The sequence below is a fragment of the Rhinolophus sinicus genome, linkage group LG10 (genome assembly GCF_036562045.2).
Source record: "Rhinolophus sinicus isolate RSC01 linkage group LG10, ASM3656204v1, whole genome shotgun sequence".
Lineage (NCBI taxonomy): Eukaryota > Metazoa > Chordata > Mammalia > Chiroptera > Rhinolophidae > Rhinolophus > Rhinolophus sinicus.
In genome coordinates this window covers 21,982,809-22,126,987 of record NC_133759.1, presented here as the reverse complement: position 1 = coordinate 22,126,987, position 144,179 = coordinate 21,982,809, and the positions used below count along the sequence as shown (strand labels likewise).

General features: G+C 40.2%; 1 protein-coding gene across 9 annotated transcripts; it reads left to right on the top strand.

Annotated features, from left to right (window-relative positions):
• The first annotated feature begins 32,622 nt into the window (after window positions 1-32,622).
• Window positions 32,623-118,717, top strand: LRRC3B (leucine rich repeat containing 3B). Of its 9 annotated transcripts, none has more exons than XM_074312746.1 (3): window positions 32,625-33,221; window positions 52,839-52,974; window positions 117,422-118,717. In XM_074312746.1, exon 3 carries the CDS (start codon window positions 117,616-117,618, stop codon window positions 118,393-118,395), a length of 780 nt encoding a protein of 259 aa, XP_074168847.1. In that variant the 5' UTR covers window positions 32,625-33,221; window positions 52,839-52,974; window positions 117,422-117,615; the 3' UTR covers window positions 118,396-118,717. The 9 variants fall into 9 exon arrangements, with proteins under 9 accessions (XP_019600861.1, XP_074168847.1, XP_074168848.1 ...); XM_074312747.1 differs by lacking the exons at window positions 32,625-33,221; window positions 52,839-52,974 and adding exons at window positions 33,591-33,790; window positions 34,174-35,465; XM_074312744.1 differs by lacking the exons at window positions 32,625-33,221; window positions 52,839-52,974 and adding exons at window positions 34,110-35,465; window positions 36,087-36,205.
• The last annotated feature ends 25,462 nt before the right edge of the window (window positions 118,718-144,179 follow it).

The following is a 144,179-nucleotide window of genomic DNA, read 5'->3' as shown; positions in this document are numbered from 1 at the left end:
TGAGTTTTCTTAACACCACAAAGGATGAGATCTTCGAATATGAACCCACTAGTGGGAGCGCCAGTCTTCACATCTCTCACGTATTGACATTTGTTCTCATCATGGGACATAATGTTTTTGCTCATCTTCACAGGAGCCTCCTTCAAATTATAGGGAGCATGTATTCAAAGAGCTTACCCACTTTCCTGCCACTTTAAATCAAAAGAGCAATAAGCAAAGCTGTTGTTCTTTCTCCCTTCCCTTCCCAATCCAAGAAACAGAGCAGAGAGGTGCCGGGGAAATACAGACCTAGTGCTCTCTACGTATTTTCAAAGGCCTCCACTTCTGACAAAGCAGTAGCTGAAGCCCCTTGTCATTTGAAAAGAATTAAGCTGAAAAATGTAAATGGCTGTGTTGTTATCCAAACAAATGCAGGCACTTCTACTCCCCTCCCTCCCCACCACCCCTCTCCCCATTTATTTTTATGGTGACAGTTTCCAGAGGTTTTCGCTTCGATTCTTTTATAATGAAATTCACTAAGGGGAGGACAGAGAGGTTTTCAAGGGGAATTATAATCTTGACAGACTATGGCCCTTTAAACTATTTTAATTAAATTCTAAATGCTTCCAGAGAACACAGCAGACTAACAACAATGACAAAAAAAAAAAGAGAAGGGCCTCGGCTTTACTACCAGCAAAACAGATAAAAATGAAGTAACACCAGCCTGTCTAGTACAAATCTTCCTTTATTTCTCATGCTAGGCTTATAATGGGCATGGTCGGGTGTTTTCTTGTAGTTTTAATGTGGCCAGCCACAAAGCTGTCCAAGAAGCAGCCTCTTTTTTTATTCTCATCTTTGGGATGAGAGTCTTTGCAGGCTGAAATGCCATTTCTAGCTTTTTTTTGTTGTTGTTAGAAAAGATAATTGCATTTCAGAGATGCACAGAAATCTTACCTTGCAGGCCAAACTGAAAGCTTCCTGAGGCCATTGGCTTTCTACCCACCATCTGCAGTGACCGAGGGACTACTCTTTGACATTTAAACTTAACCATTGTTCTGCTGAAGTAGCAGTTGTTAAAACTATATTCGGTCTCTGAAGTTTAAAAAATAAAAAAGTAAAAGTGAATTTTATTCTGAAGGATTTGTTTAAAAGTGCCCAAGCCCTTCTGAGGGGTTTTGAGACATAGAAAGGTGTTTGTTTCATAAGTCTCAGTTTTCTTAATAATTCTCAGTTTCCCACATCTCTCCCATAGTGGTAAGACCAGCACCACATAAGACTGGTATGAGAATTAAAGGAGAACATGAATATAAAGTGCTATCCCCAGAGTAAGTAATGTGTATTAGTAGCGTTTTCTTTTTTTTAAGGGTCATATATTGAGCATATATTCTGTGTCATGCACTGTAATAAATCCTTTTTGTATACAAGTATCTTTCATCCTCACAAGGGCCCCAAGAAATGGGTTCCAATTATTGCCATTATGTATTATATATATACATATATATGTATACTTTACAAAACTGGACTCATACTGCAAATAAACATGATTTCCTATATTCATTTAATTCTACAGTATGAGCTTTTCCCAAGATATTCAATAATTTTTAATAACATCGGCTACTGTATATGTCATCAAAAGGATGCACAATCATTTATTTAATATTCTGCAAGGTAACTGTTGTTCCCAGTTGACAGCTGAGGCAGTCGAAGCTAGGAAAGCTGAGTAATGTGCTGAGGTAGGACAGTCTATGGGGAGCAGACCCAGGATTCAAAACCACGTCTGTCAGGCTACAAAGCAGATACACAGGCCTTCCCATGTGCCCTTGGTCCACCCTGTAGGTCACCAGCAGATGTTACTGTACATGTGCATGGTTTCTTACATCTCTATCTGATGGTACTCTTTACCCAGCGGGAATGTGCTCAGCTCTGCAGGGAGGAAAAAATTTGATTCTACCTCTTTGGGTCTCTACTGGGGCCCCTATAGCAAAAGACAGATTAACAAGAGAAAAAACAAGTTTATTTCACATATATCACACATGTAACACATGGGAGTACTGAGAAATGGGTAACTGAAAGAAGTGACTTAGAACTCAGGGGTATACAGTATCTTCAACAAAGAACAATAAATTTGTAGAGAAATGGCAGGACAAAGGAAAGTGGTTTTTGGCTCCCAAGGGTGGCAAGCTGAGAAGGTAAATATATAGCAGGAAACTAGTAGAGTAAGGTTTGTTTGTAGGTTCCTCTGGTACCTCTGCAGTAAAAGAGAGTTTATCTTCTGCCTTTAGGCAGAAAAAGGGAGAGGGTAGAGAGCTTTTCCTGCTTTTACCGCTTAGTAATTGCCTTCAGCTCAAAATAATTTGTCTGTCAAAGAAGTATATTTTGCGGTGATGTATTCAGATTTCCTTCAGCTCCTATATGTCATGAAATGGAAGTTGCAGGAGTTAAGACCCCAGGTGTAACCCTCCTGGGTGGGATGGCAGTTGGTGACTAAATATCTGAGCTTTCTCACCTGCAGTAGACAATTCTGAAGAGGGCTAAGCAGAGTCCCTCAGAGGCTCCCCGTGGGATTGAGCCTTCGGTGCCCACAGTGGTACAGCTCATTGTTCATCCTTTATCGCTGTCTTTATTATTGCTGTCTTTCCCCCCTGTCTCACTTACCCACTCCCTCACAGCACTTTGCAAAGAAACAACATGAGCAAAGTCCTTCGCCTTAGTGCCTCCCTTGCGGGGATACTCAAACATCTCACACATACCCACATTGTGCAACTGAGGGAATGCTTGATGATCTGCCCGCCAAATACTCCTTTGTCTACCTGATCATTATGCTGATAGAGGACTCTTCTTGGTAATCATAACATTTGCAACAGCGGTAACTTTCATGACTATAGGCTTCTTGGTTTAGAAAGTTCTTTTATATGTTATTACATTTTTGTTTCTTTGTCTTAGTCTTCGTAGAAAATCTATTAAATGAGCAAGTCAATTCTCATTAGGCCCATTTTATAGATGAAGTAAATTGGCCCAGATAGGTTAGTTATATTACTCAGTCTCAGAGAGAGATAATGATTATTTTGTACAATTTCCTGTTGAATCCCATTACACACAGATTCTCTGCTAAGTACCCCTGGACTGCTCCATATTCCATACTCTGGAGTAAAAAGAAGCTATGATTGATTGACATGTAGATAAAAAAGTAATAATAATTAGTTAATTAAAAGTAAATATGATGGTTAAAGTCCTTAATACTATAAAGTTTCAATGTTTTCCCCCATGAATTCAACGAATTATCAATATAGCTTAAATAACAGTGAGTTTAACCATATTTGCTAAAAAAATAAAATAAAATAAAATATGAAAAAGGGAAGGTCACAGTTGTAAAAGGTAATTGTCTCTCCCCTTTTACAGATTTTTTTTTGCCTGACAGAATGTCCTGTTAGAGCTAATTGGTAAACACAGGGAACTGTGTGGGGGGGGCCAGGGCAGGCTGCCCCAAGATATCCCCTAGTGGCATATTGATTATTTCTAATTAAAATCACTTGCAAAGCAACAGGAGTGGAGAAGCTCTCAGACTCTCCTCTGTCTCTCTAAATGTAAGAAATAAATCTTGTGATAGGTGCCCTCCCTGCTTTAGAGGGCTGAGAGACAACCTTGTCACAAGAGTCAAAAATCCAGAGTCCTAAAGCCTATATAAAGCAACCTTGTAATGCCTCTACTAATTTACTACTGAAGCCCAAGCCTTCCTTAGATTCCTTTCTAATACACACTAAATTTCTTTGTTCTGTCAATTTCTCACAAATTTATTGTTTCTTTGTCTAAAAAGTATAAAATGTTGCCTGGTTCGATCAATTTTTGAGCCTCATTTTATGATCTGAGCATCATATTATTAAATTAGTGTCTCTCCTGTTAACCTAGTCTTGTGTCAATTTTATCATTTTATTACTAGTCTACCATAAGAACTAAAGAAGAATAGAAGGGGGAAATCTCCCTCTCCCTGACATATGCAAAAGGAACTTTACTCTGTATGGAAAATTTTCAATTGCTGGTATAAGAGGGAGTCGCTTCGGGCAAAAGTCTAAATAAAACTACATAGGAGGTATTTACACACATAAATAACTACACGAGCATATCTCTCACACATGCAGAGCTCACTGATGATCTCGTCTCCTGGGCTGTTCCCCAGACTCTGTGCAACTCTCTGCTTTTTAAAATTTTCTTTAGGTTCTCAATCTTAGAGAATTCATCATTCCCATTCATTTCAACTACCCTCTTTGTGGATCTTTTCCTAATCTAAAATACAGGATCTCTCTTTATTCTGACTCCAACCTCTTATTTTCAACTTCCAACTGGGGATTTTTATTTAGATGTCCTAGAATAGCTTCAAACTCAGTGTTGAAAACAAACGTCCGTGTTCCCTTCCAACACCACTTCACACCTATGACTACTCGTATTCTCTTGTTTACCCTAGAAAGCTTGCATCTTCTTTGACTCATTCTTCTTAGTTCCCCATAACCAAAGACAAATTCTTATTATTTTTCCCGTTAAAAAATGGGATCCCATTACCACAAAGTCATGTAATCACATCTGCTGGAGTTACCCCCAGACCCTCCCTCGTTCCACACAGCCCAAGTGTCTCTCTGCTTTTACTGCTGCTCAAAACCTCATGAGGGCATTCCTTGGCATCATATCCCCCAGTGACTACCTTCACCGAGTGTAATTTCCTCTGTTGGATTCTCAGGACTCTTCCTAATATGTCCCTGTTTTGGTCCAACTCTTTTCTTTTTTATTCTGCTATGTGTCCTTTCTATTTTGGTCAGTATTCAAAGTCCCAGAGATTACTGGTCTTTCGACTCACCATTTTTTTCATGGGTTTACACAGGTGCACAAAGTAGTTGCTCTCTGAAGGCAGGGTGTCGTTCCTATCCTATACTCTGTTCACTAAAGTGCCTGGTACACTGTTAAGCACAACAGAAGGTCAACAATTATTCATTGATTTGTTAAGTTTCAAGGCCAAACCCTTCTTTTTGAGAGTAGGGAGTAAATATTGCAGGTGCCAGTAAACAAATGCATCATACCAACATCCTAAAACTAGAATAAGTTTTAATTTATATGAATTACGTTCACTAACGTTTTCCTTGAGCTTTGGCTCTTACAACTATTATTATTAGGGCTTGTAGGCCGAGAGAGTTTCTTGTAGCCCATTCTCCAGGCAGAACTACATTGTTGTTCAAGCCAGGGCATAAAATGGCAGCCAGAGCGCACGAGTCCAGACCACACTGAGTTGACATGGGATCTAGTGAGTTAGCTCCCTGCTCTCTGCTCAGACCATAGTTGGCTTCATTGATTGTTGCTGGTGGAACCGTGAAGAAGAGAGGGAAACTCACTGCTTTCTCCAAGGAGAGGTGGTGGGGACCTTGCCTCCAATCCCCTTTCCCACTCAACCAAAATCTCATCCTTGCTCAGTCAAACTCTCTTCTCCTGACTATAGAAGAAAGGGAACATTCATGCTGTACCTGGAAAGAGTAAAACAAATGAAACATTGTATCAGTGCTCATTTTAAAAGTTAAACCCCTTATAGATGAGCCAAGTGTTGCTTGAATTTGACACTTAGAAGCAAGTTCTGAACAGTAGAGAGAGATGGGTTTGATTTTCAAGTCAGTGGTTCCCAACCCTAGCTGTTCATCAGGGTCAGGGAGGTGGAGGGTTACTTTCAAAAATACCAAAGCCTGGGCGCACCGATAATAACGTGGTAGCTCAGGAGCGGGACTCAGGCATGTGCACTTCTTTAAAAGCTCCCCACGCAATTCTGATGAGCATCCAGGTTTGGAAACCATTGTTTTAGATGTAGCAGAACAGGTTAGAGGTACATGTAAATTCACTTTTATCTTAGGAGTCTATGATTTGACTGAATAACCCAAGTACTATGTTAAAGAACGTACTTCTAGGCTAGAAAAATATAGCTTGATGGAGAAAAAAATATGTGCTATGGACCATATCATTAATTTTGATTCTTCCGCATAGCAGGGAGTAATACAGCTACATGCTTAAGCTACTTGCCCCCCCAAAGGTTAAAAAAAAGAGACCTGCTGGCTGACATTGACCTTATGGATTCTGAATGTCCACAATTTGCAACACCTTTGACCTACCGTCTCAGAGCTAAGAAGTATTTTAAACCTAATGAGAATCATCCTCTTGAATCTTTTCAAGTAGGAGAGGTTCAAAATTGAATCAACAAGTAGGAAAGTGGGAAATTTGTCAGCAAGAACAAATTCAATGGCTGACCACTTAAAGATAATTAACACGTTTATAATGAGGGAGAGAGAAACCACTACTGTCTCAAAATAGTGAATTCCATGGGTTCCCTTTAATTCCTGGAATGTTTATCACGCTCTCCTATGTTCCGTTCCATTTTCCTACTCAGATAATATGTTTGAATTTCCATAAGAAATGTCAGATTACATCACTAGTCCACCCACAAATAAAGTTACTGCATGGAAACACTTTGATCTTCCACAGAGAGCCTTCATGCATTTTTGCCGCTAGCTTTAGTGTGTTTTCAATTTAAAACATCACCAAATGAGAAGTTTTCACTTTGAAATGGGTGTGATCATTCTTAGAAAGAGAAGGTGTTTATTTCAGAACTTAGTTGATTCTGTGGCTGGATTTGAAAGTACACTGCCAGTAACTCTCTTAGGAGTGTATTTTATAGCCCATCCTGCAGAATCAATGTAAGTTAAGTGCCTTATATCTGTTGATTTAGGGTAGCCTCACAGGAAGGAAAAGATGTATTTTCCACTTGCAAATAAAGCCCCAAGGATCTAAAGGTACTGCACATAAGATATCCATTGCTTTGGTTTAATTTGTTGCTGAATATTAGATAGTTAACCTGTTTGTAGTCATTCACACCATAGTGTGAACCAGTTTGTCAGCCATTTTCTGCTGTGACTGCCAGCTGTTATTTTCATTTAGATCATGGAGAATAAGATGGATATGTCATTTCCAGGATACACCAAATTGATGTGATGACAATTAAAGATGTCTGAGCAGTGAAGCATGACAGCCTGGGGCCAAAGAAATTGTTCCTCAGCAACACTAAGAAATTGTCCAAGATGCAAACACATGCACTTATACTCTAAGTTTCTCTGCTGCACTTAGACACCAACTGGAAAAAGGAAGTTGGTCAGCTCCTGGAATCCACACCTGGATTTGTGGGATTCTCTGGGTGAATTTTGAAGGTCCTTTTCCACCTGTGTAGAATGTTCCTTTAAAGCAGTTCTTCACTGTACAATAGTAGTGAAGTGGAGATGGAAAGATGTAGAGTGATTTGTCTTCAGCCTGCCCCCTCCCTTGAGAGTCCTAGACAAGGTGATGGGTTTGAGTGTAAACTGTTCCCTAGGCCTGACTGGCGGCATCCTGAGGTCTGAGCACCCTGGAAATCAGCAGGAAGAGTCTGGGAGCCTGGCAGTAGATGACCAGATCAGGTCAGAAAAGAGAAGTCAGAACATCACCTGCAGAATTCTCTCTCTCACTGTGGCATCATTATTTTCCCCTCTCACTCAAGTTGACTCTTTGGAAGTAATCATAGATTATTTCTTTGCCTCGTCAATCACCACACACAATCCATGTTCCCCGAATATTCCATCAATAGCTTATCTCCTCCCCCGCCCTGCATGCGGCACTTTTCAATCAGATCTTTATCACCTCTCACCTGGACTGTGGCAGTTTCTGTCTACTTAATCTCCTGGCCACCAGTCATCGTTTCTGTAAACGCACATCTCACAATGTAGCCAGAAAGGTGCTCTAAAAGGGTAAATTTCCTTCCCTAAAATCTTTTGAAGATGTCCCCATCACCTCATGAGGGCTTCCCTAATTGTGGAAGCCTTGCCACTGGCAGCTCTGAGGCTGCTTTTAGAGATCCGTGGTGACAGTGTTACCTCATGATAGATTCCACAGCAGCAAGCCCGCTCCCTCCCCAGCTTTTCTCCATCCTTCTAAATGAAAAGTTGGCCATATGTGCTTGATGGCTTTCACACTCCTTGAAAACCTACTGATTTCCCTTTTTAGACAAGAGACAGTGGGCTCAGAGCCTTTGCAGGCAAAAGTATTTAGCAAGAGTGTACTAAGATACTTTGGTTTTACTTCACTTCTCTCACCATTATACTTATGGCAAATGATATGTATTATTATTTACAATAGTAATAAAATTTTCTTATAAAGTAAGTTTAAATCAAAATAAGATAAATTTAAAGAAAATATTAAGCAAGAGGTTCAATAAGGGACACTGCATTATTCAGATCTGGCAAAAATTGTAAAGGTGAGACTGATGGAAGTTTGGAATATACTGACACCATGAGATACAGTTCATGCCCCTGGAGACCTCCGGTATCAGTTCCCACCTCCCTCTCCAACCACTTTGGTTACCACCTCATCTTCCACTCAGTGTCTTGTCTCCTGGTTGGAAGCCCGAAGCCCCGCCCTCCTGTCAGTCACTGAGCCCCTCCCTAGAGTGATGCTCTGGCCACTCCTCCTCACCTGACAATGACTTGACTTCTGCATTCTTTAAGTCTTAGCTTATTTTCTGCTCTTCCAAGTAGTTCTTCTGCCGTGTTCCCTCCCCACTCCCGTCCACTGGGATGGCTGGCCTTTCTGGTTCACTTATTCTTAATCTGCTATATGCCAGACCCCCTCCTCCTGCCCAGTTCCCATGGACACGCAGTCTGGTGGTGCTGAGACCTCCATGTAAAGGAATGATAGGATTGCAATGTAGTGGGGTAATTACAATGCTAACAATAGTTAATGTTTATTGAGTGTGTATTATGTGCCAGATACTCTCCATATATATGGTAAGTATTCTTCAAAATATTAATATGACCAAGGAGGTACTATTAATAGTACCCTTTTACAGATGAGAAAACTGAGACACAGAGAGATTAAATAGCCTTTGTCAAGACCACAGAAGTACAAACATAGTAACTAACCATGCCAAGAAGGCAGTGGAGAGGGAGCTTTTTGGGTCTGTGTTGTTGTTTCAAGGCACATTTAAATGTAAATCCACCTGTGGGATGTCACCATTTCTAACATTTGCTAGGACACAGAGGGACATGAAGGTGATCAGAGGCCTTGCCTGAAGCAGGAACCATCAGTACCCCAAACCCTTCTCCCTTCTGTCCCCTCCCTGGAAGGAAGCAACTGTTATACTTGTGGAGCTAACAGAGCAGGACATAGAATAGTGTCTGCGAGCATCACACTGGACACCTCATGGGTCACGACTGCAGAAGTAGGTTGACTACATTTCTCTTAGATTCTAAAATGGCTCTCTTATCTTTCATGCAGTCTAAATGCTCACTGCTTTGAAATCACACTGTGTTTCCATGCATATCTCATTTCTGCTCACATCCTTCCTGTGAAATGTATTTTCTTAGCCCTATTTCGCATTTAAGAAACCTGAGGCTGAGGGAAGATAACCACTTTTTCCAAGATCACAGCACTGCTTAATGCTAAGAGCTGGGGCTTGAATCTGAAACGATGGTTATAAAACCAGTCAATGCTTTGTTGTGGATTTCATCTTTTTCTTTCTTTCTTTCTTTCTTTCTTTCTTTCTTTCTTTCTTTCTTTCTTTCTTTCTTTCTTTCTTTCTTCTTTTCTTTCTTTCTTTCTTTTCCTTCCTTCCTTCCTTCCTTCCTTCCTTCCTTCCTTCCTTCCTTCCTTCCTTCCTTTCTTTCTTCCTTCCTTCCTTTCTTTATTTCTTTTTTCTTTTTTTTGATAGCATATCTACTCTCCTAATGAATAGGACAGAGTTTTGTTGTTTTGGATTCACATTACCTCTGAAAATGACATACCAGCTTGTTGGGGATAATTTCGAGTCTAGGATGCCGTGGGAAAAGAATAGGATCATTAAAAACAAGCCCTAGACTTGATATCTCTATTAACCACAGTTCAAAAAAACATTGGCTGTCTGTGGAATGGCTGTGTCCAGACTGGCATCTCTGTGGGATATCATCAGTGCTGCCCACAGGAGCCAGAAGGGATCCCTTCCTACATCCATGCACCCCCTTCTGCTTCATGACCCATCAGGGTCAGGTTTGAATTTCAACTTCTTACTGGTTTCTCTCCTGCTGCTCATTTCCCATCATCAAGTCCAATCCAGACGTCTGGGCCACTTGCAGTGTCTCGAGTTCCAGCAGCTGGGCTCTGTGCCATTGTCTTCAGACAGTGATGCAGAAACTGGGCATCAACCATGGGCAAAAGGCCCGCATGTGGTTCATCATCTGATACGGAGCCACTCCCTCCATTCTTCCTGCCCCCTACCCCCAGAGATGGGCTTGAGTTTCCATCAGGTTGTGGGAACAAATGTCCCTTCTTGAACTGGACCCTGTTCAGCCATATCTCCCATCGCCATGCTTTGGGCACACCAGGCTCCTTCCCATTCCACTGGGAGGTTCATGATTCTCATGTCCTCATAACCTTTAGCATTTCTTGGTTGACAACGATGTGTTCTATATTTTTCACATGTAAACCCTGCCCATCTTTAATCCTCAACTCAAATACCACTTTTCCAGGGAAGTCTTCACCATTTCCCCCTCTATCTCTTCTCTAAAACTGCATAACTTCTTAGTCCTGATACCACATATCACAGAAGTTACAAGCACTTGCTTTAGAGTCATATAGATCTAGGCTCAAAACCCAGTTCTTCCAATTACTAATAATAACCTTGGGAAAGTTACCAATTGCTCTGAATAGCTCCTCACTCATCCTAAAATGGGAATGATAATAATAGCTTCCTCAGGAAGCTAATTTGGAGCTAAAGGACATACAGTGATGCATATATAGTATGGTACCACAATGTCCACAAAATATTGTAACATTTACTCTTATTTCCTTTGCTACAAATAAGATTTCTCACTCTATACTTTGTAGAGCAGTTACTTGGACACATGTCATACACTGAAGCCTCAGTTTCGCTAGTGGGTTCAGTCTCTGGGCCACCCAAAGGGAGAGACTGGGGAAGGGGAGCAATGATAAGGACATAGATATTGAAGTCAGCTAAGTTTTCATTTGCCACCTTCCTCCCAGAAGAAGGCTGCTGTAGACACCCCCAAGTGTTCCTGCTACTGCAGGTTGTGGTCATATAAGCAAAAATATCCATGAATTTGTCAATACAACAGCTTGCTCTTTAAGGCCTCTGACACTGTGAAGAATGGGAATCCTGGCTCTGGTCCCTGCTACCTTTCAAAAAGTTGCAACTCTGTCGTTTCCCAATGGGCAGCCACTAAAAATTCCTTACCTTATCTCTTGGAACCCTCTCCAATTTGTATCTTGGGCTTGCCCTTTCATAGACTCTAATTTTAATTCCCAAGACCTGGGAACATAACTGGGAGGCATTCCAGGGGAATATTTTACTATCTCTCTCTCTCTCTGTAGATAGAAATAAGTAATACTTACATAGAGCTTTTTGTTCTAGGTATTCTTTTGATCACTTTGCTGACACTAACTAATTTAATTCTCATAATGATCAAACAGAGTAATCTCTGTTATTATGCTCATTTTAAAGATGAGGAAACTGAGGCATTAAGAGGCTCTCTTACCTAAGGTTGCACAGCTAATAAGTGTTAGAGCTTGGATTCAAACCAGAGTCCATGATTATAATCTGTAAGCCACCTCCTTAGTGGACAGACGGATGGAAAGTCAGTTATACAGATGTGGATCTAAAGATTGATTTAAATTTTCTCTTTAAGACTCAGCTTTAGTACGCTTCCCCTTAGAAACTTCTCTAGCCCCGTCCATCCTCTCCCCAAAACAGAATTAGATGCATCCTTCTTTCTTTCTTTTCTTATCATTCTGGATCCATCTCAGTTCTGACCCTCCATTGGAGAACAGACAACTTATTTTATTTATCTTTGCCACATCACTGTCTAACACAATACCTGACACAGTAAAATTTGGTGAATGAACAAATACGTGATTAAGATTATGTCTACTAAATCTATGGGAATCAATTAATAATATTCACTTCTAGAAAAGAGGGTCTAAGTTTTATATATATTTTTATGCCCTCAAATTCTTATTGGCCCTCTCACAATAGAGGCTACCTAAATGCTAGTTGAAGGAGTGAATGAATAAACAACTCTTTTCTGGAATGCCCTATAAAATCTGCCTCTTCCCCTCCCTCCACTCTGTCTCTTTTGTCTAATGCTTTAGCCCCCACAGGCTTCATCTGTGTAGCTTATTCATGTTTAAAAATGAAGATGACACTCTACTATCTGAGAAATACTCTTGACTCCAACTGCTATTTTTAAGAGGGACAAGTGCAATTGTGGTTACAGATCTATGAGAGGAACAGCGGGAGTTTATCAGTTGTTGCTGCTGCGGAATAATTCCAACATTTATGGATCATTTCTCCCTTTCTCTCCCCATCGGGTTTTCTTAGTTCCCAAGCAAGATTATGTCCTGCCATGATATAAGAAAAACAGTATTAAATCTGATGGTGAGTCTGTGTCCAGGGAGTCTGGAAAAGTAATATCTCTCTCTCTCTCTCTCTCTCTCTCTCTCTCTTTCTAAAAAAAAAAAATTTTAAAATGGACGTGTGTTTGTCCTGAGAAGTGTTAACTACCCTCAACATGTCACAGCCAATCAATGTTATCTGATGCACTGTGAAGGATGCAAAAATAACTAATTTATGTAGCTTTTTTCTTTCCCTTTTTCTGGTCTTCTACTAAGAAAAAGATGCCTAGATAAGCTATCCCCTGTATTCTTCACACTAATATGTAGCTGCTAGGGAGACCTCAAGCCACGGGGTCTCCTGGGTCCCTTTCAAGGGATTACCTCAACTCTGCTAGGCAATTCTGTGCAACCTCCAAGGTGGCCCTTGAGAGTCTCTCTGCCTCCTGGGAGTCGCACACATGTACAGTGCCCTCCACATTCTACTAGTCTTGGCCTTTGTGACCAAGAGCATTTTATGACAAAAGTGATGACATGTCACTTCTGAAATTAGGTGAAATACCTCCTAGAACTTTTGTCTTGGTATCGAGCTCTCCATTCACTCTAGGGAATCCAACTGTGACTAGTAAGTAGTCCTATGGGTTGTCCTACATGGTGAGCAACTAAAGCTTTCTGCCAACATTCATGTGAGTGAGTTTGGATCTCTAATCCAATGAGACACTGGGATGCCCACAGACCTAAACAACATCTTGACTATAATTTTGAGAGAGATCCTCAACTGGAACGCCCATCGAAGATGCTTCCTGATTCCTGACCCTCAGAAGCTGAATGAGATCATCATTGTTATGCTAAACTGCTAAGTTTTGGGGTAATTGCCTGGGCAGAGATAGTTAACTAATACAGTTTGTAGTTAGATCAGGGAGTTAAACAGACAAATGGCACTGTCACTTTCTAGCTGTGTGACTTCTGTGGGCTCCTTAACCTCTGTGAACCCCAGTTTTCTCATCTAAAATTATCAACGTCATCTCAGAAGTCCTACCTCATAAAGATATGATTAAATGGAAAAGAAAAATGCATGGGATTACCCAGTATTAGTGATAGTTCAGTGTTCATGAATTCTTAATTTTAAGAAATACTCAATATAAATCTAAATATTTTTTAATACCTCTTTTATCTACAGTTGGAATACAACTAGTTTCTAATAAAAGCAAGAAAACATATTTACTAGTAAGCATACAATGAGCAGCACAGATGAGATGTATGGGAAGCAGGTAAAAATCTTGGATGTCTGGTGGTCCACAAGGGGGCCCAGGGTCTGATTCATTTGCATATTAATATAAATCCGTAGAGAGATATTTAGCTTGACTGCAATACCTGGACATTTTTTGCGTGATGACCTATACTCTGATGGGATGTCCTGCTCAGGTAGACTTGAACAGCACCTTTTTTCTCTTTAGCGATGTTGTGTTATAAGTTTTAAAACTTCATGTTTTCCTGCCACCTCAACACCTCCCCGCCAACCCCCCACAACAGGCTATGAGCACCTTGCCCAGGTGACCAGGTGCACCAGTGTGATACCAGGGTTCACAATAGCTCACAAACTACAATGGGTCCAAAGCACATTTCTGTAGGCAAACTTCAGATCTTTTTCAAGGTAAAGCATAATATTTTTTACTGTATTTGTGTATCTCTTAACCATTTAACATATGTAAATTGTAACATTGATTTTATTAGCTTCTTATCTTTTTATGTGCGTCACAGATAGAGTTTTCGAATGTTGTTCCCTGAACCTCATTTTATTTTCTCATAAGTTCTGTTGTTTTTAATTCAGTAATTTTGTCTAATGTTGCATAGCAGGGCCCTTGATCAGAGGTCACCAAATGATGGCCCACACACCAAATCTGGACCATTGCCTGTTTGGGGGAATATAATATTATTGGAACACAGCCATGTCAATGTGTTTATACATTGTTAGGGCTGCTTTTGAACGACAGAGGCAGAGCTGAGTGTCTGTGACAAAAACGCCATGGCCCACAGTGACTAATTTTTTTACTGTCTGGCCCTCTACAGATAAAGTCTGCTGGTACCTGCCCTAGATCAAAAGGAACATGGAGGGTCCAAATGAGGGTGTCTAACCAAGGTTAGGAGAATGAAGCTAACTTTTTCAGTCCAAAGTCATGAACCCTTCATGCTAAGGTCAAGGTCACTGATTGAATATCAAGACATTTGCAGGAGGATGAAAAAACGCAGAATTATCGTACTGGATACCCAATAGGCAAGCTAAATATGGGGGAAATATCTTTGAAAAAAAAGCCATTGGATGTTTCCAAAAAAGCATCAATATAATCATGGGGAAAATTAGGGCTTTCTTGGTGTTTTTAAAATTGAATTCATGTTTTTTTATTGTTTTAATTTAAACTGCATATGGAATGTGGTGGCTAGTTTTCCATGCTTAGTGTCTCTAAAATCTTAATTGAAAGAAGAATTGTGGCTTCTGGACTAGACGTTAAGGGAGGCCAACGAAGAGTTGTGAAATCATTGTGTCTACACCTCTTGGTATAGTCCTCTTCTCAGATCAGCAACTCTCTTTTCGATGCCAAGCTGGCTGTTCTACTTTTGAATAGATGACTTCAGTATAAATTCCAGCCTCATCCTTTTCTGTTATTTTGGGGAAATTACTGAACCTCTCTCTGCTCCTGTTTCTCATCTATAAATTAGATAGTATCTACTTAATGAGATAGTATCTACTTAAGACATATCCCACATACAGTGCTTATATCAGTATCTGCTACACAATTAAACATTCAGAGATGTTATTTTAAATTCTTATTTAAGTTCCCAATATGCTTTCCCCAAATAATATTTAGTAAAAACTAGACGGGGACAAGTACGAGTGACATCTTTCCCAATGAGAAGGAATTAGTTTTGTTTTTTTCAATCAACCTTAGATCTTTGAAGTAAAACCATGCTTCGTGTCCTATTTTGTATCAAATGGTCCTTTAATCGCTATTCTACCAATAAGAATACAAACCACCTTTGAAAGTATTTCAGTCCAGAAGGAAAGGAAGAAAGCTGACACACATACACACTGACTTACACGCCAGGTTCTATGCTCTACCAGTGTTCTCTATTCAATCGTTGTCCTGTAAGGTAGATATTATTTGCATTTCACATATGAGTGTGGGGAGCGGTGGGGCAGGGGTGCCGCTAAAGTCTAGTAGGTTAGAGGCAGGGGATGCTGGTAAGTATCCTACAATTCAGAGAACAACCCTAAATTTTCTGTCCCAAAATGTAAATAGTGCTAAGGTTGAGAACCTTGGGCCATAGCATGCTGCTTCAGAGACCTTTTTTTTTTTTTTCCCTAAATAAAAGAAATGAAAAGAAATGCAAATAAGATTTCTAAAGGACGTGTTGAAATGGTTTCTGTTGATTGTTATTCAAAGTTGCTGATAAAACGGACTCCTTTTTTAAATCGTTAAGTTAGTTGTTTGACCATCTATTTTTAACCTCTTCCACTGCTCTCTGAGACTTGTTAATATGGCTCTTTGTAAAATACTTGGAACATTTCAAGGAGAAAAGGAAATGTTATTCGGTATTGTAAATACCATGTTGACATTGCCCTACATTAGCAGAATTCTCTCAGAAGAAATTCAAGATGCCAGACATGATTCTCAAGGCCACTATGAATAATGCTGTGCCAAGGATTGATACTTACAGAAAGTGCTCTTGGGTATTTTTTTTAAATACTGTGATTCATGTCTCCTTGGGACTGGCAGACACGAAGAAAATGTTATTGGTGCCTCATCCAAATCCCCACTCCCAAGGGGCACCCCACTCCCAGCTTCTGTGATTGTTGGCTGCTAAGGGCTCACAGCTGCCCCAGGGAAATCATACCCCTTTTTATTGAGCAGTCAAAGGGCCACGACTTATGACAAAATGGTATGAAAGGCTGGTCCTCTTGCCCTAAAGAGGATCAACTCCGTGGTACACTTCACGTTCCAGAGCTTCCCATGGGATCAGGCTGAAGCTAGACTCCAGCGAGGACGACATCCTTGCTTAGAATTTCTTCCCTTGCTCTGTTAGGCCTCCTACACTCCTCTTCTCAGGAGAGCAGCCCTCACTAAACCATTTTCACCAAAATGCCCACAAGTGCTCTGGTTCTATGAACTTGACTCAAAACACATGGGGTCAACACATCCAAACCACGATGAGTATTACAGGTACCTCCTCCACAGTGACATTCTCCTTGCCCCGCTGTATCTCTATTGTTCTTTAGTTGGTGAGTAAAGGAGATGCAGGGGCAATCAGAGCTCAGAAAAGTCAGAGAGAATGCTGAGTTCTGTCTGCTGATCAAAGGACTGCTGGGAGCTGTCTTTCCAAACTCAAGCTTTTCCCTGAGAGGAGCAGTTTGCTCTGTTGGCCTGAAACCAGGCCTCAAGGCAATTTCAGTTTTGCCAGATACCCAGATCCCATCAAAGTTAATGGAGAGGAATTTTTCTTACTTTGCCATTCCTACTGAATTTACACATTTACGATTGTCAGCACAAAAGACTCCATGAAACTTTGCACCCCTCAATAAAACTGTTAATTATATCTTAGGTGAGTAGATCTTTTTCTACTTTTTTTCTTCCATGATTCCTGAAGTTCTTGAAACATATCTTGACCTATTTATACTATTCAGTCCACAAAGACAGATTATGGTTACCAAATAATTAAAATAACAATTAGGACTACTTCCTAAAAATAATTTTCCAAGCAGTCCTTGGTGAATGCAGAATTTTTTTCCCCAGTCATATTAGGTTTTTAAAATACGCAGTCATCAAGTTAAAGGAAAAATAATGATTTTTAGCTCTACTCTGACCATACATTTCCAGAGGAATTATTTTTTTGTCTAAGTGAAGACATACATTTATTTATTCATTGCACATGTGAGTAAAACAGACAAAACCCCTACCCTCTTGGAGATCACTTTATAATGGGGACATAGATAAGAAAAAGAATACACTGATAAACATATATTAGATATGGGATATCGATAAATGAAAGGAAGGAACATTTAGAAGAATAACACCTCACCTTAATGAAGGGGATAATAATTTGGATAAGATTGTGACATAGAGTTTCTCTGATCAAATGACAATTCAGCTGAGACTTGAATGAAATGAGGGAGCAAGACATATGGATATTTGAGGAAGAGCTTTTAGGCAGGGAGGAACTACTGCCAAATTCCTGAGACTGAAACATGATCCAGGTTTAAAAAGCACCAAGATTACTGGTTGTAGCACAGAGAGAAAGATGGAGAGTGGGGTCAGAAGCTAGGCTGCTGTATCTTCCCAGAGGTGCTAAACACTTTGGGCAGGTCGGTTCTTCATAATTCCTTCTAGTCCAGGACAGTTGGCTTCCTGTGTCCCCAGTTACTAAAGGCTAGTAGCACCCCACTTACTATACAACCAAAACCTGTCCTACTCATTTCCAATAGCACCCTGGGATATGGAATTAGTCTCAGTGGAGGAAGCTTTAGAACAAGGAAGTGACATGATTAGGTTTACACTGTTGCAGTCACTGGGGATGCAGTGATTAAAAAGAGATTGGATGGGTGGAGAGTTGAAGAAGATACACCATTTAGAATGCTACTGCAATGGTCTAGGCAAAAGATAATGCTAGAGCTAGGAGATGTCACTGGAAGTGGTAAGACACAGCTGGTTTGGGATTATAATTTGACAGGGGAACTGGCAGGATGTGCTGGTGTTGGAAGGGAAGTGAGTGAAAGAGAAGCGTCATGGAAAACTCTAAGGTTTGCTGTTGTCCTTGTTCTAAGCGAGTGTTAGAAAATGTAGACAACTGTTTTATCCTCCTCTGGTCGTGTGTGAGTGTGTGTGTGTGTGTGTGTGTGTGTGTGTGTGTGTGTGACACAAGCCTTTGCATTTGAATGTTACTTCTATTCCTGGGTTTCTTAGTCTCACACTGCTATGCTGAGGAGCTGTTCTGTGAAGTGTAGGATGTTAAGCAGCATCCCTGGCCTTTACCCCAGCGGTATATTCAAGTGGTACCTTCCTTCTAGTGTGACAATCAAAAATGTCCCCAGACATTGTCCAGTGTCCCTGGGGGTGCAAAAGTGCCCCCTGTTGAACATCACTGCTCTAAGCAAAAGTGGCTGTGAGGCTGTGGTCCTCGTTCTGCCACTAATTGAGTGACCTTGGGCAAGCCACTGAACCACTCACGGCTCTGTTTTCTTCCTGTGTGTTTATCGTAAGCATGAGTAAGATGTCTATTAACCCAAGTTGGAAACTATGAATTAGTTAACCAACTCCATCTTTCTGAGGAATTAACTGAATTAACTTCCACTGAATTTCAAATGAATAGTGTCTCAAAAATATCCTACTAATATAAACATAAAAAGTTTTGATTCTGGTAGTGAAAAAATACCCTCACCAATTATAGGACTGATTTTTCTCAGTCTAGGCCATAATTTGAACAGGGAAAATTTGTTAATAGGCTTCCAAGATTCTGAAATAGCTTCTGCAATTTCCGTATTTGTAAAGGACAATTGAGGAGTTATAACCACAGCTGTCCATGTGTGTGTTTTTTGTGGGTCTTATTGGGCAATTTGGTCCAACAAAGTTTAGCTTTTGGTTGACAATATTGAACTATGGCAGGATCCGCTGGGGATTATTTTGGTGCAGCATGTCTGCTCCTTTGCCCAATTAGAGCTGTCCGTAAACAGATAAAGTTGTTGAAACAGAAAAATTTTGTACCAACCTCTTCTAAATTATCTTATACGTCTCCCAACATTTGTGTGAAACTGGTTCCTCTAAATAATTGTATGATTTTTCTTATCCACCCTAAAATTTGAAAGTGAAGCCTGCTCATCATCAAAAGGATGATACTCATTTGAGTAAACTGAGTCTGACATGATGTAGGCTCACCTCTTACCTCTAATCAGACTGGAGTTAGGGTCAGAGCCTAGGTCTTGGGATGTGCTCACCACACCTACAAGGTCTGTTGCTTTGCCAGATGTTGAGGAAGCAGGCCAGCACACAGATGTATGGTTGGTTACGAAAGTGTATTTACAAAATCATGGCTAAAACAGAAAGTCAAACCGTATTGCTATATATTTGTGCTTGTGTTGTAAGATGGCTAAAAGCTATTCTGTGTGTGTGTGTGTGTGTGTCTGTACTTACGTGCATGCATGCATGTGTGCGTGCATGTATGTGTGTGTCTGTCCTCTAGTTGGATGACCTATATAATGCAGGGTTTCTACATTATGAAATCTGTGGATGCTTTTTATTAAATGAAAAAGGTAAATCAATTTTCTATATTTATCCCAGCATTCTAGCTTCACTAAGCTTGGCCACTGCCAGAGCCTTTTAAGAAAAGCCGAGTCAGCTCAATGTGCCTGCCCCTTTTTGGCTTTTCCTGAATTCTAGATGGCCAGGGATTTCCTTCATAGCCATATTCAGTGGTTACTGCTGGATGCTAAATGGTAAATTGATTTGTGACATTGATTACTTTAAAATAGACACCATATTTATAGAGTATTCCTCAGAGAGTTAGATCTGGTGACTTCGATACGGGAAACCTTGAGATGTCTTTTGTTATTCTAATAACAATAAGGCAATTAAGTTTTAAGAAGATGGTTGTGATGTGGCCAAAGATTTATTGAGCATCTTCACTCTGAAGATGTTGGTGGAGCAGAGCTCAATCTGAAAAAGTGGTTGAATAAGAAAACAGGATACATTTATAGGCAGATCATCACCATACCTTAGAATTATGTCTATTCATTGAAGGTTCTAAAATTTTCATTGACTAGATGAATTGCAAAGAAATGATTACCCTCCTTATTCTTTTGTTCAACAGACATTTGAATATTTGTTTTCACATAGCTTAATGCTGAGCAGAAAGGGGAATACAAAGGTCAATAGGGCATAGGGCCTACTCTTAAGAAATGTATGAAGTTGTATGGGTCAGACTGTCATGGATATTCCTAAGTGTACTACATAAGCATGACAAAATAAAATGCATTCTGTAATTGAGGGGTGGTCAAATAGTATGGAATAACAGAAGAAAGCACAGTTAATTAACTTATAAAAGGAGCTCTATATAGTGAGTATATTAATTAGGATACTTCCAACTGCAAGTAGCAAACTGCCCAATTAAAAGTGGCTTAAATTGGTGTGGTACTGGGGATCTTGCTAAAATGCAGATTTAAATTCATTATTTCTGGGATAGTGCCCAAGATTTTGCAGTTTTAACATGTTCCAGGTTACTTTGATACGGTTGGTCCAGTGACCACCCTTTGAGTAGGAAAAAAATTTAAAGCAAGGCTTTGTATTATCTCATATAACACAAGTTTGGAGGTAGAGGGTTACAGGGCTCATTTAATAATTCAAATAACATCATTAAGAACACAGGCTCTTTCCATGCTATCTCTCCTCAACAGAATAGCTTCCATCTTCAGGCTTTTCCCTCATGGTCTCAAAATGGCTGCCACAGTTCTACGCATCACACACAGACATGGCAATGTGCATGACTAGTAGAAGAGGGATATTTGTTTTTCCTTTTGTGATACTTTTTAAAGGGAGAAAGGTCTTTACTAAACAATTACTAGTTGCAAGCTTCCCCTTAGGTTCCATTGACTGGAATCATGTCTGATGCCTATCCTTCACTGCAAGGTCTCCTGGGAAAGCAGGTTTTCAACCTTTATAGTGAGATATGGGCTCTGTTGTAAAAATAGTGGGAAGGAAAGTGGTCATTTGGTTGGATAGCCAACAAAACTTGCAACAGTGGGTCCGGGGTTCTGTTGGCCATGGAAATCTTGAAGACCTAAGGATACCCCACACGGAAGGGATGATTGGAATCCATCATAGCATGGGCATTTAGATAATGTCAGATGCCTCATAATCATCTCTCTATTGGCCCATGACTTGCCATCACCCCTTCTGTGGTATTGATTCAGAACATTAATATTTCTCACTTGGAGTATTATAATAGAGTCCTAAATGATCTCACTGTCTCCATTCCTCCAATTATACTTCCCATCTATCTTACATCTAGCAGTCAGAAGTGTCTACCCTGCAAATGTGACTGTGGTGTAGCTTGTTCAAAATTCTTTAATGGTTCCCCATACACTTTATGATAAAATATTAACTCCATAGTATAGTCATCAAATCTCATCAGAATTTTCTCTGTTACTTGTCCAGCCTCACCTCCCAACAATCTCTACTGAAAGTCAAAGTCTGACTTAAAGAATAAGAGAGTAATTTTCCTAGGACCTGTGATTAAATTCTATGGGTATAAAGTCATCTATTTAAGAATTCCTTTGAATATCATGAAGACTGATCACTGGGATTCCCTTGATTTGGAACATCTGTATTTTCCAGTCTATTTCATGGGTTAGATGTCTGATCATCACAATCATCCTCAAATATGCCAGGAGGATTTAATACTGAGGACTCCAGCGTCTTTCCACTCACTGAAGGACTGAAATTCATTTGGAGTCTTATTTGAAAATTCGTATTTCCTTAATATTAACCTTAGTTTGCCTTCCCTTCCATGATTTATTAAGTTCAGCCCAAGACTAGAGGACATTCTAGCTTATTGCATTTTCAATATGCATGATTTTTTATTATTTCTCTTCCCATCCTCTCATTACTGGCAGATGTGGTCACAGACTGCTTACTTTCCCTTCCTGTCTCCCACCACCCAAAATCACAAGCATGGAACCTGACATGTAATAGATTATACGTGCTTACTAAATGCTCTTTCCATTCTCTCCTTCTTATCTGGTTTGGTGCTAGAGAGTTGAAGATCCAACACACGGTCCTAACCTTTAGATGATCACACTTGAGTTCACCTTGACAATGCTAGTTTGGTTATCGCCATACTGAAAGTACATACATGGAACATTGAGGATGGGGAGGAAATGGTCTTTAGGTCATCCTGGAGAGTTACGAAAGGCAATTCAGGGATGGTGTTGGTGAGAGACACATAAAGGGTATGGAGAAGCTGGCTATATGAGTTGAAGATGCCAGACAGTATCTCAGGGAGAGGCACAGTGAGGTGAACTTGGAGAGACTGTGAGCAGCTAAGTTTGGCTGGACCCTAAGAGAAGGGAAAGTGGCAAAGGGTGGGGCTATTGAAATATGGAGGCAGAAGATCATAATGAGGCTGTAAGTTGCATAATGAAGTTAAGATTTTATTATGAATGACTGAAGGATTTTCAGTAGGCCGGTCACGTTTGCAGGCAAGGGGATCACTCCAGTGGCTGTACTGAGAATGAAGGGAGGTTGAGAGGAGAGCTGGGGCATGGAGACCTTTCAGGAGGGTATTACACTACTCAGGTGAGAAATGGTAATGTGCTGAATCAAGACAGCGGGAGCGGGGGTTGTTAGTGGGTTTTGGACCATTAGAGAGATATTTAGGAGGTAAATTTGGTTCTATTTGGTGGTACCTATGGGTGGGTAAGGGTGAATATGACTTAAGGTTGAATATGTGGTGAGCAAAGAGAAGACTATGACTTCCAGTTTCCTTCATTTTGTAAAGATTCCCCCCCTTGCTGAAATTGTTGCATGGCTCCTTGTGTATAAAGTTATGTGCCAGACATACCCAACAACCTGTAAATAGAACTCAAAGCAAGTGCCTGGTAAAACCCTCCCCACTTAACTCATGAGGAATTGAGTACCATGGCTCATAGAAACGGAACATTGGCCACATGTGAATATTGTACTTTCCTCATGAGTCAAATCTCTATTTTTATTGAACAACTGTCAGTAGGCCATGCAGCATCGCCAACAACACACTGAAAATAGAATGACAGCAATTACCTCAGCAAAGATTAACACAGAAGGTAAAATTGCACTTATGTAATACTCATCTTCCAGGCACTGAGACCAACCTTCCACGGGTTTCTCTGCATTTCAGCATCATAACAAAATGACACTATCCCTGTCCACGTTGGAGGGACCCATCCTCCCCATTATTGCCTCTTCCTGTGAGCTCTAAACCTTTTCTCAGAACAGACACCAGAACACAGAGCTCCTCGCACTGATGATTTTCCATTGAGATACTGCAAGCAGATGAGAGATAATATTAGCTAACAACATATCAGCATTCCTCTGGTGTTTGGTAACTACTTGTCAGTAAATTTCAGGAAAATGCTTGTAGTTTGGAGAATGTCAGCTCTGAGAGGAACTTTAGAGATGATTTATGCCAATCCTCTCATTTTACAGAGGAAAACAGTGAAACCTGGGGAATTAAATGCTTTGCCCACGGCTTCCTTTTGCCCTTAAATTTGGAGAAAAAACTGAAACCCCAGCCCCCACACCCACAAGGGCATTTCCTCGCAACACTGGGCTTCTTACAATGATTGGGAAAGCTTCCTTGTCACATCCCTAACGCCCCCAGTGGGTGGAAAAAACTTTAATACAAAAGAAGAAAATCAACCCCATAATTACATCCAGAACTGACTCCAGACCAACTAACATAAATACTGTGCTAGCTTCCATAAGTGCTACAGAAGGAGGAGGGGAAAGCCTGCATCAGCAATTAGAGACTTACATTTGGGTCTGACGGGATGATACCATTTTCATAAAGCACAAATAATAGAGAAAATAACTATGAGGGGAGGCAAAAAAATAAGAACAACTAATTGCTAAGGAGGGTCACTTTTGCATCAATTGTTAATGTCACCCTGCTTTTTTATTCCCCCCACACACATCTCTTGCATTGAAAACTGAGCTGACTCATTGTATCTATTAAATTGTAGTAATAAGAATATTAACCACATTGCTTGAACTCTGACCATGCCTTGTCAGGCCCAATCTTACATCTGAGATTAACAGGGAGACATGGAAGATAATGGAGATCTCAAGAAGAAATGAAATGCTGGAGACACAGTGGTAATTCGTCTTATGTACCTATGTTCCTATTGTAGAGAGAGAGAGATTGAGATTAAGTCTATTTGCCAGATACATTGGCATCAAGCACACTTTCTCAATTGATTCTTACAAACACCTTATGAGATGAGTGTTATAGTATTGTTCTCCTTTATAGGTAGGGAAACTGAGTCGGAGAAGTTTTGAACCTTGGCAAGTTTGGGCCCTCCCAAATTTAGACCCCTAAAAACTGTTTATTTTGAAATAATTTTATATTTACAAGAGAGTTGCAAAGATAGAACAGAGCATTCTCATATATATTTCCCCCACTTCCCCTAATTTTAACATTTTGCATCACCATGTGGACCTAACTTTGAGAGCTTTATTGAGATGTAATTCACCTATTTAAAGTGTATCTTCCAGTGGTTTTTAGTATTATTAATAGATGTGGGCAACCATTACTCCAGTCAATTTTAGAACATGTTTTCTGACCTCAAAAGGAAACCCCAGGGTAGCCAGATGGCTCAGTTGGTTAGAGCAAGAGCTCTGAACAGCAGGGTTGCCGGTTCGGTTCCCACATGGGCCAGTGAGCTGCACCTTCCACGACTAGGTTGAATACAATGAGCTGCCGCTGAGCTTCCGGAGGGGTGGCTGGATGGCTCAGTTGGTTAGAGCACGAGCTCTTGACTGACTTGGAGGTGATGGGCCCTGGATACTGTTCCCCAATATTTCCCAATAAAATTTATTAAAAAAAAGAAAGAATATGATCAATCATTGGCTGATCTTAAGAAAAAAGAAACCCCATAGCCTTTAGCTATCACTTCCCTCCCCCTTCCCCCCCACCCACTCCATCCCTAAGCAACCACGAATCTACTTTGTGTCTCTGTAGATCTCCTGGACATTGTATATGAATAGAATTGTAATGTGGTCTTTTGTGACTGGATTTTTCTCACTTGCCAACATGTTTTCAAGGTCCATCCATGTTGCAGCTTGCGTCAGTACTTCATTCTTTTTAATGACCAAATAATATTCCATTGTATGGATAGAACATATTTTGTCTATCCATTTGTCGGTCGATGTATATTTGGCTTGTTTTCACCTGTTGACTGTTATGAATCATGTGCACCTAATCTTGGTGGAATCAAAATGTCCACTATATTGCTAGCTAATTAAAGAACGTGATTTTAGATCTATAAAGACCTAGAGGGTGTCCTAATACATCACTCCTAAATTAAGCTGACGTATTCATCCAGGAGCTAACTAAAGACCTTACCCTGAGGGCAAGCCCCTAAACTTATGGCAGAGTCCAAACATGCATGTCCTATGGACTTGCTTTCTCCAAAAGAGAGAAATGTAGTGGTTAATGCTCAGTTTCTTCTTTCAAACTCATTGATACGGTAATTTAACCCTTTCCCTTAGGGATCAGTAGTGAAGAAAGACGACTTAGATTGGGTTACCCCAAAAGCAGACCCTTTTGATAAAGGTGAGCGTTTAAGTAGCTTATTTGGAAAGTTCTGGTAGAGGTCTAGGGAAGTGAATATGGAAGGGAAGGAAGCCATTAAAGAGTTCACTTTTTAGCAAGTTAAATTTGTGGGTAACTGGGGCACAATCACACTGAGGATCGCTAGGAGACAGTGTAGACCATGCCTTACAGTCATACCAACAGGAGTGGTGTGTAAGGTATCTATCCAATTATTCCCCTGTCATTGGGGGTGGGTCAGTAAGTCGAGACTACTCCTCAAGGAACCAGGCATAGAGTAACAGGTGCTTGCAGTAGGAAGCTATGGGCCTGGGAATGGTGATGCCAGGGAATGGGGTGGAGCACTGACAGCTAGAAGGGACTGGGAGTGTTATGATGGCTCCTTATGAAAAGGCAGGGGAAAGAAGAAGAGAGTTTCCATCCCAATAATGAGACTTTCCAAGGAGATATTGACAGGTGAGTACTGGAGCAAGCACCATAGCTCTGCCCTTACTTGTCTATAAAATCAGGCCTAATTCTGTGTTCATTAAATTCATGATAATTAGAGTTGGAATGATATGTGAAGCAATATTCCAGTCCAGCCCTACCCCTTTTCGCTTATTGCTCCTGAAGAGATTTCTGCCCTATTGAGAAATGTTAATATGTGATTATGGTACAGTACAGAGGGCACGTCATGTGGAGACTGATGCTCCTCGGTTCAAATCCTGACCCCAACAAGTAGACTCTATATGCAAACTGTTTGAACAAACGATTTAATATCTGAGAAAAAGTTCTCTCAATCCATAGTTGCCCCACTTCCACTCCACAGTCTAGTAACAAATGAAATACTAGATGTCTGATGACACTTAGCACAGTGGCCGGTTCATAGTGTGAATTCAATAAGTAGTAGTTGTTGTTTTGTTTTGTTTTTAATATTTCTTACTGGGAGTAAAGAAGAGCTGTAATAAAATATACACTAAGTCATTCAACAAATATTTATTAAACCCCTACTATATGCAGAATTCTATTATAGTCATTATGGTATAGTGGCAAATAATTGAAATCTCTGTCCTCAAGAAACCACCATTCTAGTAAATCACAAACACTGGGATCCTGTTTTTACATACCAGATCCCATTTTCAATTGTCTGGAAAAATAGGGTTTTATTTAGGTTAACATTGGGCTTTTAACTTGTCAAAATGTAAGCCTCATATCAAAAAGTCCCCAAGTGCTCTCTCTTCAATGTTTAATCAAACATTTTCTGAGAAACATTTCTCAACTCTCTCTTTGCTGTTGCATTAGTTGGAATTATTTTGGTCCCAAATGACAGAAACCAAATTTTAAGTAGTTTAAGGAAAAAGGAGAATTTACTGAAAAGAGGGGATGAATAAAATGCTGTAGGGAAAAGCAAAGACTTAGCTGGACCTCCAAACAGCTGCAACCAGGGACTGAGACTGTATGGGAAATCACTCTACCTCTCACATCTGTCCCTGTGTGGCAGCTTTTTCATTCACATTGCAGTGTGGCTTTCTCCACCTGGCAGACAGCATGCCTGCTCATAGCTCCTACAATGTACATCTTGCAGCTTTAACCATTAAATAGACTAACCCAACTCTCCCAGTTTTCTCATCTAAAATTCCCAGGGAAGAGACTCTGATAGTTTCCGCTTGGGAAAGGGATTCTCTATTGGAGCATTCAGCCCTGTAGTTATATGACATTTCCCACAGTAATCATATGGCTGGCGGACTATGAGTGTACTCATGGAATCCCATAGATACCCATATTACCTGTCAAGGCATGGAATCTGCAGAAGGATGATTCTCACATCATGGGTACCTTTCTGGCAGGAAACATATATAAATGGCAGCTCTAAAAGCCAGAGAAATGAACAAACACTAGAGTTAGAAGAGACCACATCTTATTCAGTCCACACAGGTATCTGTGAGTAGATCACTTCCTGCAAATTGGTCAAGTATACTAAAAATAAACACATTGAAAATGGATTATTCACCATTTATGTGTCAGAAAAGGAATAATAACGTCTTCATTGCACATATGAATGTTCTTGAGTGCTTCTAAGTACTGTGGAACTTCAAAACAGTTTCCAGGTTCACAGAATTAATTAGCTCTCCTGTGGAGCAGCTCAGGAGCAATAATTGCTGTTTTGGAGATGGAATGATTGAGTTAGAAAGGCAAGGGGTGTTGAATTCATCTTTTCAATAAGATGTATCAAGCAACCCCTCCATGCATGGCTCTGAACTGATGGTTGTGGGGTTATAAACTGATTGAAATAAAGTTTCTTCTTCTAAAGAATGTATAGCCTAGTAGGAGAGGTGAAATTGTCAACAGCTAATAGAAGTCAACATAAGGCCCAGATAAGATGGATAACTGTGACAAGCTAGAGGAAGCTATGAGATAGGGCTGGGAAGAAAGTTCAATGGCAGAGGCCCATGAAAACCATAGAAATTTTGTCTTCACTATGAGAAATCATCATTAAAATTTATATATACACATATACGTATATATGTATATGTATATACGTATATATATATATGTATAATACACATATATGTATATATAGAGAGAGAAATTTTTATGAATTCATTTAAATGGCTAGTCCTCCAATGTTTTTAAGTAAATAAACCCATTTCTCTCACCCCAACCCCTGCTTCTAGAAACCACCAATCTGTACTCTGTATCTAAGAGTTTGTTTGTTTGTTTGTTTGTTTGTTTTAAAGTCTACATATGAGTGAGATCATACAGTATTTGTCTGTTTATCTGACTTATTTCGCTTAGCCTAATGCCCTTGAAGTCTATCAATGTTGTCACAAATGGCAGGAATTCCTTCTTTTTATGGGTGTATAATATTCCATTGTGTATGTATCATATTTTCTTTATCCATCCATCCATCAATGGACACTTAAATTGTTTCCATGTATTATAAATAATGCTGCAATGAACATAGGGGTGCAGACATATTATTGAGATAGTGATTTCATTTTCTTTGGATAAATACCCAGAAGTGGAATTGCTGGATTATATGGAAGTTCTATTTTTTAATTTTTTGAGGAACCTCTATTCTGTTTTCCATAGTGGCTGCACCAATTTACATTTGCAGCTAGTCCTTCAATTCTTAATGAAATGATCTCAACAAATGGAAAGAAAAAAAAAAGATCCATTTGCCTAAATTATTCAATTGATGAGCTAGTTCACTGATTTATTTTGGCGTGTGAGTTCTGGATGAAAATGTATAATATCGTAGGAAGACTAGATTGTTTGTATAATGGGCAACACTTAACTGTTCAGGTTTTCATTATCCAGGTAAGGGCTGATTCTTCCTGGGGCTCTCTTTGTGAATCTAACTGCCATGAAGTGAGGAAATCTCTGAGAAGCTGTGGAGAGATACACATGGTGAGGCTCACGTGGGAAGACACTGCAGTTCATGGTCCTCGGCTCCTGTTGAATGCCAGTAGGAAGCACAGTCTGCCAGGCATGGGAGTGAGCCATTTGGGAAGCAAATCCTCCCGTTCTGAGTTCAATGGCCCTAAGCTGACACCGAATGGGCCCAAATGGAGCCTTCTTCCCTGAGCCTTGTCCAAATTCCAGATTCAGGCTAATAAGAGATTATTATTATTATTTGAAGCCAAGAAGTTCTAGGGTGGTTTGTTATTAAGAATAGTTAACTGGAGCACCTTCCACAAAGAATTCATGACATGATCCCATTCATTCATTCATTCGAGGGCAGGGTTTGAGAAACTAATTATTCAGATTTCAGAAACTTAACTCAGGGGCTCATAGGAATGCATTTCCATTTCTCTCTAGGGTTTCAAAGGAAGAATACAATTCAAACCTCAAGGAATGTCCTTTAAATGCAAAATTTCTGAAACAGTGATTTTTAAAACGATGCATTCCTATTTCAAAAAAAAAAGTAAACTGAAAACACCAATAAGTGATATTTGCTTCTATAGTTCTCTAATGTTTGTAATATACACAGACAAGTTTTACAAAATCTCCACTTCTGACCCAGAGAGGCCACTACTGTAGATGTTAAGGTCATTGAATCTCATGACTCTTCAATGATAGGCTTTCTTCTCTAATTCACTAATCAAAAGTTATAAATATAGCTTCTGATACCTCTTCTCTCCTCATTTTTTTTTTTTTTTATTGGCTGTCAAGACAAGGCAGGGTAGCAACCAATCAGCTCTTCATATTAAACAATGTATTTTGCTGAGCTGGACTTGACTCCTGGTTGCTACAAAACAAATCTAAGTTTATATCAGAGGTGACAAACTCCATGCCCTGTCATTTATCCTTTTTATAGCATGGGTGACACCAATAGTCAGCAAGTCTTGTTGATTATTATGTGAATCAACCAAAGCAGAAAACATCCAAGTCTAGAGATTTCCTGTGTCAATAGTTAGATAGAAATTGTGTGGTTTTTTTTAACAAAAAGAAAACGAAATTGAAAACAAATTCCACTTTTGATTGCTACCCAAGTTTTTAAAAAGAAACCCATAATCCCAGTATTAACAGGGTAAACACTATTAAAACTGGACTGCATATTACTCCAGACATGAGTATAAGTATATATATGTAAAAAAATGCATTATACTATGAACTCACCTTTATACATCTAATAATTACCAAAAACAAACAAACAAACAAAAACAAACCCCCAAACATACTGAGATTTTACTACATGCTAGGCACTGCACTAAGTGCTTCATAAATACAATTTTATTTAAAACAGGTAAATAGCATCAACCCAATTATACAGCTGAGGTCTTTGAGATCAAGATCACAGCTAGCAAGTGGAAATGTCTGGCTCCAAACTTAGACCTGTTAACTCCAGATTGTAATTTTTACTGTTCTACCTCTAATCTTGTGCATCTGATTTTTTTCAACTAAAAGTATATGATAACCATCATTTATGACAATCTTCCCCTATTCACTTACAATAACAGTTTAATAGCTGACTAGTATTCCATTTACAGCTTTTCAAAATATTTCACCATTCCTTCCTTTTGTTAGTCATTTGAGTTTGTTTTCAATTTTCTGTTAGTAAAAACAACAATGCAATGAATATCCTTGTAGATAAATCTTTTTAAACATCCTTAATTATTTCCTGAGGGTGAATTTCTACCAGTAGAGTCATTGAGACAACGGCATGCAAAAATTTTATGCTTTCCATAGTAATGCTAAATTTCCCTTCAGAAAAATTATACCAAATTACGTACCTGTCATCCCTATATATCTGTGTCTGGGTCCTTAAAATCTAATTTAAAAAAATAAATAAATAAACAAAACTTCAAACCACAACCTTTCCAATCACAGTATCATCTTAGAAGATACCTTAGGCATCATTTTTTTTTTTTTCTCATCTCCTATACAGTCTGGACCTTTTTCATAGTGCATCCTTGATCTGGGGTGTCCATCCTATATAATTTATAGGAAATGGGGACAGAAAATTTAAAAAAAATGATTTTTAAATAGCCTTAGACTACAAAGCACATTTCTTACTTCCAGTAATGAAGTATTGCCCAAAGTATTCTAAAATTCATCCAGAATAAGAGCGTGTCAGTGGAAATGAGGAAACCTTGGCGAGCTTTCAACATACTTGACACAGGTCATGAAATGGTAAAGATTTTTTGGTGATTATCCACCTGGACCTCTATGCAGTTGAGCAACAGCTTGGTTTCCTTTGCCTTTGGGAATTCAGCAAACAGAGGTGGGGTAGCCCGTGGGAGAAGAAGATTGCCTAGAAACAAAAATAAATTAGAGTTTCACATTTCTAGGTTAAAGGGTCTGTGGGTATAACTTTGTGTGTCCTCTCCTCCCCCAGACTCTTTCAAATTTCATTACTGAGGCCCTTTAATTCTAGAGACACTGGGATTCAGCCATGTTTATAGGAGAAAACGACCTTCAACGAGTTAAGCTTCGTTTTACCCATTATATACAAAACAATGCTGGATGTTGCAGTGGAAACCAAATACAATAAAATAAAATAATAAAATTTAAAAAATAAAAATAAAAATAACAATAATACAGGAGAGTGAAGCAATAGAAATCTAAAAAAAATAATCTATAAATATGTAAGTGCTGCAAGTGATTGGCAAATACAACTGTGGTAGCAAAGAGCAGGGAAGGATTAATTCTGCCTGGGGTCAGAGGTGAGGGGTGGGGATGCAAAAGGGCTATGAAAAAGGTGGTATTTGTAGAAGCTGGGAAGGCAATTTCTCTGGCCCAATTTTTTGTTTGTTTTTGTTTCTGGTGCAGATCTGGTCATTTAAGTCATGAAATAAGAACATTACTAAAACCAGTCATTTGCTTTAACCTGAAAACACACTTTTTAAGGGGCCTATACACTCCATTTCAGTTGCACGTTCATAGTTATCCCTGGAAGAAGAGGAAATATTGAGTTCCTCGAACACCTTCTGCTTTGAAAAACTGAACTGGCTGGGGTTAGGGATCAGGGGCCACGACTCAAGCCCAGAACTTTGGGTTTCAGAAACTGCAGATGAGCCCTCTGAGATCTGATCATGGAGTCTTCAAGGGGGGTATTCCTCCTTACTCGTCCCCCCACCCCAAAATAACCTAGTACAGTACTTGGCACCCAGGAGGCGATCATTTGTCTAGTGGATTTTAAGCATCCTCTTTTTTCCTCATTAGAGGACAATCAAGTCCATCACCATGGTATGTTTCTTCTGCCAGCTTAAATTTAGCTCTGATCTCAGTAGTTAGTAAAACTGGGGAAAGAATGGGGCCGTAACATCCTGCGAGTGGAGCTATGCAAGGGGGTGTGAGGAAGGAAGGCGAGGGCGGCAGAGGATGCTAATACTCCCACCTCAGCTCATCTCCTCCCTCAGCAAACGTTCAGTCCCCGCCCTCTCTCTCCATTCCGGACCCCCACCCGGGAGGTCGGAGGGCAGCGAGGGTGAGGCGGTGGCAGGGTTCTGTCACGCTCACTCCCGGCTGCTTTTCCCGTCTCCGACCTCCTAGCACCTCCTCCCTTATCCCCAGTTGGGTTTTGGAGGCTATTCCCCTTTAGTGACTGAGCCGACTACATCTGGACGAGCGGCGCTTCGCCTCTCGCACGTCTTTGTCTCCTCCTTCTGCTAGGCTCCCGGGCCCGGCGTAGGGTCTGCAGCAGCCGCCGCAGCCGCTGGAGCCAAACCGTGCCCTGCACCGCCGCCCGGGGCCGCACCCGCGCTGGGTGGAGGCGCCGGAGGACGCCAGCGGAGCCACTCACCGCCCGCCCCGCGTCCCGCGCTCCAGCCGCGGCGCACCAAAGCCGCCGCCGCGGCCGAGAAATCATACCGCCCCGCACGCCGGGTCAGGGGTGGGCAGCCGGGCTAGCAGCCGGGTGCAGATAGCGGCCGCTGCAGCTCTGGCAGCGCGCACACCCCCAGGCATACGCACCCAACGCCTCCTCCCTGCGCCACGAGGATGGAGCAACCACCCCGGCCCGGGACTGGCGCAAGGTAAGGTGCTGCCGCCTGTTGCTTTTCGCAAAGAGCGGTATTCTCCCTCTCTTCCCGGGTGCCTAGGCCGTTCCTACCTGAACAAGTAGAAGAGAACTATCACACCAGCTCTGAGCTATGTCCAAAACCCCTGTTCCCCTTGGCGCAGACCCTTGGAGAGACCCCTCCTGGCGAGGGGAAGTCGACCCTCTTTGACCCCTTGCAGCCGGCTGCAGTGCAACAGTCTGCAAACTTTTGTGATCCCCCTCCCTGCGCGGTGCTCACCCCATGCCGTGCAAGTTGCACGTCTAGTTCTCTCGTGCGCCTTCCCCACCCTACCCCCCTTGCCGTATACATCTGCCCATTTCTCTGTGTGTGTTCTTGCCAGTCGACTTTTCACTCCCTGCAGCTCCCGCTAGAGAGGCGAGGGTTTGGGACACAGCAGTGCTCATCCTGCCTGTAGGGGCTGGTTAGGAGCCGAGATGGTGGAATAGGAGAGGTGGGAAGTCGGGGAAGGCTGCGGCTACCCCTGAGGCTCTGTCCAGCGCGGCGGGAGTCGGTCCATCCTTGAGTATGCCACCCCCAACTCGGTAAAGAAACCCTTGGAGGGGCTTGCGGCTGTGCGATGTGGGAACGGCAAGTGCAGATCCGGGTGGGTGAAGTAAGTGGTTTTGAGAGGGAAAAGGTTGCCGGTGCGGGTAGAGAAAGCTGAGGGTCGGGGATTGATCTGGTTGAGGGGCGACCAAAATGCTCTGCTAATGTGGGCGAGGAGCCAGCCCCAGTCATCTGATAGGGAGGAAAAGGGATTTGAGTCGGGAGGGCGCTGGCCCGGGTGTGTAAATACAGGTGGGGGAGGGGCTGGGTACTTGGGGCGGCGCAGAGAGGTGGAATGGAGCCCTGGAACGCCGGGGCACCGGGAGACTTGGGAAGGCAGGCTTCTGGGTGACTGGGATGGGGCGCTCTTCTTCTCCAGGAGAAACCTCCCGGCGAGATTCTGAATGCGTTGGTGTCTTGGGCGGTGACTGAGTGGTTAGATCATGGACCGGGGATGCTTTTCCTGGCTCTCAGAGGACCGTAGTCCCCTCCTTTCTCCGGCACCGGCTTCTACACCCTTCCATCTCCGCAGCCGGGTCCATAGACCCACGCCCACCTTCCCTGCGGGGCGCTCCAGAATTAAGGATGTCTCCTTAGCCGCAGGGTGGGAAGGGGGTTCCTGGCCCCCAGAGGGAGGCCTGTGTGCAGAGTAGGGGGAAATTCCCCAGCGCCAGGTGAGGAGACAGTGGTCCGAACTGGTTGGAGGAGAGCGAAGGGGCGGAGGCTGCAGTGGGAGACACATCCCCCACCCCAACCCCTCCGCAAATCGCACCGGGGCGGAGCGAGGGAGTAGAGGAGCCCCATGCTGAGCCCCGGGGCTCTAGAGCGCAAAGTTGGAGGGCGCGCTGGTCGAGGGAGTGTGGGCATCGGATGAGGGAAGACCCGGCTCCCAGGCCCTGGGACCTTCCCAGAGGTGGGTCTCACCACCTTGCAGCCCCTAGGTAGATCCTTCTGGTTGTTCCAGACGCTTTGGCCGATGCCAGAAGGCGAGGCTCTTTCCTCCTTTGCACCCCGACAATCTGGAATGGAAGAGCATTTGCGGGAGGGGGCCTGAACTGCTGTTGCAAAGGAGGGACTGCCCCCGGGCACCATTCTGGTGGGGAATATCCTGGGCTGCCAAAGGCCTGGACGCACCTCACTTAACCCTTCTCTCTTGGAGTTGGTGCACGCCCCTCTCCAAGCAGCGTCTTTGGCTGAGAGTCCGGCTCTCGGTTCCTACTGTACCTATAAAAGAATTTGGAGGTTGCGTGGATCTCGAGCCGTATAAAACCTTCTGGTCCTCCCTGTTCAAACCTCCCACGCGCAGGCTTTTGGGGGCACAACCGTGTCTGCGGTGGCCTTGCTTTCCCGTACCAGGTGGGAGAAAGCAAGAGCTCAGTGCAGTCCCCTTTTGGGGGGCCCCATGCCTTGGCCAGATCCTTCCGGAAGAGACGTCGACAGACCAGAGCTCCCGGGAGGAATCTCGAGGTCTGTCCTCCGATGCCGGGGCAGCCCTGGAGCAGCGAGTTCCCTGTAACCCCGCTGCAAGCTTCAGAGCCCACAAGGAGCGGGAATCCGGATTCCCTCCGAGCAGGCTCCCGGTGCAGCTCCTGAGCACAAAGGCCACACCCTCACAGGCCAGGCGTCGGGGAATAGAGCACTGGCTTCTTCCGAATTCCCTGGATACCTGAGGTAGGACCCCAGAATTAAGTCCCTCACTTGGCAAGATTCGCCCCAGCGCCGGTTTCCTTCTGGGAGCTTATTACCTGGATTTGTGCTCAGGCCACTTCCCTTTGCCTAGAAACAGGTTGGAACATGGCCTCTGAGAACACTTGAAGGAAGACCAGATCCTCACCAAGGAGGGTTTCTTTCAGGTTGCTGAGCTATTCTGGGGAGACAGGTATTAACCAGCGCCGGCATTTATTGAGCCCTTACTCTGTGCCAGGCCGTATTCTAGATATTGTATGTGCGCTGTTTTAGTTTCAATCCTCACAACAACCCCGGAAGAAAGTTAAAGTTATGTTTTTCCATTTTATTGGTGAGGTAACTAAGCCATGAAGAAATCATTTGCTCATCATCGTCCACTCAGTAAGCGGTGGGACTGGGTCCTCTCGTGGGTGGAGAACACTGGGAGTGTTACACGCTCCCAGCCCTATTTGATACTAAAGACCCTTTGTCCACATGGAAGTGTGGGTGAGGCCTCCAGCCCTTTACTCCAGATCCCAGGGCCATGCTGTAAGTGCCAGCCCTTACCTGTGAGCCCCTGTGGCTGTGGCACTGGGGAGACTGATGGTACATCTCCCCTCCCCTCAGGGTCTGTTGGGGTGAATGTTGGTTAAGATGGATCCTGGTACTGGAAGCAGATTTATGGAACTGGCTGCTGGCATTGGACTGCTTTTCTGAACTTTTTGGTAGACATTTCCTTTTTAAAGGTGAGGAGAAGTGGAAGGAGGGAATACAAATGTGAGCAGAGATTTGCTCTGTGGTCTCAAACTGCAGAGACTGTATTCTGCAATGGAGTCCCTTCCTGGTGATTGGATCACAACATAGTAGAACTAAAGGGATCTCAGATATCAGTCCTCCCAATTCAGAGATTCAGTGATGTAGGGCCATTCAGTGTGTCTCTAGTGTAACTAATCCTGGAACCACTGTCTTCTGACCCTTGGTCAAAATAAACTGTGTTTGTGCCTATATGCATGGTGTTCACTGCTGCTGTGTCTCAGCATATTAAAATTAATTAGGGAAAATTAATTAATTAGGGAAAAACTTGTTTGTTAAAAAATAGACCATTTTACTAATTTTTCATAAATGCCTCCATCAGTATAACCAGAAAAAGTTATTATCATATAATTGATAAACCACCACAAATGTACCTTGTTTGCAAATGATTGCAGTAGAATACTTACAAGCCCTCAAATCAACAAAACTCTACTTAGCTTTTAGACTATTCTAAATAAAGATTAAATAGATTCGCAACTATTTTGGCAAACTTCCGTTATGTAGATCTGTCCTGCACCACCCCCAGGTATTTGTGTAAATAAGAAAAGACGTAGTACATCAGAGAGAAAAATCCCTTTGAATCCAATGAGATGATTTGGTGTTATTTCTTCTGGATTTCTGACCGTTGGGTGAAATGTTAGGCTGATGTAAATCTGAGGCAAAATATCATCTTTCCAGTGGATATACTTGGGGCTCAGAAAGGGGAAAAATAGTTCTTTGCAGATTTCTTAACCACTGAGCCCCTTTAAGAAAGGGGAATTTCTCCATAAGCATAGGGATTCCATATACTCTTAGGCATTCGTGTAGGACAGAATTCTGATGTCTAAGAACATCCCATGTCTTTTCTCTGTAGCTACAGTACCAAGATGTCCTTCTGCTGGAGACAAACCCACAAAAAGTCATCTGGCATAATTAGAGAGGGTGACTGGGAAAAGCCTGTTTCTCAGAATCACATCAAGGGGGTAAGAGTTACAGGCAGATGGTGAAAACGTGGTGCATTTGTGTCACCTGGAACAGGATTGTCGTCCCTGATGTTGTGACAAGCCAGGACAGAGCCCTCCAGCAGTAACTAGGGGAGGAGGAGGAAGAGGTGAGGGTGAGGGAACAGTGCTGTCATGGAGGCATGGGGTTAGGGGAGATGAGGCTTGGCTGCTAAAGGGATTTGGTGTGACAGAAATGGCTCTTCTCCCTTCCCCCTCTTTCCCACCACCTCAATCTGCCATCTGTGTCTGGTTGGCTGGTCTGAATGCCACAGTCCTCAGTTATCTCAAAGAAAGCATTCACTTTCTAGAGAATTCATTAGAAATGAATACTGTTTTTCTGTAAGTAGGTGAAAATATGCACAGCTGCCCCACTCTTCAGGGAAAACCATTAAAAACCAGATCACCCCAGAAGGGTAATGTGGGGATGCTGGTTTAGTTGGATTACAACTGTGTTAGAGGAAAAAAAGGTGTAACGCTGAAATTAGGTAAGACAAAATCTAAAAGAAATGGTCTGTCTTTTAGGAACTGCAGAAATAACATCTTTTTGCACCAGGGCATATAGCTTGGTTCCCAATTTCTAGCTTTTTCTGGGATTGTAGGAGAGTTAGCTGTATCCTCATCCTAATTTTGTGATCCACATGCCCTCTACTTAGTTTTCTTCTGTGTGCTGACGTGTTAAAGTGTCCACACAACAATTCTGATAGGGCAATTCTTTGGGTGTGTGTTTATCTTATATCGTGTAAATATGAGTTTGTTTTATGACAATTACTAGTAAGCAATAAGCTCTGGGAAAAAGGTGATGAAAAAAATTTATTCAGAAAACAATGAATAAATATGTTTATGCAATACATAATGTGAACTCCAGTTCTCAGTTAGGTATTTAAAAAAAATAATCAAGAACCGGAGAATCTGAGCTTGACCTATTTTTAATAACAAGAGGAGCCAAATAATAAGGTTCTATGGAGTTTGAAGAAGACATTGGCAATGGAGGAAAAATGACCAAGTAGAACCTGAGAAGCTTTATCCTCATGGATTTTATTTTAAATAAAAATATAATATTTTATTCTATATTTAGATTTGAATAACCCATAAAAATTAATGAAGTTTGTATTTTATCTACAGATTGTGATTTTGATGAGCTTTATAGTCTACAAGTGGTTGGGAACCAGGATGGAAGCTTTTATATCTTACATACTAGTTATAGTTATATATGCTTTATAAAAACTTAGGGAATTAATACATCACAACATGTCATATTAAATGGCTATTTTTTTATGAGAATGAAGTTTGCAATCTTCTCGAGCACGTACAGGCTTGGAACATCTATTTTCCCAAAGGGGATAAGTTAACAGTAAGAGCCCTATAATTCATTTAAAATAGATAAATGAGTAAATATTAAAAAGAACCAACATGATAAAAACATTTCTTTTTTCCTTTAAGAGGATAAATGAATAGATTGGTAAAGTTTGTATAATTTACGGTTTCATTTTATCCTAAACTGTCTGAGCTACTTTTTATGTTAACACTGGTCCAGTGCAAGCATCACGACACTTTCAGACAATTTTTTAAACAAAGATTTGTGCCTTTTATTAGAACTAAAATGGCAACAAATGTAAAAAAATAAAATATTGTGAGTCATTCTCAAACATGGAGTAATACTTTACAAAACAATTATGTTTTCAAGTATAGATTAGTTTCCTTTTTTTCTTTCTTTTATTCTTCTTTCTCCTTCCCTTCCTCCTTTTCTCTCTCTCTCTCTCTCTCTCTCTCGCTCTCTCGCTCTCTCGCTCTCTCGCTCTCGCTCTCGCTCTCTCATCATTGATAGAATTTTCAGCCTGCATGTAAGTATTCAGTACCTTGCTGGGAGAGATGGCTCTTTCAGGACAAATATTTCCCCTGGTGGGGTGGGGAGAAGGTACAGGGCACTTGTATGTTTGTCTAAAGGTAAAACACAAAGGTCATGAAGTCACACTGTTTTCCATTCTCGTCCTCTAACCTCAGTTCTGATTTAGAAAGGGATCCTTGTCTAGGCCTGTATAGGGCTCATCCTGTGAGCAGTGACTAAGCAGTCCATGCTCTTTTTGCTAGACTGGGAATTTGTGCACTGAGAAGAATCCTGGCCCAGTCTGCTGACCTTCCCTAGGCATCTGGTCATCAGGCAGTATCAAGCAGGAACGTTTTCCATCCTGTCTACAAATTATATTCAAGCTTGGGGTTGCAAAGTTATGTAGCCTCCTGCCATGAACTGTTTCATAGTCATTTATCTGGGTGGTCAGTTTTTTGGGGTTTTTTTCAGTGGCTTCTCAAAAACACTTTCTCGAAACGAAATTAATACCCTTCCCTAATGAAAGGGATAGTGTGGACTCTCAGTGCCCCAAGCATCTGTTACAAAAACCATGAAAGTGGTGTGGTAGATAGGCAGCCAGGTCAAGAGAGAGGCAACAGAGAAACAGTAGAGGGTGGGGGTAGAAGAAAAAAGTGAATGGGGGTAAAAGAGGCAGTCCATTAGGGAAAACAAACCCCCAAAGGAAAAGAACCCAGCGATTAGAAGATTAAGAGATAGTTGATAGTAAACTGAAACTGAAGGATAAGAAAAACAAAGGCCTATGAAGATAAAGAAAGCTAATGGGAGTGACATAGAAGAAGCTCTGTACTGGGAAAGATAATATTCCTCAATAATTCCTCATGGTCTAGATAACTCAAAGGCAGGCTAGCTCCTCGGCCAGAGGGTGTGGTTCTCTTTCTCACCTTCCCATCTCTTGCTAATGTGGCTGCTCATTGAAGAGCCCTTTTCGCAGGCCATGGGCTCTTAGTCTTATTTATGCCATGGTGCCCTTTGGTGGTCTGACAAGTTTCAGGACCTCAGAATGTGTTTAAGTGAATAAAATGTAGCAATACGATGATAATGTACATTTTATTGAGATGATTATATAGACTATATAAAACATTGTGGCCTACCCATGTTTTTATAACAAGCTCTAATGATGGGACGAATGGCTACCGTTCTTTTGAAGTAGGGATGAGCCCAAATGCTGTGAGATTACAGTACCAGCTGTGTGGTGATATGAAGAGATCTGATTTATATTGACAAAATTGCTGGTACTGGTATTGCACTTGGAGTTTGTGGCCTGCATTTATAATAACACGTAGTGCTAAATTGTTGCTCATTGTTAGCATGTAAATGCGTGACTTTTTTCCATTTAATGAGTTAATGAATCCCATGAATGATATTGATAGATGCCTTGGAGGTCTATGACCCTAAGAACCCCAGACTAGGGTAACCATATAATGTACTGTCTGCAACTGCACTACTTTTGAGGATGAAAGCAAGCATAGCTGTTACGCTAAGACAGTAAATGTGATTTGGGACAGCCTGGGCAGATTGTAACAAAGCTCCCGTTAGCAGCTTTTCCCTCTCTCAGATCTTTCTCCCCAGACCAGTTTTCACTTCTTTGGCCCAAGAAATTGGCTTTCTCTGCCCTATTCACAGGGATGGTGGTTGTGGATACTAATGGGCACGGGAAGTGGAAAATAATCGTTTTAGCCGAAAGAGGGTCACATGTGAGGGCCACAGCCAGGCTTTGGGATGCTTTTGTAAGAACTGGAAAATGGGCTTCAGCAGAGCAGCATCAGCCTCTGGCTACTAGCTGGGTGATCCCTGGCCTGCGCTTCAGTTTCCAGTGGCCGTGGTGGCCCGATGCCCTGTAGACTTGGCCAATGTCACCTGAAGTGCGGTTGAATTATCAGACTACAGTGCGTTTCAGCCAAAAGTTTTAACTTCCCCTCCAACATTTTTCTTTTTTTTCAAAGCAAAGCTGCCACAGTGGCTTGTAAAGGTTTATTGCTGTTCTCTGTCCACTTCCTCACTATCAGGAAATGGCCTCAGTGCTGGCAGGTGGATAGAGACCCATGGGAAAAGGCCAGGATCTAGAGAATTCTTACACTGGGTAATAAGGCCTTGAGTGACAGAGAGGAGACTGTGGTCATGGAGTGTTTCCTAAACAGATAGCTCACATTGTCCTTGTTGGGGGAGGATGACAGGAGGTCCCTGCTCTGGATAGTGCCATGTTTCTGTCTGTTCTAATTGATGAAGTGGAACCTTCTTAGTAGAAGAAAAAGCTCGTTTAAGAAAGCCTTTGGCTTTGCAGGATAAAGGCAACATCTCAGACAGCACACTCTTTATGTCCATGTAGGTCATTTGACTGAGACCCAGGCAACCCGGTTCTAGCTCCAGCTTTGGCCCTCACCAGCTCAGTGGCTTTAGGCTAGCTAAGTGGCCTGCCCTCCACTCTTCTTCCTCAGTAAGAGGGTGATTGGATTCTAAGTGGTTTCTAAAGCCCCTTCCAGCTCTATGGTCGATAATGTCAAAGACATGTCTGGGATTGTTTTATTTATACTCCACATGATGGCTTCTCTATTCGAGCTGGGTCAGGCCCACTTCTTTGCTTAGGCTTTCCAGCACTTACATGCCACAGACCCAACAATGACAGATAGACACTACGATCCTGAGGGCCTGTGACACCTGGAACACTTCTGGGAGCCTAGAATAAGGGCATGGGAGTGGGGAGGTGGAGGGCAAAATAACTGATAGCTAGAGGGATAGAGTAGGAAAGGAGTGAAATAACTGACCAGTTTCCCTGCAGCAATAACGGTCATGCAGGAAAGATGTAGGAAAGGTGAATTTCTAAAATGTTGATTGTGTACCCGTCTTGTGTCCAACTCTTTAAATCCATAAATCATGTCACTCCCTACTGACAATTTTTAAATTACTCCTGGTTTCATAGAGGAGGATTACATCGTTGGTATGGTTTAATAAGTCCCTCATCACCCGGTCCTACCTATCTCTTTATCTGTCATTTTCCTTGGCATATCCTACACCCCCATGTGTTAGAGCTGGTGTGTTAGTACTGATTAGTATCGGCAATTGTTCACGTATCTTCTTTCCAGCTCTGCATTCGGTGATATTATGTTGGTAGCTTGAAATCAGCTATGGCAGGAGTATTTACACCATAGCAACTAACATACATTACAAAGCAGTGTTTTTTTTTCCTAGAGAGTCTGTTGTTAAAATTGACCAGCACACAGCATTTCCTCCTCCTCACCGAAAGACTTGCAGTTCCTACAACAGAATGTGCTCCTTCACATCTCTCTCTGTTTGGCTTGCCATTCCCTATTTCTGAGAGTTCATCTGTCCTACCCTCCTCTCTCTCTCTTTCTCTTCTTCCCTCCCTCCCTTCCATCTAACTGTCCACCTACCATCCACCCATCTATCCAGAGGTAGCCAGACTCGGTTCTAATTTCTCTTCTGCAACTTACTAGCTGAGTGAGTGACTCTGGGAAAATTTCCTGACCTTTACTATGCCTCAGTTTGCTCTACGTAGAGCGGGAATAACAATAGGTAGTTGTGAAGCTTACATGTTAACACGTATAAGGTGCTTTGAATAGTATCTGGCACGTGTGAAGTATTATTTGTCTTTGTTTTTAGGAATGATCACAGCATTATTAATTTTTCACTAGGTGACCAGCACTGACTATGAACATGTGAAAAGAGGTTCAATAAACCAAGCACAAGAAAATGTTCAAGAGCCTCGAACAAAGCCTGGTTAGTTTTCCCAGAGATACCGGAATTGGTTTCATGGAGCCAGGGGCATTTGAACTGAATCCTGAAAGATCGCTTACCTATAGCCATCAAACTGGCACGACGGATAGAGGCGTCCCAGGAGGAAGGAAGTCATGTGAGCATAGACCCGAAAGAGGGAACAGCATGACGTATTAGAGTTTTGTGTAGCTGAGCAGTAGCTCACGGAGGCAGAGGGAGGGGGTCTTTGATCATATTTGGGTTATGGCAAGATCCACAGGGAAGTGAGCTACTCTGTCCTCTTAACTCTGTCTTTCTGTTGCCTGCAGCAGTCTGAGTCGGACCTTTGGATTTTCCAAAAAAAGTCAGAAATCCAGATTTTTTTTTTTATGTGAAAGCTCCTAATGTTTAATGGTGAAATCAATTTAGTTAAAAACAAAACACATCCACAGGCTATCTCCAGCCTCATGCAGAGAGGGGAGCTCTAGGTGCCCAAGCTTGTGTAAAGTTATGCTCTGCAGTTGGAATGCCTGATTTTGAATATGATTCTGCCATTAGCTGTATTAACACAGGTGAGAGTTCCTTACGTGCTCTGAGCCTTGGTTTTCTTGTCCTATATACCTTGCCGTGAGGAGCCCTTTGGACCATGGAGATAAAAGCCCTCACAAAGGACCAGACACGCGTTAGAATTATTCATAGGCCCTACGTGCTGTGGCAGAGCCGTACACTCAGTAGAGCCCTAAGCCTGATTTGAGTCACCGGAAGATACCTGAATGTCCTCACCCACCTTTTTAATTTCAACAATAGATGGGGGGAGAGAAATGTGAGAATATTCTTTCCCTTTTATTTCTGTTGAAAACATCACAAGGAGTTTTGCATTCCCTTTTGGAAGTCTGTATGTCAAAGATCCAGCTAAGAGTTCTTGATGGCTTCTGCATGGATCCAAGATCACAGGGAAAAGTGGCACTCAGCCTCGGCACGGTGTGTGTTGCTTGTTTCTTTGAGGTGCAGGAGGAATTTCTGAGAAGTCAGCCCCACTGAATGTTAGTCCAGGTCATTTCAAAATCTGTACCTGCATTTGGTACTTTCCTTTCTTTTGATCCCTTTCCATTCCAGGCTGGCTTTGATCATGCAAGCTTTTAAGGAAACGATCAAACCTTAGAAGACTTGAATTATTTCTAGTCGAGGGGCTGAGCTTGGTGGGTGTTGGCTTCCACACAGCAAAGAGGTAGATATGCACCCAGCCTACTGTAGCACGCGTGGTTAAAAGCACTGTGTAATTGCAGCTTTGCAAAAACCTCAGGCTTATTATTCCATTGAGTCTTGGTGTTATTCTGATTTTATATTATCTTTATGTGTTTTGTTGTATTGCCTGATTGAACTTGATCATGAGAAGCTTCACAGATGCAAGCAGACCTTGAAGTAAGAATACCTGACTTAAAAAGCCCATCAGTTATGGATTTTGGCCCCACTGCAGAGATATAACCACCTCTGCTTCAGGAGCTTACCTGAGCCTCAGAGTCTAGTTCATTCTCCTTCATGCCCTAAGCCACCTGGTCCCTGAGGTATCTGATGCTGCTGTAGCACTCATTCCCTGTTGGTGTCTGGGGCCCTGTCCCACCAACCACTGCAGGAGCCGAACCCCAGAGAAGCCAAGGTCCCACTCTTCTGAGATGGATTGGAAACACTTAGGTCTGTTGAATTAACATGATAGGTGAAATAGCACCTTTGACGTTAAAGAGATGTTGAAGCCCTAACTCTTAAGATGGTATTTGGGGGAGAGGCCTTTGGGAGGTAGTTAGGTTTAGGTGAGGTAATTAGGTTTAGATGAGGTCATGAGGGTGGTACCCTCATGATGGGATTTGTGCCCTGATAAGAGACACCAAAGGGCTTGCTTCCTCTCTTTCCACCTACACACACAGCAGTAAGGCCTTGTGTGGGGGCAGAGTCCTAGAGAGCAGTTTCCAGGCTCTCGGCCTCACGTGGAAAGGTGCCGGCTCGGGTAGTAGATGGCCACCAGCTGTGACTGGTTGGCCATCAGCCACTAGCATAACTGCCGTAGCTATGCTAGGGGGTTGGTTGTTGGTTGGTTGGCAGAGAAGTGGATGGCGGATTGCAGTTAGCAAGGGGTTGGTTGGTTGGCCGAGAAGTGGGGAGTGGTAGCTGAGACCCTGCAGGATAGCCTGTATGACACCCTGCATGACACTGTGTGAGGATACAGCAGGACATGGCCATCTGCAACCCGAGAACAGAGCCTTCACCCAACATTGACCATACTGGCACCTTGATTTTGGACTTCCAGTCTCTAGAACTGTGAAAACCAAATTCCTTTTCTACCCAGTCTATGGTATTTTGTTATGGCAGCCCAAGCTGAATAATATAGGAGGTTACTATAGGTTACCCTGGGCACCTAGCCACCTTGTGAAACATCTCTTTGAGCAAAGATGTGCCTGTTTTTGTACCACTGTATCTGATGTTCACCACCAGCCTGGCACACAGTAGGCACTCAATAACAACATGTTGAATGAATGAATGAACACTAATGAATGAAGTGAAAAACATCCAATTTATAAACAAACATTTGGAAAACAATTCATCAAGTGTTAGGGATTTCCTATAATCATGGTTTGAGATACAGGAAAAACAAATGTTTTTAGAGTATATTGTGTGTGTGTGTATATGTGACTATATAGATATAGATATATATGTATATGTATATCTACGTCTGTATCTCTCTCTCTCTCTCTCTCTCTCTCTCTCTATATATATATATATATATATACACACACACACACATATACATATATATGTATGTATATATTTATCATGAAGCTGTTAACAGCCTGCACTTTTTTTACTTGCTCACCCCATGGAGACATAATGATAGTAAAATAAATACAGTCAGCATGGTTTCCTATTTACCCAGCATGCAAGCGAATGACTGTTTCTAAGCATTTGCAATTTCATCAAGTTCTCCTAGAACTATCCTCCATAAAGTGATGCTGAGTTGGGCTGCTCACCTACCAAAACCTAATTAAGTTTAACAAAATAAAAAAGTCACTTATTTGTAAGAGAATCATAGCACCTCAATACCGGAAAGGACGTCTGAGGTCCCTTTTCATTTTAAATCCCCAATAGGTAGGTTGCCATAGAAGGATGTGATTTTTCTGAAAATAAATAAATAAAAATGGTGGCTTTAGGGTTCTTTCTTGTTCCTCTGAAAAATCCATCAGACACTACAAAGAGTTTGCTCTATGGCTTTTGCCGTTTGAGAATGGGGAAGCTATTTCCTCAAGATGCTATTCATCTTTATTCATATCTAGGTGCAGATGAGTTCAGAATGTGTGGGTGTGGGATTTGAAGAGTCTGAAGTGCTTAGGTAACAGTTGGCATGCCAGTTGTGTAATGAAGAATATGTATAGGCAATATTAAATTGTGGGCTAAATTTTGTTTTTGGTGTTAAAAAAAAAAAAAGAACAAAATTTCTAAAAGCGACAGCGTTGTTTTTACGCCGGCGTGTTTCTAACTGTTGGGACAACAGTGCTGAGAAATATGGGCCTCCAATATGCGTCACTTTCTCCTGCCTAGTCGCATTTTCCTGTGTAAGTACCGCATAGCTTTCTTTTTAAGTGGAAGGTGCTGTAGTGTTTCTAAATATACATTCATATTGTACTCAACTGACAGAGGGAAATAGCTTCAGTAATAACAGGCAAGATTTTAATTCACTTTTCATATTGAAGGTAGGAGAATCAACTGGTTTCTAGAAAAATTAATGGTAATATATTGAGTTACTAATGTGTTTCCCCAAAAATCAGACCTAACCGGAAAAATAAGCCCTAGCATGATTTTTCAGGATGACATCCCCTGAACATAAGCCCTAATGCATCTTTTGGAGCAAAAATTAATATAAGATCCATTTTTATTTTCGGGGAAACACAGTAGGAAGTTACTGCTTGCTTCCCAGGCTCCAAAATCTCTAAGTCATCATCAACTTCTAAGACTTTCTCATGTGAAATCATTAACTATGACTTCTATTAAAGAGTCATGTTCCTTTCTCTACTGTTTCCTTTATGCTGACAACAATAGAAAAGGAATACAGAGAAACCTTCTTTCTACTCAGTTGTGGGTGGAGTGGGAAGTGTGAGCATGACTGTGACCATTGCGAGGTAACATTTGTGGATTCTAAGTGTAGTAGGTATCTCTAGTTAAAAACACTTGGATAATTGGGATCCTAGATTAGTAATATAATGCCTAGGTCAGAGGGTTTTAATTATTTTCCCTTTTGGTAGTCTAAGGAAACCTATGTAACCCTTCTTATTTTTTAAAATGTAAAATTAATATATTTTAAAAATTTGTTTAAGTTAAATGTAAAAGTTAAAGTACATAGGATTACAAAGAACAAAATATTACACAAAACACTAATTCTCACAGAACTTAACACATTTTGCATGACCTATATCACTGCCCAATCTGTCAAATATATATATTTTTAAATTACTTTGAATAATACACTTTAATAGTTAACTTCTCCATCAGTTGTGTTCAAACTTGCCTGTTCTAGACTTGCAGCCCACATGCTTATCATATTTCAAAAGACAATGCTAACTTAAGAGAATTTTTTTAAAATTCTCATTTGAACTGTCTAGTTTTGCAAAACTGTAACAAATGATTTAAACGGCTGATGTCTTTCCATGTATTCATGAAGAACAAACACGTGTAGATAGGGAAAACCATAAAGCATCCCCAGAAGCCTGGATCACTAGCTGAGGAAATGCACTTGCCCCCTTTTGTGGCTGAATGACTACTAGATGAAACGTTGACCAGCAGTTGCCTCTATATATTCTGAGAGGCTATTGTCAGAAGAATTAACTATCATGATTTTAAAGTCATGATGTACATAAATGTTCTTTCAGGATTTCTAGAACAACTGTGCTGTCACATGAAAAACAGCTGCGATTTGAATTGGTGCCATCATAGGTACTGATAATAGTCGTGTAGTCTGTTTCTTGCCTTTAAAATGTAAGGAAATACCAAATTCTCATTGGAGATCAGTGGGGAAAAAATTGGAAAAGACCTTTCACTGTTGTGGGTCCCCTGCATTCTAGCCATGGCCACACTGGGGGACCATGCACTCCAAGTTAAAAACCTCTGTCTCAAGGTGCGAGTCAATACACCTGATAATGTGGGAAATTACAAAGCAGTTTTCAGACAGATGAGACCCATAAAAGAGATTATAAAAGAATGTCATTTTCTGTTTGATAATTGATGTAACAGACATGCCAGAATTCAACCTGCAGAGCGTGGTTGGCTTTAAAACTGGCCCTTTTGGAGAGAGATACCAGTGCTTTGATTCAAAATATAATGTTGGGTCTTCTTTGAGAGGCAGTGGTATATGTTTTGAATATTCTCATTAATATTAATTATCAAACTGGAATGGGTCTGGTGTTTTGAAATAAGCCAAAGTCATTTGGAGTCAGGCTGCTGAATGCAGAGGGTGATTAAGGTGTGTAGACACCAGATGGGAACTTGAAAACCCTAAGGCTTCATTTCGGAAGGGGCTCATCAGCTACCCTGAGGGCATAGTGGGTGGAGGTGGGAAGGGATGAGACCCCGAAAAGATAGCGATTCCAAAATGAGAGTACCATTGGACTCAGCCTACAGTGCTGGGGTTACTATAAAGGGGCTCTCATTTCCCTCTATAAAGTCACATTCCAAGATGGCTTCAAAATATCTAGTGACAACATTTGGTAGTCACAGTCAATACATTTTTAAATAGAACTCACTTTACCATAGAAATATGCTAGCTACCTATGTAATTTTAAATTTTCCAGTAACTACATTAAACATGGAAAAAGAAAAAGGTAAAATTAACTTTAATAATATGTTTTATTTAACCCACTGTATCTAATATGATCACTTTTATATGTAATCAAATTAAAATTTATTGATTTTTTTTGTTCAGACTGAGTCTTTAAAATCCAGTGTGTATCTTATTCATACAGCACATTGCACTTTGGGTGCTGAATTTTCATCAGAAACATTTGACCTATACTTAGAGTTCATAAAATTTACAGTTGGAAAAACAGATTTACATATCCAAGTTGTTTCAAATATACTTAAATATTTTCAAATAACTGAATTAAGTGTTAGTTTTTAGATTTAAATTTATCACAAACAAAATTAAACGTTCAGCTCCTCGGTCTCACTAGCTGCATTTCAAGTGCTCAGTAGCCACATGTGGCAAGGAGTTCCCAAAAGCACAGACCTGGATTATGTGGGGGAACAACTGGAAAGGGAGTCATAGGCACAGTGTGGACACTTAAACTCTCTGGAAAAATGAAGGGGAGATGCTTATCCTTTCAGTTGTTTTGTCCTTTCTATGAATCATTCCTTTCAGTTTGTTAATCCAGTATTTTTCCCAAAGTTCCCTATGTTCTCTTTAGGATCCTTTTATATGACCACCCCCAAAGGGTCTTCTCTTATGTGTATTCATCGTTTATATCCAGAGGCACCATGTGGTCTCTGCTTCCCAGATGGAAGATTCAGGGATGAGTTTAGATGATGAGATGAAGACAGGACGTTCATGCTCCTGCCGCAGGTTCTTATGACTAAGCAGTTGAACCAGACGAGAAAAGTCTCCTGACTTAAACCCCACTGGATGCCCACCACACTCAAAGCACCTCTGCTGCTAATTCTGAAGATTTGGGGTGGGGCCCAGGAAACTGCATTTTTATCAAGTCGTTTGTGCTCTCCCCACCTCCCCCCACCAAGTAATTTGGACAGCCTAATTGAAGAACTACTGCCCTAAGCAGCCCACCTCCCACTATATTGTTTTTGCTAGTGGTGTGTTCTGAGGACCCCTTCATCAGAATGCTGTGTCTTATTAAACTGAACAGTTCTAGGCCCTGCTTCTAACCAGCTAAATCAGAATATCTGAAATATCCAACTATTCACAGGATATCTGTGGCACTAAGAATCTGCATTTTTAACAAGTTCCCTAGTAATTCTCGTGCCTAGTAGATTTTAAAAGCTTTCAACTTTATGCAGACCCTTCAGCGTGGAAGCAAAGGGAATTTTTCAATTCCAAGCTTTCTCATTCATCCTCTTTCCCCGTGTGTGACATTTAGAAATGCGCAATGTTGTATTTATTCTGCTCTCCTGTGTTCAGGTCATTTAACAAACATCCATTTGTTCCAGAGACTGGGGATCCAAAGATATAGATCATGAGATACTGTCTCTGATCTCATAGAGGTAGCAGACATAGGAGGGAGAGACAGATCGGTGGAAAACTGAGTTTATAAAGCATTACAGTGCTGGGTACAGTGAAGACACGAAGGCAAGTGTCATGTCCACCTGGGTTGTGAGTTGATGAGAATATCTTTAAAAGGGCTTCAGAGACCTTGGGTTGATTGAGGAAAGATAAAATTGGTATTCCATTAGACAGGAGGGGAAGGACACCTGGAGACTTAGTATGAATTAGGGTGTGAACAAGGAAGCATTATTCCATGTCATTCATTATCCCATGAATGACATGGAATAATGGGTTTACTATAGGGATCAGACCATACAGATTTGTGGGAGCTGCTTGGGATGCAGAGGCCTGGCAGGGCCCAGGTGGAGCAGCAGAGAGAAATCACTGAGCAAGGATGATGAAAAGAGCTGAAGCGGAGGTCAACAGAAGGCATCGCCTCTGCTGCTGCTGGTGGGTCTGACGTTGCTCTAGGTCAGCAGGGCTCAGAGAGGACTGAAGTGAGGGGAGGCAAGGATAAACGGGAACCTGGGGGAATGAACTGAAACCTTTGCCTGTAGAAGGACGGGGTGCACTTTACCCAGGAGCTGCTCACACAGATTCCGAAACTGAGGGTGAAAGCCCTGCGGGAGCTGGGCAAGCTGGGGGCCTACCTCTGCCCTCCCCAGGCAGGTTAAATTAGATGATCTGTGACAATGTGTGAGGGCTGCACTAGAGCTTTCCATGTACACCGCTGATGGTTCACTTCTGCTTCCAAATTTCACACAGATTTATATTGCAGACAATCTTAACTTGAACCCCACAGGGAAGGGAATTCCAGAACACATGCTCAAATGGAGCTAAGTAAACACCATACAAAACCACTAAAGCTGGCTTAGGAAACCTGTGCTGGGGGTGGCTGGGTGGGGCAGAGGGAGTGTTGGGGTAGGGGAGTGGGAAGTCAGGCAGGGTGTCAGCCTTTGTGAAGAGATAAAGCAATAGATGGCCCTAAGGTTCCTGCTAAATATTAGGGACTTTATCCTGTGGATAGCAATGGATTATAAATGGGGAGTAACATGGTAACATGGGCTTTCTTTAAAAAAATAACTCAAGCAGTGGTTCTCAAACTTTCTGGTATCAAAAACCTTTTGATGCTCAACAATTACTGAGGATTCCAAAGAGTTTTTGTTTATGCAGGTTATAGTATCCATATTTGCCATATAAGAATTTAAAACTGAGGAATTTCGGGGCAGCTGGTTTGCCTAAGTGGTTAGAGCGCAGAGCTCATGACACCAAGGTCACTGGTTTGATTCCCACATGGGCCAGTGAGCTGCGCCCTCCACAACTAGATTGAAAACAATGACTTGACATGGAGCTGAGGTGTCCTGGAAAAACACACTGTTCCCCAATATTCCCCAATAAAATAATACAAAAATAAAAACAGAAATTTTAAAACATGTTTATTAATTCAAGAAACCCATTACATGTTAATATAAGATCATATTTTTATGAAAAATAATTTGTTTTCCAAAATAAAAGTTTAGTGAGAAGAGTTTTACATTTGATTTACATTTCTGCACATCTCTTTAATGTCTGGCTTGAAAGAAGACTGTCTGATTCTCAGATCTGCTTCTACATTCACACTGTTGTGATATCCCCTGTCAGAAAGCCTTTGGAAAACTGCTGTACACTTGTGATAGAATAAGGGTAGAAAAGGCAAATTATGTCTTTAGTATTATGTTACAGTATTATGAAAACAGTCTCTATGATGTGTACATTCAAACCATGTCTACAGTATGATAGTCTTGTTCCCACGGATCCCCCATAAGGGTCTCAGGGACCTCCAGGAGCCATTGGTGTGGAGGGTAGCTTGGTGGGCAGGTAGTCAGGAATACAGGAAGGAGACCTTGTAACAGTGTTAGGGAGGAAAATAAAGGCCCTCACCAAGGCATATCAGAGGGAAGGAGAAGCGAGGATGGAGGACAAAGATGCTCAGGAGACAGATGCTACACAACTTAGTAACCAATGGGATGTGGGGATGAAACCGAACATCCTGGGCCAATGGATAGCTGGATACCTACCAGCTGCCAGTAAAGGCGTGGGGTGTTTCTCAACCCACTCTGAGCCTGCCGGGTCTTCTGTTCCACAAGGGTTTAATCTGAGATGGAAAGAAGGTGGAAGGTCCAGCCCTAGGATAATTATCTGGAGAGCTATAGCTGACTTTTTATAGTATGAGTACACATTGGATTTAGGATGGGCAGAGTTACTAAAAGCATTGCGTGTGGGCTGTCCCAGTCTGCATGGTTCACATATACAGTGACACAGAGAAAGATGGCTGCTAGGTGAGTAGCAAAGATGGCAAGGGTGAGGTTTAGAGAATGCCTTGCTCTTTGGCCACATTTGTGCTTGAAAGAGAATTTAGGAGGGACTCAGAAAGCCAGAATGTGCTTTTCCATATATACGTGTGTGTGAGTGTGTGTATGTGGTTGTGTGTGTGTGTGTGTGTGTGTGTATATATATATGGTTTTATATATGGATACGGTGTGTATGTATAGGTGGTTTTATATATAAATAGCTGTATAGGTTTAGACCTAAGCGTGCGAAGTAGAATGAACTGGCCTGGGCATTCCAGGTGATGGAAGTTCCTGGTTTGCCTCCAACTGGCAGTATGATCTTGGACAATTCACCAAGAGTTTCTGGGCCTCAGTCTCCCTTCTGGGAAACATAGAGGATGTGAAATATCAGGAATTCTGTGATCCAATATGCACATTTTACAGGCCACAAAGAGTGATCTTCCAGAGGACACAGTGATTCCATCAGTTTCAGAGTTTGCCTGAGAAGTATTTTCCTGTTTTCAATCTTGCCTGTTGAGATACTGGGAAATGAATGGAGAAGGAATCACCCTGACATCAGGTAACTATAGATAGAAGCTCTGTCTCTCAGGAGTTGCAAGTCTTGTCATTTGTTTGGATGTTGTCCCTAGCCTGGCAACCTTGGAACCTTCTTGTTTCCTTAGTTCTTGAGAAGGCCTTTTGTGCCAACTCTGTCTACATGCGCGCGCGCACACACACACACACACACACACACACACACACACACACACACACAAACCTAGTTGACCACACTCTACTCAGTATTTCCCAAGTACTCCACTATGGTATGGGAGGTAGTTTTAGATGTATACAATTTCTTTTTATGTATTTACCGTGTTTCCCCCAAAATAAGACCGGATCTTATATGAATTTTTGCTCCAAAAGGTGCATTAGGGCTTATGTTCAGGGGATGTCATCCTGAAAAATCATGCTAGGGCTTGTTTTCCGATTAGGTCTTATTTTCAGGTAAACACGATATATGTACTTTGGTGGGCGTTAGAAAACTATAACAGGCATAGCAAAACCATTTATATCATTGTTATTTCTTAGCATAAGAAAGAGTTTAAATAAGTCAATTGAATTAAAGTAAAAGATTGCATAAATGCTAATACAGGTAAAACTGAATGTAGCAAAATTCCTGAAGGGAGTATGTGAGTGACTAATATGTAGGAAGCACTAACTTAATTGTATTCTGAGGCCTTTAACAAATTCAGGAAAGGTCTTACCAGGTGATATCTGATATATATGTCAGAAATGTTTTATTCTTCATTGGTTTGGTATTTCAGCCTAAAAATTCCTTTTGGAAATCTGAGTTATTTCACATCTACTTTACATCGGTCATGTTAGGTACTTAGTATGAAGGGAAATTCTGTAAAACAATTGGTCATGGACTCTACAAAAATTTCAGTGTCATAAAGGACCAAAACAAACAATCAATCCCCCCACACAGACACACAAAACAACAAACAAACAAAAATAAATGTCTGGGGAATCATTCTAGATTAAAGGAAATTAAATAGATATGACAATTAAATATAATGTGTAAACCTTGATTGGACACTTGGTCAAAGTTAAGTTGTAAAGGACATGTGGGAAATTCAAAAACCAATTGCTTATTAGAAAACAGTATAGTTCTAAATTTTAAATTTCCCTAGTGTGATAATTTTAGTATAAAAGGGACTAATCTTGGTCTTAGTAGATTCATGCTGAAATGTTTAGGGATGAAGGACATCAATGTCTGCAACTAATTCTCAAATAGTTTAAGCCAAAAAAAAAAAAAAATATATATATATATATTCACATATACACATCATGCCCATATAAACATACAGATGTATACATACACGTAACATAAATAAGCACATACATATACAAAGACACAAAGATATACTTGCCCACATACATAAAAACATGCCATAGACCTATATTACATGCAAAGGGAAAGCAAGTATGAAAGAGTATTAACAATTGGTCAATCCGGAGTGTTCATTGTGCAATTCTTATACCCTTTCCGTAGACTTAGACTTAAAACTTTTCAAAATAAAAAGTTACAAGAAAATAATAGGCTTTCTGAGATAGATTGGTCACAGAGATAATCTAAGAATTTCAGGGTGTAAATCAAGAAGTAGGTGTTGAGGAATTGGATAGCATTTCTCTTTTACTAATTTTCCTTTTATTATTATTATTTTTTTTTATCCCTCACCCACTCCATCTTTAAGTTTTTGTCGTTATTTTGATTTCACCCGTCCTTCTACTCCCTCGTCTTTGGCAACCGTCAGCTTGTTCTCTGTATCCGTGGGTCTGTTTTGTTTTGTTTACTTATTTATTTTTTTCTACACGTGAGATCATACAGTATTTGTCTTTGTCTGACTTATTTCACTTAGCATAATACCCTTCTAGGTCTATCTATGTTGTTGCCAATAGCAAGATTTCATTCTTTACCCATTCATCTATTGATAGCCACCTAGGTTGCGTCCATATTTTGACTATTACTAGTAATGCTGCAATGAATATAGGGGTGCATATATCCTTTCAAATTAGTGTTTTTGTTTTCTTTGGATAAATACCCAGAAATGGAATTGCTGGGTTGTATGGCAGCTCTATTTTTAATTTTCTGAGGAATCCCCATGCTGTTTTCCATAATGGCTGCACCAATTTACAGTCCCATCAACAGTTTATGAGGGTTCTCTTTTCTCCACATCCACTCCAGCAGTTGTTATTTGTTGATTATATATATATATATATATATATATATATATATATATATATATATATGAGGTGGTATCTCACTGTGGTTTTGATTTGCATTTCCCTGATGATTAGTGATATTGAGCATCTTTTCATATGTCTCTTGGCCATCTGTATGTCCTCTTTTAAGAAATGTGTATTCAGGTCCTCTGCCCATTATTTAAGTGTGTGTGTGTGTGTGTGTGTGTGTGTGTGTTAAGTTGTATGAGTTTTTTAACATATCCTTTGGATATTAACCCCTGATTGGATGTCTCATTTGCAAAAGCTTCTCCCATTCAGTAGGTTGTCTTTTTGTTTTGTTGATCGTTTGTATAACATTTTTCTTGAGCCTAGTAAGGACACGCTTATATAGGTACAAAGACCCACCTTTGCTCTGCAGCTATTCCACCCCTAATAGTCCCTCTGCCAAGTAACTGTTAAATGTAAAGCTGGTCTCTGGTCAGCAGAGCCAGGGACAGACTGTTCTTGGTGGCTGCCTGGATTCTAACTTTCACAGGCTTCACCATTATACTTGATAAAACAATACTGTTACACACAGAATAGCCTCTACTCTGGTATAATAAGATTTTAGGGAATCCCAAAGCCCTTCAATAAATATTTTTTGAGTGCCTACTGTGGTCCAGGAATAGTTCCTGAGGTGGAGGAAGACGGTTAAGATCCTACTTGCCATGGAGATTACTGGTATGTTCTGAAGTGAAAGGGATGGAAGTATCCAAGCAAGTCATGAGATGAATTGGGTGATATAACGAATCGCTAAGTCTTGTAAAGAAAAAAAATATGAAGGTAACAAGACAGAGAGTGATGAGACAGGGTGAGATAGGATGGATGTGGAGGGCTTCCCTGGGGACATGATCGATCATTAAGATCACAAGGATGAGTATTTTATTTTAAATGTCTCTGCTATTTATTCCTAATTCCCCCAGCTTTTGAGTTTGCTCCAATGTCAAGGTCCAGGATCTTTTGAAACCTGACTCTTCTGCTGGGCTGCCACAGGGTCCGCGCTTCCGGAGTATTTCATGCCAAGTGACTATAGAGTAGGACCAATGTATGGGTGTGCTCTTGTTTTTCCGTTTTCTTGTTGATGAATGCATATGCGCTCTGTGCACTTTTCATCTTCATGATGGGCTTTTAAGAAAGTTTAATCCAAAAGCCACAGAAAGCTCATCATTTGCTCATACTGACACAAGGTGATGAAAGTGAGTTATTGTCCCTGAATAATGCTGCAAGGAAGACTTCCAACCAGCAATTTTCAATAATGCCACATTGGCACCCCTCTGAATTACTATCTGCTTTTGCTAATTCAGTATGACAGGTTTCTAAAGCAATTTGAGTTCACGCAAAAGCAGTGACACAGAGAGTATTCAAACTTGTTTAAAGGAAGGTGGGGAAAATAACTTATATTGCATTCTCCTTGTAATACAGATCGAGATCTATTTGGATTCATTTCTTGGAGGCATTAAGTATGTTTTATTTATTTATTTATTTATTTTTAGTCACCTTTTCAGTTACATCTAATAATTATATTCTATCTGCAGTGCTTGAATTTACTCCAGAGTGTAGAATCCGTCAGCTATTCTCCATCCCAGAGGCCACCAAGGACAGGAAATGGAAACAATATTTCTTAGCATTAGAGAAATGCCAATTTTTAAAATCAGGCCAACATTATGCCTACATATAAAATCACTCACAAGATAGGCTGGCAGGTTAAAAGGATCCGACGTAGGATTCAGAATATCAGTGTTCCTTCTAGTTGTCTTGTTTCCACCTGAATGAACCAAGCTGGCCTTCCAGATGGTGGGGTGTGGGCCAGGCGGTGTGGTATAGTATAAAACTAAAGGATTTCGAGTCAGAGAACCTGTTTTGAGTCCCAGCTCCACCACCTATGACTGTGAACTTGGTTCAATGCCTGGCCCATTGTAAACATTCAAGAAATATGAGCCTCATTTCCTCCGCCTCTGTCTTCTTTCTTTGTACATGGTCACGCACACTCAAGTAGGGAGTCCCTTACCATTCTCTCCCTCAGCTCCAGTCCGTCACGCCAGCCTTCTTTCTGTTTGTAGAACATATCAAGCATGTTCCTGCTTCAAAGCTGCTAAGTTTACACTGCCTTCTGCTTGATTTGCCCCTCCCTCAGGTCACCCCATGGCTTGCGATTCACTTTTAGTTCTCAGCTCACATGTCACCACTAAGAGCAGCCTTCCCGTCCTAGATCACTCTCTAACACAATACCCTGATGGGTTTTCCTCTTGGCTCCTCTCACTGTCTTATGTTATCTTGATGATTCATTTGTTGGTTTTTATTGTCTGTCTTGGCTCTCAACCCTCAGCTTTATGGAAGCAGAAGCCTTGGCTATTGATGGTATACCAGCACCTAGTACATACTAGTTGCTCAATAAATACTTGCTGCATTGGAAGTTAGTGGGACCTCCATGAGAGATGGGAAAGCCTTGCATGACTGATCTGAAGGTCAGATGATACAGGTTTCTGAGAATGCTTTGTAAATTATCAAACAGTACGGAAATAACACTTAATAAGTCTTCTCCACCTCATCCATGAAGCACCCCTTCCACATTGCCTCAGCCTGAAGTATCCTCTTCATACTCTTTCAGTATTTTCCGTAATGCTCCGGCATTTCTGACACCTAACTCCACTCCTGACACATCTCTTTGGCAGGCATTTCAAACGAAACTTGGAAGAAATTGAAGCAAGAGGAAAAAATCCTCCAGCTTGGAAATTGGTACTCAGCAAACAGTTTACAGATATAAGTACACAGAGTAGGCAGCATTTAAACAATGCCCAGCATCAGAGGGAACCTATTAAGAACTCATGCTATACACAGCCTCCCTATGCCAAGTTTCACTTAAAGAAAATGGCGTCATACGTGTGGTTTGGGGGAGGCAGCAAATAAATGCAGAGGGTTCAGGTTGGAGGCAGGCCCAGTGGTGCCATGGCCATGGCCCATTTTTGTTTCTTGTGTTCCTCAACGCAGCAGAGCTGGGATGGAACAGGATAGGGCTGATAATGCGCTGCCGGGGACATCTTGCCCATGGATACTAGGATTAGCTATTTATTTTTTTCATCTACCTACTTTTGTGGGAAAATTTCAACCTTGACTATTTATAACCTTTTCAGGCTTCAATCAAGTTGTAGTAGGCTGGCTTTGAAAGAGCTTGATTTTTAAATTGTGGAGGGAAAGGAAGAGGGGGGTTTCAGAAATCTCAATCCATTATTCATGATGTTTAGAAAGATGTGGGTTTTTCTACAAGTGGGAAAATCATTCCAGATAGAGACTAAATCAGGCAGCGAAATGTGTGGATTTCAGAGGGTGATACCCCTTCCTCGCGGCCACCTTGTAGACTCAGTATGCAAGCGTGCTGTGCGTTCTTCCCTCCCCACTTTCTCTCAGTTTTGCCAGGAAATTAAAAGGGGTTATTTAAGTGTCAGGGGAAGTTGAAATTTCTAGTTTAAGAGAATAAAGCCAAATTTTGAATTCGGGAAAAACTATTTCACCTGAATTAGTGAAATATGGCTCTCAAAATGGATAGTCTCCCTCTTTCTGGAAGTATAAGGATGTTGGTAAACTGAATCAGAAAAGGAGATTGTACATCCGATCTGTTTTCTTCTCTCCCCTCCCCAGAGGACCAGATTCCTGCCTACACCTCCTACAAAATGGAGTCTGTTTGTTAAACTCCCAAGAGAAATCCTTACAAAAATGCTCATACCTAGTGAAAAAAAAAAAAAAAAAAGAATATATAACACAAGGATTTTGATGCTTAATGCAAAAAATATTTCAATTACTTTTAATTCTCAATTTCAGCGACTGAAAGAGTGAACAGTTGCAACACCAAATTTGTAATATGTACTATGCCTTAAAATGAGCACATTAGCTATAATAAAGATAAATTTACTAACTATCTGCACTCTCTTAAACTTACATTTCTCCCTTAAGGCAATTCACAAATAAGAACAGGGCACTTTTCTCTTTTGGAGAACTGAAACTTTCTCATAGAGAGCTTTATTTAAAGAGGAGAGGTGAATTAATTACCACAGGAGAAATCACAAATTAAGTGCAGCCCTGAAATACAGCTCATTCAGAGGATTTAACACGCCTCTTTTTTTTTTTTTTTTTTTTTGAAGCTACTTAACATTTTCAAGAAAAGAATTAGAAGTAGGAGGCGGAACTTAAATTCCTAAAGGGGTCCAAGGGTTTCACATTGTATCATCTGACTCAAGGCCAGGCTGCCCCAGGGAGGACCAAACACCACCAGAATTTTCTGGGAACGTCTCGCAATTGATTCTTTTGCTTGTGTGCTTGTTTTTGAGGATAAAAACTTCCACTGGCTTTTGTGGAGAAACTGACATTTAAGCTCTAACATTCAAAGAGCAACCTTTGACCCTCTGACTTCTATAGACTATGTCTTTGGAAACTTTAGTTCAGAACATGTCATCTTTACTTCAGAATATGACATCAACAAATTGAAGAGAACTTCCCTAGAAGCCAGTCGTGTGACTGTTTTCCCCAGGTCCTGATCTTCATATTCCCCAAATTAAAAATAAATTCAAACTCTGAATTTTACTTTTCATGATATTTGACCTAAGGTCGTACATTCCCATTATATTTGAAGGAGAATTTCCTCAGTTCGGGTCTCTATTACTTTATGCCTCTACCCAAATTTGCTCCTTCTTTACCCCCCTCCCTCTACCTCAGTGACTACTTCATAGTATCGCCAGATTCATTTTCCTAAACTACCGCTTTGAGTTGGTTACTTCCTTGCTTAAAGCATTTGGCAACTCTCAGCTATCAATTAAGTCAAATTTCTTAACCTGACATCCAAGGACAGCCATGGCCCCATTCTTCTTCTCCTAATAATTTTCCTGGTACGTCTCAATGCTCATGCTGGACGTGATTCAAACTACTGATTGACTGAACAGACCCTGCATTGTCTATGCCCTTGATGTAGTCTCTACTTAAGACTTTCTCCCTCCTCTTCCTCTTTACTTATCCAGGGCTATTGCATCCTCTCAATACCCGGGTCAAATACTAATGCAGGAGTTTTCCTTGACCAGCTCTGATTAAAGTAATCCCTCCTTTTAAATTAGCTTTCACCTCTTGGATATATTTGCTTTATTTTTATTTTTTATTTTTTTTTGCTTTTGGTAAGCTATGTCCAAGACTGTATGTCTTAAGGTCCAAGACCATGTACGACCGCTTAGTGTACCCCACTCACTGCCTAGCTTGCTGTGTTACACGTGATAGGTATTCAGCAATTATCTGAGGAAAAGCTGTTTCTAATAAACAGGAAGTGTGGGCGGCTCCCATTCCTATGGGAGTCAGGTAAGCTTTTCTATTGAGCCTCAGCATCCGTGTCAGATCACTTTACGTTCAGAATATGGGCTGTTGTATGCAAAGTCTGAAAGGCCAGTGAAGGAGAGCGTGAAACATATTTGGAAGAGGTAGCATGCTAGATCTGGCAATGGGGAGGGAGGGGTCACCCAGCTCGCCCCATCAGTGGCCTGTCTACGGTAGGGCCGTGGGAGCAGCATACCATGGGGGCAGGCAGTAAGGAGGAGCATTGATAATTTAAAACTATCATAAAACCAACGAAGAGTTCTTCTGCTTATTATCACCAAACACTAGGCTTTCTAAACAACATCAGTGATATAAAACTCTTCCCCAAAATATGTGTTGCTGTGGTTACTGTTAAATTTTAATAATATACATAAGCTCCAAATTAGATGATGTTGATGATGATGATGATGATTAAATAAATGCTGTATTCTACATGGAAGTTAATTCAGAGACGTCCTCACTATGCAGACTGGCACCCATGGCCTCAGTTATCTGCTCAACCAGGACAGAACAGTTCAGAGATCCTTTTCTTGCTTCAGGTACAGCTTGTATCTCCAGCCTCTGTGGCACCATGTATTTGTGCATTTAAATAGTTCAGATTCAGAATAAGAAATGGAGCACAATGATTGTAAAAATGAATTGACCTTGTGTTACATTACTTCTGTCAGTCTCTGTGACCACTTGTGGTTTTTGTTTATGTTTAAATTTTGGGTACTTCAAAATACATGATTTCATTTGGTGAGTGCACATTGTAGGTTACACATGAAGTATATTTGTTTCATTTCATGACGATCACTGAAAATCAGTTTTTCATACAGAGGAGGGGTGTGTTAAAAATGATTTACTCTGAGAGTCCTATAGACTAAGAATTCCTGTGCATCAGATGTGCTTGTTTTACTGAAGGACAATTTCCAAGGCTCTACACAAATGTCACCTTATTAGAGAGGTTTTCCCTGATCCGTCATCTGAGATTTGTGATCATGCCCCTACACCTACCCACCCCACTCTTCCTTAATCTTGTCTCAGTTTGTTTTTATCCATAGCACTTATCACCCCCTGACATATTGTATATGAGCGTGTGTGTGTGTGTGTGTTTCTGTTTACTTGTTATTATTTGTTTCCTCTGCTAGTCTCACGTTCCACAGGGTCAAGATATTTGCTTCTTCAATGCTGTACCTGGACACCTAATAAGATAACCTAGCAGGTAGTCAGTGCACAATAAATAGTTGTTGAGTAAATGCATGAATGAATGAATGAGAGAAGCATCATGATATGTCTCATAGAGGCCTTTCATTAATTTTCTTCTCTCTGGAGCCCATCTAAACAGACCTTCAAAGAGGTCATAGCAGTAGCTTTCTGCCTCTCCCAAAGAACATAGTTTTCTTGAAGTTGATGGAAAATTGCCCCAACTTCCTTACCTATCCAAGCAGCCTGCAAACCTTACCACATATTGAGAATTTACTATAGTTAGGCCATTTAATATGTATTATCTCAATGAATTCTCAAAAAAGCCATTTTCTAGATGAGATAATGACATTACGCATGGGATCCTCTGGGCCTGTTTTGTCCCCAGGACTGGCAAGAAAGGACAGCTGGGACCTGCGAGGCAGAGCCCAACCCTTTGTGGCATCCTCTCCGTTTCTCACAGCCTCTGCTGCTTTGGCACCTGCTCTTGCCAGCATATGCTGCCAGGAAGTGTTAGATGTCATTGCACAGCTGTGAAGTGGGGCGGAAGAGAGAAGCAAAAGGAAAAGCATGGAAGAGCCAGGAAACTAAATGCAAGGCTTCAAGGGGCAGGGGAACAGTGTCAGCTCAAAGGCTGCAAAAATAAAGTTCTCTGGGGGAAGGATGTGAAAGAAGCCTTTAGTCCAAAAAGTCAGCTGTGCATAAGGAAGACAGTGCATTTCAAAGGTCCATGTGCTGAGTATGCCTCTGCAAAGTTATTATTTTTCATCTTACTCTTTGAATTACTCACCCCACAATCCAACTTTTTTTTTTTTGAAAACAATCCATAGATGTTTTAGGGAATTTAAGTCAAAACTTTTTAAAGTGCATACTTTTTAATTTGAAAGTTTGAAATTCTACTAACAAAGTTATAATAACATAATAAAAATATAACACTAAGGAAAGTAAACAAAGCATCTCCCTAAATTTTATGGTATGACAAAATATTTTCAATTTTTTTTCTGGGTTCTTGCCTTTCCAGTTCTGGTCTATATGTGTACACATTTTTATTATGTCATAAACTTTTATCTTTATGTGCTGGAATCTGTTTCTGGAAGGAGTTCTTTTGACTGCTACCAGTGCAAGGCATTGCCAAGGTCAAGGAGAAGGTGAAGGGAGGACAGTGCCCCCCTGGTAGATTCACACTCAGGGAGAGGTCACCCCCAAGCCAGAGGCTGGGCTTGTGAGATAAAAGAATAAACAAGGTGTCAGGGGATATACTAAGGAGGAGAAAACAAAAGTACTGAAAAGACTGAATAAAAGAAAATTAAGAGACAAAGGTGGGGGAAGAGAAAAATTAGGGGAAGAAGAAGATATTAGTGGGAATTAATGGAAGGGAAATGACTTGTATCTACCTGACATTCAGTTCAGCTGACATGTGTTAGTCAGTCTATATCTGGATGGTTTCTCCATCAAATCCGGAATTTCTGTCATTTTTCTACAGGCAGAATAACAAAGATGGCAGAAAGACTGATTTAAAATATTCTAAGATCGGCTTGGTTAGACATGTGAGTTCAGATGTTGCAGAGATTGGTCTGTCATTAATAATGTTTTAGGAGAAACTGATGTGTCATTTCTCACTGATTTAAGCCCTGGGAAGCTGAGAGAGATGGAATATAAAACAAAACCTGTAAACTGTCAGAAGGAAGAACTCACAATGAAGAAAGCTGACAGTGTCCTTTAAAAAGCAGTAAGGTAAACTGAAGTCTAGCAGAGATTTTGAGAACTCTTGATCATGCTGGGTGATTTAGGCCTTTAGATCATTTCTCTGATTAAAGCTCAGGGCCAGGTGTTAGATTTTACTATGAACTATAATGTCACCCATTTAAACTCGCTCTTAACTGTTTGTTTTTGTGAACAGACTATACTGGTGTGTGTGTCAGGAAGTAGGCACGGTCATATTGAAAGATGCCATATTGAAAACAATGGTTCATCTGATTAGTGGCATTTAGTTTATAAAGATATACATTGTATCATGTAGAATTGGAGAAAAGTTTCTATTCTCTGTACCTGGTAGCACCAGATGGCTATTTTTCTTTTTTCGCGTCTAACAACCTAAAATAGCCTGCATGATACATTTCCTAGACATGGAAGCAGTCCAAAGCCTGGGTGAATTTGTTGTGATGCCTTCCGGTTTCTGGTGGTCTGTTTCTAATAACCTGCATAATAAGCTAATAGAATCGTGATGGAAAATCTATTGGAGATTTGGGTGTGCCGGAATAAGGCCAGGACGGACTTAGCAAACCCAGGCCCAGATCCATTCAGCATGCTGACATGGATGTTCCAGTCTTTCCTCAGAAAAAGCTGACTGTCCAAACCAGGCGCCTAGAGACGATCTTAAGTGTCTATTGCAATGGTTCCCAAAGTTTGCTGCATACTGGAGTCTCCTGGAGAGCATCTAAAATCCTCCAAGTCCCACATTCTACACTCTACACACATGAAACCAGAATTTCTAGGGCTGGAGCTAAGGCATCAGTAGTTTTAAAAATCTCCCAGCTGGTTTTGACACAAAACTGTACAACAAGATAAGGAACAATAAATGCTGACTAGCAATGCAGATATGCTCTAGGGGTACTTTAGATAAAGGAGAAATAACAAAGACTTCTTTGGCAGGGAGTACTGAGGATATTCTAGGCAGAGGGAACAACACAAGTAAAACCAGAGATAAGAAAGTGTGTGGTGGGACAATACAAAGTTCTTTTCGGCTGTAGCCTGGAGGCATAAAGGAATAGCGGGGAGATTGTCAGGGAATATCAGAATATGCTGCTGTGAAGGGACTGGATGCCAGGCTAATGAGATTTTGTATGTATTAGGTTGGTGCAAAAGTAATTGCAGTTTTTGCAATTATTTTTAACCTTTTAAACCACAATTACTTTTGCACCGAGCTAAGGTAAACCTATATCACATTAGGAGGCTCATGTTGCTTTACAATGACATTCTGTAACTTTAGTTATTACCTTAACTCATCATCATGATTTTGTGTAAAATTTCCAAATATTTTTTTCTTTAGATGGCTTTATTTATTTTTACTTAAATGTACCTTTAAAGAATATATATCTATGTCTGTCTGTGTATCTATCCATCTATCAAATACTTATATAACTACCTTCATGGGAAACTAGTATCACTTTTCATAAATAAAAGTTTAACCTTAGGAACCAGTATCATAAAAATAAAACAAAGTTATTTCTTGTTAGAGACGCTCACCTGCCAATGATTCTGAGTTTGAGGCCTAGTCTCTTGGTGAAAATGGAAGATTTGTAAATGGTGTTAAAGACTCGAAGCCAGAGTAGCACTCAGCAGGGTTGTGGCCATGAGATGGAGGAGAAGGAATGGAAATGAGACAGCACAGGGGCAGACACACCCAGTCTTTGTCCAGTGGTCCTTGCTGGCTCTATGCGGGGGTGATGGGCATTTTTATCAGTGTTTCCCCAAAGAATGGCGTCACAGTCTGCCACGTGTCAGCTTTAACGCTGAAACACCTACAAGGGATGTGGCTGAGAAACATGGTAAAAATCAGAAGAGCGGATCTGTGAAGGTGCTTTCAGATCTAATCATCCCCTTTTATTCTGCCTGCAGAAAAGGCAGCTCTTGGCGTTTGATAATCCCAGGAAAAATGTACTTGCTCTCAATATGAATGAATTTAACTGGTAACATGGAATCTCACGAAACATACTTGAATTTCGAGGTTGTCATTTTAAAAATGCAATGTCAAATCATGTGAGAATTTGGAATGTCATGGAATGGCATAGTGTACTGGATGGCTATAGTTTTATATGAGCACATTTTATTTTGGTGATGGTTTAATTAGGTTTGAAGCAGTGGAAACACTGCGGTGTCCATATGTGTGTCTGTATCATGTTTACCAAGTACTATGGTAAATGGGAACTTTCTAAAGTCAGGTTGCAAAATTACTAGGCAGAGAAATAAGCCTGCAGTCGTCGAGCAAACATTATGACCCTACCCCACAGCCCGTGACCAATGGATAAGAAAATATAACTCTCTTTAACCCTCTGGAGCTCTCTTAGGGCCTATAGAGGCGTAATAATGTCTGTATCGTGAGTTACACACTGCTTTGTTTATGTAAGCTATTAGTAAACTCCAATCCAGGTGCCTCCTACCATTGCATGACTAAGGCATTTTTCTGGCACGTAGATCTTACATGGCATATTGACCTAGGATTCTTAGTAAAATGTAGTAGTGCCAGAGACAGATATGCTTCTGTTCATTTCGCTAACTCAGGTGTCCTGTTTGCATCAGCAGCACCTACCTTTATCTTTTGAATTGTCTTCACTGTCTTTTGTAGCTGTGTCCTCTTTAGAATACCAGATGAAGAAGAGCTCATATCTCTACTTCTCCATTATTAACCACCCATATCACCTTCAGCTACAATTCACGTGGTGTTGTGGTGACAGAAAAAGTCAGCAGGGCACATGCTAAATATTAATAATGCCTGTAGGTTGCCAAGTGTCCTTTATGTGGCAGGGTCTGAGCCAAGCATATCTCATAAGTTGTGATACAGCTTAAAATTCACCATAACCTTATTGCTGTTTGTTATTACCATTTTACAGAGGAGGAAACCAAGACTCAGAGAGGCAGGGACCAGCCAGAGTTTGCACAGCTAATAACTAATAGAGCTGGACTGCAAAACAGATTTGTTCACAAAGGCTGATCTTATCTACTTCTCTACACTGCCTCCAAATGGCTGTGTCTGGTTGCTCCTCTCCCAAGTTATTTTGACTCAGTGATTTATGAGTGTCCTGAAGAATCACTGCAGGGATAGATTTGATAGTCTATGAAGCCAAGCATGGGGTATGTGTCTGCTGCCCTGAGCTGGCATATAGTGATAGTTGTGTATCATAGCCAAGATAATCTAAGCACTAGAGCAAATTGACCACAACATGTCATGATTCCACACAACAAAAGTTTACTTCTAAATCGCGTGATTGTGCAGGGCAATTTAACGTTGGTGGTGAGGTGAAGGGGAAGGTGACTTTGCTCCATGCTGTCACTCAGAGACCTAGGCTGACTTCCAAGGTATCACTGTTGTCTCCATTCCAGTTAGCCAGAAGGAGAAGAGGTTTAGAGGAGTATATATGTGTTGCTTTTATAGACCAAGCCTTAGGAGAGCACACATTCCTTGCACTCTCTTTCCATTGGCCAGAATTAAGTCACGTGGCCATATATAATTGCAAGGAAGGCTATGAAGTATAGTCAAGCCAGGTATCCAAGAAGACGAGGAATGGATTTTAGAGAATGCTCATGCCAGGGAAGCAGAAGATAGAGCCCCAGTCCAGGAATCCAAAGATTGTGGTTTCAGTCCTGATGACCCACTACTTGAGCCGCTTCACAAGTTTCTCATCTCAAAAGTAGAATCACTGACCCTGTTGCTTTGTGCTTCACAGGATAATTTATGATCAAAATTAGAGTGAAATAAGGTACATGGATATTTTTGGCAAGCAACTTAGGACTTAGCATAGGAGAGTAGACAAAGACCTAGATTGGGATACAGAATCCAAGTTCAAATTCTTTTTTCTGCCCCTTCATAGCTGTGCAAGCATGACTCACTTACTAGCATTCTGAGCTGCAAAGCCTTTTCTGTTAAAAGGAAAAACACCTCCCTTATCTTCTTTATAGAGATCCAGAGTTTATACAAACCAGTAGCCTATGTGTAAGTGTTTGAAAGCCATTAAATGTCAAAGAGATATGAAATTTCTTATATATATATATATATATATATATATATATATATCATTGGACCTTCTGCTTAAGGACCTACTTATTGTCTGGAGAGTCCTTTCTGAACCCCAAACTCCCAACTTTGCCCTCCCCTCCTCAATAAATGAAGTAGAGTATCCATCCATGAAAATAATAACTTTTTCACAATATTAAAATAGAGACTCTCAGTACATACCTTGAGTGACTGCAAATTCCTGAAAGAACAGCCTGAGTCACCTCCATCTTTGAAATTCCCACCATGCAAGGTATATAGTTACTGCCTGATGGACACTTAATTGAATTATATTCACTTTTTAACTATACTTTCTGGCCAAAGACAAAGTGACTAGGGAGTGATGACTCCTCTGGGACCTAACTTGCAGCTCTTGCAGCTCCTTTTTCTCTCTTGGAGGGAAATCACAATCCTGAGTGGTTACAATTATCTTATTTGCTAAGTCACTTCTCTGAATTGATGGTGTTAGTCATTAAACAGACTCATACTTTCTTTCATGCATTGAGTAGTTCCAGAATTGGAATGATTCATTAAGTTATCTTCTCCCCATCCCTCTTTTTTTTCTTGTTGGAGTCTCTTGAAACTTCTTAATTCCAGCCAAGGTGCTCATTACCTTCGAGGTTGGCTTCTGAGCCCAGTTTTGCAGAAGGATAATTGTCTGGGCTGGCTTTTCATTCATTTCTGGGCTCACCCAGCGATGAATCGACAGGCAAGCCTGCTCTTCTAATTGTGGAGTAGGATGACTCACACTTTTATTTTTTTGGGTTGTTGCAGGTGAGGCCGCATCTGCTTTTTCAAACTTTAATAAGTAAATAACAAGAGACATTAGAGGAAATCAGGGAAAGACTGGCTGCCTTTAGTGCTAGAATGGTTGCCGAAATGTGTCGTAGTTCTGAATATCAAATTTAGGGTAATCTCGACTTTACTCACCCACTGAACAACTAGCAGAGTGCTGGTCTTGAAATGCCTTCCCCAATAAAAGAGAAATTGCAAGTAAACTACCTGCAGAGCAGTAGCCCTGAGCTTTTCAAACTTGTCTGTGTGCAGGAGTCACCTGGGATCTTCTTAAAATGCAAATATGGATGGTCTGAAGTGGGGCCTAGGATTTGGCATTTCTCACAGGCTCCCCAGGGAAGCTCCTGGGCCTGGTCCTGCTACCACACTTTGATAAGGAGGGAAGAGTGGGTAAGGCAAGCCCACTCTTACCATGGCCTCATTCTTTATACAAAACATTTTCTGATGATGTGGTCTCTGTGATAAGGAGTAATAAATAACAAAGCTGCATTTGTGGAAATAGATTTTTTTTTTCAATGCAATCAGGAGGAAAGTGGCATCTTCACAATTTGTTCAATCTACAGTAGTTTACAATACTTCCTCTGGGTCATTGTGAGTTTGCATAATCTAGGCAGCTCTAATTCTAAAATTGCATCTATGCTGACAATAAACAGGGAGATAACAAATCTGATTCCATCTGAGCGATGGTCTGGACAGGACTGTAATGAATCACCTGATACAAGGGATGGTTACCTGTAAGAGCAGGGTTGTGTCGGGATCCACAGAAAATTAAGAATCTGGATTGGTATCAGATGCTAACTTGCTTAATGATTGTGCTCAGCCTGTTGAGAATTTTAGGATATGGAAGTATAAATATCGGGAACATAACTTCACAGATAATATTTTTTACATTTAAAAGGGGAGGAGGAACCAAATATCTGTATGTATGTTAATAATAAAGACATATTGATGGTGCTTACTGGGTGTCAAGAACTTTGCAAATATCAACTCATTTTATCCTTACAACAACCCTGTGAAGAAGGTACTATTATTATCTTCACTTTATAGATAAAAAACTGAGTCACAGAAAGGTTAGTTTCTTATACTGCCCCAATCAGTAGAACCCAGATTTTGAATCTGGGCAGACTGGCTGATGAGCACACTCTCCTACCATGCTTTTCCTGGACTTGCATATGACAAGGACATGGGAGTTCAAATTCAGGTTCTGCCATTTACATTTATCCTTTAATAAGTCCTCTAGTCTCTCTGTCTCAGTTCCACCATTTATGAAATGGGTCTAATGATGCCCTGGCAACCTTTCAGGATTGTTGGGAAGTTGAAATAAGATAATGCATGTGAAATTTTATAGATTATATACAACTGTGCAGACAGATTCTAGAATCAGACAGAAGCATTTGATTAGCATCGGGATATTTTAAGTAATATTGTGTAAATAGCCAACTTATATTTCTTTAGTCTATGTTTGTATATTTTTGCTGCTTCCTCAGGAAGAACTTGTTTTGCTTAGACACTTAGACAAAAAGCAAGAAAAAAATTCTTTTTGGATTTGTTTTCTTTAGGTTTTCTGAAAATAGAACGTTCTGTAGCTGCTAAAAACCAATACAAGACCCATAATCTGATTTCATTCATTCCCATTTTGTAAAATATTATTCCCTGTAGATTCTTCTCTGCAGTGTTAGCCCATCTGGAGGGAAATGATTCTCCAACGCCTCTTGCATTTAGCTCTTCATTTGGAAAGGTGTTTCATGGTGAAATCCATTTCACCATAGAATTTTGCACTCAGATTTAGCCCATGATTTTTCTTGTTGCCTTGTCTCATTCCAGCATATTTCTCATTCTGCAAAAGCCCTCACTTTTTGTAGAGTCTTAATGTTCCAGCTGCACACACTTTTCTCCCTCTGAATTTTAGTGAGGCGGTAACACAGGGCTCCCCTCATCACTGTATTATTACTATATCCCTAGTCAGCCCAAGAACTGAGGGGAATTCAGAATAGGGAATTATAAAAAGGAAGGATTTACGGAGGTTTTGCTTGTGTTTCTTGGGCCAAGATTTCGATGACTCTGGTTCCTGGATGCATGTGGTGGAGGTACCTCCTGATTATTCAATTAAAAAGTATAGTTAGAAATTAATTTTCTCTTTGTCAGAAAGCCATGTTAGTAAAGCAAGTGAATTTTAAGCCATTTTGAATTTATTTTTGTTTATTGTGTAAGGAGGTGGTCCAGCTTCATTTTTTTTGCATGTGTCTGTCCAGGTTTCCCAGCACCATTTATTGAATAGACAGACTGTCTTTACCCCACCGTAAATTCTTGCTTCCAGCAAGTGAATTTTAAACCAGAACTTTATTTCTTTTCATTTAGCCATATCAGAATTTGTTCCCTTTTAGGAAACAGATCATGGTAAGTCTTTCAGGGTAAATATTAGAGTTAGAGGCGATTAGCTGTCTTAAATAAATGAGCAAATTCAAAACAGAACAAAAACGGAATGAATTTTATGCATGCAAATGGGTAACACTTTGAAGCTGATTTAATAAAAAGAGAACCATTAAGCAATTACATTATCATTTTCCTTTAACTATGGCTTCTCAGATAGGGATGATTTAGACTTTTGGCATGGCCAGTGTAAGAAACTTTAGTAGTTAATGTGTCTGGGTCTTCCACTGCATTGCTCACCTTCTCTGGTATTGTTCTAGAGCAAACATTGAGAGACAAGGATAGTCTGTGAGGACTACTGACTTCCGAGGTATCTAGGTGTGTATTTCTGCTGTCCAAAAATGCAGAAAATATAGAATGGTGATTAGAGATGCAGGATTTGAGGTCAGAGAGTACTCAGTTCAAATCATGCTTTTTCCATTTCTTAGCTGCATGACCCTGAATGAGTTACCTATCTTGCCTAAGCCTCTGTTTTCTCATTCTTATGATGATAAGAGCACCGACCTCAGGGGGTTCTGGTGGGGATCAGACCATCATAGTATGTGACATAGCCTATATTTCTTTAAAAAATAAAAATTCTTAAGGTTTAATTTGGAGATAATTTTGTCTTCGATCTACTGTTAATCCATGTGGGATCTTAATAGCTCCAGTAATGTTTTTTTGATATTTGAACAATTTCAAAAACATCCTGAGTGGATTATGTGTGTCTTTCAAACCAGTCCTTGCAAATGCTGACCCCAGAGGTATCTGCATCTTTAATTGAAATTCCCTCACTACACACACACACACACACACACACACACACACCCTAACACTGGCCTTTCTTTCGTGGAAGGTCTTGTGTGAAGAGAATAAAAAGGGTTACAGCTTCAATTTGGCACCACAAAAGTACTTCTTCTCTAAAGACCACATTTACTACCTACAGAATTCTATAAGTCATATAAGTACCCACACTATCCAAAGCAAACTATTTCTTTCAATTCATTTGTTAAAATAAATGAGAAAAATACTAATAAATAGGATAAAGAAATGTCACTCAAAATCTCAATCCCTACACCCAAATGCTATTAATATTTTGGTGATTTTTATGTCTTTATGTATTTTGTTATGGTTAGCTGTAATCATATTATGCAGGTAATTCTATATCCTCTCTTTTCACTATCTTAATCAATGTAAGCATTATGATAAAAATTTTTATAAAAATATTTTAATGCCTGTGTAACAATAACGTTGAGTGGATGAGTTGCAGTTTGTCTAGCCAACTTTGTAGAATAAAATATTTACGTCCCAGTTCTTCACTATCATCATGAACATCTTCGTGCATGTTAATGATTCTGTTTGTGGCAGTGGTGCCCATGTCCTGCGTATGCCAAATCGGTGGTAGTCATTAGAGTAGGAAGTTGGCCAATGCGTCAATGTCTGCTGCTGCATTTCCTGATTTTCTTAGACTCCTCCAGCTCAAAGCTGGTCTCTGACATTTCTGTGTCTTTTAAAGACTAAAAGGTCAGGAAAGTGCAGAAAGATCCAGAATGGAGAGAGTTTGTTCATCCTGTTCGGATAAGTTGCCCAGATAACTACGTTCTCTAGGTTATAGGTTCTGATCTCTGTGAACCTCAAAATCTTCTAGTAATTACCTGAGGACCCTGAGGCTCCTCTAAGAAATGCTGTGGTCCTTAAATATCACCTCGGCATTCACTTATCTGTTTCAGAAAAACGGCCATATTAACCTCTCCATTAAAGAAATGTGAATTTCAGATCTTTGAGGGCGAGTCCTCCTTTATCCTTCTCTTGAGTTCGGTAATAGAGTCATTTCTTCTAGCCTGCCGTATAATTTTTGTTTCCTAGGTCATTATGGCCAATTTAATTCATTACTGTCCTTAGACTCTCTTCCATGCCCTACTTGTACTCCACATTCTGTGATTTGGAGATTTTAATATAAGAAAAACATTCTCATTTGCTGGGACTGATATTCCTCTGATACGCATGGTACCAGCATACCAGAAATACTGAAATGAGTTAGTACTGATTAATAAATCATTTCTGCCACTATGTCTCCTTAAGGGGCTCCTATTTAGCCCTTAAATTCTCCTATTTCCATTATACCCTGGCCATGACAGCCCTCCTCTGAAATCTCTCTGCTATCCAGCTCCTCAACTCTGCTGTAGCTATGGCGTTGTCCATGCTGATTGGTTTTTGTCCATGTCTTTAGGTAGGTAGGTAGGTAGGTAGGTAGGTAGGTAGGTAGATAGATGATAGATACCATGTTTCCCTGAAAATAAGACCTAGCCGGACAATCAGCGCTAATGCATCTTTTGGAGCAAAAATTAATATAAGACCCGGTAGATAAGACCGAGTATAATATAATATAATATAATATAATATAATATAATATAATGTAATGTAATGTAATGTAATGTAATGTAATATAATATAATATAATATAATATAATATAATATAATATAATATAAGACCGGGTCTTACATTAATTTTTGCTCCAACAGACACATTAGAGCTGATTGTCCAGCTAGGACTTATTTTCGGGGAAACACGGTACAAATTTCTTGGACAGTGTGGCTCCTTTGCTGGTGGGAATATCTCTTCATTCCTACCACTGCTTCTTGATCTTACCAATTCAGCCTGCTTCTTTAGCAGTCTCTTTTCAGGTTATGATGACATGAGGAGGCCAATTGACATGTTTGTTATTTTTGAAAAAGCCTGAAACTGGTCTTCCCTGTCACTATTTCTCTCATTTTGGATACCAAGGAGTTGAAGTTAAATGGAGCAGAAAGAGAAGAGAGACGTGAGCGTGTGCATCTGTATTACTCAGGGGGTCTTTCTAAGAATCAAAAGACCGTATACTTGGGCCAAAAGGGAACTAAGTTCTTGTGCTGGCTTGGCCATTCTGTCACTTTTGCTTCCAGTGCAGCAGGATCAAGGGGATGGGACTGGATTGGACTGTTTTTTAGGCCCACCCAGGCACAAAGACACCAGGAATAAACCTCTTCTCAGCCATTTCCACAAGCTTCTCCCTTTTTGCAGGCACCTCTTGGCTTGATTGAGAGAGATTAATAGTAGAAAAATACTCTTATTTACTAGGACCGATATTCATCTAATATGTGTGGGACCAGCAGACCAGTTGTTGAAATATTGAAATGCATTAGTACTGATTAATAAATAGTTCTGCTTGATTGGTAAATAAAGCTCTGTACTGATTAATAAATTAAGCTCTGTCTTTGAGAAAGGGGCACATTTGATGTGATTATTTATGTACCAGACTTAGATGTTGTGTTTGCTTCTGTCCAAATGATAATTTATGGAATTCATTTTGCAGTTTGACTCGTTGACAGCTCACATTGATTATATTTTTGTCTCCCTCATGTAACACACACATACATCTTAATTTTACCATGTGTTCTTTTAGTAAACTTTTACATATCTCCACATTTAATTTTCTCAAGACTCAGAATTTTATTAATTAAGAAATACTGGACATTTTTAGTTGTTTTGTACACCTGAAACTAGTAAAAAAAAAAATACTTGAAAATTTCATAAATTTTTGCATTTAAAGTAATCATGCTAAATTGTGTTTAACTGAAAGGGCTATTAATTGTGCCTGGTGTTTTTTTGCTTAGGCAATTCTGTATCAGTGCTAATCAGAGCTGCTTTGTGTCTTTCAGCTCTGACAAAGTTTTCCACCAATTGTATTGATTTAGAATTTTAGTTGTATCTAGCTTCCCCAAGGTAGGGGAGCGATTCTCAGCATGGCTGTTTCAGTCCTCATTCTGAACTGGCAAAATCAAAATGATTATGAGTCTCAGTTAATTTTATCCCTCAAGCCAGAAAGCCTGGATTTGTCCTCACCTAGTTGCCCCCTGTCATTTAGTACTGCATGTATTCAAAGTCTTGCCAAGTGCACCTCCTAAATATTTCTTGGGTTCTATACCCGCCTCCAGTTCAGGCCCTTGTTATGTCTTGCTTAGACATTCACTATAGTTTTTGGCTTGGTCTCTCCTCTAATAGAACTGCCCTTGTTAATTCAGCCAGAAGGATATTTCTATATTCTTCCAAACGTGTTATGCTTATGCTTAACTCATCAGCAGATATCCATTGTCCACAGAAGAAAGCCCACGCTGCTTAGCAGGGCATGGAACCCTTCCTATGCTTTAGAACTTCCCCATTTATTCAAGTTTGTCACCTGCCTTGCGTCAATTTCAACTTGACACCACATGAGCACCAAACTGTGCATGGTTTTTCCTCTGTTTCTCACTTCCACTTTTTGGTTCATGGTTTTGGCTGAAATATTTTCTTCACTTTCTATATTCTGATTCACCAATTCTCATCCGTACTTCAGCAGTTAGGTTGACTTCTTGCCTATATCAGGAATTTTGGAAAAAAGTGTTTTCCTAGCAATATTGAAACTTTCAGTATTGTTATATTGACAATATCCATTCATGTGTCTGCTCCCAGCCACTACTGCCACTAGCCCTAAGTTCTCTGACGACAGAGAGAATCCTATATATCTTTTTATGCCCAGCCTCTAGTATACGGACGGTGCCAAAAAAATGTATGCACACTTTAAGAAGGAAAAAAAAACTGTTAAAATTGTAATACTCAAAATATTCCGTTAACAAACATGAATACAAACCATATGTATATGTTTTTATTTGGCAGCCCCGGTACATAGTGCCTGTAGTCTAGTAATAATTGATAATTAAATGCCAGGTCACTAGGTGGTAACCAATGATGTTGAAGTTTTCACTGAAAGAGGTATTTTTGGTTTAGTACCCTGGAAGCAGAATCTGAGCTGAAGATTCATGTGAAACGATTTATTAGGATATGGTCCTAGGAAAAACTGGTAGGGGGATGGGGCAGTGAAACAAGGAAGTGATGGGAAGGAGACCAGGTAAAGTTGTACTATCAAGAGATGTCGCAGAGGATAATTTTGGTTCAGTTCTACAGGGGAGTTCTGGAGACAGTTTGGGTTTCACCTCTGATTTGACCTCACCAGGGGTGAGGCAGCTGGGGTGTTGATACTCCCACATCTATTGACATTAGCTAAGGGCTGCCTCTCCCCAAAAATAGAAACTTCCAGTCATGTGGCCTTCCATGTATACAGGGCAGTAGGGCCCAAAATTGATCACATGTCAGGATCACCTAGAAGGCTTATTAAGATGCAGATTGTTGAACTCTACCCCTCTAGTTTCTGACACAGTAGGTCTAGGATAGGGCCCAAGAATTTGCATTTCCATCAAGTCCCCAGGTGATGCTGATGCTCCTGGTCTGCAAATCATACTGTGAGAACTACTAAATTAAGCAAAATGGGTTCCAGCAGCCCCGAGGGTCATCCTACAGTGAAGGCGTGGGTACAAGTTGCAGGAAGTGAAAGCACATCAGAAGCTGGTGTACTTGAGACCATTGAGGCTTCCATGGTGATGAGGGCAGAGCATCTGCTTCTGGGGACTGGCTCCTAACTAATGCCCAAGAAGATTTGAACTGCCCAGAGCTGAGGACTGCTGGGTCCATTTCTAATCCAAGGCCAGATCCCAATTTGGAGGACTAACTTACCTGAGTATTTAACTTCTAAATCAAACTTCACTTCGCTGTGGTTGACAATCGCAGCTAATAAACTATTTCTTCTCATCATCCTTGTTCTCTTCTTGTCCTCCTCATTCAGTTCTGCTAATATATATATTTTTATGCTTATATGTATTATTATGCTAATATATTATTATGCTAATATATATTATGCTAATATATTATTATACATATATATATATATATATATTAGCAGAACTGAATGAGGAGGACAAGACGAGAACAAGGATAATAAGAAGAAATGGTTTAGTGTATAATGTATTTCCTAGAGGCATCACTACTTTGTCTTATTGACATGCTTTTCTTCCCAGTTGACTCTGTGTGTGTTCTCTTTTATCATAATTTACCAAAACAATCTTCAAAATGTTGTTATCTAACAGAAAAGAGTGGAGGTTAGTACTGACAACTAGAAAAGAGAGTTGAGGCAATAAATTATAGATAGATAGATAGGTATGGATATGGATATATGTATCTATATCTATCTATACCTATATCTATATCTATATATATATGGAATAACAAATCAATAACCAGATACTAAAATTGGCTAAATGAGCAAGATAGGATCTAGAATTAAAAAAATAAATAAAATAAAATAACCAGTTTGTTGATTTGCCAGACACTCTTTGGAAGTTAAGTGATGAATGTTTTGGCAATGTGGGAAATCTGGTCAAATGTTAGGTATGCTTTTGTTTTACTAAAATCATACCTACTAAAAGAGGGTTTCCTTCACTCTTTTCATCCTGGTTGTTTGACAGAGTTCATGGAGCTCCCAGAGGCGTTCAATGTTCACAAGACTCACTCATGTACTGGAAAATCTGTCTAACTTGGTGCTTTGAAATAAATATGAGAGAGCTAAAAGTTTAGTGTTGTAATTAAATCTGACATTATGCTGAAATGTTTGCAAAGGTAATAAATCATTCAAGAATCATGAAAAAATTCTTTCGCTATACTCAGTGTTCATTAATTTAAATCAATTAAGCAGAATCATACTGAGAATCTACTCTATGTCAAACGTGGGGAGGGAAAGGAGAGAGAACCATGGAGAAAAGAGGAATTCTGCCCTTAAGTAGCTTACTAGGCCTGTGTGAGAATACTTAGTATGATTTGAATCCTAAATCTAGTTATATGACTGGAATTTAAAAAGACTACAGAGAGAAAAGACTAAAGAAAAAAGAAGAGTAATGATGAGGAAAAGCGGACAACACATAGATTATTGATGGTGGAGAAGAAAAGGACAGGAAAACATCTTCAAATTTATGAAAGTTTATGATAAGGAAGTGAGTTTTTCAGTCATACCAACATAGAAGTACATGTCAAAGACTTTATCTGACAACAAAAGGGTTGGTGGGATTTTAAGAGTTTGCTTGGAAGGAAGGACATTGCCATTTATCGGATACCTTCTACAGGTACCTGGCTTTTTACCTGTTATTTTAACTAGTCCTCTCAAACTTATCAATAACCATTGCTATGTTTTTAAATGAAATCTTAAAATTTGGAATAGTTTTAGGTGTACAAAATAGTTATACAGATAGAACAGAGTTTCTCTGTACCCTTACCCAGGTCTCTGGATTGTTCACATCTTATATTAGCCGAGTATATTGGTCACGATTAAAATTCCAGAATTGATACATCACTATCACCCAAATTCCAGGCTTTCATGTGGGTACCCAGTCTGTTGGCCTTTCAGCCCCTGGGAGATTTCATGAGGTTGCTGACCACCTAAGTGAATCCTTTAGGATTGCTAACACTTGACATTCACTCACTGAATTTAGTAGATGATTAATTTTATTAAGGGTTCTAATTCTGTAGTCTGATAAAATGCCTGGTTTTCATACAAAGCTTTGTATATTCTGTAAGATGAGGTTTGGCTGCATTCAGTTAATGAATATCAAGTACAGAGATCTAAATAAACATCATCTTTTCTCACCTAGAAACAATTCAGAGTAGGCAATCCAGAGCATGAGAACTACAGAAATTATTCATTCAGGGACTTAAGCCCCTTCCAGCTCACTTTCCTGCCAACCCAAGAGCGTGGCCTCATGCTTATGGTCCAGATGGGCTGGTAAAACTCAATTCATCATTCATCACATCCACAGGCCATGCAATGTGATGGAACAAGAGAAGGGTGTGTCTTCTCACTTATAAGATTTTCTGGAAGTTCAGCACAATGCTTCCTATTTATATCTCCTTGAGGAAAACTTGGTCACAGGGATACTCCCAACTACAAAGGAGGCTGTAATATATGATTTTTATTTTAGGTGGTCATGTGCCTAGCAAAAGTTGACTGGAAATCGGAAGATAAATAGTAATCACTACCACACTTGGTGCTGTTGTACAATCCCTCTTGCATATATAGACAGATAATTGGGTTATTAACAATTTTCAGTGTACCATCAATGTGGAGTTTTTAGACTCAACATTGTTTTAGACCTGTCATAAATTTTTGCACAGTGTTTTGGACCTATACTTTTCAAATAACTAGATGATGGAGGCATATCTGGTTTGCAGTTAAATCTTTAAAAAAATGGGCTTGCTTTCTTTGTAATATCTTTTGGAAATGCATAGGATAGTGAAGCTGTCTTTTTCCCGACAAAAAATGAGCCCTGTTAAAAGAATTGCACAGCTGTTGTTCCAGAGGATATGCTCTGGGAAATGACTAGACCCTTCCAAGTAGTGAGCAAGATGGCTCTGAAGAGCCAGGAGAGATCCCAAGCTGGTTACTAAACGGAGTGGTGAGGCATGAGGCTAGGCAAGGTAATGGGGCAGGATCAGAAAGCTTTTGGGGCCATGAAATTACTCAGGTCAGTGGGGATCCATTGAAGGATTTAGGCAGAAGTGTGACAGGATTACTTTTGCATGAAAATGTAGTTATTCTTTCCAGAAACTCAGTTTTTGTGGAATATGTCATGGTCGCAGAATGCACATTTAGATTTCCATAGTTTCCTACATCACTTTGCAGGAAAGGGTCTCCAGGAGAGAATAGGAGCAGCTATCGAGGACATCTTCCCAGAATCTGGGTTTTTAAGTTTACAGAGGACTGCTAGGGACTTCCTGATGTAGTGGTGTGGAGACCTTTGGTTAAGTTTTGTTGTTTGTTTTTACTTTGAAAGGGACAAATAATTATTATTGATAATTTGGAAATTAACCTCCTTAAACTATTCTAGCCAGCAATGAATACTGCTACCATTTCATTGTATGATTCTCTGGCTGTTCTTTGATGCATATAGACTGCAAATTTTTGCTGGAATGTCTTCTAAAAATCTATTTTTGTACCATGTAGTCTTTATTAGAAAGAACAAGTTTAGTAGTTTGCATCTGGCAGCTGAAGAATCCTGGAGAGCCACAAGATTACTCATAAGGGTCCTCCAATCCACACATTTATCAAACATTGTCTGTAGACCGAACAAATAATATCACATACACACACACACCCATACACACACACAAACACACACACACACACACACACACACACACACACAGACACTCAACCATTGGGTAAACATACAAAGATGTTATTCATTGCAATTAATAAATGCAAATTCATTCAAAAGCTCTACTGAATTTAGAGTAGCTTGCTTCCATTAGTTATTTTTTCAGTCAATAAATAATAAATAAGTTCAACTATTTTGTGGTAGGTTCACAGATATACCGATATTCCAAGGAGGTCCTTGTGCTTATGAAGGTGAAAACAAAAATTTGATAAGGGGATGAGTGACTTCTGGAGTCGGTGCTGTTTCCACCATGTCATACTTCAGCCCATGTCCGTTGCATGCTTCCAGAACAATCTCCTTTGCCTTTGATTTTCTCATTTATTTTCTTTCACTAAGGGGAAGCAAATTGCTCCCATCGTTGGGTGATCCTTCTTCCATAGATGGATGAACAAACCTGAACTGTCTTACTAGATCCAGAAAATGAAAGATTTGATTATTGAAGCAAAAATATTGTATAAGTGTACCAGTATCTGTGAAATGAGTAGATGGTGATTATCACTTTTTTACCCCATGAATCATGTAGCTGAAACTCAACTTCCACTATCATTTATTCCTTATTCTTTAAGATTTGCTCTCAGTAAAATCTGTCCTGCTTGAAGAGAGCAAACCAATAACTTAGAAAATAATAGAGGTTTCCTATTTGCCATTCTAAGGAAAAAACTATTTCACACTTCATTACTTTTCTTTCCCTAAAGTTGAACCTTACTTAAAGTCATTAAGTTGCTGATGAAGGATGATTTCTTGGATTTTCCATAAGCAGGATGTCTTAACAGAAACCACTCTGAGCCAATTATTTTAGTTTAGTTTAGTTTAGTTTAGTTTAGTTGTTTAGTTTGTTTGGGTTCATTTCTGTTACTTGGCGGGTAGGGACTGACTTCCAGGTGAAAGATCAAGTCCACTTCATAACTTCCTTATATTCCAACTTTAATCACACTTCCCTGAGCTTAATAAAATGCTCTTTCTTCCCTCCACATTGCTCAGCTTTAAGTTATTTGAATTAATATCCCTTCCCTTTTTGTACCTGATTGAATTTGCTTTCAGTTTAGCACCGCATTCTAATCATTTCTCTCCTTTGTCCCATTCATTTTCATATTGTGTGTGCTGTTAATTAATCTGTTTTTTTCATCACAGGAGAAGTGAGGGTGGTTTAGGAAAGATTGTACAGTTCCTGGTGGATGTGCAGTTTCAAAGAGAAGTCATTTCATCACTTTGCCTTTCAGAAACGAAAGACACGAACCACTCTCCTAAGAATATGGAGAGACACATTACTAGTGTGTTTCCCAAAATAACTAAAGAGATTTGATTTGAGTCGTGTCCCCTCCCTCCTGTACCATTGCTTTCTGGAAGGTCACAGTGGGATACAGGGGGCTGTTCATTGTATTTTTATTCTGAAGTCTTGAATTCTTGTTCACTCTGCCACTTATATCTTGGGGAAAATTGTTTCTTCCTTCTGAGCTTTGGGTTTTTACGTCTATAAAATGGAGCCAGTCATATTCCCCAGTTGTTTGGGAATCCCATGCAATACCACATATGCTATAAAAATGTCAGGAATCATTACTACATCAAAGATTTTTATAACACGCTGAATGCAAAAATCATTTGTTTCTTTATTGTAGAAAGAGATAATGAATCCAAGTATGAATTCCCTGTCCTATCAGTTAACTATGTGACCTCTGGCAAGTTATCTGACTACTTTGTGTCTCAGTTTCCCCAAGCATAAAATAAGAGATAATCATAGTTACTATGTCCTTGGGTTGGAAGAATGGAAAGCAATGATCGCAAAGAGTTCAGTGTGATATTGGGAACATAATAAAAGCTCAGTAACCATTAATGTCTTTCCTATTACATACAAAGAACTAGCTAGGAGAATTTTGAGATTTCACTTATTTCATTCCATGTGTCTTCATTGTACACTATGCTAGTTGTAGCGTAGTATGCTCACCGTTGGGAGACGTGGGCATAGTCCTCTTCTCATGTGTCTTACAAAAATAGTTTCTATATTTAGAGTATCAAGACTATCCCCACTTTGCAGATAGAGAAATTGAGGCTCAGGGTTGTGAAGCAAGTTATTTTAACCATTCTGAGCCTTCGAGTTTTTGTCTTAGAGTTCTTTCTTCTACATTTGCAAACTTGAGCTTCACATCCTTCCCTAACAGCAAGGCCAAGAGTTTAAATGGTGTGGAATTTAAACACAAGATCTATCTTGTTGCTAGAAAATGGAAAACCCAATAGAGTAACAATGACTCATTGTTAAACTCATTTCGTGGACCTTTCAAAAACATGGTGTCTGTGCTCTAGGCGACACCATTGAAATAAATTGTTGTCCAGTAGTTGAGATGTTTGCCCCCACCTCCCAAAAATCCTGCTTTCTGGTAAAATGACTATATCATTCTGTATATGTTTTAATTTACAGAAAAATATTGAATATAAAATATCAAATATATATATATATACACACACACACACACATATATAAATGCTTCTATTTGAATACACACACACATACACACACACACAGAGGGTGCCAAAAAATGTGTACACATTTTAAGAAAGGAAAAAGCTATATTAAAATTATAATACTTAATATATATCGATAACAAAAGATGAATACAAGTCATGCTTCACTTCTGCAATTATTAATACAAGAGGTGCTCAAAGTGGTTACCATCAGTGTAATTTTAATGCAGTTTTTTCCTTTCTTAAAATGTATACACCTTTTTTTGGCACCCTTTGTGTGTGTCTCTCTGTATGTGTGTGTGATATATATATACATATATGTATATATATGTATATATGTATATATATACACATATACATATATGTATATATGTATATGTGTATATATACATATATATACATATACAAAATACAGCAAATGTAAATATATATGTATGTATGTGTAGATAGATGATAGACAGATAGATAATAGATATCTCCTAAGGCAATGTGTGTCTTTTTAAATTCAATCCTTAAATTTAAAATTGAATAAGTTTTTTGAAGACCAAATGCATTTTGAAGAGAATAATCTTGATTTTTTCAAAGGGCAAAGCAGGAGATACCAAGGAAGAAGGACACAGCTTTTAATCATGTAATATCTTAGAAATCACAGTCTGATTCCTCATTATTTTCATTCCGCAGTCACTAGGTCAGTTCTTAATTGTAGTAAGAGTTAGTTATGATGCAGGCGTATGGAAATGTCTCCCCATAATTTCAAGTTAATTGTAAAGAAATAAACAAAAGCATACCCTTCACTTAGGTGATGACACCAGGAACCCACCTGCCTTTTGGTAAACAACATTAGTTCTACCATCCACTACTTATACTGGCAGCTCATACTGTCCCTGCTCCCAACCTGCCACCTGGTTATCCTAAAGGTACTAGCATTTTGATTATTAGACCAAAAAAATCTCAACTGTATTCGCCAGTTTTCATCAGAGACTGAAACCTGAGCCCCACATCTATTGCTCATATTATGGTAGCTACCCTGGCAGCTACTTAAGATTTCTGCATGGCACATATTGGATCTTTCTCCCTTTTCATATCTTTGAAATGCATTTATAATAGAATATATCCAAGTCTTTCTTGAAATCCTTAATTCAGAAACAACTCCAGACAAAACATACTTTTTTAGGGGCCGCTTTTCGGAGAGTAACAATATTTTTATCATTTCCCCAAAGCTACTGTACAAGATGACTGAGAACATAAAGGATGCACATGAGATGAGGATGCCGGTTTACTCCCTGTTCAAAAGCTTCACTCCACTCACCCACCCTCGTAGCACTTGGCATTCCCATTGCAGCCTTGGCAAATGTAAACCTGGCCTCGTGAGATGAATCATAGTGATCACTCTTGAATAGTCCAAAGGAAGGTCTGTTGTAGTAGTGAGCAAAATGTTCTGTACAAATGTCACATCAAGAAAAATTGAAGTTTTCATAGATTGCTCTTATTTTTTATTCTAGAACTCATATCCTTAAAAAAAAAAAAAAGTCAAATCATGCAGTATCTAAAACTGAGCTTATGCAGTCACCTATTTCTTGTATGCTAAAGTTTTCATTTCAAGCAGTAGCTGTAGTGCTGTGCTTTGGACATAATTTGGGTGACATGAAAACGCAATGAGGCTGAAGGCGGGTATTATGAAACATGTACTCAGAAATGGGGCAGTGCAATGGGATGGGGTGGATAGAAATACTGACTAGTGAGTGCTTACCTCTTTCATACCCATTCCCAACCTACAATATAGACAAAAGAGAATATTCCAGTGGTTCCAGTCCCCTGGCATGGGGTGGGGTGGAAGCCATGCCCTAATTCTTGCTTCCTGACTTGAGTTTCTCTGGCTGCTCTGCCTTCTGTTGTGTCATATGCCCTGAATGGTCCCGGCTGCTACCTCCCTGAGATTTCCCCCATCCCTACTTTAGCTCATAGGACAGCAGCCTTCTCAGTGAAGAGTCACCAGGCCTGGCAGCTGAGTGTCAACATGGACCCAGTCCTGTCCATTGTCCCTCCTGACTCTAGAAAATAGCATGTGCTTAAATACAATTTTAAAATGGGTTCAGAGTAGTTTTATGGTAAGCTATTGTGTTGCTGTTCCATGACTTGACTTGAAAAAAAGAGAAAACACCTTGGGATATCGCAAGCAGAAAGGACAAGAAATCCTTCTCTCAACATATTCTAGTCTTTGATGTGTGTTTTTTGGATACTTTAGTAGAATGTCTTTCCTATGGAGTTCTTCCCAGCCTATTTCTATTGCATGTAAGTGAACACTTGTATAAGTAGGTAGATACCACATAGGCAGGAACTTGTCATGTTGTTAAAATAAAATTGAGACGTTGAAGCATCACATGTAAGAAAAGCCAGTGATTCTTAAAATCAGGTCTGCCAGGTAGGAGTCTTCGACCCATCAGATGAACTAACTTTTCATTGACAGGGTTATCGGGTTCTGAGTCCGGCTCATGCCAGTGGCCCTGGATCTTAGCAATGACTCTCGGTGAAGCATTCCTCTTCCTGAAGCACTTGCTATCTTCGGCACATGAGATGAGGGACAACTGCCCACTCTCTTCTTGGAGAGAGAGAGAGGGAGGGAGAGAGAGGGAGAGAAGCAACTGGTGGCGTGGAAACAATTCTCAATTTCTTTCAGTTTTTCCAAGAATATTCCAAGTGGTGTGAAGAAGCCACAGTGAATGTCGTTTCCATTTTTGCCAAATAGGGTGTGAAATTGGAGGTTTGATGATGATATTGATAAAAAGGAAATTCATTGGAATAACTTTTTCCTTGCATTGTTGAATATACATATATATTCAGTTTGACAAACTTGTGTCAATTAATAATTACATATAAAACAGTTAAAGAAAAATTGTTTACATTTTTCTGCATTTTAAATTTAAATATTTAATTATATTTTCAAAAATTGAGTGACATAAAATGCTTTTAACAGTAATTTCTTGGGGAAGGCTCACCTTATTCTATGTTTCCCATCCTATTTCAAAAGAAGATGCCACTTTTATGAAACAATGGTGGTAGCTGGCAAAATAAAATGTGGCAAACCTCTATCAGTTCTTGGTTTAATTTTGAAATTTTGTATGTCCATGAACAGTAGTCTAGAAACTTGGTTTTGGAATGTGAGAGTCTAAGCTTCACTGCAGGCATTCCCTGGGTGGACGTGTAGAATGGAGGTGTTTGTGCTTCGCAATCACAGTGTTAAGTTGGAGTTGGGTGAGGTATCCTGGTTGAATAGCCTGGCACTTGTCTCAAGGTTAGAGAGTAGGATTCTCATTCAAGCTCCATCCTTGACTTGTCATGAAGGTGAATCATCAATCTTTTCATCTGCAAAATGGAGAGAAAAACTGTATCCACCTTCCTCACAGGCATGTTAAACAAAGAAAGAAAATAATGTGCATGAAGCACATTGAAAATTGTACAGTGCTAAACAAAAATAAGGCATTAATCACACAAGGAAGCCATGTTTTTCTTTGGGGGAGCGGGAATGTGTGTAGGTTGACATTGAAAATATTTAACCCTTAATGCCCTGTGCTGCAGAGAGTACACTTCCTAGAAGCTTCCACATGAGGGTGAATCCGAGGGAGATCTGGCCAGTGACTGGCAATGGTCATAATGGTGAGGGGGTATGTGCCTGTCATGGAGCTCGCACTGCTGCCAGGGGACAGGCTCCTTCACTATGGCTCTGGCTCACTATAGAGGGACTGGCAGGCTTATATGTGAAGAAGGGATGGTCTGTGTGAGTGAAAGCAGATTGGCCAGTGGGCCATTTGATTGAGGGACACTGGGGGCACCCCTATGCCAATGTCATATCTGAAGATTTTCGAAGTATGTAAGAACAATAAAGCTATTGTTCCTAAGAAACACATTGTATGCATGTAATACATGCTCACTGTTAGCCAAAACTGTGTGACCAACGTGATGAGTTGCTGGATTAGGATTTTTAAAAGTTGTTTTAGGCACATACGAAAGCCTTAGAGAGGCCTTCGTGGTGAAACTTGTGAACATCTGGCAGAAGTGGTGGGATTGCGGGTCAGTGTTGGTGCCCAAGGAACCAGATTCTGCACCTGTGAGCCAGTCAAGCCTCAAAGCCACATGCTAAGCATGATGCTGGTTCTTGAAGCTTATCCTGGAAGAAGGGTTGGAAAATCACCACAATCAGAGAACACAAAATCATAGATTAGTAGAACCAAAGATAAAAAAAAATGACTTTGGAGGTCATCCAATACCCAATTCATAGTCTGTAGAAGGTTAGTGGGAAGGCCTTTGAGAGTAAAGAGGAAAGAAGAGATTTCTGGAAGGAAGGGTGATGAATTTCTTATACTTAAGTTTTGACTGTGAGAAAAATGTACATTTCCCCAATATCTCCCATTAAAGACAAAGTGAGAACTGGACTTCCTCTAGGAAGCTCAGATCTTCCAGGAATATTTGGGTGGACTTTCTGTTGACAACATTTCTGTTGTCCTATAGCAAATCCAAATAAATTTGATGAGAAAGGATCTTAATGCATGTGACATAGCATAGGATTATTCACCTTAGATGGGCAAAATCTTCGCTACTAGGACCCTTCATTCACATATTCATTCAGTTATTCATTTAGTCATCAAATATTTGAACAGGGGCTACAGAATCTTCAAGGGTAGACAGTCTGTGGCAGGGTAGGTGATTCTGCAGGAGAGATGATGGAGTGTGGCCTCCGTGTGATCACAACAGCCAGAGTGCTCCTTTCAATGTAAAAATAAGACCATCTTGCTTCTCTGCTCACAATCCTACAATGGCTTCTCATCATGTTAAAAATGGAAACCAAACCCCTTACCCTTGAGATCTTTGAGGATCTCTGTGGTCTGGCCCCTTCGGAGCTCTCTAACCTGTCGATACCACTGTGCCTCTGCCTGCTTTACTTCAGCCTCACTGGACTATTCATTTGTCCTCAAAGAAACTGAGGTGTCTCAGGGTCTTGGCACATGCTGTTCCTTCTGCCTGGAACACTGAGCCCCCCACCCCCACTATCTACATAGATGATTTCTTTAGTTGAGTCAATTCTCTGCTCAAAGTTTACCTCCGTGGAGAGGCTTCTCCCAACCCTCCTACCTGAAACAATACCATTACACCCCCACATGCTCCATCTTCTTATTCCGCTTTATTATTATTCATAGGAGCTTTGCTCCCTAGTTTGCTTATGTATTTGCTTTCTGTCTGTCCTGCCCTCCTGCACCAGAATGTGCAGCATTCTGAGGATGGGGACCTGTTCTGTCTGTTCACTGCTGTATCCTCAACATGGGGAGCAGTGCCTGGCACACAGGAGGCTCTTAAGAAAATATTTGTTGAAAGAGCAAATGACTGAATGAAAGTAGAGTGACACAAGGACTGAGGTGGGGAAAAAACAAAAGAATGTCACGTAAAGGAGAGTAGGGAATTCCTTGGTTTCATTTTCTCCTTCGGCCACTACCCCAGACCCTCAGTGCTCACTTGCTTCCCTCCTTCCGCCTGTAGAGGAGGCCGAGGCAGAGTATCAAACCTTCATGTAGAATACGGAACACATTACCCGGATCTTGTGAAAATGTAGATCCTTATATACCGTATTTCCCCTAAAATAAGACCTAGGCGAGCCATCAGCTCTAATGCGTCTTTTGGAGCAAACATTAATTCTAGACCTGGTCTTATTTTACTATAATATAAGACCTGATCTTATATATTAATTTTTGCTTCAAAAGATGCATTAGAGCTGATTGTCCGGCTAGGTCTCATTTTCGGGGAAACATAGTAACAGGTCTCAGGTGGGGCTTGAGATTCTGCATTTCTAAGAATGTCAATGCTACTGGGAAAGACAAGGACAACAAAGCCACCAGGGCCCTGTCCATCCTCCTGGTCCCACCCACCCCCTCTTCCCATCTTTGGGTCTCAGGTGAGGTAGAGTCATGATCTGTGAAATGCACAGGCGATAACCAGAGAGCGGGTCCCCAGTGTGAACCAGCTTCTCTCCCCAGGGCAACTAAGGAAAATGGCCCCTGAATTAGTTCTCCTAAGGATCTAATTCCATGCTATTTATTTTATTTTTTTTTTAAAGAAAGTTATTAAAGGTCAAGGAAACTATAAAATAACAAAAACCCCGACTACTGGAATTCTGGGATTTATATTTTCTGACTATTTTTATTTGAAAAAATAAACTTGTTTTCCCAGGTGTTATTTTTTATTTCAAGTGGAAAGAAAAAAGCTTGTCCTGGGTCCTCCTCTTCTCTTAAAATTACATAATTTCCATTTCCATGTGTCTCATCTTTGCTGAAGAGCCAAAATAACATAAGAGCTTTTTATTTGGATAGTTCCTTAATGCATTTTTTGTATCAACTTGTAAACGGTTATTTATCCTTTTCACTCTGTTTCTACTGATTGTGGGAAAAGACACCCACTGTGACAGTCTGGTTGGGAATTTGATACCACATTAGCATGATTGGATAATTTCTTGAACAGCTCAAAGTCCTGGGGTGGCCAGTGAAATGTGATGGTGGCTAATCTTTTCCCCTAGGAAATGAGCCCTGTGTGTGGGGCAATGTGAAGAATCCTATATTGATAGTGTTAAGCTTCCTATATTGATTGTCCTGAAGATTTTCTTGCCAGAACAAGAAAATGTTTTCTCTCTGTCTTTTATTTATAATTAACAGGTGAAGACTAAAGATACATGAAAGACCATATGGTCTTGCTTTCATTTCATAAATAAGTTCACAGAATCTCAGAGTGGTTAGGTCGTCTACCCAGAATCATTCTGCTGAGCCTGGGCTGCAAGTCCATTAACCTTGATCTCATTCTTCCTTCCCATGATTCCTTGTTGTCACTAAGATGTAGACATAGGAACCATTTGTTAAATAGGGAGGTGGTACCCATCCTGCTTGTGTGATGTCCATAGTCTTGTAAAGGCAGGGCTCACTCTTGTATGTATTTCTGCATCCACAACTCCTTAGTCAGTGCCTGGAACATAGTAGACCCTCAATAAATCGTTGTTGAATGAATGGATGCCATTCCTCTTTGCTATGATGAATATTGTATTTTAAGGGGAATGGTTACGGACTCACAGGATACAGCGACACCTGTACTAAGAAAAAGAGTAGGGCGCACTGGAGTTGTGTGTGACTTGTCACATTTTTTCCCTCCAAGAGCATTCCACATCCTCCAATAAGAGTTTATTCCCTTCTCCACCCCAAAACTCAAGAGACACAAGGCATCCCTGCCATCCTCATCCAGTATCCCTTATTTCAAACCTCAGCCGCTTCCTCTCCTACTGCCCCTCCCCAAAGAGAAACATGGAAGAGAAGCAAGGCCTAGCCCAGAGGTGAGCTTTACGCATGAGAGCTGTAATTTAGAAGCCACCACTTTACCACCTACACATCACAAGCCAGCATGAAAATCTATTCTTTTATAGCTTCAAGGAAGTATATTAAATTAATATCGGTAGCATCCATGTTATGTTTGGCTGGCTGCAGAAGAGAGTAGCTGCCCAGTGGATCCATATCACTGCAAGTTATTATTAATTTTTACTCTATGAAAGGGATGTTCCGAGCATTACCTTTGCAAGAACAGCCAAGGTTGCCGGGCCAGTACGAAATTCTCTTACATTTCACCTGCAGGCTTGGCTCACAGGTCCTTGCTACTCTACCTAAAGTCAAACAGAGAATTAGTAGAATGACTATAGAAGCAGGTAAGTAAATCTTGAGGTAGGGACAGTTGTTTTCCCCATTTTGCGGATAAGGAAACTGAGGTACAGAGATTAAAGTAACTTGCTGGAAGTTACACAGCTGGTAAATTGAAGATTCCGGCTTAAAATAACAATTTTGTTTTTATGGAAAAGATGTGCTGGAGAGCACATCTTTGTTTGTTTGTTTGTTTGTTTGTTTTATTCAGAGAGGGATGCATAGAGCTTTAATATTAACTGAAATTGCTGGGAGATCTCAGGAAATTTTCCATAGGAATCTGAATCTCCTGGTTTTTGCAGTGTAAAATTGTTCCTTCTTATATTAATCCAAAGGTACCCATAAATTGTGATTATTGTCCCAAAGTCTCAAGAACTTCCCTGGTGAAAATACTCGCTGAGGGAAGAAAAATTGCATGTAGAAATGCTCTGCTTGAACTTTCTATGTTTAGGAATCCTGCTAAGTTGCACTTTTGAAACATGTCTCAGTAATCTACTTAAGACTCAATTATGCCTTTGTTTTACAAATAAAGTAAAAGGAAGTTTTGGTGGCATGTTTTCTGGGTGAGGCCATGGGCAGAGATTGTAAATTTTCTGGTGGGCCTGGGAAATACGATTTTACATTTTATCTATTTGCTGGAAAGGTAGCCCCCAAATGTCACACATAAGGCACCTTGGTAGTTTCCAGAAGCCTCTCTGTCACCCCAAATCACAAATATTCAGTTCCTGCTCTGCAGTCCAGAACTGTTCAAACAATTGACCTTTTGCACCTTCAGACAGAATGCCAAAAGCCTGTGGGTAATATGCAAAAATTGTTTGGGCTGTTGCACTTGGTAGGGTAAACTCTATAGCTGGCTCCTCCCTCTTGGTCTCCAAGATCTTTTGTTTTCACTGTGATCAAAAGAATCAACGTACAGTCCAGCCCAAGATGGGGGAAACCTGTTGTGGCATATCTTAAAACACAGATTTCCAAATATTTCAGAGAAGTATCCTAATCTAGAAAGATACTTTATCCTTCTTATTTTGTTATTAACAATAGGGTTTTCCTTTGGAAACTAAAACCCAAAGGTTAACATTGGATGGAGGAGAGAAAACCTGGTCTTTTGTTCTCTAAAATATGTATTTTTGTGACTTACATGCTACACAGGACAATTTAAATACTGTGGTCTGGATTAGGCTTTTTAACATACAGCTTTTGAGGGAGTGAGAAAGAAGTAAGGAAGGGTTAGAAGGTGAGGTAATGAATATAGAGTTTCTGTTCTCGTTTGGCATTTGCCTGTCCTTATTGTTCTTCTGTGCTTGTGGCAGCTCTTTTAGGCAGAGGTGGCCTAATGTCAGTCCTTTGGCACTGCACTAGATTGTGTTGGCAAACATAATTATAGGTGTAGATTTTATGGTTTAAAAAAAGTGTACTACCGAGTATGTAGTTATAACAGGAAAATTGATTTGAAAACCAAGGCTAAATAAAAGATATGTATGAGAACTATTTGCAGCACAGGAAACTTTTCTTCCCAGTCTCATAGAGAAGAATAGACCTTAACCCTGGTACTTCTGCACAGCCAGAGACGATGTGCCACAACATCCATGAGCGCAGGCTCTGTAGTCAGCATCTCTGGATCGGCAACTGACTCGGGCAAACCTCTCTGAGCCTGATTTCCTCGTCCGTAAACAGGAGTGATAGTGGTTAACACCTTTCTAGGTAGCTCTGGGGGTGGAATAAGATGTGGTGATGTGTATAAAGCACAGAACCCAAAGTAAGGGCTAATAAACGCCAGCCACTGCAATTAGTCATTCTATCACTATATTATCATTAATGTCAACCGCTGCCTGGAACTATCATAGCAATTAGATGGTTGATGAATGTAGTATAAATGAAAGTATTTGTGGAACAGGCCAAGGCTCTCGAATTGAAAATGTAAACAAAACAATTCATTTAATAAATCGTTATGTGTAGTGTTTACCAGATTTAGCAGTTAACTAGATCCATTTTACACCATAGCCAAATTACACAGTTAAGCCCAATTCATTCTCACTCAGGATTTGGCAACAGCTTTGTAGCCAGCCTATCCTCTTTGTCTGACCCATTTATTTTTTGCTAAATTTGTTTTTCTTATACATTACCTAAGATTTAGACCCCCCTGTACACGTAACCTCCATCCCATTATTGCCACTTTCTCTTATAAACTCTCAAGTTCACTCCCTCTTTTGTTCCCCTCCTCACCCACTCCCCCCACATGCATGCACACATTGTCACCTGCAGAAGAGAACTTCTTTGGTTGCTCTCTAATCACTTGGTTTACTGCATAACTACATTTCCTTTTGCTTTTGTTCCTGGTGGGAAGAGCTATTTATTTTCCCCCAGAAAGTCCTGTCTCTGAGATGGGAAAATACGTTTCCTGGCCAGGTGCCACCAGAAAGGCAGTCCCCAGCCTGGAGAAAAGTCAAACGCTCTGTTTGGTGGCAGCATTGTTCACTTTAAAGCCCCACTGGACCTCTGCGAAGGCCCCTCACTTCAGGGTTCTCACATTGGGTGTATCATTATCCCAGTGGGCTGGTTCTTTCCCTTCCCGTTGCATATCGCATGTGGTGTTCACCCACAGAATATTAGTGTGAAAGATTGCTGTGTTTCTCTCTTCTGCATCAATTAGCTCTCTATTTCCTATTCCACTTTTCCATTGTGTTTACCCAAAACAATGCAAGAACTGAGATTTCCTAATTTACACCCCGTGTTTCTCTACACAGGCATTCTGCAGCGTGTATCAAAAACGACACGCGAAAACAATTCTGTCTTCATTTTTTTTTAATACCAGTTAACCCCGAGCAACTCAATTCTGAGATCTTTTATATTCTAGTCATGCTTAGTCCCAAGGCATGCTGAGACTTCAGCAGCACTTTTTGGAAAAGAAAGAGGTTAGGAAAGGTCAGGATCTGGGAAAAGGAAACGAACAAGGCTATGGGGCTTCCCTCTCTCCATCCCCGAAGGGGTAAGCAGTTCAAATCACACCTCTAGGGGCAGGGTGAACACTGGCTTGATGCAGGATGGCATTAACAGTACAGCCATCTTATCTGTTGTGTAAGATTCAGTAGCAGCAGCTGGAATCTCCAATGTTGGCAAAGCCAGATTTGAGCAGTTGCAGCATCAAGTTCCTGGGGCCCCATCAGTTTAGACCAAGCATAGGCTCTCGCATGGTCTAGATAAGTGAAGAAGGGGTTGGCAAGGATATGCAGGCTGTTGGATCCCCCAAGGACCAGAGAGAGTCACAGCAGGGCCCCGGCCGGGGCTGTAGGCTGTGGGTCAGGAATGAAAGCACAGCTATTTTCAAAGGCTTGGTCCAATATGGAAGGACTGTGGCGACGTGGACCTATAGATGCCTAAGGGTTCTACTCTACTGAAACGGTGAAACCAATTCCAGATCCCATTCCTAAAATACTGCCTACTCAGAACAGGGCAGTGTCTTCCACTCTGTGGCCCTGTATTTCATGATTCTTCTGGCTCCAGAGAGCAGACTGGCCAGACTTCCATTTTGTATCCTCTGCTTATTTGTGCAGAGCTGGGACACCCACTCTTCCTAAGTTACCTGCAGCAAAATGTTGTATGAATAAACCTCTAATCTTACTTTGCTGCACTTTGCCAGGCCAATCTTGGCCCTAGCTCTTCAGGCCCTTCTGAGTGTAACACACGGCGATGTCTGACACTGGTTAAGCCTTAGTCTATAGGGCTTGATCCTCTCAATACCGTGGCAGGATGCTCTGGCTGAATTGTGTGCTGGGCCCTTGTCCCATTTCTGCTAAGCTTAGATGGCTTACTGGTTATTCAGTCAGGATCATGGCTGGATAAACATTTCCTTGGAAGCTTTTGTTTCCCTCTTTTTAAAAATAAAGTTGGGAAAGTTCCAGCACTCTCTGGGAAAGCTTTGCATTTTCTGATAGTGGCCAAGGTCCCAAAAGGTGAAAGCAGATTGTATGGGAATGGTCAGTCCAGCTGGTTCCCATGAAATCAAGTCGGAGTGTCAATGTGCATGGCCGTGAAAAGGACCATGCAGTGTCAAGAATTGGGAAGGTTGGGAGGAAAATCTCGATGATGTTCTAACCTTGACCATGACATATATTGCACCTATGCTTACATTTTTCTGTCTCGTCTCTGATAATGTCTGCTTCTTTGCAGCAGCTCTCTTATTGACTTTCTATTTAATAAGTTCAGAATGAACTCCTTCCTGTGGCATTTAGCATTCCGATTTTACCCCAGTCAGCAATTCAACATTCCTACATACACTGGATACTTGCAGTTGCTCAAAAATACTTTTCTTGCCTTCTTGACTTTGCTGGAGTTGTTCTTTCTTCCTAAAATGATCCTGCCCCAATCTCTGCTTGTCAAAGGCCTTCCCATCTTACTAGTATGTGACCATGGGCGAATCATGAAACTTCTCTGAAGCTTAGTTTCTTTATCTGTGGAAGGAGGTTAAGCAACTGTAATGGTGAGGATGGGCTTGGTAATGTTGCAGTAGTAAATAAATCCCAGATCTCAGGGGCTGAAAAAGACAAAAGTGTATTTCTCATTTGTGCTGTATGTCTAGCGGGGGTCAGTGAGGGGTTCTGCTTTTCTCAGTTACTCACTGACCCAGGATGATTGAGGGGGGAACGTAAGGAGGCCTCAAACCTCACCTAAGTTCTGCTCAGAATTCATTAGCCAAAGTGATCACATGGCCACACCTAACTTCAAAGAGGGTGAAGAAGGAGGACTGAAAATTTGGTGAAGCACTGTAATGACAGCCTTACCTCTGTAAAGTTCAGGGTAAACCCTAAGACATCACCCAGATGTCAGGTGGTATCACAGTACTTAGTCTTTGCAAGGGCCAGCTTCAATGTGGTGGAGGGAGAGAGAGAGGTTTTTAAACAAACCCCTAAATGCTCTTTATGCAGGCATGATAACAAAGGGAAAGAAAGCCCAATGTAGTGGTTAGAAGGAATTCTTCATTGGTTCAAATCCTGACTTAGACATTTACTAACTTTGTGACCTTGGGCAAATTAATTGACTTCTCTGTGCCTCAATGTCTTCACCTGGAAAATGGGGACTATAAATGTAAATTTCTCAAAAAGTATTTGTTTGTTAAATGAGTTAGTAATTGTGAAATTATCAGATGTAGTACCTGGTGCTGTATATGTGTTTGCTGATTAAATGGAATTATACTACCACATATAACTGTTCTACAACCAGCTTTTTTTTTCTTTTAAGATGTGATAGACTGTGTGTGTGTGTGTGTGTGTGTGCTGGTGTGTGTATTCATCTTGTTTTTAAAAACAGCTACACAGTATTTTATTTTTTGTCTGTATCTTAAATTTCTTAGGCAGTTCAATTAATGGAAAATTCCTATAAGACAATTCAGGAAGATCTTGGTTTCATGAATCTGCATTGATTGAGCTGTTTTCTGCTTTACGCCTCTCAGATGCAGGGTCTAAAAGCTGTGTCTAATGCCATTCAGTAGGGGAGGATGTCCAGATTAATCAATAACTTAGTCCAGTCTCTCTGCTATTGATATCTTTATCTGGTGATTTATTTTGTAAGATTGTATTGCAAACAGTTCCCCAAGTAGAAAGTACCGTGTTCTTAGGCTTAGCCAAAAAAAGCTTACCTGCATATTAATGGATTCAGCTATGGCAGAGGATTCACCCAGCCTATGCCCCTTGCCTTTCCCAGGGAAACAGCACGCTGTCCCCTTCACTGTTCTCTTCCCAATGCTTGGACCTGATTTGAGTGCCACAAATATTTCTTGAATGATGTAGGTGTGACTTTTTGGTGTTCCATGTTCCTCATGGTTACTTCAGCACTGTTTCTTTTAATATTAAATTTGAAGCCAAATTTCTTTATTCTGATCCATTTGGCTCATTGAAAGCCTTTTTATTTCCTGTATCCTTCACCTCCCCAATTTGTTTCCTCACTTCTCTTCTGGTATATACCAACCTCATATACAAAAGCGAATCTTCAGCTCAGAAAAAGCGATAAGCTATACATCCCAGGCAGGATGAGGCAAAAGTGGTGACCACTGCATATTGAGCTTCCAAGGGAGAAGACTCTGGAGATGGGGTACCACACACAGGAGGTTTATTAAGAAGGACCCTTGGGAATCAGTATTTGTGAATGGGATGGGATGGGATGGGATGGGATGGGATGGGATGGGATGGAGAGAAGGAGAAGTCAAGTTGTGATGCATACCTAGTGGTAGCCTCAGCTAAACCCACTGGCTGCCCTGTGTCTAGAATGACCCTTCAGAGCTGACCCAGATTAGGCCAAGATGGCCAGGCCTTTTTCTTCCTCCACTGGTCAATCATTGGATGTAGGCTGTCCCTGGAAGGCAATGTGGCTCTATGTTGTGGAAATAATCCCCAAAGGATCTGACAGCTGAAAGTTCTCTGCCATCAGCACTCCCAGGAGCTGGGACAAGCCCTGCATTGCAGGGACATCTGGGTGGCACATCACAGTGCCCACCACAGGGCAGGGGAAGACCTCGGTTACCATAGTCCAACCCCGTCCTATTTTCTAAGCTCGGGGAAATAAGGACATTTCCTTCTGCTCCAGGGTTCCATCTGCTCCGTGCCATCCTACCTGTGTCGGTGATAGTGGATTTAAAGGCCTTAATGTGTTTTTCTTCCTTTTCATTATTCGTTCAGGTTTTGAGACATTCTTTTCTTATTTCTTCTTTTGCTGTCCTTGGCATAATCTTTGAAGAGTCCTTTCTCATTTTCTTTGTGCTGCTATGACAATCAGTGCATCCTCTGCATTATAATTGCTCTAAACATGGTCTCAGCATCTCTTTTCCTCTAGTTCTGAGGGGATAAGATGCTTCCAAACATGAGTTTGTTTAGTAAAACTTGGACTCCTCTGTGTGGCATGCTGCCACTGAGCATATAATTCCCTTTCCTTTTCTTTGAAGAAGGTGCTGTTGGAGGGAGCTTCCCCCCTCCTTTCTTCTTTCATCCCACAGATCATTTCCATACAGCCCACTCGATATTGCCTGGCAGCAGAAGGGACAAGAATAGCATCAAGAATTGAAACCCACAGAAGAGCCGCAGCTGCCTCCCTGTTGTATACTTGAGAGCTGAGCTGCTAACAAGTGGCAGAATTGATTCATTTGAATTTCATCTCCCTTCATTTCCTCTGCCTTCCCTCTGGTGCTGGTGAAAATGAACTAGGACCCAGGAGACAAGTGGGACGGGGAGAGAATCCAGTGTTTGAGATAATCCATAGTTTGAATAATCAAGAATTAGCTTTGGTTCCTTCATCTCCCACAGCTTTCTCTCACGCAGCCACTGGACGGTGCCACCAAACAAGGAGATGTTGCATGAGTGGCTTCTGGAAAAATGTCTGTCGGATTCTTCCTTTTGTGGACACGATAAAGACACCTCCGGGAAGCTTCCATCTTGGTCATCTCAGAAAAGACTCAGGTGCCCCAGATGCACCTGGGAAGACAGAACTTGGAAGTTTTACGATGACAGATTAATAGAAAAGAGATGAACCTTTCAAAATATGTCCACACCCAGACACCCAGGCATCGGTTCTTCTCCAGACAGCAGATAAGAATAATAATGCTCCCCTCCAGAGGACAGGCATGCATTTTAGATAAAGGACCACAGAAAGAATAATACTTGTGCCAAGGGGTTAACATCCAGCCTCGTCGGGGACTATTTGCCAGCACCAGTAGAGAATAAGGACCACTTCCATCCCACCCCCAGTGGCCTGGAGTACACTTCTGAATCATTCCTAGTTCTGGCTGTAGATGGGCATGTACAGCCACTGCCCTGTAAAACTGTTGGTCAGTTGGAAAAGACCTACCTGGAACCCCAAACAGACAAGAATCTTCCACCTAGATAGTAGAGAATCAGTGCTTCACGTGGCCAAGAGCCACAGTTTCCCCATCTTGGGATGAGTGACATCTGTTTCTGCAGCTGGAGAGAACTCAGTGTCTGCAGTCCAGCCATGTTTGCTTTGTCTCCAGGGATATCCCAGCAGCTGAGCACCAGGGGGCCTTGTAGGCTCTCAGACTCTCCATCTCCCTCAGGGCTGATGAGAGCTTACCTTGTCGAGCTGAGACACAGTACAGGCAGAGGAAAATGTTGCAGGTTTAATGTGAAAAATCTACTTAGTACAAATCCAGTCTCTCTCTGCCGCTCCATTCCCCATAGATATTTTACCTTCATGTTTTGGCTATGTGTTTCTAAAACTCATGGACCAGGCCAGTGTCACAGGCTTAATGACAGTGTGTCTAGGACACCAGCACCCGTCCTGACATGTTAAACAATAACAAGGCATCCCACAGCCCGACCTCCTGTGACCTTGGCCTCCCTGGGCGGCGTGTGGGGAGCAGGCGCATCCTCCTGATCTTGCTAGATGCTGACTTTCACGAATTGGACACTGCCTTCTCTGTTTCCCCAGTGTGAGAGGCCCTCTGTTTTTATGTCGAACCTGATTGCACAGGAAGCAGCTCACAATCAGTGCTCTCTCCTCCTCCATTCCCACATGGACTGCCACACAGAGGGGGAAGGGGGTGTCTGCACTGGTAAGAGGAGGGTGCCTCACTTCCAGCACCCCAGCCCCTCCCCCATCAGATTCTTAGGTTTTTGAGCTTTTGTTGTGTTTTCAGCCACCCAACCTGCCACTGAGCAAATATATCCTGAGCACCTATATGACACTGGCCCCAAAGCAGCCATGGGCATCCTCACAGCTGAGACATTCAGATGGTCCACCAGCCCATCCACACATGGATGTTTTGCTCTGCTCGGTCCAACCCTCCCATTTGTGACTTTAGGAATTGCTGAAGTGGAAAGAGAGAAGGGGAAAGAAGTGCTGGGGTGACAAGAGATGGTTTACTTTTTAAAAATTGTGCAAGCATTTAGAGGAGAAAAGATGGGAATTTATTTTATTTTTTTCTGGAAATGTCTCTCTTTCATCTGCTTGACTTCCTTAGCTTTCCCTGGACTGCGTCTTACCTTTCTTACTTCTCTTACCTGGCTGATTGGTTCACCAAGCTAGAGTAAATGCTAGGATGGAGAACACCAATTCAGTTTTATTTAAACTGGCATATTATGTCTGAGCAAGGAAGTAGGGGAAGCCCTATTGCATCCGACAGACAATTAAATGAGTTTGGAAAGTTTCATTTGGTTTGCTGTTGACAAAAACGAAGTCTCTGGGTAGCTGTTAATTTTTCCGGATGATTCCCAGAGGAAAATCAAGCCAGTTCAGTGCCTCATATTTCCCTGTGGAACTTTAATGAACTACACAGTATGGAAAAGATAAATCATGAATCTCAGTTCTAACTTCTGTTTTTGTTGTTTTTGTTGTTGTTGTTGTCATTTTCTATTGTGGAATTTCCTTACTACAGAAGGAAAAATTTTCTTGTGTGGGGGGAGCGGAGGAGCCTATGTTTAATTGAGAAGGTAAAGGGCTCAGGTGGAGAACAGGAATAGACAATTTCTAGACTAGATGGAAAAAGGCCCGCCTCATTCATCCTTTGGTATAATTAGGTAAACGGGGCAACCTGTCTGATGGTCCTTCTGCTAGAATTAAATTGCCATCATTAGTATCTAGGCTTGCCTGATGTGGCTAATAAAGTCGTATCTTTGTATGACTTTATTGTTCTACTGATATTGTTTTCTTTTTCCATTCTGTCTTCTTCTTTAAGGAATACTTAAGTTTAATATATATATATATATATATATATATATATATATATATATATATATATATATCGCATAAAATAAGTGAGAAAAACTTTGATCTTGTGTGATTCCCCCACATGATCGTTGAGAGGATGAAACTTGAAAATGTACATTAGGATGCTTGACAGAACGGAGAATATAAATGCAAAATCAAGGCAAATTACATGAAGGTCGCAGATGATTTATATGTCATTTGGTTTCTGCTAACAAATTGGAGGGGTAGCACTGCTACTTGGTTTGATAGACAGTGGTTCTGAAAAGAAAAAAAAATGAGGCTCTACAAGGAAGGATAATCTTAGTGCGTATGAGTTCTCTATTCACCTTTAATTGAAATCTGGGTCTCAGGTCATCATCCTGGATTATTCGGTGAGAATTTGTGTGAAGTCAGAGGTCTGGGCAGGCTTATAGATGGGTGAGAGGCCAAAATGAAATTGGAGAAACCTGTCCCTCCGGGTTCTACTCTTTAGGCCTTTGTAATGGAGAGTGGGTTCCATTTGATGGGAACCTTTTGCAGATGAAACAACAGGTGATAACCCTGAAGTATCAGCGTGCTGGCCATAGGTCCTAAATTAATCCAGTGTTATTTATCTCAGTTCTGTTTTGTCACCATTGCTAGGACATGCCATTTAAATTCTTCACTGAATCTCTGGAAACTCTGCTTTCTCTGTAGTCATCAATTTGATGTGTGTCTTTGTGTTTGCATAATAGCTTCTAAAAGCCTGAGAGAACTAGCAAGTACTAGGATGGCTACACACGTATGCCCCGAAGTACCACACAGGCTCTGTGTTCATGAGTAGGTTTAAAACAAAAATCACTCAACAGAGAGAAATAGCCAACATTCATTATGTACTAACTTTGTGCCAGGTACTACTCTAAGTACTTTAAGGAATCGCCCGTAATCCTTACTACAAATAGAAGTAAGTACAGCTGTTATCCTCCTTTATAGATGAGGAAACTGAGGCAAGGTGAAGTTATTGAAGGAACTGGGATCCAGACTCAGATAACCTGGCTCCTGAGGCCTTGCTCCTAACCACTGGCCTATGATGATGGAGCGCTGACTCCATGCTGGGCACTGTGCTAGGCACTAGGGATGTGCAAGCAAAGAATATTTAAATGTATTATTCAGATTTGACCTTGGAATTGGGTGGATATCTTTCATCTGTGTATTCATTTTTCTGGGCTACTTGGAGGTCACCATAACAATTTAGAACATTATTGACTATCATGGTCAGCAAATAGAATTAAATAATGTGGTTTCTAATGGTAATGTAACTGCTAATGTCCTTCAGCATTAAGCAATTACATTTTTTAAGAAGTCTCTATTATACTTTTATTAAAAAGCATACTCTCCTATTAGTTGTTAAATTTCAATTAAACCCTGTGATAAGAAACATAAATATATTAACTTTTTTAATTGTTAAAATAGTCATCTGTATCAGCTAGCTTTTGCTACATAACAAGTGTGGGGGCAGAGCCCCAGAAAGTAGTTTCCAGGCTCTCGGCCTCACATAGACAGGTGCTGGCTCAAGTAGTAAATGGCCATCAACTGTGATTGCATGGCCATCAGCTGTGGCTAGTTGGCCGTCAGCTGTAACCAGTGAGCCATTGGCCACTAATATAACTGCTGTGGGTACACTAGCAGAAAGAGAAAAAAATGGGGGCTAGCAAGAAGATGGTGGCTGAGCCTGCAAGCGGTGCAATGAGGGTTGAGAATTGTATGGCTCCTGTTTCCTGTGTCTCCAACCCAGCCACCAGCGAGAATATAGTGGTATGATTCCCCTACCTATGGCTCCATGGGTGTTCCTTTTTGGCCTCACCGTGTCCTGCGTTCTTATGTGGGAAGCGGGACCAGAGACCTTGCAGGCCTCCCCGCACGACAACAAGTATCCCCAAACACAGTGACATTTATTATTGCTCACAAATTCGTGAGTAGCTGGGTGGTTCTTTTGGTCTTAGTTGGGCTCACTCATGAATCTGTGGTCAGCTGCAGTCATATTGTTGGCCCTGATGATCTAGGCTGGGCTTTCTCACATATTGGGGGTGAGGCTGGCTCTAGGCTGGAGTACCTCAGCTAGGACAGTTGGTCTTTCTTTGTATGATCACTCATCATCCAGCAGGCTAGCCAGGGATTTTCACATGGCGGCTGGGGACGATGGTGGGGGTGTGGGGCGGATTTCAAGAGCAAAAGCAAGAGTATGTATGGCTTCTTAAAGAGGCCTAGGCTTGAGGTCACTTCGGCCTCATCTGTGGTCAAAGCAATTCCCAAGGCCAGCCTAAATCTGAGGGGTGAGGAAATAGACTCTACCTCTTGATGGGAGGAGCTTGAAGGTTGCCTTGCAAAAGCATATGGGTAATACAGGATGGGGAATAATGGAAACCATTTTTGAAAATCTACCATACCACATTGAAATAAGTATAGGCCCATTATAGATGAAAAAATTGATATCCAGTGTTAAGTAACATGCCTGAAAAATCATAAAACTAATAAGTTATAAATTACTAGCACAAATTAGTTGAATGACAAAGTTAGACTAACTTAGGTATGTCTAATGCCAAAGACCTTTCTTTAAAACACAATTCTGTGAGGTTTTCAAAGTCTTTAAGTATTCATGTTTTTATGGATCTTTTCAAAAAATGAAAGTGGTATCTGAGGATGAGGAAATGAGACGATAAAATTCAAAAATAATACTAGCCCTTTCATTTACTTATAGGCAGGAATAATTTTAATCAAGGGGCATTCCTTTAATTTAACAAAATGACCCTTAGTGATAGCTATGGATTACTCACTTTTTCATCTCTGCCTGCAATAGACATTAGTTTGTGTTGGGTGTTTCTCTTTGGTAATATTATACAGCCTGAGAGGGATCAAGTGCAAATAGAATTCTCATTTGCAAAACTTGTTATCTACAGAATATTTGAGTAAAGTAAGAGTATACTGTGTTTCCCCAAAAATAAGACCTAGCCGGACAATCAGCTCTAATGCATCTTTTGGAGCAAAAATTAATATAAGATCCAGTCTTATTTTACTATAATATAAGACTTGGTATATAATATAATATATCATATCATATCATATAATTGGTATCATATAATTAGTATAATATAATATAATACTGGGTCTTATATTAATTTTTGCTCCAAAAGACGCTTTAGAGCTGATTATCCGGCTAGGTCTTATTTTCGGGGAAACACAGTAGTAGTAGTAGTAGTAAATGGTATTTAATGAGATCTGAATTTAGCCAATATCATATTCTGTCGGTGATTATGCTGTGAAAATAATGGAGCATGGGGAGGCCTTTGGCAGGGGTACCAAGTACTTTTGGGAAATTCTGAGTTAACATGTTACTTTGCTGTAATTTCTCAGGACATTTAAGAGGATAATACCCACTGTGACTCTCAAAGAGGGCACGTCTCAGGCTTATGTGACTGCAGAACATTCATTTGGTGGAACTCTCAGACACCTAGAATTCCATAGAACCCTTGGAAAATATGAACTTGATTCTGAGCCTTTTGAAAGCTATGTGTAGCATTAATAGTATTTGTCTAGCACCTGCCATAACACAGGCACTATCAGAACCGTATCAGAGACCCATGAAATAGATGTTTTCCTTATTTACAGTTGAGGAAACTGAGTAGTTAATCCACTGGCCCAAGATCCCAGAGTTGGTACCACAACTGAGTGTTGAACCTGATTTTACCTGACTTCAGGTCAACGGTGTTTCCCGGACACTCGGCTGAGATTCAGAAAGTTTAAATGAGTGCCCAGGGTGATTCAGCTTGTCAGAAGACACACCGTGTCATGAATAATTTGTAATCCCTCTAACTCCTAATAGAAAATAGGTTATATTATTATGATCATGCTCATGGCCCAAAATTGCAATAGTAGAAAAGGGTATAAGATAAAAGCAAAAAATTTTTCTCCATACCATCAGCTCCAGAACCATCCCCTAGAGGTAAGACTATTATCAATTTTTTATTGTTCTTCCCTAATTTTTTAACTATACATGTGGTGGGTATGTGTATGTGTGTGTGTGTATAAATCTTTCTCTATCATTTTACAGAGATAGGATCATACATGTACATTTTTCACCTAATATATATTTGAGGTCTTTTCTGTTATCAGGATTTGTAAATCACTTCTTTCTTTTGTATTGATATAGTACATTTAATCTTCTTTTGTGATGGATTGATGGACTTTTAGGGTAATTTTAGATTATCTTTTTATTTTTTCCCTCTTGCTATAACAGTGTCTCAATGAAGAAACAATCTTATATGTATATCTTCACACAATTATGTTTTGAACGGAAAACAAAAACATACAAGGCATCATTTTTCCCCAGTGCCTCCTCTTAGGAAAAATAATGGACTATTGCCAAGAAAATGTTATAGGAACTGTATATAAACAGTTTTTTTAAAAAAATACAAATTTTGACAAAAATAGTATCCAGCTTCTCTGGTTTGCTCTGCTCTGATAAGGGAGCAAATGGACTGAGCCAGTGGTCCTATCAGATGCCATTATGACTAAGGTCCACAATGGCTAAAACCAGGAGAAGTAGACTCAGCCTCCAACCTTCCCTGTGGAACAACTCTATATTGGATTTGACACTATGGACACAGATTCAATATAAACTGGACAGATGTAACCAACTCTTTCATTTTAAAGACATTGTCATGTTATGCAATAGCACTTTCAATGATGTAGAATTAGGTGAGAAGTTGGAAATCCTTTGACTCAAGTAATTCTACCTCTGGGAATTTATCTTAAAGAAATGACCTGAAAGGGAAAATTTATTGTCTCAAAACATTCATTTCAGGTCCAAGTTATTTATGGTAAATCATTAGCAAAAATGGGAGAAAACCAAAATATCTAACAAAAAATAATGTTTAAGTAGATCTAATATATAATTCCATTCACTGAGGCATTGTGTAGGTATTAAAATGATAAATGTCATGACAGATTAGAACCTTGAAAAAGAATTGTTATAAAATGATATTTGTATACACATATTTTATAAAGCCTGGAAGAATAACATAGTAGGTTTGTTAGATGTTTGAATTTTGGATAGTCTTTTTAATTTATAAAAAATATGTTTTATAACATTTTTGTAAAAGTCAATAGCCCACAGAAGATAATTTATGTTGATTTCTAGGAAGAATGTGAGCCCTCAACAAAAGCCTATTTTAGTCTTGGTCAGGGATTGACAGATTCTTTTAAAATGGCACACTGTAGATTTGACTAGGCTCTCTCCTAATTCTTCAGGATGTTGTGTATAAGATGTCCATGTGTCTCATTTTTCTGGGACTGTCCCTCTTTGATCCTGTGGTCACCATACAATTGTTACCAGCACTGCTTTTCACTGTCAGAGTAACTTTGTTCGCATAGTAAGTTCTATGGACCCCCTCACTATAAGGGACATGCTAACCATCCTGTTCTACCACATTTTCCATTCTGTCCCTGTTTTATCATGCATCTTTAGTATGCATCGTCCTTAGATGATAATTGAGCTTTCTGTGGTTTTGTAAGTCTTTCACAGAGCAATGATTTCACTTTGTACTTAAAGCCAAAGAAGAATATATCGTGCATCATAAGGGAAATTGTAAAGATACTGTCCATTACGTTGTATGGTAGTCCTTTCACGTGCTCTTTTAAAAGCTGTGAAAATTTGAAAACTTTCTCTCCACTAATAACTACTCATCTTTCATTATATTAAGTAATGGCCATTTTGTAATTTGACAGTCTTGTCTTCTTCCTTTAGCTGCCCAGAAATTAACCCTGGGCAATGGGGAGTCAGATAGAACTGACTTTGAGTTGTATTCCCTGCTCACGACTGTGTTAGTTTTTGATGGCTGCTGTAACAAATTACCACAAACCTTGCGGCTTAGAATAACACACATCTATTATCTGATAGTTCTGGACGTCAGAAGTTTGAAGTCAGTTTCACAGACCCAAAATCAGTTTGTCAGAATGGCCATTTCCTCCAGAGGCTCTAGAGGAGAATCTACGTCTTGCTGCTTCCAGCTTCCGGTGACTGCCAGCGTTCCCTGACTTAGGGCCACATCACTCCAATTTCTACTTCATTTTACCTCCTTTTCTTCTGTGTCAACTATCTTTCTGCCTCCTCCTTATAAGGGCATTTGTAATTTAACATCCAGATAATCCATGAATCTCAAGATTCCCTAATCACTAGTTACAAAATTGTCAAGGGGATGTAAAGTACAGCATAGAAAATGTAGTCAATAATATTATAGTAAATATATATAGCGCCAGATGAATACTGGGCTGATCAGAGGGATCACTTCGTGGGTTATGTGGATGTCTGACCTCTGTGCTGTACACCTGAAACTAATATGAAATAATTCTGGATGCCAACTGTTAATAGAAAAGTTAAAAATAAAATAAAAGATTCCTAATCACAACTACAAAGTCTCTTTTTCCATAAAATATAACATTTATGCATTCCAGGGATTAGGACCTAGATTTTTTTGGGGGGAGGGGGGAGGTTCAGCCTACTACAATCTACTCTCTGGTCCCCAAAGATTCATATCCATCCTCCACACAAAATATATTCATCATATCCCAACATCCCCAAAAGTCTCAACCCACTGTAGCAACAACTCAAAATTTGAAATCTCATCTAAATAGCATCAGCTCGAAAGTCCCAAATCTCCAAAAAGTCCCTAAATCATCTAAGACAGATATGGGGATACTCTGGGGATGATTCATCCTGGAGCAAAATATCCCTTCATCTTCAAAGTCAAGCATTTGGTCCAGTGCCTTTCACATAGTAGATGCCCAAGAAACTTTAGCCACCATCAGAATTATTTCCTTTATTGCATTAAGGGGAGGGTCGCACTCCATACGCCCCACATTGCCCCAGCAGGGAGAAGATAAGGTATTAATTGATGATGATGATGGTGATGATGGTGATGATGTCAATAATAGTAGTAGTAGAAGTTACAGTACTAGTAACTCTTACTGAGGGTTCATCATGTAACAGAATGTTGTCTATGTGTTTCCTCAGTTAACCCTTGGGAAACACCTTCAGGGTAGAAACTATTATTAGCCTCTATGATCAATGGAGAAAACTGTGGGATAGAGTGGCCAAGCCATGCTCTCCATGCAGCCCAATTAAATGCAGATCCACCCTGGACATATGGCCTATATTAATGTGCCAGTCCTTTTTCTAATCCTGGCATACATGAAATACAATGTTTAAAATTTGAGGGTCATTTTACCTTCGGTTTCTATTTTGTGTCACCATGAGAATATTAGCCATACCTTGGCTAGTTTTCCTAAAACCCTCTTGCTTCCCTGGGAAGCGATTTCTTCTCCTGAATGGTTTTTCTTGTTGTTTACTTTTAAGCATAGAATCTCCCCTGTCTCTGAATGTTCCTTTTAAAAATTTGAAACTTTCACACAAGTTGAAAAATTGGTACAATGAACACTTTTATAGCCATCACTTCTCATTTACCAATTGTTACTCTTTTACCCATTTGTCTCTCCATTCCTCCATGTAAGTTTTGTTTTTGCTTGGCAATTTGAAAATTGCAGCCGTCATAACACTTTACCCCAAAATACTTCAGCATGTACCTCTTAAGAACAAGAACGCTCTCCTTCTTACGTATATCATGATAAAGCCCAAGAAATTTAAATTTGGCACAATAATATCTAACATATAGTTTGTATTCAAATTTTTACCCAGTTCCAATAGTGCCCTTTCCTAGCATTTTTTTAAAATCCAGAAGTCCTTCTCTTGCATTGCTTTTAGTTGTCATGTCTTTATTACCTTTAGTTTAGGACAGCTCTGCAGCCTGTTTTTGTTTGTTTCCCTTCAATGACCCTTTGAAGAGCCCTGATCAGTCACTGTATAAAATATCTTAAGTTCTGGATTGGTCAGATCCTTTCCTATTGATGAGATTCAGGTTAAACATATTTTGGCGTGAATACTGTATAGGTGATGTGAGAATCATTTCCTAGTTAATTATGTTTAAGAAAAAGAAACGTGAGGCTCTGGAAAAAGAATGGTGTGATATTTTAGGAAAACAATTAAATATTAAAACCCATAACAGAGCATAATCTTTGAATGGTCAGTGACAGCTTCTGAAACACCTTTCACATATATTGATTTCATTTTATCCTCATAACTATGAAACCAACGAGATGGATATTATTAAGCATAGTCCTAGGGCCACTATTATGGACGTGTGATTTGCTAAATTCCTGGAATTTATTCCTCAGAAGCTGGGGTTTGAATCCAGTTTCTGGACCTTGGTTTTGGATCTCAATCCTGTACTTTTCCCACCTAGTCAATGGATAGGGTTAAGCACGGTAAATTTTTTTAAAATGGTCACTTTCACTTATCTTCTTCAGAAATCCAAGTGAATTCAGCATAATTTAGTGGGTTCACAAAGCAGCTTTCAAGTTGCCTCTGGGCCCTGGTGAGTCCATGGGAGCCTACATTTATGTAGACAATGCGGTAAGAGTTTGCAGAGCTCTCACTGTTGTAAATGCCATAGGCATTTGCTGGGAAATAATAATAGAAAAAGCAGAAAGAAACTGAAATGGGTTCCAACTCAGTCTCCCTATAAACTTGCAGCATGTTGAATAGTAAGTACAGATGTTAACAAAGATGTAGTCTTCTATTTATTCTATGCTTAGTACTCACAAAAAGATAGGTGGTGGCTCCAAAAAAAACTGATTTTTGTTTGTTGGTTTGTTTTTCCAGTGGGTTTATGTGTAGAAAGAACTTTGGAATCCACTCTGGAGATCTATGAGCATTAGATCGTGTAGGAAGGAGGCTGCATGTTCATAAGGGTTCTTTTTTCCCCCCAGTAAATTGAGGGTTTGCTTAGAGACTTATTTTATGAAATAGGTTTGAAAAGAGGAAATAAGTGCCTGAAACTGACTGAGATCTGGAACAAATGGATTTCATGTCATTTTGATAAAAGTTTTGTATCTGAACGGGGCCTCCAAGAGATTCTCCCAGGAACCGGGAGTTTTCCGCCCCTTTATTGATTTTCCCAAACTTTGTAGGAAGCTGTCAACAGAGGGCTGGCTTGTGTTTGAAACTCAGCACTTGTATTTACAGACATTCCATATCCAAAAGTAGCGAGTAAAAGAGTTACATATACCAATAAGCATTAAATGGGACCTATCCTGCAGGACATTCCGTGAATTCCTCTACTGTCCAGGGTTATGTAGAGATAATTTAATGGGAGCATATCCATGGACTTGCCCCACAAGCATCTAATGTAGTTCACAATGTAAGGCAACTATATAATTTTAGAGTGTTTGGTTTAGAAGCATACGGAAGCCTTTCTCCCTCTCTCCCCCTATCCTGCCAGTCTTTGTTTTTAGCACACAGTAATTCCCCCAGTGTAAAATCCATGCTTGTCCTTCTTCCTCATCTTAGTGGAGTCAGTTGAGAAGGAGAAAAAAAAAAAAAAAAAGACTATAGTTTAACTGTGAAGAGGTATGTGGTGCCATGTTTGACCACACAAGCTCTGGAAGCCAAGGAACTTGAGTTAAGATCTTGTCTGTCACTGAGCAGCTGCGACAGTGAGCAGGTTACCTAACCTCTTATGCCTCGATTTGCTGATCTGTATAATGGTTATAATTGACACCATTCAGAGATGCTGTGAGGATTGTGTAGGGTGATTTATGTATATCCAGAATAAAATGCAACTTAACTTTTTACCTCCACCATCCCTCAATCTTTATTCTGTGCAAGTGGCCATCCCCTTCTAGTCCCTGAATGAAAACGTCAGCCCCATAATTCTGTGCTTAGTTGTAGATAATAGATTGTTGTACCATGATTTTGTCATAAACTCAATTAATTTAAACCAAAGTACAAATTAAATATGATAATTTAAATGTCTAGTTCAAGAGATTTACCAATACTCTGAATTTCATTCAGTGTTCAGCTATTCTCCCCTCCATTTGGTTCCAGGCTTACAGGGAAGGGGAAAGAGGTGTGGTTGGCTGGCTTGATTTCACCTGTCTGTCCCTTCACCCATCCCTCTCCCAGGCCATTGACATAACTGGGTTTAAGCTGCTCTGCTCTGAGGCTCACTGGGAAGTAAAATGGGAGGAGCCTGGTGCTTCTCTCCCGGGACCCTTTCGTACCTCCCACCCCCACACATAGGTCTCCCCTGACCCTGGTAGTACATATATCCCAGATGGTCACTTACTCAAAATCTATGCACCTGCCATTCAGTTTCTTGTTGCTGGGGTCCCTCTGCCCTGCCATGGAATCCTATGGAACAGTGAGACAGGATGCAAACTACTCTCCACTGGGGAGCTCATTACCCAGGTGGCCATTTTGGACCCATAGGAAACAGATTCCCATCCCTGTTTGACACACTGGGAGTACAGGCTCACCCCAACATCAAAACATAACCTAACTCCATCACCAAACAGTAGGTCAACCTGGTTCTTGTTTTACGATATTCTGCCTGCCAGCTCCAGAGGTCATGTAATAACTCTCTTCTCTTCTTGGGGAGGTGACAGGATAGGTACCTCTTGACACTTTTTTACTCTCAAAATGAACAAGCAGATGTTGGACTCACAGAACGTGTGTCAGCCAACATTCACATGGCAGCTTGACACCTCACTTTGGAATCTTATATTCATTTAACCAGGAATCTAGTCAGAACTTCAATTTTACCACCTTCTTAGAGGAGTTCATCACTTAATAAATACCGGGCGTGTAATAAGTACCAAATAAATGATAACTGCTTGTGATGAAATGAAAATGAATCCTAATTCATTTCAATGAATATTTATTAAATTCTTATCATGGGCAATGTGAGAATATAAAAATGGGTAAGATACTGACCCTACCCTCTGAAAGCTCATAGTCTGGTAGTAAACATAAACAGATGTATTTAATTTGAATAGAAAATGGTAAATAATATAGTAGAGGTCAGGATACTAGAGAAGAGAGAGTTTGGAGATTTTGGGAGCTCCCTGCCTTAAACAATCCTGGATCTGTGAGCAGATTATACTCTTTTTAAATATAAGGATCCTCAATTTCCTCCTGTATCTGTCTGCCTTATCAGTTCATATCCTCAACTAAATGATCGTAACTTCTGTTAGTAATGCACCACTTAAATGACTCATGGCCGAAACCAGGAAAACTATTCCAAGCTGGAGAGGTCTTCAGGTGGGATGGTTTCTGATAAATCTCGTATTTTAGGATGAAGTGCTGTTCATCAGCAGCTTTCTAATCATTACTCTATGTTGACTGAGCTCAGGTTTCTGTGTCTGGGGAAGGAAGTATGGTGGGAGATACGATTGGAGGATTGTTATAAAGAACTGGGGAGTCATGAAAGCTTTTTGACCAGCGAGAATACATGGTTAGAGTGTTCCTTTAAAACAGACGTTAGAAGGAGAATGGGAGCAGGGAGAGACTGCACACAGGCAGTCCAGAACAGAGGCTTTTTTGCTTTCAGAACAACATGATGGAGGTTTGAACAGGAAAGATGCAATGGGAATGTAAAGCATAAAAAGAAGTAGATGGAAGAATGAAATTGAAAATTGTTTTAAAAAATTAGGAGGGAAGAACAGGTGGCTTATGGTGTAGGAAGAAGGTAACAGAGTGGGGATGAACGGTGAAAATGATTTTACTTTTAGGTATGCCCAGTTTATAGCCCTGGTAGAATCTTCTGGTGATAGGTAGTTGTGAGTAGAAATGTGAAACTAAAATTCATGGCTGACCTCAGTGCTAAAGATGTGAATTAAGGAGTGGATCTACAAACATCAAAGAACAGCAGTACAGAAAATTATCTATACGTTTCATTCACATGAATTATTCAGGTCCCAACTCTCCCTAATGTTTTGGTCAGGAATGACATACCCGTTTCCCCGAAAATAAGACCTAGCCAGACAATCAGCTCTAATGCGTCTCTTGGAGCAAAAATTAATGTAAGACCCGTTATATATTATATTATATTGTATTGTATCATGTTATGTTATGTTATATTATATTATATTTATTATTATATTATATTATACCTGATCTATAAAATTATATTTACTATTATATTATACTAGGTCGTATAGTAAAATAGGACCGGGTATAATATAATAGTAAATATAATTTTATACGCCAGGTTTTATATAATATAATATGATAGTAAATATAATGTAATATTATAGTAAAATAAGACTGGATCTTATATTACTTTTTGCTCCAAAAGATGCATTACAGCTGAGTGTCCAGCTAGGTCTTATTTTCGGGGAAACACGATACATCGATGGCTTTAGTTTACAGAAAACCAGAATATATACAAAAAAATCAGCATATAATTTCTATAATAGATTATAAAGCTAACTTTGGAAATATTTCATTGAAAATATCACAAACTTAAACTTTGTGGAGATAAACAAGCATGACCCAAATGAGAATAAGCAAAGGCCATTTTTTTCTGAGCTTTTGATAGCAAGGGAGATAGCCACCATGCCTCGACTTTAGCAGAGACTCAAGCACGGGTAGGAGAGTATAAAAGCTTTGTAGTGGGAAAATGAAAAGCTTCAGATATGCTCTGATTGGAGCCTCTTGGCATGGGGAAGCTGGCGGCAAGCTAATTAGCATGAGCGTCCTCTGTGATTTGTTAGGGGAGCAGATTTGGCTTTCCTCGATTAGTCCTAAATTGGAAAAAGGGGCAAATATTAGAGAAGCTGGCAGTTATTGATCAAGATCTACCTGATTTGGATTAATTGCTACAGAGGTTGTAGTTTGGCTTCCTGGGTTGGTTGCTACAGGTTGTGAGTTAGAGCTCTATTTTTATATATGGCCTCACCATTGTCCCTTTGTGTATTCAGTATCTAATTTTGAAACATGTACAGCTTTTAAAAGTTCATTGTCTTCTTAATTGCCTGACCCTCTTGGCCGCCATTGTCCAACTCTATCATGTGCTCAACAGTTGCTTTCTGAGGCATGTATTTGGATCCGTTTTCCAGCTAATCCCTGGTCCTTTTGCATTAAATCTTTTAAATCTTTATTGTAAAATAAAAACAAACAAAACACCTTTATACCATAAAAAGTTAAAACTCTACAGAAGAGTATAAACCAAAAAGACAATTCCTCTTCTCCTGCCAGCCCCTGAGTTCCACTCCTCAGTTAACCACTATTAATAGTTTCTTACACATCCTTTCAGAAATGGTCTATGCATATGTAAACATATAAATCACATAGTTGCATATTCATCTCCTCGTTTTAAAAGTTTTACACGAATGAGATTATAAGAACCCTTTTCTGTCAAGCTGTTTTTTTGTGGTCGTCGTTGGAAATCTTTATATCGGTACAAGTCAGCCTATCTCCTTTTTAAATTTTCAATTTTTGATAGATATTCCTAAATTGCTCATACAACAAAAATGTCCCAACTTGTCCCCTGATCAAGTGTTTGAGAGTACTTTTGTTCTTCCTACTTTTATTGACATTCGATATTTTTCCTAATTTAAACCAAGATGATTAGTATTTTATTTTACTGTCAGTGAGATCAATCTTTTCGTATGATTTCGTGGTCATTTGTAAACATCATTTTTCTGTCCATCTTTCCATTGTATCATTTTCTCACTCCTTTGTAAGAACCTTTTGTATGTTAAAGACATTAGCCCTTTACTTTGTCATTTGTCCTTTCACTTTGTATATGGTCTTCCTTTTTGCCATATAGAAGTTTTAATTTTGAGTACTTAAATTTATACAGGCGTTTTCATTTATTTGAATTTTATGTCCTGAATTGAAAGGCCTTTCTGTTTTGCTACTTTTTGCTGTTGAATCAAATTCTTCTGTTTGGTAGCAGAGTTGTATGGAATGTAATTGGAAGAAACTGGTGTGTCTGGTATTTTTTTCTGAATTGGTGCACTGTGTTATGTCAGAAGAGTTAATGAACGCCTTTGGGTTAGAAGCCCTGAGTGTCCCTGAGTATCCCCTAATAACGAGAAGAAAGAAACAGAAATCAAGACAGAGATTTTAATCAGCCACTGAAAGAACTATCTACTCAGGCAGTCTGATAAGTGCACTTTTGTTTTTTTTTTCTTCTGGAAACAGAATTTGATGGCTGCCACCCAATCCCAGCATTAATTGCTATAGTGCAGAAATATTGGTGACAGGAAAATGTGAGCAAGGCATGGATTTAGGGGTAACATGGACCTCTTTGGTGGCACAACTCATACCTGGAGACCACATCCAGAAATCCTATCACTTCGTCATTGTCCCAGACATATTTGAAGGGAATGAGGGGGTAAGAGTAGTCTAATGAGATGAGAATTGCAGAGGGGCACTTAGGAAGTAGAAAAGATGCAGTTTAATTTGGTCTGTTCTTTTGGTAGGGCTTATTGCTTATCAGAAAGACAGGCAGTGACTCTGTTGCCATCAACAGTGGGACCTCAGGCCTTCTTTATGTTCTACCCACTTATTCTGAAGTTAGTAAACAGGTACCCCGCTGGTATCCCCACCCCCACCCCCACCCCCACCCCAGCAGGATAGCTTGTATGCGACTTTGGGTTTGTGGGTAAACCTGACTGGAGATGGAGCAAGGAGTTTTAGGTTTCCAGACTCCTCCTTAGCTCTGTATTCTGCTGGACGATAACCGATGTCAGAAGAATACCCACTTTTTAAATCTCAGGCACAAATCCACGTCTTTCTTTTTTAAGAACCACTGTTGACCTATCCAGTAATTTCGGGCAACATCAAGATGGCAATCCCTTTCGAAACAGTAATTCAGCATAATAGAGTGGAGAGGCAGTTCTTCCATTCTCCCTGCCAAAGATGACCTTGACGCAATATCTTTAGCTTTACTCTCTGCTTCCTGGACATCCATGGGCTCAGCTTTCTATACCCTGCATCTTTTTTCACTTTGTCCTGACTGAGGGTGAAGGCTCTAGTGGCTGAGTCATAGCAGCCCAGCAATCTAGCCAATCCTAGGAGCTTTTATTCCCCTTTTATCAAGCATCATAGTGAGAACATAAAATACTTTGAGTCCAACCTCTTTGAATGCCAGAGATATGCTGTATCTGTACTAATAGGCATTCCACCCATTGTGTAGGTGGGCCATGTGAGGCATGAGGGATTCCATTTCAAGAGGAATTTCACTCTGATATTGAGAACTCAAGGTATGTCCTGACCATTTCTTACCTGTGATCGTGACCATTGGATAGACCATTCTGGAGAAACCATGATTAACTCTAGAGGAGCCTACTGAGAAGGAGTTCCATTCTTCCTTCCATCAACTAGTAGCCTGAACTCAAATTTTTTTCCAAAACCATCATGTTGACATGTAAAACCAATAGACATTTGATGAGCCAATGTTTATGTTAAAAATAATAAAAATAGTTACCATCAAGAAGAAAAAGCACAGCTAGATTCTTCAATACTTTATTCCTACAATAGATATCTAGCCCTTACTGCATGTCAAACACTATGCTAGAAGTTGGGAATGTATCTGAGATAATAATAGTAACTATATCTCACAGGTATTGAGCGCTTAACCCCCTATAAGGCATTGTGCTTAATGCGTCACATGGATTATCTCATATCATTGTCAAATCAACCTTTGTAATCTGGTGCTTTTATAATTTCTATGTAAGATAAGGAAACTGACGTTTAGAGAGGTTAAATAACTTGCCCAACAGCATACTGCTAATAAAGATTAAAGTCGGGATACAAACCCAGTGTACTTCCCAAATTGTAATTGTTTACTATTGTTTCTGCATGAGTCAAAAAAGCCTCTGCCTTCATGGAGCTTATAGGCTAAATTAGAGAACACTTTTCTTCAGATAGACTCTTAATTTATCTCTGAGGAGGTGTGGAATGTCCTCCAGAGTTTTCCCACCTTTCAGCAGGATTTAGGCTGGCCCTACATTCTCAGTTAGTGGCAGATGCTTGATGACATGGACACCTTTTATTTTCTCTAATGATTTTCATTTCTTTCAGCTCCTGTACCTTCTCATGTCCCCCTTCTAACATCCTTTGCCTTGTCCTTCTGCCGCCTTCTTTCCTCTCTGAGTGTCTTCCCCTCCACACCTGTTTATTTTTTTTTCTCTCTCCCATCTAGACAATTACTAGACTCCCTAAACACCATGCAATGCACTTTTGAAGAAAAGTATGGAAGGGAGGGAAAATTTCACTGGAAATGAAATGCATTATTGATGGATGACTTAGTAAGCCTAGGGGTCCTTCTTTAGCATTCTCTGGCATTTAAGGGACTCAGGATTCCAACAGCACATCCACTCCATTCTGCTGTTGGCTAATCTCATTTTTTCCATGATTAACAACCCAGTTCATTATGTTTTCAGCTCACATTAATCTTCTCTTCGGTGAGTTTGGTAACATTTGGAGTAATTTCCCTCTGTATTTATTCATCTGGGATCATTAGAAAAGATAAGTTTGCAGAGTCATTTGTTGCTCACACAGAAAGACGTTTGTTGCTCATTTCTGTAAGAGGAGTGACTATTTTTCCGGTCCTGAGAGAGAATCCCCCAAAGTCAGGCCTGGACTTTCTCCACAGTGCAGAGAGCTACCTCAGTGGATCTCCACGGGGTCCTCCTTTTGGGTTGAGCTGCAAAATAACAGCATCAGAAATCACAACACGCAATGCTCCCTGGATCCTGACTGTCCTCCTAGAGCAGATGGAATTGGGAGAAAGCTGTGGGGGTAATGGAAAGAGGTGCAAGATTAATGAGTCAGAACAAAGTCTTTGGCTCAAGTCCTGTCTCTACCACCTACACGCTATTTGACCTTGGGCAACTCACATAATCTTTCCAAGATCCACTCCCCTCCTCGGCAACTTGGCCCCAAAGATGCCGGCCTTCTCTCCATGAGAGAGTCATCCTGAGGGTTAATTTATATTCTCATCTCTGTTTTTGAGGAAGCTCATAACCTTGTTCATATTACTTATTTTTTGCAATTTCTGAGGCCTCTTCCAACACTAATAATACATGATGTGAAAGAAAAAAAGTAGGCTATTGGGGGAGTTTTAGAGGCTAATATTTCTTATTTCTCATCTTACATTTTAAAACGTCTTCGAGGTATGTGTCATATTTGAATATCTACTGAGGAGGGAAATTGTTGTTTAGAAAACAGAATGCTTTGGAAGTTCAGTTAAGGGCATCCTCCCAGGTATAATGTAATCTCAGGAGGTCACAGGGAGGCAACTCTTTTGGAGATTCTGGGCTGTCAGTTCCTAGCAACATTTCGTTGGCAAGGTTAGAATGCATTCATTCATTTATTAACTTAAGTAAGATGTTTCTTTAGAGAATATATTCCAAATTGGAAAGCCATTCAAAAGCCATGGCAGATATTGCTATCGTTGGTCATTACCTGTGAAATATTAGTGTTATTTCTCATTGCTGCCCAAATGCAGGGCTAAATTGCATTGATGCATCTGTTGTTGTAAGATAGGTGTAATTAAACTTCATTGCTATAGAATTTATAACAGGTTCAGGATAGAGATGAGAGAAATTTGGACTGTTTGCTCTAATTCTACACAACTAAAATCAAGGCAATGTAATTCAGAAATGTTGTCATTTATTGACAGTGTTCTCCCTCAGTACCTGGGATTTAAATAGGAGACTCCCATTACACAGATAACTCCCAGTGGTGTTAATGGAAATTACCTGCATAACCAACCCTCTGCCCACGTAGAATGCCAGATGTCTAGAAACACTTTTAATTGCAGTGTACCTCCCTTTGCAAAAGAGCTAATTGCACCTGCTTCCCTTTCCTGTAGGTACCCAAGCAAGGACAGGAATAATGAAGAGACACATGTGTTAGTTGCAACCTTTTGAACCACCCAAGAAGGAAATCAACGGTGTGGAAATCAACAGTGTGGAAATCAACGGTGTGGACAGGGCTGGAACCGTTGCTATGCTTGGTTGTTGGAGTCAATGAGGAATGGGCTTGTGATTATGCTGACATTCCAGCATGAATCTGGTAGACCTGTGGTTAACCCGCTCCCTCTCCATGTGTCTCCTCCTACAAAGTTTTGTTCTTATGATACTGTGCTTTCATTCTGCCAGTATGTGTCCCAAGGGCTGTCTTTGTTCTTCCTCGGGGGGTTTAAATGTCACCTGCAGCAATGCAAATCTCAAGGAAATACCTAGAGATCTTCCTCCTGAAACAGTCTTACTGTATCTGGATTCGAATCAGATCACATCTATCCCCAATGAGATTTTTAAGGACCTCCATCAACTAAGAGTTCTCAACCTGTCCAAAAATGGCATTGAGTTTATTGATGAGCATGCCTTCAAAGGAGTAGCTGAAACTTTGCAGACTCTGGACTTGTCCGACAACCGGATTCAAAGCGTGCACAAAAATGCCTTCAATAACCTGAAGGCCAGGGCCAGAATTGCCAACAACCCCTGGCATTGTGACTGTACTCTACAGCAAGTTCTGAGGAGCATGGCGTCCAATCACGAGACAGCCCACAATGTGATCTGTAAGACTTCTGTGTTGGATGAGCATGCCGGGAGACCATTCCTCAATGCTGCCAATGATGCTGACCTTTGTAACCTCCCTAAAAAAACTACCGACTATGCCATGCTAGTCACCATGTTTGGCTGGTTCACCATGGTGATCTCCTATGTGGTGTATTACGTGAGGCAGAATCAAGAGGATGCCCGGAGACACCTTGAATACTTGAAATCCTTGCCGAGCAGGCAAAAGAAAGCAGATGAACCCGACGACATTAGCACTGTGGTGTAGTGTCCGAATTGACTGGTGCGGAGGAAGACATTTGTTTGCAATTACAGTAGAATAAGTGGTTTACTTCTCCCATCCATTGTAAACATTGAAAACTTTGTATCTCAGTTTCTTTTGAGTTATGCCACTGTTGAACTTTTAACAGACATGACAACATAACAAATAATTTTAGTTTAGGTGATCCACCCCTTAATTGTACCCCTGGTGGTATATTCCTGAGTAAGCTACTATCTGAATATTAGTTAGCTCCATCTCACTATTTAATAATGAAATTTATTTTTTTAATTTAAAACCAAATAAAAGCTTAACTTTGAACCATGGAAAACAGAGTGACTTATTGGTCAAGAAAACAGTACAGTCATTCCATTGCTTTAAAGAGAAACAGACAACCCTTGAAAACCTAAAAAACTATCATAATGAAAGATGTGTTATTAAACCTTTCTGTACACTAAGAAGCCATAGCCAGATTATCGACCAAGTAAAGTATCTGTCAGACTTCAGAACGCTGAGCCTTAGCAAACACAGGTGATAATACCCAGTGTGTCATCCTGCAGAGACTTAATAAGTCGGCATGCTTCTAGGTGTTTGTTACCTGAAAGTTGGTGTGTTCAGCCATAAAGGCCTTTTTATAGCTAAACACACTATGTGTCTACTCTATGCTAGACACATGGAAAAGAAAAAGATAGCACATATTCTGTCCTCAGCATTACTGTGTGGTGGATGGGTGTGTGACAAACATAGAAATAGCTGTGATGAAAAGGAAAGTCCTAGGGGCCATGTAGCATTAACTGTGTGCCAGCAGAGTGCAAGTCACTTTTGTACGATTATTATGTCTCTAAACCCTCACTACAAGAGGACAAAGTAACAAATACACCCCCATTTACATTGAGGGAAACTGCAGATGACCGAGGTTCAATGTACTGCTAGGTAGAAACTATCAGAACTTAAATTTGAACCAAGTCTTCCTCTCTCCAAAGATTGAGGTCTTATTATGTTCCTACTAGGTTGGCTTATAGAGGTATAATATACATATTAAGAAATGCACCAATATTAAGTGTACAGTTCTATAAGTTTATATATATATATATATATATATATATATATATATATATATATATATCAAGATATTGTATCCCTGATATTGTTCAGAAATAGGAGAAAGCTCATTCAATTGTTGGAGTAGGGAACTGTGGGGTTTTGTTTCAGTTTTTGTTTTTTTGTTTGTTTTGTTTTAAAGTGACATTACAGATAATCCTTGAAATTTGGGTGGGATCTCATCAGAGGGTGCTGTAACTAAGGAAGACAGACGAAGTAGAGGGAGCCAAGGGATAAAAGTGTAGAGAGGTATTTGGGATGGAGGAGTCTATGTACGGGAGAAGTAAGAGATAAGTTGGAGCCATATCATGGGGAATCTCGGGAATAAGAGTAACGATAGCATTCATGAAACACTTCCTAAGCGCCAAGTACTTTTTTGTGGTTGTCTTAGTTAATTCTTACAATTACCTTATGAGATAGTCTTTTGTGAATGAGGAAGAATTTATAAGAAGTATAACAGATATTGAAACCCAGCCAGTCAACTCCGGAACCTATGGACCTCTTAACCACTGTACGCTATTTCTTTACAGTCGTAGACTTTACTACATAAAGTTGCTGGTTCCCCAGACCTAGAGGTTTGCAGACTCCTAAGTGATGGTTGCATTAAAAAACAGCAGCGAAAACAGCCCTTAGTGGGGCTTAACTAGGAAGGAGGTATCGTACCCTTTTGACCCAAGGGCCTTCTCCAGGAATCACATTTCTGCCCTTGGAAAGCACTATTCCTATCCGTATCAATAGTATCAATAGTCTATTAAAGGGTTACCAGCATGGACCATGAGAGTCAACCAGTCCAAGACCAGTAGCTGGGCATTCTGAACAATGTGGCCAGACTACACTGGCACACACCCCAAGGCCATGGGCTTTTCATGCCCACCCTGGCCTTACTAAAAAGTGTAAAGCATACACTAGAAGCCTGAGACGTGAAATTCAGGATACGGGTCTCAGAATTCCCCAATTCCAATGAGAAGGAAGCCAGACTGTTTTTGCTAACTGAATTTAAAAACCTTCCAGACAATTTGGAGCTTTGCTGAAGATTTAACGCCCCCTGGAGGACAACGTTATAATATATCTCTGTAAGTACTACCATAAAAAGATGCTAACTGAATGCAACTTTCTTTTCCTAAAGAAGAGGAAAATCAAGCCTTTGCTAAGGTAACCCTTTATACTTTTAAATAAATTGTGTTTATTTGATTGTGTGAGTAGCATTCAGTTTATAAAAGCTCTCACACATTACATAATTCATTCCAGGTTTCTCCTTCCAAGATAATCTTTATATTCTTACTAATAAGAGGTTGTCTTGCTAGTGGCCAATTGCATTGGTCCAGTGAAAGTACCTATATAGGAAAAATCTCTGAGCAGTCTTGTAGTATAGTCATAGTCTTGTTTAGTTGTGGTAAAGTTGTTAGTTTGTAATTCTCTGCATATATAGAGTTAAGAGGTGCTGCCTAAGTTAATGATCAGCTCCCTGCCTGATTTCTCTGCGTAGATTTTCAGTTAACAATGCCATAGGTGTGAGCGCTTTAAAAAGAATAAGTTAGCTCCATCTCACTATTTAAGAGTGAAAATTTTTTAACATAAAACCAGCTGGAGGAGAAAAAAAGAAGTTTACTAAATAACAGGCTATAGGACTCCTTCATGACTGGAACTGAAAGGAAATGCTCTTCCCATAGATTTGTAGGGATGCTTCACCCCACTGACAGACAGTCTGATGACATCGAGTGGAAAGAGTTTACAGAGGCTCACGTCTATACTGAAAAAGGCCCTACATGGATGCTCTGATTTGGATCCCAACATGCTTCTTAATTTTCCAAATCTTTGCAGATGTTTATATACATGGAGAGCTATCTGTTTTATAACTGTAAGCTTTTGAAATTAACTCCTCAGAGGCACATACCATCTTACCTTCTAAATATTTTAAATAGCAGCTTTCTCAACCTTCTCCGTTAGCATCTAAACCTCAACCTTTTAAATCCAAAAATACCTGGGGATTTTAGCCTAATCATTGACAACGTGCTTAGCTCTGAAGCAAGGCAAATCATAAAACTTGCCAACCCAACGGGAACATTTTTAAGAAAGTGATAAAAAAAAAAGTTATATAATGGAAGATTTAACTTTCAAGAACATTCGGGCAAATTGTGACACACTGATATACAAATTCTGCCAGGTACATGCTGTTCTTTTTTAGGTCCTGCTCTGATTATCCACAATAATTCTTTTTCTGATATCAACAAGCATAAGGTAGTCTAAGATGTGGGTAGGTTTTCCTTGTTGTCTTGAGACTTAAATTCATGCAGTAAGTTCTCTCATCTATTTGGCACAGTTACAAAGGAAAAATCCTGTTTAATTAAATGTTCAGGGTACCAGAGATAGGCAACCTCTTAGAATGTCAGGACTGGAGGAATCCTGGAGACGATCTCATCCACTGATTTTACAGGTGTTCACATCGAAACCCTGACAGGCTTAGGGGTTGGCACTCATGCCTCCATAGTCCCCAGCCAGAGTCCCTTCCAGGACACTGACGGGCTCTTCTGATAAATTATTTCCCAATCTTCAAAGAAACGGAATAGCGTAATACTATACACTATGAAAATGTTACCGGCTATCGGCAGCAGTTTCTTTGAGGATTCAGAAGGCATTTAAGGTTCCTACGTTGTCACAGAGTTGGAACAAAGAATACCTACGATTCTGAAAAGCTTCTTGTTTCTTCAAGACGTGATGAGGATTTGTTTCCCTTTCACTAATAGCTCCTGGATATCTCAACGCTGTTTGTGATCTGGTTTCTCAGTGGAGAGATGGAGAAAATGATCCTGGTGCAGCTTCCTGGGAAGGAAGAGTTGGTTAGCATGTGTTTCCTTGTGTAGCAACATAAACGCTGAGTGTCAAGTACAGCCCTGCTGGAAGGAGGGTGGTGAGTATTCTCCTCCATTTCCAGTGTTCTTATCAGCATATCTTCCCAAAGTGGTATCATTGATTCAGCAGGTGGGCTGGGTCTGAACCAGACAAAACAAACCAGGGGGAACCTCATTTATCACACGTGTAAATGCCCTCCCCAATCCTTTCCCAATTCCAAGTAGGCGAATCAGAATTTATGGAAAAGGAAGACATGAATTCCTCATCCCACATTTGCCCACACTCATTACATGGACGGTCCCAAGTGCACTAAATGAATTAGTGGGTCATATAGACACAGCAAGACAGACTCAATATCTAAGAATGTTTCTTTCCAACACAGGGAAATTATGATCTTAAGGCCACAAGGTAGACATAGAGTCCCCGGGGGGAGGGGGGGTACAGTAAAAGGAAATGCACCTCTATTTACAGCTCTAACTTCTTCAACATTAAAAGAACCAGAGCTAGTGTGAATCACTTAATAAGTGTGTGTGTGTGTGTGTGTGTGTGTGTGTGTGTGTGTGTCCTTGGGTACCTGGGTGTAACATGGAGAATGAGGTCCTGAGAGCATCAAGAAAAGAGATAGTGAGAACACTGAAAACGAAATCTACCTGTCAGTAATTTGGTGTAGGGAAGGCCCAGGTTTTGGGTTTCTGGGGAAATTTTTGATATATTTTCAAGGCTATCTGCAAGTTCAGTGAAAACATTTATGCTGGTCACTAATGACAACTGAATTAATCAAGTTTGTGAGCTGTGCTCCTCCTTTGGCTGACAAATATTTGAAATTGGCTCACTATTTTCAAAAATAAAAGGTTCGATGCATTTATTTTCTTTGCCTGTGGATGTGTGAGCAACCAACTGAAAAAGGTTTTCCAGATCTGACTTTAAAAGCTAGGCCTGAAAAGAATACACTGTGGGTCACTCTGGGGTTAGGAGCAACATTCTAATGTTTGCTTTGATATTTCATTAATTTTTTTCTTCAGAGAAGAGTTTGCAAAATCGAAGGCAATCTGAAATCTGGCTGTTGGTCTAAAGATTAACAAGCCATCTGTTGAGCTAACGGCATTGATTGCTGAACAGATTTTAAAATAAAGTGGATCATAGGGAATAGGATGGGGCTAATCCAGCTTCCTTAGGATTGCCCACATTTCTTCTGGAAGAAAAATATATAAAAGATACTGGTCGGCTCTCAAAGTCTTTCATCCTCACAGACAGTCTTGCCAGTTCCCTGTCTCTCTCAGGAGCGAGTTGCAGTAACGAGAAGAATGTGAAATGAGAAACAAAGAAAATCTTGGGAAGTGCTACCTAGAAGCAAGGCTTTGGGGGAACACGTAGGACTGACTTAAACGGATATTTTCAGCACTTTACTATCAACAAGAACTTCTGTCTTCACATTGAAACATGAACTGAGGAATTCCTGTGTATAAATCACAGATAAAGAATTGTTTACAAATAAAAGAAACTTTTGTCAAATGACTTCACCTTTCCCTAACAGCAGTTATCATTTACTTGGCATAGTGTTCCTTCCATCTGTCCCTACCTTCCTTAGTTCTCATGACAGCCGAGTCGACATTATCATTGTTCCCATTTTACAGATGAGAAAATTAAGTCCCAGAAAGTATTCTGCCTAAGATCACACAGCTAATGTGCAGTAGCGGAGCCAGATCTAGCTATGTGCAAAGTCCTTTGCTCCACCTAAGCCACACTTCCTACCTATGCATCAGCCTCTCGTTTTATGAAGTCTCATCATCAGGTCCATAATAATAAATGGAGGAGGAGAGGGCAAGATGTTTTTCTTAATTTGAGGTTCAAAAGAAAAAAAAACAGGCCTTGGCTCACTCCGCCAGTTAGCAGAGCCTGGTGTTTGGAGACCACCGTGGTGCATCCTCTCTTCACGCCCGTCCCTCTGTGCCCAGCCCTGAAATCCCATGTGTACAGAGAGTAAACCATGTTCTTGGGAAGGTCAGACATGTATATAGCTCTCGATCATGGGAACGATGGCCCTTGATTCCACTGTTGCTTCTGGGATATGGGTGAGGGTGGTGTCCATTGCATTGTTTTATGGAAGCCACGTCTACTCTCATTCCAACCATTTCTGTGTCCACCAGCAAAATTCCACTGGCCCCTCCTACATGCATTTGCATAAGCATTTTCTTTGGCCACTACACCACACTTTGCCATTTACACAGAAGGTTGGAGATTCCAGGGAGTTGCCACCCTCTATGAGACACCTTCAACCCATGACTACTGGGGACTTGGTGTATAAATACCTTGCTCCCTTGCTCTCAGAGGTATGTATCCTACTCTGCGTTGCATAGTTTCCCCATCAGGATGAAGCTCCATTTGCCCATTGTGGTAATGGGCTTGGTGAGGCACTATTTTGGCTGTCTTTTCTCCCTTGTCTCATTTCTACATTATCCTATCAGTGTCTCCCTCACCTCCCAAATAAACTCTTCGCACTGCACTCAAATCCTTGTCTCGGTGTCTGCCTATTGGAAGAACCCAAACTAAGATACCTGAGTGTACCCTACATCAGTGTTGCCCATGCATGGCTAATGATCTGACAGATTAAGACAATTTTTCAAAGATATAAGTATTTATGCCTTACTCAGACATACTAAACTGGAGTCCCTGGAGGCTGGGTTCTGGCCTCTGTTTTTTGTTGGCTCCCCTGTCCTTGGAAATCTAGGATCAACAGTCAATGATCAATGACCAAGAGGAGATCCTGAACTAGAAATTTCTTCTTAAACATTGTGCTTGACAAAACTGTAATGCCTTGAAAAAGTGAACTGCTGTCCCATCATGGAGAATGAGTGTCATGTGAACCCATAATAAGATTTTTTTTTCGTCCTCACATTCCAGGAAATTAAGAGAGAGAGAAAAAAAGAAATCTGTGCTTCTAATTTAGTAACTGTATATGATCTCATAGCCCATCTATCTACAGTTTAATTTCCTCTACTTTTGATCTGTTGTGATATGTATGTCATCAGTTATTTTGATTATTTGAAATTTATTATTTGCATTTTTCTATTTTATTATAAGTATTTCTTTAAGACCTCTCAAACTCTTTATGTAATTAAACAGAAAATATATACATACATATTTACTTATTTGCTGCCGTTTACATTTCCTTCAAATTTATAGATTGTTCCAGACTCATTTCCTATTCTGTATTGCTTCAGTTCTGATTTCTTATAATTTGTTTCCCCTTGCTTTCATGTTCCAGAAAAGTTTGATATCCAACCATCCTTTTCAATGAAACTACACCTGAATCACCAAGATTCAGGATCAGCCAGAAGTTCAAGCCTCACAATCCCACAGTCCCTAGTAGCTTTTTGCCATTTGGTTTTCCCACCAACCTTGGAAGGAAGGAGATAGAGGGTATGATAACATCATTTTCCAAATGAGGAAACTGAGATTCAGCGATGCTGCGTGACCTTCCCAAGGTTTCCCCAGGTAATAAATGAGAGAGCTGGGACTTACAAGAAGCTCTCTTGACACTAAAGCTCACACTCTATCCACTTCTCATTTATGAGGCATGAATACCTTTGGACTAATTGCAAGGAGAAAGGTAATGATCTGGTTCAAGAGAACACTCAGGTTTTTGGAAGTAAAAAAAGTTCACGTTCATCTCTACCCAAATTTGGCAGATTATATTGTCATTTTTGCTGATATTATGAGACAACAAGGAATATTTCCATGCTTTATTGTTTTGGGGTGTTTTTTTTTTTCCATTTACTCTTTCCAACTGGTGCCCTATGTTACCAGCTGACTTGTTACGTGTTGAAGTCCTAACACCCAATATCTCAGAATGCAACTATATTTGGAGATAAGGCCTTTAAGGAGATAATTAAGTTAAAATGAGGCCTTTAGGGTGCGCCCTAATCCAATATGTCCTTATAAGAGAAGATTAGGACAAAGAGAGAGATACCAGGGACGTGTGAGCCAGAGGACATAGGAGGACACAGCGAGAAGGTGGCCGTCTGCAAGCCAAGGAGAGAGGCTCAGAAGAAATCAAATCTGCTGGCACCTTGATCTTAAACTCCCAGAACTACGAGAAAGTAAGTTCTGTTGTTTAAGCCACCCAACCCAGTCTGTGGTATTTTGTTATGGCGGCCCTAATAATAATATACCATATTAACTCTTGATTTCCAGGGAGTATTTTGGAAAGTTTTCTTGAGAGGCAACATGAGAAAATTTTAGGATATGCAATTAATCAATTAATGTCATCACTTATCTTTCAGTGTTGCCCTTAGATTTTAGGGACAATTTTCCTTATGAAATGGATGTACTTCCGTCATCTGGAAATGCCCCCATGCTGAAAAGTATGTACAATAACTCTGAGAAAAGAGAATGTCCATATAGATATTTGAGAGCAAGAGACAAAGTGAATAAATGATTTGATTGTGCTGGCTTCATTTCCAGATAATGAAAACTACTTTAAAGGGAAAAATGGCCACAGGTAATAAAACATCTTAATTAAAAGAATGGTATAATTATCCCTGTGTCCCATATTTAATTACCTCTGAATTACATCTGAATTTCTACTCTAGCTCCTGTCCTAGCTTCATTAGGAATTTTCCTCAGAGCTAAAAATCCCAACTATTCCATTAAAATAGTTGTCCCTCAGAAGCAAGGTCTTTACAATGAGAAGGTTTTTATTAGTTCCCTTGCAGGAATTTTCACAGAAGAGCAGCTCAGTTTACAAAGCCAATGATCAATTCTGTGATTAGTGGCTCAGAAAACTGACCAGGATGGTAAATGATGGCTCTTGCCTCTCACCTCTCAAAGAGCAATGAAAACACTGTAATTAGAATTGGCTTACCATTTGGTCAATGACGCACTAGCAGCAACTACAGTTCAGCCCATAAGAGACTCAAAAGACTTGAAATTTCTCAGCCAGAGACAGTGGGAAGCCTATTAGAAGACAGTTCATTGGGCCACAGATTCAGCTACTGAGAAAGCCTCAAGTGCAGGGGCCAATTAACCCTGTGCTTTAATATCCCTTGTGGTGTGGTTAATAAATATAAATATATATATATATATATATATATTTTATTTTATTTTTATTTTTTTTATTTTTTTTTTTTTTTAAGTACAGGACTTGTTGAAAATAACTGTAAAGTTTAAAAATCTGAGAATACAGACTTATGTGGAAAATGAGAGTAATATCAAAGGACATGAAAAAGAAAGTATAAATGACTCCAAGTCCCACTACTGAAAAGTAACTACTCTGAATATTTTGACCTTTCTTCTGGACCTCTCTCCCTGTACATACATCTGTAAAATTTTCTGTAAAAGAGATGTACTATGCACATTGTTCAGATATATTTAATGGCTCCCTAGTTACCCCTCAATAATGTCCAGGCCAGACCCCTTATGCTAACATGGCCCTTCCTGATCAACCCTGTTCAATTTTCCAGAACAATTTCTTGCCTCTGTCCTCAAAACCCACTAGGTTCCTCTCCTATCTTGAAATCGTGGAAACTCCTGCCCACAACACACACTTTGAAGAGTTCCAAGCTGAAATGAGAGCGTGATCAACTTTGCATTTCTGAAAACTAACTGGCAGCCGTGGTCAGGATGAATTGTCAGGGGTGGAGGGTGGGGGATGATTAGCCCAGGTTTTACACTAAACTCACGTGACATAAGCTAGTTACCTGGGCAGAGATTGTAACAGTGGAGACAGGAACTAGAAGGATTTGAGAGGTGTTTGGGAGATGCAATCAGGCATCGGTAGATGCTCTTCTTCTTCATCTTCATCTTCATCATCACCACAGTCATCGTAGCTGTTATTGTTGTAGTTGTGTTCTATCCCTAAAGTTTAATGATTATACACGAAAATAATGGAATAGATGAGGTTTCATAAAGCCGCGCTAATTATTCTAGCTAGGCAACCTGGTTTCATTGTCATAACCTGAGGTACCCCAAAATAAATTTGATTTAAAGATCATCAGAGATTAAATGATCTTAAATCTTTTCTTCTGGTTGTCAGAAAAGGATGAAGTTCATTTTACTTGAAGATCTCTTTTAATGAAGGCTTTAAATCAAAAACTGCACTTGCTTGTCACCTTGCAGGGAAATGATGGAGCTCATATTGATGCAATTTATTAAATGTCTTGTCTAATCCTTGACCTGAGAGTCATCGTCAGCTGAAAGCTCTGTCGTGTAGTTCAAGCTCCTCCCACATCTCCACACAATGGAAACCTGTGTCTTAGGAGGCCTGGGCAACCTCTGAGCTATCATTCAGGAGATTAGAATTTGAGATGCTTGTGCCCTGAGCTCACAAAAGAAGATGTTCTTTAAGGGTCGGTGGAAGCAACTGAAACATTCGTTCCCATCCCACTCAAATGTCATCTCATGGAGTCTAAAAGGCCAATCAAAACTGTTACATTACAGATAATTAAATTCTAGTTGTCAAAAACTAAGATGAAATGCATTGTTTTTAAGATTCCATTTAATAAAATTTTCTCTGGGGCCCTTTTATGTTGCAGAAATTGAACACATACCACAATATAATGAAAATAATCATTTTTAGCTGATAACATTTATTAAGCAATGACTCTGTGCCAAGTATCATGCTAAGCACTTTTCATGCCTTTCTTGGTTACTCTTCAGCGCAATCTTCTGAAATTGATACTCTTATGATTCACATTTTACAGATGGGGGAACTGAAGCAGGCAAGATAATTAACTCACCTGAGGTAACACCTTCTCCAGGGTAAAGCAGAGATTTTGGTACAGGCAATCCAACTCCAGAGTACATGTCATCGAGCTGAAGCGTCACAGTACTGTTGCTCCGTGCCAGGAGAACACGGGTCGATGTGTTTCATCATCATAATCACTAACACAGGTTAATTAATTTAAGCCTGAGAACACTATGCTTCATTATCATTCACATTCTATAAGTAAGGATGTATACCCAAAACTTTTAATGACTCCCCAGGGTCCCCGAGTCAGGAAGGCAGAAGAGGGACCATAACCTCAGTCTTCTGACACACAGAGCTCTTTGCTGCATCTCCTTATATCAACATCACATATCCCACCCCAAGTCTGACTGTCTCTTCTGGAGTTAGCTACCCCCTGCCATGGGGAGGTACAGCTGGGCATTTTGCAAATTAAGGGACAATGGACTTCATCAAAGTGAATCATTTCTATGTCTTAACCAAGTTGCATGACTTAATAGCTCTTGTTCATCATAAGTAATAGGCTATACAATTGACTAGCAACATTAATGTTTGATGTTCACCTGCATTGTCGTACACCACCAATCCTGAGATTCTACCAACCATTTCAAGGCTTGACAGCCATCGTCAAGGTAAAGCTCTTAATTAAGACAGTAAATTACAATCATCACATTATGGGTACATGCTTAATTCTAATTCATGAAGGTCCCAATTGTTCTTCTCTATGACAGAGGGAGTGCTTTAGCCATAACATACACTCTTTTCTTTGGGAAACTGCGGTAAATTTAGTGTCTGATTTTTCCTAAAGAGAGATACCTCCAAAGCACAACTTCATAACTCATCTGGAAAAAAAAAATTCAAAAATAATTAAAATAGCAGCTTTGGGGATGAAGTAATCTCCATATGATTTCGTCTCCTTTTTCCTACAGTTTCTGCCACACTTAAATTAAATGACATTTGGAAGAGGCTTTCCATATGTATAGTATAAGAATCAGAAGGCACCATGTAAAACGCCAATAGGAAGAAAACAAATACTCCTGTAGTAGATTGGGCTGTGTTCCCATCACGGCTCATCCAGTGTCCTTTGTCTTGCAGCACCTAGTCCTGTACGGAAGTAGCAATGTGAAAGTTCAGAGTCTAGGCCTTCGGAGGCATGAAGTACTTCCACTCACCTTCCTGGGCTCCTGTTATTCGTCGCGAGAGAAACATATCTCAGGAAGCCACTGGTTTAAGGTGAATGAGAGACTCATGAAACAGACTTCCTGAAATAAATCATCTGGTAGCTTGAAGCAGAGTCTCCCATGCTGACCTTCAGAACTGTGAGCAAGAAAAAGAAATATTTCTTCCATAGCTTAGTCTGTTTGGGTTGTTATAACAAAAAACAGCATAGGCCAGGTGATTTACACAGCAAACGACAAACTCTCAGAGGCTGGGAAATCCGAGATCAAGGTCGTAACAGATTCATGTCTGGTGTGAACCCACGTCCTGGTTCGTAGGTGGCCATCTTCTCATTTACCTTACATAGCAGACAGCAGACAAAAGCCCGCTCTTTCAGGACTCCTGTCATAGCACTGAGCCCATTTCTGAGGCCTTTGCCCTCCTGTCCTCCTCTGATCCTAATCACCTGACAAAGGCCCTACCTCCTAATACCATCACATTGTGGGGTGAAGATTTCAACATATGCATATTAAGGGGACATAATTCAGTACATAACACTTCTTTAAGCCACTGAGATGCTTAGGTGTCTTGTTATGCAGTATTATGGTAACAATAGCTGACTACCACGATCCATAAGAAATAACCCTAAAGGATCACCTAAAGGCAGACGGATGAGCAAGAGGGCCCTCCAGAATTTGCTTACTGTTTTAGTGGAATGGTCCGCAATATCAATGGGGAGAAAAAAATCAGTGCTACTGCCTTCTAAGCCTGGAAGGGACTCTTTATTTTAAGGGGATATACAGTATGTGTGTGATATACATAGAAACAATCCATGTTCTTCCTTTGTAAAATACTTCGGGCAAACCATCAATACAAAACGTCACTCTAGTGTGTTCAATCTGATTCTCACATAAAAGGAAAGTGACTATAGGCATAAATATCAGCAAATGTTCAGCTCAGTATCAAAAATCATCATGGATAAATTGATCAGAAATATTCCAAGCTATACGTCTACATTTTATCTAAACCATGTCTCTGAGATTGCCGGAGAACTTCATAAAACTCACGGGACACATAATCAATCCATGGGGAATGGACTATGTTGAGGTTTTGCAAGATAATTAGCATTTTGCTTAAGGACCAAGCTACTCACTGTACCCAAGGGCTTCCCATCAGTAGGGCTGCGGCTCATTGAGAAGATACCAAGTAGGTGACAGGAACATCAAGAATTTCCGCCTCACTTCCTCATTCACATCCCAACATCAAAATGCACTGTTAGTCAGAAGTGTGGGCTGGTATGATTTGCAAAGAACCTCTCCCAAGGTGTATCAATGCATTTGTCATAGCTACAGAGTGAGGTAGATCCAGCTTTGAATCCTGGCTTTTCCATTTCCTGGGATGTAACCTGGGGTGATTTAAATTCTATGAACTTCAGTTTCATGAACTGTAAAGTGGAAAAAATAATAGTAACTATCTATAGGGTTATTATGAAGGTTAAATGAGATATTGGGTGTCAAGTACATAGTATAATACTGAGATACAAGACCTAAGATAAGGGTTTAATATTATGTGCTGCTTTGACATCTGGCAAAATTGGACAGCACATGAATGGCCTAATTGCTAATCTTCCACTCGAACACTCTGCTCCATGGATAAGATCCCTTAGCCAAACAACCCTCCTTTATCATGGAGCTTGGGCATAGTCCTTGCTTGTCCCTGAGTAATGGGCTTCAGTTTCCTGGTTGCCCGCAGAATTATTCAAACAAGCCAATCACTTGTTGGGAATCGGGCGCCTCACCCTCTTGGTCCTACAAAGCTTGCCTCCCACAGCCCCTAGTTATTTCCTCTGCTCCTAGTGCAACCCCTGTGTAACCCTGCATGGCGGGTACTGCTTTCCTCCCCTGGCCTGTGAATGTATGTGACTAATAAAAGGCTGTCAACCTTATTTGCCTATTGTTGGATGTCTTGTATTTGGCCATCCCTATAGGGCAGGAATCTCTTTCTTAACAGTGTGGTAAAGAAGAGACGATCAAAACAAATACCTAACACATTGCAAATAATAAATGATTAATGATGTCATAATCTTCAAGAAAAACAAATCCTAATACTACTCTTCAGCCTCTTAGAAACCCCGTTAAGTCACTTTTCCCAAAGCAGAGAAGTGGTCGTTTTCTGTCCTTTGTTACCCAGAAGCTGACATTTAGATACTGGAAGTAGAGGAGAGGGGTGAGGACCACAGCTGAGGAGAAACTAAATGGCCTTTGGTCTCTATGATTGCTGCTCAATGTGACCAATAATGTAAAGGAAACAGAAATAAAAAGCCAGGTTCCATTATCACCATACATCTTTCAACATATCTAGGATGTCTTTCCCTACTGTGATCCTATGGGACCATCCCAGGGGTTGGTCAGAGCATCCTGGCTCTATTATTGGTTATGTCACAGCATCCTGGGAGCTTCCTGGTCTGTAAGCCTGGATATATATCCCCAGGTGAATGAGGAGAAACTTGAGTGCAAAGAAGACGTCTGTGGGTTCTCTGGAGGCTAGACATGAAGCCAGCAGATCGTCAGTTGCTGGCTGCTTCTTCTTCCTAGGGAACACTTCTTCCCAAAGAAGTGTTACTTATTCAGTCATTACACTGAATAAGATGTAGTGATGGTGTTGTTCACTCTTGCCTTCACAGCACTTAGTGTAATGCCTCACATTTAGAGAGCTCTCAACAAACATGTGGAATGAATTATCAATTGAATGAATGCAAACTGAAATGAGTTTCCTATGCCCCTAACACTATAAGAGTGTTAGGATTTATGAAACATGGCCCCTATACTTAAGGAGACAAAAATCAGAAACATGTGGAACTGGGGGTAAGAGTCGGTGGTGGCTCCTTGAAGAAGGTGGGGGATCAAGCTGAGTCTTGAAAAGATGTGAAAAGAGAATGAGAGGAAAACAAAGAGTCAGCTGGTAGTGGAATGAGGTGAACAATGCCTGTGCTTTCCCACTGGAGAATGTCCTGCATGTTTGTTACCCCCTATTTCCAGAAGATGGAAGCAAAAACGTAGATGAATAGGCGTATGTTGTCTTCCAGGAAATGCTTGTGGGCCTTTGAAACGAATCACCTTCAGTGTATCATACTCAAAGCATGCAAAGTAAATCAAAGGATATCTTGTGAAAAGAGACAACAATTAATTTTGTCCCATTTAGCTTTCTTTTGAACAGCAACATTATTAATTTTAAATGTTCTCATCTGTGAAATTCAGTGTACCCAGTGTGATACTCAAATATCGTTGATATAATATAAATGAATTCCTACCACAGGATAAACTCATGAAAAGTGTCGGTTTTCCCTGAATGCTCTTTTTCATTATGTGCAGAATAAAAAGGGAATCATGGTACAATGAAGACTTGACAAAGCAACGTTGAGGTGACAAATATCTGAGGCATAAAAGTTTAAATGTGACATAAAATATGATCACTGAAGAAAAATAATGGTACCTTTCAAACTTTCAAAAAAAATTCCCATTATAGAATTAGGAAACCAGGAATCATGCTTTTAGGAAAAGATATGAAGCCAATTCTTTCTCTCCTACTCTGCAGGTGTGGTTCTATGTCAAAATATTAGAATCAGAAGTTGAAATAAAGTCTCTGAAGCCTGGATTAATGGATGAAATAATATTAGCAACCTAAAAAGAATTGGTAGCCTTTAGAATAATAAAAAAAAATGTTACAACTTGAGACATTATCTCGACTCCATTGTAGATAGCAAAGATGCAGACCATTTACCAATATTTTTAAATGTTCTATGTCTGCTGTAAATACCTTCTGAGTATCAATTTTTAACCTAAACACACACACACACACACACACACACACACACACACACACACACACACACACAGAGTTCCCTAATTATTATTTGGGAATAGAGATTTCATTTTTTAAACCAAACTGACATTTTATCTGTTTATGTCTCAATATCTCACAATTTCCAAATAATCTAGAAGTGCATAATTCCTTCCTCTAGTTAAAACTCTCCATGACTCCAAAGCTTTTAAAACAAACAAACAAACAAACAAACAAACAAAAAAACTCTCCATGACTAACATTGTGCATTGGTGACTGAGGCTTTTTCAGGGATTAGAGGTTTGTGATTTGGGTTTAGAGAGTCTCATTGTTATGGTAATGTGAAATTCTTTTGGATGTAACTTAGGGAAAGTGGTGAATGCTTTCTTAGTCATTATAATGCCACGCTATTCATTCATAAGAAAAAGCCAAAGTTAAATAAATATAAGGAATAGTTTTTTTCAAGTTATCCAAACTTGAGAATCCAGGAAGAAAAATTAAACCTCGCAGAGCTACCCTATCACATATTCCGTATATAATTTCTAAAGAAATATGTTTTTTACCTGAATTTTCAAAGCAGCAGGTGTGTTTTTTTTTCATGCAATCCTATCTCCTTCATAACGGAATGTGGCACTTAGGTTGTCGGATGCTTCAAGACTTCTCAGCTTTGGATCTGGACATGAAGGGGAAGAATGGAAACTGGTGACTGGCAGGGAGTGTTCTATTTTTATCTGCAAAACTTATAGTGGACAGCTCTGTTTGTAGGTGATTTTTATCACTTTAAAATTTCAGGAGGACAAAGATTGATCCATTTCCTTTCTAAAGGGGAAGAAAGAAATCCACAGCAATTGAGATAATCTTGGAGAACTAATGCCCTTTCAAGGACAAACTGCTTTCACTAGACAGGTTTCTGGAATTCTACAGCGTTCTTCTAAGAGAATGATTAGGTGTCTAAAAGACAGAGATTGTTATAACTCAACTGGAAGACATCCACCAGGGGGAAAAAAGTGGTCAGCTCCAGGAACACCCATCATGATGGAATTTGGCACTTGTGGTCAACTTAGCCAAGAACTACATATAGCTCAATTCATGGTCAAGACACAGCCAATCTCCCTTTTACGCAGAACTATCTAGAAAGGAATTATGCTGGTCAATTAAATATGTTGACTGGGTTACTCTGAATGCTGCACATTAATTCTACACCAGTACTTACCACACTGTATTGTATGCATTACTCTATGCTTTTTCTCTCCCCTTCCAACAGCTGTTCACTACTTGAACTCAGACTTACTTTGCAACTATCCACCTCCCAAGACTCAAGAATATATAATGAAGTGCTTTGTAAATGTAGAAGTGTTCTATAAATGTGTATTAATATAATTTTTTCTTGCTCCATTTCCATGACAGGTTTCATGCTTGTCCTCATGGACAACAAGAGATCAGAAGGAAAAACAACACATCCAAATTCCAAATGTCTGAGCTTCCATAGGCTGCTATCCTCACTCATACCATGGCATATATATTCCACAATATCTGGGGCCAAAATTCTTCTCTTCTTCTGATTTTTGAAATGTAGGACTGAGATAAATGTGATGTTGCATTCAAATGAAGATAGAATTTTTCAGTATGGGGCAGTAGCAAGTCACTGTTTCACAAAGATACCAGAGAATCATTGCGGATCTGGCAGAGGTCAAGAGTACCCAGGGCCCATGTAGTTTTTATTTTTGACGTTTCATCCTGGCATACATACACAATGCCAAATACAAGCCCTTCTATGCTCAGCAAACATTTTAATTTTTAGGGGAAAAAAATAAGTCTAAAAGAGGGAAGCCTAATACTTATAGCATATATTATACACTGCTTGACTCAACAGAGATTCTAGCTTGCTTCCCTAAGCTACAGAATCTGTCAAACTAAAAATTACATTTTAGAAAGATCCAAGATGGTAGAGTAGATAAAAACTGTGCCTACTTTCTTCTGTGAACATATTAAAATTACAACTAAATTATAGAACAATCAACCTGGAGAACCATCTGAAGTGTAACTGAACAGAAGTTTTATAACGAAGAATTTAAAGAAGAAGCCACATTGAGACTGGTAGGAGGGGAAGAGATACAAAACGGCCTGGCCCTAAATCTCCTTGATTTAGGCAGTTGAGAATCAGAAGGGATATCTCAGCCATGAAGGTTCCCCCTGGAGGAGTGAGGGACCCCAGCCCCACACCAGGTTCCTTAGCCCAGAGTAGTGGTGCCAGGAAGAGGAGCCGCCACAATATCTGCTTGTGAAAAACAATGGGGATTCTGAGCCTCTGGGTGGGACAGAAGGCTACAGGAAACCCAGATGTCCTCTTAAAGGGCTTGCACACAGACTCACTCACTCACCAGAACCCACACTAGGCTCTGGCAGATGGACAGTGACTCGGGGGGCATCAGAGGCATATGAGGGCAGACTGAGGTGTGTGGCTTTGGGATAAGTGCTGAAGGATAGCCACCATTTTCCCTGTGTGTGGTCTTTCTCCCATGTAGCCAGAGGGCAGGCACCATCTTTTCTGTGTTGAGCCCTTCCCCAACTCCCTTGACCAAACCTGAATCTGAATTGGTCTAGTGAGCTCTGCTGGGACTCCAACCCACCTAACTCCCCCAGTGACAGAGGCACTTTCTCAGTGAGGTGCAGCCCCACCTACATGGCAGTCTTTCTTGGAAAACTATTGGAGTCCATGGGCCCCAGGTGAGCAATGACGGGCCTCGGTGTGCTCGGAGACTTGCTGAGTAGGTCCAGAATTAGCACTGGCATTAAACCAGAATCTGCCTTAACCTGGTGACCACAACTCTTCCCACTCTAGTGACTCCCTGAGATCCTGCCTCTCCCAACACACATAACACCTGAAGCTATCAGTGGCTGAACCTTAAGAGAGCTAGTAGGTGGCAGCAGGCCTCAGGGTGTCCTGGCTTTTTGTGAAGCTATCCCAGGCTCAGTACTGGTGGCAGCCATCCTCGGTTTACAGCCTGGCCTCTCCCACGTGCCTCCAGGTTTAACACAGGCACTGAACAACTATGGATCACTTTGTAATTCCCACCTGGTAGTCCCTGGGTGGTCATAAGCTGTGGGTGACCTGAACCTGCACCAGAGCTTCTCCCAAGAGGCCCCAGAAACAACATACTTTGATGTTGTCTTCAGACCACAGCAGAGCACCACCCAATTAGCCACGCAAGTAGCACAGACGAAGGGTGGTCTCAACAGGCACCAGAACCCACTGGGGTGAATCCCATTCAGCAGGGTAAGACTCCTGCACAATAGCTGGTAATGCCACACAGACTGATGTGTCAATAGCAATCAAGGCTCAACTAAAACAGGAGGGTACACACAATCCACACCAGGGACACTCCTGGAGCACCTGAAGCAGATGGCCAGGGAGACTGTGCCCCAGGGCCCCACAGAGCACCTACTACATAAGACCACCCAGGCAAAACTGGGAGACATAGCAGATCTACCTAATACATAGAAACAAACACAGAGCGGCAGCCAAAATAAGGTAACAAAGAAATACATCCCAAATGCAAGAACAGGAGAAAACTCCAGAAAAACAACTAAACAAAATTGAGGCAAGCAACCTACCAGAGACAGAATTCAAAACACTGGTTATAAGGATGCTTAAGAAACTTAGTGAGAACTTCAACAAAGAGATAGCAAGCATTAAAAAAAGACATATAAACCATAAAAAATGACTAGTCAGAAGTGAAGACTACAATAACTGAAATGAATAGAAGGAATCACCAGAAGATTAGATAAAGCAGAGGATCTAATCAGCAATTTGGAAGACAAGGTAGCAGAAAACACCCAATCAAAACAGCAAAAAGAAAAGAATTTAAGAAAATAAAACAATGAGGATAGTTTAAGAGACCTCTGGAACAACATGAAACATAACAACATTCACATCATAGTCATTCCAAAAGAAGAAGAGGCGAAACAAGGGATTGAGAACCTATTTGAAGAAATAACGACTGAAAACTTTCCTAACCTGGTGAAGGAAATAGACATACAAGCCCAGAAAGTGCAGAGAGTCCCAAACAAGATGAACTCAAACAGGTGTATACCAAGACACATTATAATTAAAATGGTAAAGGTTAAATACAAAGAGAGAATCCTAAAAGCAACAAGAGAAAGGCAACTGGGAACTTATAAGGGAGCTCCCATAGGATTGTCAGCTGATTTCTCAACAAAATTTTTTCAGGCCGGGAGGGATTGGCACAACATATTCAATGAGATGAAAAGCAAAACGTACAACCAAGGATACTCTACCCAGCAAGGCTATTATATAAAATTGAAGGACAGATAAAGAGCTTCCCAGACAAGAAAAAGCTAAAGGAGTTTATCACCAACAATCCAGTGTTATAAGAAATGTTAATGGAATTTCATTAAGAAGAAGATAAAAAATATGAATTATACAATGTAATATCTACATATATATCAATAATTACTTTCAATGCAAATGGATTAAATGTCCCAATCAGAAGACATAGGGTGGCTGAGTGGAGAAGAAAACAAAACCCTTACATATGCTGTCTATAAGTGACTCACTTCAGATTGAAAGACATACACAGATGGAAAGTAAAGGGATGGAAAAAAAATATTTCATGAAAATAGAAATGAAAAAACAAAACAAAACAAAAAACCTGGGATATTACTGCTTATATACCAGAAAAAAACATGGACTTTAAAACAAAGGCTATAGCAAATGACAAAGAAGGACCCAGTAATGCCACTTCTTGGTATCTATCTGAAGAAACCCAAAATGCTACCTCAAGGGGACATGTGCATCCATATGTTCATTGCAGCATTATTTACAATGGCCCAGATGTTGAGGTAGTCTAGGTATCTGTCAATGTAAGAATGCATAAAGAGGTGGCTATACGTATCTGCAATGGAATATTGCTCAGCCATGGAATAGGTTCTTGCCATCTGTGGTGACATGAATGGACCTGGAGGGTGTTGTGCTGAGTGGAGCATTGGACAGGGAAAGACAGATGCAATGTGATTTTCCTTATATGTGGAATCTAAGGAACAAAATAAACAAACAAAACAGAAACAAACTCATAGATAGAGAAAACATTTTGATGGCTGCAAAATGGGTGTGGAGGTTGGGGGTTTGGGTGAGAAAAGGAGAAGGGATTAAGAAGTACAAATTTGTTGTTACAAAGTGGTTATGGAGATGTAGGGTATGCATAAGGAATATAGTAAAAAATATTGTAATAAGTATGTATGGTGTCACATGGGTACTAGATTTATTGGGGTGATAGATAGGAGGGGGTTGGAGGTTAGGGTGAAAAAGTTAAGGGATTAAGCAGTACAAATCAGTAGTTACAAAACAGTCATGGAGATATAAAATAAAGCATAGGGAATACAGTCAATGATATGGTAATAACTCTGTATAGTGCCAGGTGGGTACACCACTAATCAAGTTGATCACGCCTTAAATTATACAAATGTCTAACCCCTAAGCTGTACACCTGAAATTAATATAAAATAATATCGAATGTCAACTGTAATTTAAAAAAATTAAAAAATAATTACATTTTAAAAACTGCCAGGAAGATAGAAATGCACAGTGAACTAAATTTTAACGCAGATATAATCCCATGTGTCTTAGCGGGCAAGGGAGAAAATGCAAGACTCAATTCTTGGCAAGCAGATATATGGTTATTCTGGACCATAGGGAACATTCTAAGGTCTTGGCCTTGGCTTCATATTGCTGACGGGTAGGGGGTATCAGCATCATGTCTCTAGCAGAGAGCACCATGGCATGTTTTGATCCATTTGGCTGCATTGTTCTACACTGAGTGACATCTCAGCCTAAATCCCTGTGAGCTGCTTAATACCACCTCATATCTCTTTTTGATTAATAGCCATAGTGGATTCTGTTGTCAGTGACTAACAACCTCAACCAAGAGTGCTCCATCATAGCATTCTTCTGAGAATGAAAAAGAACCACTAAATTTAGATTTAACTGAACATATGGAAAAGGTAAAAGGTGTTATTTTTATTGTTTGTTAAAGAAAAATAAATTAGCTATGTAAAAATAAATATAATTAATTCTATGTGATATCTCTAATATAAAGTTGAAAAAATTAGACTTCTTTTTCTATGATTGTAGTCAACGTAGTACTTTAGTATGTAAGGTTTATACAGTCACAAAGTTTTTTGGGGGAGATAAAATCTACTTTCCTTCAATATTTCCGACCCTTTCTTCTAAAACTATTTCTTTAATTTAAGAACATCAATTGCCTGCCAAAAGTTAATAATGATATTTTAACTATTATTAGGAAAGCCTCCTAATTTGCAAACACAGCTATTTTTAAACTGTGATTTGTAAAATTAAATAGTGTTAACCATATTTTGCCCTTCTGGGGACCTTCTGCTGGAGGACTCTTAGCTTTTCAAGTCCAGGATTGAGGCAACATATATAAATCATGGCTTGAGTCTTGGAAGGAATTTGAGAGGCAGAGACACCCATATTTATTTTAGACAAGAGAGCTAGCCAAAGGTCATCCTAGCAACTGACTACTACTTCATTTTTTAGAGAGAGAGAGAGAGGGAGGGAGGGAGGGAAAAAGGGAAGGAGGAAGGAAGGAAACCCTAACATTACCCTCTAGTTCCAGGAGCTGGACGCTTGTCCCATTTCTTCTAAATTGGAACCCTGTTTTATCTTTGTTTGATTCTCAAGGTTGTAATTCTTCCTTAAACCCTAATCACTTTGCTAAGAAACTGTAATCTGCTGAACAAAGTCAAATATGATCTTCTTATCTACCCAGGGGAATGCTTGTTATCTTTTCATAATTAATTAATCAATCAATCAATCAATCGGTGGCAGAGACTGCTACAAGGTCTGACAATGAAGTTCACGAACTTATTGCAACAATGTTGCTAACTGTTTTTGACATCAGAGGGATTATTCATTATGAATTCGTACCAATTGGACAAACAATTAACCAAGTTTATTATTTGGAAGTGCTGAAAAGGCTATGTGAAAAAGTTAGACAACCTGAACTTTTCGCCAACAATTCATGGCTCTTGCATCATGACAATGCACCAACTCACATGGCACTGTCTGTGAGGGATTTTTTAGGCAGTAAACAAATAACTGTATTGGAATACCCTCCCTACTCCTTGATCTGGCCCCCAATGACTTCTTTCTTTTCCTGCAAATAAAAAATATATATATATATTGAAAGGAAGACATTTTGATGACATTCAGGACATCAAGGGTAATACAGTGACAGCTCTGATGGCCATTCCAGAAAAAGAGTTCCCAAATTGCTTTGAAAGGTGGACTAGGCACTGGCGTCGGTGCACAGCTTCCCAAGGGGAGTCCTTTGAAGGTGAGCACAGTGATATTCAGCAATGAGGTATGTAGCACTTTTTCTAGGATAAATTTGCAAACTTAATTGTCCACCTTGTATATATTCATGACAAACTGTTTCTCCTTTGTAATTGAAAGTGTGAGGCCCCTTAAAATGTGCAGGATGTCTACATCCTAATTCCTAGAATATGTGACTATGTGATCTGACCTAGGAAAAGGAAATTTCCAAATGTATTCAAGTTAAGGATCTTGAGAGGAAAGATTATCCTAGATTATCTGGGTGGGCCAAATGTAATTTTCTTGGGCTCAAAGGTAGGCGTCAACCTAATCACCCAGTGTGGGGCACCCACAAGCAAAACTTGGGATTATTTTGGCTTCTCCTCCAGGATAGTAGGAGGGGAAATCCAGTGGGAAGCTATGGGACCCTCCAACACTGCTGGGAGGGAGAAAGACGAAAACAAAATGCTAATGAACTGCTCGCACCTGCATTGATTTTGATTTTTCAGCATTAAAACTTTCTTATGGATTAAATGCCAAGAGAATATAGACACTGTAAAGACTGTGGTGGGAAGTTAAATTACAGACAGAGCTTCCCCAACGTTGAATAATACTGTTGTGAGGACGGAACAAATTCCCTGGGGTACTGAAGGTAAAGTAAGAAACATGCCCCTAGGGCTGCAAACAAAACATTCCGACACTTGTGTTTCACAGTCATCCCTATTCCCTAAGACTGTAAATAATCCTTTCTAAAGGTGAGGCACCATCTATCTTTGCAACAGTAAATTTAGGTGCTCGTCTCTTTTCTTCTTCATTTTTTGTTTCTTTGATTTTTAACCATCGCTATGTAAGACTGTATACATTTCCAGGATATAAATTGTCTGAAAATGTTCTTGAATCCTGGCTTTGCCCCTTGCAGTGTCTGCACAACTTTGTGAGTTAATGTTTTTGAGGCTTATTTTCTTTATCTGCAGATTAAAGGAAATAATAATATCTCAAGGATTTTTTTTAAGATTAAATGAGAAAATTCTTCTGAAGTGGTTGCTTACTGATTATGTGGCAGAGATGGTTCAGTGACCATCCATGGTTTATTCTCCCCTTCCATAGTAATTGATGGAAAATGATTATCCATCAGGGAGTACATTTTCCAGCTCCCTTGCATCTATACAGATTGATATGACCAGTTCTGGCTAATGGTAAGCGATGCGTCCATCCTTAGTCCTAGGTGGTTAAACAGACCCATATACCTTCCTCACACTTTCTTCATTTTGTCTTTGACTGGTACATGCTCAAGGAACCTTGGGGCTTCAAGATGGAAATAAATGTGTCTTTGAGTCAACTCTCACATGATAGTTACTCAACACTACCTCACCCCCAGAAACAGCATCCTGAGTCTTATTTAGTTTGTTTTTCATCAGGAAAACCTAACGTTCATACTTTAAAAGGTGACCTCAGTCATTTCCTCTCACTGGTTAGCAAAAGGGACATTTACCAGTCCCATTTGAGAAGGTTACTAAAAAAAGCATAGGAGAGATTTCAATATTTTCAAAAACATCCCCAAAAGAAGAAGATAAATAAGCATTTACATAGAAAATCAGATGATTGTATATTTAAATGGGATTATTCAGGGTTCCCAAGGATTCCAGCCAAGAAAAATACTAGCTTGTGTTTTTGTCTCAATCTTGTTAGTTTAATGAAGTTTCACGTTTAAGTCAATTTGTAGCATGTGTCATGAACAGCAAACTGAACATGTATGTTCCAATATTAGAAAATTGATTCATATAAAGTCTGATTCATTGAAGAAAAAAATCACGCAGAGGTATTCTTTACTTTATGAAAAGATTTACCTACCTTGTTTTTCCATGTAGGATTCACTACATGTTTAATGCGATTTGTTTTATTAAATATATATATATATATATATATATATATATATATATATATGTGAAAAATTTTCAGAAATAGTGACATTTTAAAATGTCTTAATACTTAAAAAACACTACTCAAAAATGCTTTACCAATTAGTATCTCATTTTATTTTTATATTCTCTGTAGTTGGTTAAGGCAGAGATAATTATCTAATTTATGATGACAGATAATGCTTAATGACCACTTACCCTACACCAGATACTGTTCTTAATGTTTTCTATATAATAAACTCTTTAATCCTCCCAATAACTTTATGAGGTAGGTTACTATTGCATTAAATGTTTTCATTTAATAGATGAAGTGTGGAGTACCAATCTGATAAATTGTTTTCAGTTACTCATATTAGTGATAGTGGGTTGAGTCTTGGCCCCAAAACAATCTATACAAGTCTTAACCCCTGGTACCTCTGAATGTGACCTTATTTGGTGTGAGGCTCTGTAGATCTAACTTGGTTAAGGATCCCAGATGGGAGAATCCTGGGTTTAAGGTGGGCCCTAATTCAAATGATTGGTGTCCTTATGAGAGAAGAAAAAAGGAGATTTACGGCACAGCAAAATGGGGAAGAAGCCCACCTGGAGATAAAGGTAGAGTTTGGAGTTTTGCTGCCACAAGGTAAGGAATGCCAAGAGCCACTAGAAGCTAAAATTTATAAGGAAGGATTCTTCCCTAGATTCTTTGGAAAAGCATGGCCCTGCTATGACACTCTGATTTTGGATTTTCTGGCCTCCAGAACTGTTAGAAAATAGATTTATTTTGTTTTAAGGCAAACAGTTCTGGTAATTTGCTATGGTAGCGCTAGGAAACTAACATATTGGTCATTCTCCCTTTTGCTGTAGA

Bases quoted from the DNA above. Each gene is read 5' to 3' on its own strand.
- LRRC3B (XM_019745302.2), top strand. From the start codon at position 117,616: ATGAATCTGGTAGACCTGTGGTTAACCCGCTCCCTCTCCATGTGTCTC.